Genomic DNA, 142,018 nt, shown 5'->3' on the forward strand with positions numbered 1-142,018 from the left:
AAATTATATAACTTTAACAAAGTGGTTTACATATTATATACATCAAGCTACGCGTGAAAAGAGTGACAAAGCCAAATTACAATGGAGATTAGGGTTTGATGATTGATCATTACTTTGTCGCATGCGTTGATGCAGCTGAAGCGTTAGCCCTTCTCAAAGGATGTGAATTTGGTATGGCTTTGGGGCTTTGAATGGTTATTGTTGAATTTGATTCCTACGAATTCATTTCCTCTCTTTCGGATTCGCTGGAAAATGGCTAATGGGAGGCCTACCCTACCTTAGTGAAAGTTAAAAGGCTAGGGAGTCTTTCTAGGGTTGTCACTGGTCTTGGACTCCAAGATCAGCCAAGATGATGGCAGACTCGTTGGCGTTGTAGAGAAGTCCGGAGATGTGTGATGTTACCTGGGTCAACAAACCCCCATCTTCGTTAGTTCATGTGGTTCACAATGATGATTTACCTTGTCCTCCTTAATGTTGTGAGAGCAGTGAAGAGGACGACGCGTTAGCTTGGTTAATGCGTCTTCATTGTAACTCCCTCCACTGCTCGATGTATTTCTCTCGCTTTGTTGTCTGCTTGCCTTGTTGTAGGCTCTCCGTGTTATGTTTGACATCTTTGCCCAAGTAATGAATCTCAAAAAATAAAAATAAAAAAAAATGAAAGGTTATGGGGAAGGGTTAAAAGGGCGGATTCACTTTTCTTTTCTTTTCATAAATAGGCCGGAAAAGTTGTTAAGCATAGGGTAATAGCTAGGGATTGGACTTTGAATATTTACTTAAAATGCAAAAGGGCAGACACTGCCAACCTCGCAATATACTTTTGGTTGAACAATAATTTGGTTCAGGTGAAACTCAATTTGGTTGAACAAGATTTAGGTGCATCCTTGAGTGCAATTTCTTGTGTATGACTAACAAACTCTAGTCATACGCGTATCATAATTGAAACTGTTCATATATTTGATCATCATTTAACAATCATCTTTTTAAAGAAATCAATTGAATTAGAGATCGTTCAGTGACTTATATAATCAAGCAAATCAATGCTTTGGATAACAATTAAGATACTCATGGTGAATCGTCTTTTTATTTAATACATATGGATTGCTATTCAAATGTCAGTTCAATTTTTTTTAAAAGATAATCTTAAAAGGTAATTATTGAACGATTCTGGTTATGACATGAAGACAACAAGAATGTGTCAATCGCAAATAGGTAGACAAGGAGGTATACCCCAACGAGGCACCGATTCGATTGGGTGGGTCAATGATTGGTTAAAATTTCATTAAAGCCAATTTATGCGGAGTAATATCGGTCTAATCAACCCTTTTGGCTTCAACTTCTTGTACTAATTGTGTTTAAAGTTGGGTAAACTGGATGCTTGCTTGATCATAAGTCCTAGGCAAATTGCTTGCCATGCATGTAGTAGTAATCAAGTGGGGAAGTTTGGGAAGCAAAAGTTGCAAAATAATTATGGCCACAGTGATAAGATGCCCACACTAAAGAGGCAATTTCAAAGAGGGCAGAAGCTACCTACAAAAGATTGAATACCACAAGTAACTAATTACAAACAAGTAGTCATGGTTTGCATGAGGTCCCAAAAGTTTGCACTTTTTCCTTCTTCCTTTTTTTTTTTGGGGGAATTTTATTGGACATCTTTCTTTGATCTTGAAAGATTTAGAGTAATACTTTTTGGATTCCTTGGTCATGAGATAAAGTGGCATGGATGAAAAACGAGTTACATTTTGCTACATATACACTTTTTCTCAATGTTTGCTTTTGGCCTTTTGATCGATCAAACTGGTTCCTCCTCAAACTTAATAGTTGGTCTGAACACTAAGGATAGGGATCGAAAATATGTGGCATATGTACTCGGTGAGACAACAAAAAACTTCTTCGTTAAGATAAGATGAATATTGCATATAATATAAACAGTTTTGAAAACTATTTATAAGCTTTATAGTTTCCATCATTCACAAATTATTAGACAAATATATATACTTAGGAATGAATGGATGAAATACGCTTGAGGGAACTTTCAAATGATACCTTGAAAGGTTCCACTTGTAAGTCGTAGCAGAGTCAACATGGGGTCATTGGTTGTCTATGACCTCAGCAACTTAAACAACCCATGTATATTTGTATGTATTGCTTTTGATCCTATAAACAGTTACAACAAACTAAATTACAACCTCCTAGTCCTACTTCTTATATATTTTTTTCTATCATCCATGTTCCTTTTTTCTTTTCATGTGTGTGACTCTATAGTGTGCACTAGATGCTTGATGAAATACCTCAGTTGACAACCCTTTACAGTCTTCAACATTACTTTACAATTTCCTGTGACAAGCCTTTACATATCATATAGTAGTTGGCATAAAGCCTTCAACGTGTGTTGCAAGGATTGACATGCCTCCTATCAGGTGCTCAAGGAACGATCCAATGAAGTTCTTTTGGTTGAAATAATGATCCAATTATTTGAAAATTCTGGCTCTGCTACTGCTTATAAGTCCTTAATTTAGTGTCTTTGCAGTCCATTTGTAGTGTTTTAATAGTACCTTTGTACTAACTAATTGATTGGTCAAGTTCTTATTGTAAAAATGGAGTCCAAAATTTTTTAGAACTTTAAAGTCTCCAAACTTAGAAAAAGAGAACTCGATGTATGAACCAAAAATATGAAACACATATATATATATATATATATATATGTTAAAGGTAGTGGATTCTGATGTGGATAGTAATTGTGAGTGAATATTTGGGTCTGAATAGAATCTTCACTTTCATTCTATTAAAAGTAGTGAAAGAATGTGTTCATAGCAGCCGCGCTGACCCTTCTCCATGAAGCATACACAAAAGTAACTCATGCGCAGATACATCATGACTAAAACGTTTCAAACCCGCCAACCCTCTCCATCTATTCTTTAAAGTCAATAATGCCACAAAACTTTATATGGTGCGGGTATACCGTCAATATAGCGTCCCATGTCAATCAAATAGCGTATTCATTCCATATACGTCTTCCTCAAAAAAAAAACAGAAAGTCAAAAGCATGAAAGCTAACTCAAGAAAAAGTGAAGAACTCCACAGCCACCAGAACAAAACAACCAAACCAAACACTTGTTTAAATTACAAAAATGTACACAGCTAAGAGAAGAAGAACAAAAGTGGAAATTGCTTTCTTTAAATAATTCTGCGACTTCAAATATTATACACTTGAACATGCAGGAAAAACCAAAGAATACTACTTTTCTCCCCCAACCCCAGAAAGCTCCAACAACTAGAAAGCACCCCACCCCACCCCCAGGAGAGAAAGATATGGTCAGTTGCTTCAAAATTATAACCCACACCACACCTGAAAAACTACTTTTCCCACCCCACTACTATATATATATATATATATATATATTCAATGAGAAAATAAAAACAAAAAGCCAAAGGCAGACAAATAGCTTTGACTATTTTTTCAATTCTGGGTACCACCACCGGCCACCACCAACCACCACCCCTCAAGTTTCTTGAGATAAGGATGAAAAGACAGGAAATGGAAAAACATCTAGGGGGAAAAGTGAAAAATATAAGAAAGAAAAGGGTATGGGACGAAATAACAAACATGGAAGCAGATTTTCCCACCCATGATGAGTACTCAATTTTTGAAACTGAATATATGATACCTGATTCTTTTTTGTCTGTGTAACCTCTCAAAAGCTTTTGAAGCTCTCTCACTTTGGTCCCTTGACATTGAGAAAGGTTGAGAGTGGGAAGCCACAAATGCATGTCCTCTGGCAGGCAAAGAAATCCCCCTCAGATCTCTCCCCTCCCCCCACCCCTTTTTTCAAACTGGCTACTTGTCCTATTCACCTTACAAAAAAGTAAAAGCTGTTTGTGGCAATTTACTTTTCTCCTCTTGTTTTTTCTTCCTTCCTTGATGATGTCTCTCTATTCTCCTGCAATATATGGGACAAAATATTTATTGTCATGATTCACTTCTACAGGTAAAAACATACATTGAATTGCATAAAGATATATGATTTGCATTTGCCAAGGGGCTTCAATTTTTCAAAGTCGGGTTAATATCGAAAGTATACTGTTCAAACTAAATGAAGTTAAGGTTCCGTGCTCAAACCAATTGGTAATAGTAGGAATGACTCAACACCTTATAAGCCGTTACAAGATTTCTTAACTTTCTTATGTATGACATTTCTTCTACGTACTCATACAAACTTCCAGTACGACTTGGAAAAGTAAAGGAAACAGATACAACAGTTTGAACAAAAAAGATGATTGATGAAAGCAACAGTGTAAAACTTTAGAAATTTGACCGATTTGGCTTCTTTTCTTTTTTTTTTTCTTTTTTTTCTTTCCAGAAGTCTGTTAAAAGTTAGTTGGGAAGTGTACCAACCCTAACACTTGATACCCCACAGGTTTACTAAATGTAATTAGTCCATGTGATTTTCCATACAACTAATTATATAAGACTACTGGGACACAACAATTTACGACCGTTAAAGCATTCTAGACAATTGCCGGTCCTAATCCTCTAGGCTCTACCTAACATATTGGTCTTAAAAATGATTGATGAAAAATTCTAAGGAGACTCATCAAAATTCAGACTCTTCGTGAACTTTCTGTAAGCTCATGATTTTAGCACAATGTTATATAATATTGACACAGAAATTAACGTTACAAGTGTGAAATAACAAAGCGTCCATACAGAATCTCACTTTGAGAGAGTTTTCTTGGCATTTCTCATGATTGATTAAACAATGCCTCAAGCATATGGCCCCAGTGATTTGCACACGAAATAAACATTTCCATCTGTCAATGTTAGAATACGCTTCTCATCGAGCATTATAAAAGGTCATGGACCGCAAAGCACTACGTGTACACAATCTACAGACATTGATGCATCAGTGAAACAAAAAACCAGACTCGGTAACTATTTCATGGAAAATATTTGCTAATTTAGTGAGCGGCATTTAAGTAATTTTAAGAAGTTGAATGTTTGAGTTCTAAATTGGCTAGTAGGATGAGGTCTTCACCCAAATAGGCATGGTGTGATTGGGTAGGGCAACGACATTTGCAACACAGCAACCAAAACATTCACACTAAACATTTGCATGGCAGCATGACTCACAAGGGGGAGGGAAAAGAACCAACCCTTTTTTCCGGACTACGGAAATTGCCTTTAGAAATTAGGACCACAAAGATTTGATTCCCTATCAAATGACCACAGCACCCTCCCCTCCCATGCCTTTCCCAATTTGTGGATGAAATTATCCAAAATGTCCTTTAAAATTTTAGTCAACAACTCAAGTGTCGGTAGGCCGACAGCAAATGGGGCTCTAAGCATTCATTTTTTTTTTACCCTTGCTTTTTATTTTGGTGTCTTGTCTATACATAAACATATATCACAACAACAAACCGATGGTCGTAAAGGAGGAAGACCATGACAAGTCCAGGCCACAGAAAAACAGGAGAAATTTTTTATTGTGTCCGAAACACAGGTGGTACAACACGTGTTATTATATAAGATGTGGGAATTTTTATTTTTTAAGTTGTTAATTTTTTAACACAAGTATCTCACCACTTATATAGTGACACGTGATGTACCACCCCGTATACCGAGCACGGTAAAAAATCTAGAAAAGTTTGAGAATTTTCAATGCATACTCGTGACAAAGTTTCATGGAACCTAACATGTACCAAACAAATGATAAGATCGCATGTATGTAAACATTATTAGTGGAACCCATAATCTTTTTATTAATTAAGTTTACTAATAATAATTATAATATGAATCCCACCAACATTTTTTTTTTAAATTTGTTCATACTATGCACGCCTAGCATGATAAGATAACACAAGCAATTAGTGTCACAACTACAGAAGGTACTTGTTCTAATAATATTCTGACAACTAATCATATATATAACAGATCTACCTAATTTGATGATTTTACAAGCTTCAAAAATGACATAAAATGCACTAGTTGTTTAGTCAGCATGCGTCAAACGCAAATGCAGAACATGAGTCCTACTCAATTCAAAACGTAAAATTAGGATACATTTTAACCGTTAGATCATTGACCCGAGAATAAAATACTCTTGAGCACCATAGAGTTTTCGTTTATCATGAGATAAGTTCCTAATTGTTTTCTTCAGATTGATGAGGTCTGAGCACAACATAAAGATTAATGAAAATTCGTAAACAGAACAAAAAGCACATACCTTTTGAGCTCTAAGTTGTTTTGGAAGCAGCTTGCTTGAAGGCAACAGTGGGAGCTATTCTGCAACTCCTCCTCTGATGCTCGAGCACCAGTTCTCCGGCAAACCAATCGAGCTTCTCGAAATTGCTCAGCTCGCCGATCCTCTTACCGCCAAAGAGCACCGATTCAACATTCTTCTGTTTCAGCATTTCCTCTGCCACTCCTACCAGCTTCTTAACGTTGTTAGGACTTGCGTCTGTATCTACATTTGGCCCGCAACGTCCCAAGCTTGCCCCATTTGCCTAACATATTACAATTTAAACATCCAATTATTAGCCATGTTTTAAGAAACTAATTTCTAGATTGATCCAGACTTAGAAATTTAAGAAACTAATTCCAAACGAAATAAACAAGAATTTGTAAAAACATGCATTGTCGCATGTAATATTAAAAACCAAGCAATGCACAACTTTGGAAAGATCCAAATTGATGGGATGTATTGCTAATACAAAATGTACCCAACAGTTTAAAACAATTTGGATTTGGGTGGCAGCTCAAATTCTAATATAGGACCACCTCATAGATAAAATATGCCATGATGGAGAAACAGAATATGGGAAAAAGTTGTGGGTCAATGATAATAGCTTTTTGGCCTTATAATAAAATAATCTTTGAGATTGTCATAACTTCTCAATTTGATCCTGTAAATTTAAAATGGATAGAAATAGTCTCTTAGATTGTCCACTATCAATCATTTTAGTTTTTTTTTTGTTAAAAATCTTCGTTAAATTGAAGAAATCACTTGTTCAAGTAGAGGGGTTGAATTGACAAAAAAATGTCCTCAATTAAACAGAGATTATTCAAGGGATAACTAAAATGATTGACGACAGACAATTTACAGACCACTTATATTGACTTTAAAAAAAATTATATTACGATTAAGTCCATTTCATTTTCTAAATGGAGGGAAGTTACCGGAAGGGAAGTCCCACATATCTCTTTCTACAGTAATAAGATTAATATGTAGTGCAACTTAAATAGTCTGAGTATATATGGTTTAGAGATAATTACAACTTTCCACACAGTAACCCAGGTCAAGATTTTCCAACTGTCCACAGCAGGGCAAAACAAAGGCTGATAATTAAGGTAAAAGAAAAGGAAAAATAAAGTAAAAACATTATGGAGACTGCCCTAGAGGCAAGCTTCAAAGGTAATAAAATTTATACCTTTAATTTTCACAGGGAAATTCAATAGGATGCAATTGCAGTGGGACCAAAGTTGAAAAAAGCATAAAGTTTTAAGAACCAAGCCAATTTCATTTACTGAGACAACGATTTCTAGGACAACCCGTCAACTCTAGGCTTCAAGCCTAGTTGTAGTTGGTCTACCAAGACAGAAAGTCCTAGTCAGCTAACCGACGCCGGAACAACCAAAATCCCTTCCCTCCCGGTCCTAAAATTTGATTGAAAAAACAAAACCATACCTCTCTCAAGCTCGCAAGGACATACCCCATTAGTATACCGCCTATCACGTGACATCAGATACTAATAAGTGAGAAAAATACTTAATTTCCACACACTACCAAAGGTTAATCAAGCGCAAAAAATAAGTGTGCAGAAATCATTTTTCGGTGGTAAACACCGGGTTACATATTAGAATCCGCCCTTACCCAACCCAACCCAAAGAAAAATCACGTGCAAAACATTCAACCAAGGAAACAAAACATAACGGTCCTCTAATTTTTCTCCAATCTGTGCACCTGCAGCATAGCAAAACTTTGAATTGCAGCGCCCCCACGCGAGGCCAAAGGTTTTACGTTACAAAACACCCCGCATTTATTTGCATGAAAGCGAAACACATACCCCGGGCGCAAGTTAGCACTCTCTACACGCAAGTTAACATTACCCAGCCTGGCTAACAGTGTCGTCTCGTAGTCAGTGGCAACAGAAACGGCAAAGGAAACAACCCACCCACCCCCCGAAAATTTAATTCCGAGACAAAAAAAAAAAAACAATTAAAATTGGAATCAAATGCGCAGTGCGCACGTTAGCAAAGGTGTGGCGGTTTCGTACCTGAATGCGCACGTAGTTACTGCTCCCGGACTGACCAAACGCCATGGCGACGGACTGATCCACCAGATCGGCTGACCCGTCGCCGGCGATTCGGGCAATGGGCCGAGCCCATTCCTTGGCTCGCCACTTCTTCACTTGCTCGTACTCGTACCTCGCTTCTTCCAGAAACTGACCGCTCCCTATTGAAAGGACCATTATGTCCTCGACCCCTCGCACGAACGGGAACTCCTGCTTGTTGTGCAGCACGTGCGTGATCGCCGCCGCCGTCGGGTTGCTCATGGCCAAGCCGCCGTCCACGGCCAGGCACTTTGTCTGGTTGTTGACGGACTGCATTTGGACGGGTTGGAAGATTACCGGCTCGGCTGACGTGGCGCGGCAGACCTCCCAGAGGCGGAAGTCGTAACTGTCGGTCTCGAGCGCGTCGGCCCTGGAAAACAGAAACGGCGCCCTACTGGAAAGGTCGTAGCACGGAATTAAAACCGGCTTGAGCGTGTCTTTCAACGTCAGCGTCCTATCAACGTCGGCGAACGCCTCTTTCATTACTTTTTCCAAACCGGCCGTGGCGGACCCAGTTGAACCCGAGCCCGAACCGGAACTTCGAAAGAGGCGACGCATAAAACCGGGGGAGGAGGCGGAGGAGGAGGACCGGTTGTTGTTGAACAAGCTCTTGCCGTGATCGGAGAGGAAGCGCCACGTGTCTTCGGCATTGAAAATCGGACGGGCATGGTCTCTGGTGGCGAAGAGCATGGCCGCGAATATACCTCCGACGCCGGCTCCGGTGGCGACGTCGAAGTAATCGGCGATTCTGGCGTCCGGATTCCCCGATTTCTGCTTCAACGCTTGCTCGAGATACGCCAAGGCCTTTCCGGAAAGAATCCCTCTCATTCCTCCGCCGCCGTCGATGCTGAGAATGCAGATTTTGCCCCTCTGGTTTTTGATCGCCCCGAAGCCGTTTTCAGATTGGGGCTGAACGCCCACCAGCTGGACCGGGTCGGGTTTGGAGTCGGAGGCCGGCGTGGGGGACGGAGATACCTGTTTGGGAACCCAGAGCTTCTGATCGTCGTAGCCAAACAGGAACTTGCTCTCCAGTATCGAAAATATCTCGTAGCTCAGCTTATCGGTGTCGATGCTCGGCTCCTGCATTTCGGTCCGAGTTGAATTCATAATCGCCGCCGTCCTCCCCAAAAAATCTCGGATGATTAAAATTCGGGCAACCAAAAATCTGGAATGATTAAAATCTTCAGGCAGAAGGAATAAATTGCCTTCCAGTTTTATCGAAGTCTCCGAGAAGGAAAATAAAAGAGGGAATGAAGGGACGAAACGAGGTCGTTCTGGGGGTAAGTTCGGGTGCTTTTACAGAGCACGCCAACAAAGCAGCATGAAAAACCAGAACCCGAGAAAAAGCCAATGAATTGCAGAGCAAGAAGAAGAGAAGAGGAGCAAAACACACACAGAGCTCTGCAGAGCATGTCTGTTTTTTATATACCCCTTCAATTTTTTTATTAAATTAAATATATATCAACTGACAAACGACGTCGTGGTGGGCTTTTACCCTGGGGTGGTTATTTTAATATTTATTTAGACTGTTACCAGTGGGACGGGGACGGCTGAGGCCGTTGGTTTGACTCGTCTCGTTTGATCCGACGGTTAGAGAATCTGAGGACTTCTGTTCGTCCGTGATCAACGGTCTGTTGGGGGCTAAAAAGAAAATTTCCATCCTTCGCGCCCTTGTCGTTACCGCGTGGGGCCCCGCGCGCCACGTCCGTCTCGGTGAGCGAATGGACGCGCACTACTGCTGCCACTGCTGACACTCGCCTCCCGCTTCTATTTTCCATTTGGGTCTAAATTTATTTTTCTATGACAAATTTGACCCTGATTGGACTAGAGACGGCTGGGGTTGTGGGGGCCAGTCGTGTCTTACGTGCTGACGTTGTCCGGTCAATGGAGATTCTTTTTTACCTTAATACGACGGTAAATAGTAAATACCACTCGTTGATATTGAATATTAATTTATGTATTTAAAAGATATTGCCGGAAAAAAAAAATATATGAATTTCATTTTTTTAGGATAATGATATATTTTAAGTTAAGGGGATGAAGAGTTTGGCTAAGTTATACTTGTAAATGAAGAAGAATATCAGTAAAGAGGAATATCACTAGACAAAAATATTGAGTGGCAAAATATATATGCATTTGAAACTTAACGTCAATGCAAGTCGGGGATTGGTACAATGAGTTTTGAGGTTTTTCTTCAACATGCTGTGTATCAAAGCTTGGCATTTTCCCCCCTTTAGTATAGCTTAAACAGATAGTTTATTTGCAGTCTCTAGTCTCTAATTGTTATGTAACATCCCACATCGATCAACGGAGCAGGGATGATGTGCCTTATATGTACATACCCATCTCCATATAGCACAAGGCATTTTGGGAACTCACTAGGTTCGGGTTTCATTAGAATTCCGAAGTTAAGTGAGTTCGGGCGAGAGCAATCACAAGATAGGTAATCCACTGGGAAGTTCTCATGTGAGTTCCTAGAAACGAAATCATGAGGGAATGGTAAGCCCAAAGCGAACAATATCGTGTTACGGCAGAGTCAAGACTAGGATGGGTACATTTTATATTAAAAAAAAACAATGGTACATTTTATATTAAAAAAACAATGGTACATTTTAGATTAAAAAATAAATAGATTTTACATTAAAAAATGGGTACATTTTACATAAAAAATGGTACTTACAAAAAAAAAAAAAAAAAATAGGGATACATTATACATATAACAAAGTGGTACATTTGTAAAAAAAAAAATGGGTACATTATAAATAAATTATGGGTATGAATAAAAGGTTAAAAAAATTATGTGTACAAATAAAAGTTTAAAAAATAAGGGACAAAAAGAAATTAATATATGTGTACAAATTAAAATTTCAAAGAAAATTGGTACAATTTAAAAAATGATTGCAAATTAAAAATGGATACAAACTAGAAATAGAAATATATGATAAAAAGTTTAGCCATAAATATAATATATCAAATGTAACGTTCCTAACACTAAATGAATATATTTAAAAATAAAACATAATTATCTTGACATGTAAATATTTTGTTTTGGAATAATTAATGGCGTTTATTAAAATCGAAGAACCTTGATCAAAATTTGAAAAGAAATAAGGTTTTAATCAATTGAGTAGAAAAAATAAGGATGAGAACCTAATTTCTCTAACTTAAAATATTAATAGTGTTTATAATAATAAAAAAAAGTGTTATTATTTGCGTTTCAAAAATATTGTCGTGCACTTTAAATTTTTTTAATATTTCTACAAAGTTTGTACTTATGAACGAACAGTGCAGGATAAAACTTTTGAAAGAACAATAATAACACTGTAAATATAATATTAATAATAAGATATATGTTTATAATCTAAATAATTCGTAACGTTACGTAATATCATTACTTGAAAAATTCATTGGTCGACTGGGCTTGGAGCGTGAGCTCTGCTTGCCGGTTGGGTTGGGCAACGACTTGTTAGGATGGAGATGATTGGTGGAGGCCCGGAGGGAGTTGAGTCAGTTGACCGAGTAATCACCCGGACCATGTTTCGGTTGCCCCTCCAGTTACGCCAGATTTCACAAACCCTTTGATTACCAATAATAAAGGTCAATTTTGAAATTTTAAAAATAAGTGAACGCGTAATGAGGAGAAAAAGTCCATTCTGATTCTCAACAATCTCGAATCCAAATATCACCAAATTCTATGGAATCCAATTCTTCTAAATTTTAGAGTTGGATTCCGAAATTTGTATAGAGCCCCACTAGATTTATTTATTTATTACTATTTTTCGATTACCCTTACGTAAACATGTCATAAATCTGTATAAACAGCTATAATTAAAATCCTTGCATAGCCAGCCTTCCACCCAAGAAAACAGCCAGATGATCCTGGTTTATTTATCTCTAACTTGCAACATTGTTGTCGTCCTTCTACTAGAGGTTACCAAATGGGATGAAATTAATTGAACATGTTAATGCAGTATTTTCAAATACAAAGCACACGTCACATGTACGAAGAAGGCCAAGTTTTATTTATCCCTACTAATCTCTACTAATTAATAATACACTCATTGCCAGCCAAAATCCTATGAAATTACCAGTATAACTCTCTAATTAAAACAAAACATGAATAAGAAATATGGGGCAGAATGTAATTTCACACAACCAAATTTTGCTGTTTTTTTTTTTCAAAACCTCGTCTACATGTAATCCTAACATATCTCTAATTAAAAATAAAAAAAAAATAAAAAAAAAAAGCTTCCCACTCCTACATTCTCTACCACTCTCTTCCTCTCTCCTTCTATTTCAAAAACAAAAATAAAAAAATTTCTCACACACTGTGTGTGCCCATATGCTAGTTTTATATAACTACAATGTTTTGTCAACTTAGAATAAATTAATGACTTTTTTCATTGGAAAGGAACAAAAATTAATATTTACTTAAGGATAATGCTAGGTACACTAATGTTTTAGGGAAAATTTATAATCAATAATTTAAAAAAAAAACACATTAATAAACATTTAAATAATAATTCAATAATCAATACCTACGTTATTTAATTTATAAAATATAATTTAAATAGATGGTCTTCTACACATTGTCCTTTACTTATTTTACAAGATAGTCATTGCTGGTAAACCGTAAAGCTGCTGAATCAAATTCAACGCAGAAAACTGTGGGGGCTAATTGATTATAATTACGTGTAAGTAATGGGGGTGGAAAAGTCTTCGAAAACAGTAATTTGCTTATGGAATTTTTGCCCCAAAGGCCTGAATTAAAGATTGACTAGCTTAGTTAGGCAGAGTTCCCTTATGTCTCGGAGTTGACAATTTTTTTGTCGAATTAGGTTTATTCATTATTTAGCTGCTGATTAGATTCCATGGTGTATTATCCACAAAAATATCTGCGATTTGTTTAGGATAAGGGAAGAAAATAGTTGTTTGTTGTGGGGGAGAGGAAGGGGCGCGGCCAAAATTGGTAGAGACGAAATTGGGTGGGGCGGGTTTATAATTGAAGAACAAGGGGCCTTGAACAGGTCGTTTGGACCCTATATAGAATTATAGTACATCCTTTTAATTTTATTATAATTAGAATCAAAAGTTGATATAAAAATACTAATATACCCTTTTAGTAATAAGGAAAGCAATTACGCCCACCATTGCAAATATTAGAACTGTAACCACAAAACTCGTTTTGGTGTTATCGAATTCCAACTCCTTTTCTTATGGAAATCAACTCCGCAAAAAGTTGATCTACAAAAGCACAATCCCTTTTCTATAAATCTTATTACAGATCTGAGCTCAATTTGATTTTAACGTGTACTTAAATCCAATTTGATCTTCAACAAAGAGAACTACAAGAAGGAAAGAAAGGGGGAGAGCTTACTGCTTAGTGGTTACCTTGAATAAATGATACGATTGTCTTCGAAAAACAAATTGTAACCTTGTGTGAGGCTCCAACCTCTGGGTTTTGCTGGGATGGGAAGAAGATGACAAAGATTGGGATTTTTGAAAAATTTAGAGAAGTAACTGTTAATATCAGATGGAAAAATAACCAAAAAGCTTTTGAGAGGGCTGGAATTGTCTAGGTTGCTGAAGTGTGGCTTTGAATTTCTTTGGATTTGTTTTGTAAAAAGTTTTAATCATAAGGGTGTATTAGTACTTTATATATTAGATTTTAGTTATAATTATCATAAATTTAAAAGGGTGCCTATAATTCTATATAGAGTTCTAATTTTGGTTATTTTTCCAAATTTCCAAAAAAGTCTTTGAAAACAGTAATTTGTTTATGGAATTCTTGCCCCAAAAACCTGAATTAAAGATTGATTAGGTGCAAGTGGTCATTTATCACAGTAGTGAAAAGGTGTTGTGCTTTACATAACGGCGTGAGTTTGAATCTCGTCAGTGACTAATTTAACATCTAACTTACTAATGCTATTGCTCAACCCACAAACAAAAAAACCAAAAAAACCAAAAAAAAAAAAAAAATTTGCTTAGTTAGGCAGAGCTCCCTTATGTCTGGGGAGTTTATAATTTTTTTTATCTAATTAGGTTAATTGATTATTTAGTTGTTGATTAGACAGTTCCATTACGTATTATCCACAAAAATATTAGTGATTTGTTTAGGATAAGTAAGGGAAGGACATAGTTGTAGTGTTCCACTAATATTCACAAACATCGTTTTAGTGTTCCACTTGGCCTTTATTGCTTTGCTTAGTGCTTGTAAACTACTACCACTATGTCTTTCACGAAGCATGACATACAAGACTTGATCAAAATATTCTATCCAATTTCAAGCCCCTATGAGCAACATGGGTAGATGATTGTCAGTGTGAAGGAATGAACGTCATTATCGGTCATTCATGTTGATCAATAGTCAATAATCGTCAACAAAAGCGAGCAATGGTTGCTGTAAATCATTCCCCTCCATTTACAAATGACAATCCGACATGAAGTGAAATTGAATGATGATTATATGAGTTGAGCAGATACATGAACCGTTGATAATTGCGTAACTTGAAGTAATTGATGGTTATCAGTTTTCGCTATATCTTTTAAGCCCTAATGGTGTCTTCACTTAAGGAGTACATTATATTTGCCTAGGCAAGACATGCAATATGTACTTTTTCCTCGATAACAATATCAAAAACATGTACAAAATAGACTTAAATTTTCCCCACATTGAACCCTTTCGTCTTGTTGTTTATATATTTTTTTTTAACAAACGATAGTATCTATACTAAAGGGTGGAGAGTAGGTTAAGCCTTACAATGGACTTACCATAATAATGTGATTTAACTTCATATTTGGCGAGAAACGAACCTAAAACCTCTCACTTACAAGAGGAATATAATTAGACCGTAGAACTAAGTGGCTTCTCTTGTTGACTGTCACAACCCCTCTCATATTGCTATCCATACCGCCCAGGTCCATTTCATATTTATCTCTAACACATCCCTTCCTATTAGTTATAAATAGGGATGTAGTTTTCGCCTATACTTTTAACTTCTTGCACACCTCTCTCTATTTCTTACTGTCTAATTGAATAAATCAAACAAAAACAACGGATCAAGAGGGGGGAGCGTTCAAACATAACTTAGGATGGGGGAAGTTTCGAACCTTGAGACCCATGCGTGGAAACCCAACACATTATCCACTAGGATGTTAGATCACAATAAATTAATAAAACCAGAGAAATGTTAATGAGACTCTCTCAAAAGTGAGACTTTACATAGACTCTCTCCTACTTCATGTTATTTGCACAATGTTTGATGATGTTAACATGAAAATTAACGTAAAACTATGAGATGACCGAAAATCTATACTTTTAATAGAGTGCTCTTAACATTCCTCTACAAGCCATGCAATGTGATACATTTAAATAATATTTTGCCCCCATAAGTTTCACGATGTACTAGTAGCTAGACAACAGTTAGGACGACCCCATTGCTTCTAAGCAGATAGGGATCCATGTGATTTGGGTTTTGTTTTCCGTTTTGGGCCATTGTCCTAGTTTATTGGACATGTCATGCTACGAAACTTCACTTGACTAGAAATAAAAAGTAATGAGTCGAGCAAGTAAAAAAAACATGGGAGAAAAAGAAGGTGTGGAAACTACATTCATTAGTCAATCTATTTTCAGATATTGAATTATGAAATTAAATTGTGAACTCCAAATTTTAGTTCCATATAACATAAACGCGTATGAAGTCAGAGTCAAAATAATTTCAATACCCATTTCAAATACACATGGGGTGATGTTTTTACAAAATTATTAAATGCAATTGTCACACCAAGATAAAAGGATAATCCAAAACTAAAAGATTAGAAGAAATTATTTATCCCAATACAATGAACCTAAAGCTTTCTAGTTGAGATGGGTTATACATGTCTAATTGGCCCAATGTATATTTTTGTAATTAGCATGAACCTAAAGCTCATGCTAATTACACATTACTTTTTAAACAGAAGTGAGAGATGTATCCAAAACAACTAAGAGATGCATCCGATCATTGCTCGGTATTGGGGACAAGTCCTCTTCAAACATAAGTGACATATATTTGACGAAGTACGGGACTCGTTGCTTTGGTTGGCACCTCTTCTGGACGAGATTGCGAAACTGAAAAACGATGAAGTTAACCCATATATGTAGCTAGTTAACTATAATTTAACAGCTGATTGTGGTTTTTAGTAACCGAAAACATTGTTGGAAAAAACTTTCTGAAACATGTGGGTATGATTATGTAGAGGATGAAAGATTGCTTCAAGACACATATAAATACGTTATCTTTCAAACTTCATTCCCCCACACATCTAGAGTGCAAAACGAGATATGCAGATAAGCCGTGTAGATACAATAAAGCCTGACCTTACGCCTATTGTTTGTCAAAGTTTTGCCAAACGTCAAATACACTACGATAACTAGGGACACTGAAGTTTAGACCAAGAACAAAATCTGCAGAAAATTGCCATTAGTAGCCTCCTAATGTTTGTATGAGATTTTGTAGTGTTGTTTTCCATCACACTTTGTTCCAGAATTCGTCCTCTGTATATGCAGTTATTCTTGTCCCTTTCTGCCATGGTTTAGCAATCATTCAAATCCATACATCACTTGGATTGTGATTCTGTTAGCATACTACTGCTGAATGCTAACCAATATTAGGGTTGTATCCGTGGGCATGTATGATATTTAGTATGTTACTACTATGTTGATGGAGGTATTAAGATAAAGGAATTGGTTTTAGCACAAGAAAAAATTTCATCATCCGCTCTGTTTATTTGCTCACTAGGGAGGAGTACAAGATGAGTTTTTAATGTCGATAGAATCTCCTTCAAAATGAAGCTTTAAGCATCGAGTTTTTTGAAAAGTTTAGAAAACTGGCATTGACACTTCAAAAATGTCATCATTGATTCCAACGTTATAAAAAACGACAAATTCGTATGAGAATAACAGTATTGAAATGCCAATACCAGCACCCACACATGATATATTTGTGACCCTTGTAGAATCTAGAGCAAAATATCTTTACCTGGACCCCTCCCTTTGTCTTTCCTTATGACATATAGAGTGGCACCAACCGTTTTTCTACTAGGGTCCACCTCCAAGATTACTGGGAAATCGCTTAAACCTCAAATCTACAGTCCATCTATCATCCCTAACAACACACACATATGGAATCAAAACTCTTGTTTTCATCGACATCGACTACCTCCTTCCATCACAAAAGAAGAGTTCACCAAAACAGCCCAAGTATTTGCATAAAACTCAACATGTATGAAATTATGCATCTGAATTAATTTTCTGCTTTCTCTTCGCTTCAAATGCTTAATTTAATATAAATACATATATGTAGCACTGTTCCTCTCAGAAGTAGCAGCTCCAGCTACAATGCTTGTTCCTGCCACCAGCTGCTGCTCCAGCAGCAGCAGAAAAAGTACTCATCATTTACTCCGAAGGCTTCTGCAAAGAAGGCACAGACAGGTCCTACACAGTTGGCACTAAACCCTACCAAGGAGCCCAAGAAGAAAGGAACCATCGCTGGCGCAGTTGCTTTGATCATCGGTACTAGTATAGGCTCGGGGATCCTTGCACTCCCGGAGAAAGCTTCTCCAGCAGGTAATTCTTAAACTCCCTTTCATCTGGTTTTAATTCTTAAACTCTTTTAAGTGTTTCTGACCAAATTTAGAGCAATCCTTTTTTTTTTCTTGACATTGAGGATTAGGCGAGATTAGCTTCTTGCAAGATGCAAACCCTTTTTGGTTGTTTGGTGATTTGTAATTACAACTCGATTTTTACAAATATGGTAGGGATTGCTTCCAAGTTCAATATCCATGGTGGTATGTTGGGGGTTTCTCCTGATCGAGGCGATTTTGCTTGTCGAGATCAATGTAAGTATGAGGAGGAAGAAGCGAATCGAAGACAATGCTGAAAATGAACTGGAGGTGATTTCTATTAGGACTATGGCCCAAGAGACTCTAGGAGACTTTGGTGGAACTCTAGTCACTCTGATTTATATTTTCTTAGGCTACACTTCAGTCATTGCTTATAGTTCCAAGTCTGGAGATATTCTCTTCCATTTGATCAATCTTCCGGCTCCAGTTTCCGGCTTCTTTTTTACCATGTTTTTTACCCTGCTCATCGCCATAGGTGGGACTCGAGCCACTGATCAAGTTAACCAACTCCTTACTGCTTCCATGATAGGTGGTGCCATCTAAACTAATTTCTAGATTTTGTTGTCTTTCTGCAGAACATTTTTGATATTCAGATATCACATTTGTTCACAAATGATTTCCAGGTTTATTACTAGCAATAGAGGTGCTAGCAGTTGTGTTTGGAGGGTGGTCAGGAGTAGAGGGAAGTGGAGATTGGGGGAAAGTCCCCGCTACGGTACCTGTGATTATCTTTGCTCTGGTGTATCATGACCTAGCACCCGGTAAAGCGTCCATCCTTTGATGAATTGAACTTGTTCTTGTTGTGAAAAGTTGACACTTACTATGTTATATAATATTTGAGTCTGTTTGCAGTTCTTTGTGCTTATTTGGGAAGTGATCTCGCACGCCTAAGGATTTCAGGTATTTCTTGGTAGTCTTGTTCCACTGCTAGCATTGCTCGTTTGGGATGCAATTGCACTTGGCCTCTCTGCGCAGGCTGATCAAGTTGTTGACCCTGTTGAGTTGCTTATGAGGTAAATCCAATCTCTTACACTATGTTAATTGCATTAAGTTGACATAGTTTGATAATCCCATATTTTTTAACTTGGGGTAGGGTGAAATGGAGTGGGGTTTCATATATGGTAGAAGCTTTCTCACTCCTTGCAATTGGAACATCATTAATTGGTACTCTTCTTGGCTTCTCTGAGTTTTTCAAAGAACAACTTAACAACCTCTCATCAATATCTTCCCCCACGCAAACACTCGAGGTAGCTTTGAAGTTGCTCTCCCTAATAATATGTTGCAAAGAATTCTCTAATTCACAGATCAAAGCATGTAGAGCACTAACATACTGCTTAACAAGAGCAGAAACCGGAAATCACATTCGAGCTGAGAAAATGGTGGGGAAGAAATCAAATTAGCCTTGCAGCAGTGGCAATGGTTGTTGGTCCATCTCTTATTGTGTCGACTAGTATTCCAGATGCATTCTCTACTGCCACAGACATTGCTGTAAGTATAAAGAAAGAGCGTAATAACTGTATCAACTACAAAGATATTAACATTAAAAATATAGGAAAACAAGCAAAACTTAAGGACTTCTGACTGACTCTTTGTGCAGGGAGGGTATGGTATGACAATGCTATATGGAGTTCTACCACCGGCAATGGCGTGGGCAATGCACAACAAAGAATGTGAAAATGAGGAGCGAAAAACTTTATCAAGAGCAAGGCCTGTACTAGTTGGGGCAGGACTTTTTGCTTGTGCAATAGTGGGAGAGCAAATCGTACAGGATATCCTCGCATTTCATTCCTAGCAGGGACAAAAACGAGGTACCAGACTCGGAAATTAAACTAAACAACATGATTCTTTAGATCAACGAGGCCTTATGGATTTTCTGCTTTAGCTAATTTAGCGTTACAGATAGCTTTGCAGCAATCAGTATTAGAACACCTTGTTCTCATTTCTCAACCATTTGAGCATCGATAAAATGATCACGAATGGATCTTTTTATTCTATAAGGAAACTATTCAACAAATACAAGTTGCAAATAAATCTGAAGACGAGAGAACACAAGCATAACTGTTACCAAGCAGAAAGTCTCTACCGATTGGGAAAACAGGGAAAGAAACATAAGAAGGCAATAGAGTAGTATTTAAAGGTGGCCGTCAAGCTTTTGCATGATTATAGTTGTAAGTTGTTCACATTCATCGCGTAGTTCATAAGCATATGCACAATGTCATGCGATCTTGCAGTCTCAGTTTTCAACTGATGAATCTTTGCCTCCGTTTCTTGTTCAAGCCGCTTCACATTAGCACCCAAGTTTCCACTTCCCTGTATGATGATGCACAAAAATTCCGATTACCTTGTAAAACACGTATAAATTGTGGCACTCGTAATGACCAAAAGACAGACTTCAAACTTCAAACTCCAAAACTAATTCCATCCATTCATACTTAACAAACCAGCATACCACCTATCTTCCTAAAATTCAGAATTTGAATCGATTTCCATAGACAGCTCAGAGTTAACGAAAGTGGTAGCTTCTGGTGACTCGTGGTATTAAGTTATTAACAAATCTATATTGTTCCTTATTTATGTGTTTTTACCTCGGCAAGTTTTCTCTGAAAGTCGATTTCCATTTGAGCGCGAAATTGATCATTCTCCTTCTCAGCTTCTTCCTTGACCCGCTTTAACCTAGCCATTTAAGCTGGAGAAAAAGGAACAAGTGAGTTTACAACTTTAGAACAACAGCTCTGGAATAGATAGAAAGCAAAAATCACAGTTACCATTTCTGGAAGCGTTTACAATACGCTGAGCTTCTTCTTCCGCAGTAAGTAGCTGTTGGACTCCGTTTCGTGCCATGTCGCCTTCCATTATGATAGCACTAATGTAATGCCATGGAATTACAGATGAAGATAAACTTAGTACTTACAAAGACGAGATGCTTCTTGCAGTAAGCATAATGTGTTGGTGAATTAGACCAACTTGGAGAAGTCCTGCCCTAAAAAGATTCTGAGAACTAATCATTTCTTGATGAAGAAAAACATGATCTTTGTGGTTTAGTAGAAGAAAGCTAATACCTTAATCATTTAACCGAAATCAGTCAAGGATGAATGTTGAGGTTCCACTCAAAACCAATTGACGATAGGGAGGAAGACACCAAAGATCATTTTAATTATTAAACAAGGCTTTAATTTCCTGACGGGGGATTCACGCTCTCAACATCAAGAGATAAATTCTGATCCTAGATTCTTCACCTGACTCTCTCCTACTATATCAAACCGATTAAAACTATGCACAATTTTGTGACAATTGTGCAAACTGTGATAAATGTTAATTGGTTTAAAAGAAACAAGATAGAATGTGATGACTACATGTACATATTCATGAAACATTAGATCCGATCGAGCAATTTCATCATCAAATCTTGGTCCATGAAAATTAGATCATACCTGAGTAACCACAGATTGGTAAGCGGCAGCACTTTTACGCTGGAACTTGGTTACTCTTTTGCAACAAACAAAAAGAACACCGCCGTTTAATTCAGAATTTTTTTTTTTAATTTTTAAACAAAAGATATTATCTACACTAAAGGAAAGTGGGTAGGCTTAGCTTCACAATGTGCTAGCAATAATGTGTTTCAAATTCGTCATTGGCAAAAATTGAACCTAAAACTTCTTAATTACTTATAAGTGAAGAGGAATATCACTAGACCATAGTACTAAGTGGTAATTTCCTTTAAAATAGTAAAAATAACATAAAATCTCGGAGACTTAGTTGTATTTAAAACAAAAAAAATAAAATAAAATTTAGGCAACGTTTTGCAAGTACCACTTGGATTTAGGCGTCGATTCATTATATGTTGAGGTCATATTAAGTACGCTAGCTCTCAAGTTAGTAACGCAAGTAGCTTTGATAGGGGGTGTAACAAATCATAACTTGTCGTTTCTCACTTATTTAGGAAAAAAAATAAAATTGAATCAATACGTCACCTTAATTAAAATGTTGTTGTAATATGTCACCTACTATTAACTACATCCATTTACAGACCAAAAACCCCTTCTAACAAAGTTGTATTGATATTTCAAAACACCAAAATACTCTTGAAAAAGGTGGAAGTAATGTGGAAATCACACACAACTTTTGGATGAAAACAGTAGACGAAATTATTACTTTTAGCCATTGTAGCAAAAACGTTATTTGCTCAAACTTTTCTTGGTTTATAAATAACAAATTGCAACACGTCCATATTTCATGCTACATTAGTCCAATTTTCTCACATAATTACAAATAAACTTTCAAGAAAACAAAAAAAAGATTATGATATGAAGAAGTCGTACGACATTTTCAAATTTTATTGGAAATGAAAGTTTTTCAGTATTAAGGAAGAACAATCAAATAAAAAATTGGATTAACAAGTATTCGTTGATGTTGGTCTCTTCTACTCTCTCCTCTCTCACTCTAATTAACAAGACGTGTAAAAATAACTAAAAATCAAAGATAGCTTCTCCTGGCTGAAACTCCATAGCGCCCTCGTCTAATGTTAGCTCGACGTATCTTGTACACGTAGCCACCAAACCAGATCAGTCCTACCCCAATCAACACTCCAAACACTACCCCTGCCTTCTGTCCACCACTCAGTCCTCGTGAAGACCCTTTGCTACTTGTAGGCGGTGGAGGTGGTCCAGATTCTGGTGTTGGTGATGGCGGTGATGGTGATGGTGATGGCAATGGTGATGTCGTTGGCCCTCCACTGGGCCCAGGCCCTGGTGCGCCCACTCCAAATTGGTAGAAGGAAGTCACAAAGTTAACGTAGAGAACCAAAACTAGGACACAATAGGAGCATAAATGTAGCAGCTTGGCCATGGGAGAGCTTTTGGTTTCGAGTGATGTATAGAAAACAATCGAGAACTTGAAATGCAGGTTCATATATGTACAAACTAGAGCTGATTATCCTTCACCAAACCAGAAAAGGACAAGAAGTGGACGGCGAAAAAATCTGTTACTAAAGTATCAAGGTAAAACGAAGGATGAGAGCTAATGCCAGCTTGGTTTTGTCTTGCTTTTTGATCTTCTCATAACATAACATAGTATAGTTCGCCGGCCTATTCAGAAATGTTGTATTTTGTTTCCTTGTTGGTTTCTTACTGTATTTTCCGGCAGCATAGTGTTTCTGTTTGTATTGTCTTTATTTTCCATGGACATGGACATGTCATTTTTTGATGCGTTGACAACTCTCTTTAGTTCCGTCTTGATCAATCTTAAGATGTCCGAGACCTGCAGGAAATTCAAGTGCGAATAAACCAAGATAAACTATTCACATTTCCAGAGTAAAACAGAAGTTTATGCATTATAGACAGGATTAATTAAGCATCAGTAAACGCAGAGCCTTGCGGCACAAGAAATGGGGAAAAGAAAACATGGATTACCTCAAAATACTGCTGCAGGACTGGTGAATGATGATGCAGTGTTGTGTATGTTTTCTCAAGAAGGCCTACAAGAACATCCACTTGATCACCAAGAAGATCAACCTATATATGACACACATCAAAATTTCCAACCAATATTAAACTTAAAATGATTTATTCACAATCAAATCAAAACCAAAAATATTAATTTACTGCAGCTGAGAACCTCAGTTTCAGCCTTCCAGAGATCATGACATCTCCGAGTAAAAGCGTCCTGATAAACTGATTCCTTTTTTCTCAAGGAGGAAACAAGCTTGACTAGTGTATCTAAACGATCCTTCATCTTGTCCAATCTGTAAAGGAGTAGGATTGCAATGTGCTTAGTCTACCAGAAGAACACTAGAAGTACAATGAAAGCTTTATTGAGGAATGACTTGTACATAGAACAATACCTCAAACAGTTCATTTCTAACTTTTCGTTTGTCCTGTGCTCAAAATCTGCCAACGCTAGTGAAAATTTGAGGGCATGGTGCAGACATACAACCAGATGAGTTTAATTGTAATCTCTTCATTTGCTTCGGATTGGCAATGAGAAGGCTCTCGGTAATCTGAAGAAACTACTGCAGGACTCACTTGATTATATCCTTTCTGAACCGTCAGCTGAGGTGTCCTAAACTAGACACCAACTGACTTCCTAGAGCCTTACTAGCTCGTTTGCTGCTCACTAAGCCGAAAGTATGCCCTTTCATTAATAACTCTTCAGAACTAGTACTTAGCACCAGATTATCCTCCACATCTATCTTTTCATTCAAATTCTCCTCTGCATTGACATTTGTACCTTTCCATAGCTTGTTAGCGGAGAGCCTGCCACTTAGAGATTTTTTCTTGATTCCCTGACTCAGCTTCACTGAAGAGGACATATGCATCTTTAAATGCCTCACAGTGACAAATTGATATATTTCCTCCCTAACGAGACTCTCCATCTTCAAAGCATTTATATCCATCTCCATTGCTTCATAGTTTCTCTGATGAAAACCGTATAGACATCCTCTCTGATAAAACTTTCTGCACTCTGAAGAAACTTCGTGGTACAGTATCTCGATACTGATCCAATTGATCACTGGCAGTTTTAAGTGCATCTTTCACAGTCTCAGAAATAGTAAGCCAGTCTATCTCTTGTCTGAAAACGCTTTCGGTTTCATGACCATCTATGCATTCATTCCACTCCTTGAACATTTCCTGCAAAAGGGTCCAGCATACATCCTCTCTTATTGTGCCTTCTAGGAAAGTACTATTTTCAGCCCTCAAATCCTGACACTTAACTAATCCAATCTTACCGTTTGAGCCATAATCCTTGATTGCCTCACGAATGACGGTGCAATATATCTCTTCTCTATATCGAGATTCAATGTTGTTACCGTCACTGTTTTCCTTCCATTGATAAACCATTTCCGCAAGAAGAACCTTGCATATGTCATTCGAAATCGTGTTCTCTAACTCATAATCATGTAACTCGGTGCAATTTTCTTCTAGCATACCTTCAAGAAGAGTAACATAGGTCTTGTCCATTATCACGGCTCTCAAATCTTCTTCTTCTTGTTCTTGCTTTGCTCTCGTCCCCTCATTTTGTATTTCATGTACAGCATAAGGTAATTTTTCCATCTTCTCCCATACATCTTCCAACGTATCAAGTTCCAAGTTCTCTCCGTGACTTGCATCAGATTTCGGGAACCTGTGCTCCAAGACTGTTTCTTCCTCGTGATGGAACTTGCAGTTATTGAAAGTTTCACCCAGTTTAGCATCCCAATCTCTCAATTTGTCCAGTCTCAAAATAATTTCTTGGACCTTTCTTTTCAAGCTATTTTCTTGCATCCCCATCTCTTCTCTCCTGCTGGACAAATTCAATTTTTGTTGAAGAATCTCTCGCTTCAGCAAATTCAGCTCTTCTGCCTCTGCACTCTTCATCCGGATGATGGACTCGTGATTCTTTATCATCTTTGAAACATAGTGCCCTCCCTCCTCTTCCGTTTCTCTTCACGGAGTCCCTGCATTAAATCTTCAGCCTTTAAAGACCGCTGCTTTTTTAAAGACCACTGCTTTTCCGGCTTTCCATGACTAAAATCTTCTGGTGAATGCTTTTTCCCTCCAATACTCATCCAATCAACACATTTTGCTTCAACCTCATTCTGACCTACGAATGACTCTAAGTCGCAGCGCAAGTTTGCAACCTCGTTCATCAAATCAGACCAATACTCCTTCAAGCCTAGAGAAACCTGATTCTCTTTTTCTTGAAAATCCGTCATACATCCTTTGAGCAAAATTGACATTGTATCTTTCTCAACAGTGCATCTCCATTGCTGCTCCATTGGCCCAACATCAAACTTGAAAATGGCATCCTGCATTTTCCCGAAAGCAAGATCCAAAGTTTTCTTCAAGATCCACATGTCCGAACCCATCTGCTCAATCCTCTTGTTGTTCACACCTTCTACTATTTCCGGATTTCCTTCCTTGTCCTTGTAATCCGGCTCGAGCTTCTGCCTGATATTCAAAACCTGTTGATCCACTGAATTCTTCAACTCACTGAAAAATTCGTTATCTCTATCATCACCATCATCTTCGTCATCATCCCGACTTAATCTGTTATTAAGAATGTACTCCTCAATCGGCTCACTTCTTGTTCTTCTTTCGATCTTGATATTGGTGCTACTGGAACGCAGCAGCGAAGCCAACTCCAAATCCTTAGCTTTGATTGCCATCTCAGACTCCTTGAGACGCCTTTGAAGGCGCGTTCGAATTTCAGACAAGTCTTCCAACAGCTGCTCATAGCTGCTCTCGAGAGTGTAGCTGTCCGTTTCTTGTCGAACAAACTTCAGGCATCCTTCCAGCTGCATTGCAGCCAATTCATAAAATCTCGATATCCCATTCAAGCGCTCAAGAACACCTTCTTTCGACTGCATTTTTTCGTGCGCATTGTTCATTGCTTGGTGCACAATCCACATCATGGTCGAATCCATTCTTCTTGATTGTTGTTACACTAAAAATCAACAAAAGAAAATTAAACAATTAAAGGAAAACTCATCGTCTATGGTAGAACACAAAGAATGTGGTAAATTGTTAACAGTAAAATAAAAAGGATCTGGAATTTCTCATATTTGCCCAAGAAACGTGGGTTTGTATGACCTATTCTAAGGTATCATCTCTCATTAATTCAATTCAATTATATTCTCATAATACCTCGGATGCAGGGATACATGCATGTAACATGCCCGCATTACAAGCCCGTATTTTTTTTCTCCAAGACTTCGTCAAGACAATCCACCTTATTGGAGCCGAAAAGACTCACGGCACTTTAGCCTCTAATCGTCACTATCGTGTGATTCACCAAAAAGAATCGAACCAACTAGCACTGATTCACCAGTAGGAATCAAACCCATCAACACCAGAAATTGAACCCAAAACGTGTCATATGAAATATAGACCATAAATTCGTCTTTTACCACTAGATCACTCCACGTATTTTCAAGCTCGTATTTGGATACCTAAGGTTGGAATATATTTATTTTTATTTTTTTGTTACAAAAGATTAACAAGCACATACTTGGTTTGGGAATTTGGGCATACCCTATTAAATTTTAATTAAAGTAATGTTACGTAGACTAAATTTGTAAAAAAAAATAACGTGTCATCAATTAGAAATAAACACGTTAATCAATACGTAATTAATAATCCAATCATCAATTTTCATATCATTTAGTTTATTAAATTTAGTCTACAGTTTTAATTTCCCTAGCATTTCTCTTTTAATTAATTAATATATTTTATTTAAATTATAAGTGACATGGCATGCTTCCCTTGGCAGCTTATGCTTCTTCTTCCTGACTCCATGTTTAACCTAACACAGCGATTATCAACAAAACCCCACTAAACTCAGGACAAAGCCCTAGAGTTCTAGACTAAGCACCATCGCAGCCACCATTCGAGATGGCGGCGCGTTCAGCTCGAGTGCGAAGCCACTCCACCATTTCTCCGAACACCAAGTCCACATTCTCCTGGGACTCGCCAATCAGCTGGTGCCACAAGCCCTCGTGGATACTGATCGTCTTGTCCTTACTCGACGCGCGCCTGTACAGCTCTTCCACGCAAGCCGGGTCGCAAAGGACGTCGTCGCCGCCGTGAACTATCAGCACCGGCACCTCCACCTCCTCGAATCTCCCCTGCAGCTCCTTGCACACTCTCAGCAGCTCAAGAGCCGTCGATGCGCGAGGCCTCGCTACCGGCCTCCTCGGGTTCGCCAGCGCCAGCTTCCGCTTCCACTCCTCCTTGAACGACACGTCCGTAATCGATCCGCGGGTGGCGACAACTCGCCACGTCGGTATCACCGCGGCGACGAGAAATAGCAGGTGCTCGAGCGGCCACGGCGGCTTGAACTTGGGGCTGATCCCGCACATGGCGCCATTGAGGATGAGGCCATCCCACGTGCCGCTTCCCTGCCGGAGAGTCATGAGGAGTGCGATGGCGCCACCGAGGGACTCGGCGTAGAGGAACGAGGGGCGATTCTTCGGCGCGTGATTGGCTCGGAATGAGTCGAAGAAGGAGATGCAATCGTCGACGACGGGGTTGACGTCGGGGATGTGGGCGGCGAGGCCATCGGAGAAGCCGTGACCCTGATGATCAATGGCGCAGACGACGAAGCCAGACTTGGCGAAGTGGACGGCGGTGAGCTGGACGAACCAGCTGGTCTCGCCGGTGAAGCCGTGGACGATGGCGAGGGTTCCTACAATCTCGGTCGGAGCGAGCGGGGTCCACCACTGGGTGAAGCGATTGAGGCCTCTAGGGTTTGTGAAGTACTCGGAGGCGTGAGAGACGTTGTGGCGGGAATAGAATGCCTCTGGGGTCAACGCGCCGAAGGGGCTTTGTTCGTTCGCCTCCGCAATGGGGTGCGCCATTTTGGCCTTGGGGTTTGCTAAAATGCGCTGGGGGTGGGTTACTTATTGTTGGTGCTAGGTTTGGTGGTTGGGCAGTGTTTGGTTGAAGTTGGGTTTTAATGGGAGGTGTGGGGTGTGCCAATATTAATGGTGAATGGGATGCATTGCAATGCATTTGGACTCTAATGGCGTTTGTTGGTTAATATGAATGTACAATTGAGTTGTGTTAGTGTCCTTGGCACCGTCAAAGTCGCTAGTAGATGCGAAATTTAAAGAGTTATGATGACGATAGTTGCGTTACGCTATCATAATTGATAGGAGTGAAAACTAGGTGTTATGCTAGCTTCAGCTGCACGTGATACCATCATACCAAGGAGTTGTGCTACTCACTTGTAATACTATTACAAACGTTGGCGGGTGTGAATTGTGAAACCAAAAAATTTGTGCTGACGTGATACGTGTAACAACCCGTCCCAAGATTTACGGAAGAAAAAGGGTATTTTTGTATTTTCACTAAGTTTGGGGAATACTTTCCTTTTTAAAATTGTTTTGGGTCTTAAATGGTGTGCCCAAGGGACCCACCTCTGTTTTGTGTCCCCAGTTTCCCCTTTTCCCTGTGGACTCATCTCTCTCCATCACTTTTCTCTTCTCTCTCCCCCGAAACTCTACAACTCTCTCCCTTCTCTGCGATGTCCCCCTCCTCTTTGAAAACAATCCACACACACCCGTGCCCACACCTCATCAACGACGACAGCATCACCATCATCACCACGTTAGCTCTCTCCCTCTCTCTCTCTTCATCTCTGTGGAGCACAGAGAAACTCTGGCAAGTTCCTCGTCCTTCCGTTTTGGGTAAGCCTCAAAACACTCCAAATGCTTCTCTTTTCATCCCTATAGTTCTTTTCTAACCCCATGGTTGTGTTTTGGACGTCAAACCACGAAGAAACCACCTCGGAGACATTTCCCCAGTTTTCTGGCGAGCACCACCCCTTTCGAGGCAATTTCTGGCCAAACCATGGTGAATTCGCCGGCATGCAGGTTTCAATCTGTTCGTCTCGTCGAGTACTACAACTTTTCTTTTTGTTTCACCCAATTTCGTTGAGTATTGAAGAAGTTATATCCATTTGAATCTTACCCAGTTTCCGGCGGACACCCGTGGCTTCCAGACCATTTTCCGGCAAACTTCGGCCACGATGACGAGAACCAAGGGTATATCTCGATTCCTTACTTTCGGGGCTTCAATTTGATATATTGAATGACATGTTTTGGTTGAGTTTTGAGCTCCATCGGAGCTCGGGAATTTTTCGACCGAAATCCAGCATTCTCCTTCGATTGGGTCCGGTGACCCATGGTTTGAACTTAGGCTGGGCTTTCTAGCCCAAATCCTTTTGAACCAGGCCCTTTAGTCTATGCCAAACCTTGGGCCTTAGGCCTGTTATCCTTTTAAACCCAAATGGCTGATGGGCCAGGCCTTCAGCCTAAGGCCTGTTTCATACCCAAGCCCAAGCCCTTTTTATTATTTTTTTTTTTGTTTTAAATTATTTGTTAAAGGCCTTTGGGCCGTTTCCTTTTAAGGCCTTCGGCCCTTTAACCCTAAACCCATTTATTTAAACCCTAAAACCTATTAGGTCCAAACCCTTTAAGCCAAAACCAGGTTGACCTTTGACCCGGATTGACCTGACCCGTTGACCAATCTGGATCCGTTGACTTTGACTTTGACTGGTCAAAGGTCAATGTTGACTTTTTGGGTTTTCGTTCACGACCTTTCCTAGGCTAATTTCGACGTCTTGAACCTGTTTCCGATGTCCGTTTTCCCAAATTCAATCGTTTGAGTAGAGTTTGACTAAATTGTACCCTCAATGTGCTTAGGCGCAATTTATTGTGGCATTCTGTCTCTGCTAATTTGCATGAAAATCATGATTTGATGACTATGTTTTATGAAACGTTTTATGAGATAACATGTTTACTGAGGCCAGTTTAAATTAGTACTATTTTTCCTATAACCCGTGTTCTTATAGAATATCTGATGGATGACGATATGATATTTAGAACATGTTTAGAACACCTCTTTATAGTATAGATGATGGATGACTTTATACTATAAAGTTTCTTTTCAACATATGTATGTTCACTGGTTTTGTACTTACCTAGTGGTCCTTTCCGCTATGGGACGTAGGGATAGATTCCGGTTCGTCTCGGGTGACGGTTTGGTGTTGGCATAGGGCCTGAAGTGTGTTTCCTCTGTCTATTTAGCACAGGGACGGGAAGCCGGCATGGGGCCTGAAGTGTATTTTCCTTTGACTATCTGCTCAGAGATGAGGAGCCGGCATGGGGCATCGAGGTTATCGGATATTCACTAGTGATTATTATATATACAAGTTATGATTTGAGACATTGCACGACATGCTAGGTTTCGGAAAACCTATGTTTATCATGATATATATGTGTTTTCATAAAACCTGGGGGTTAGTACATTGATAATTGTTTTATTATATATATATATATATATATCTTAACTTGGTCCACTTATGTTTGTTTTGTGCCCCCTTCAGGACTTAGAATCGAGGCATATAATCCCGACGTCCAGATACTTCCGCATCGGCATCTTCGAGTCCTCTCGGTGTAGGACCCACTCCTTTGTTTCATTCATTTTTATATTATTTCTTTTAGTGTTCTAGCTAGTCGTATGCTCTGAACACGTTCCTTAACTGCATATTCATTATTCTTTTATATTTATAAGCCTTATCTACCCCTTATTTTTAGCATTTGCATTTAATAAATGGCTTTCGTCACCCTCGAGTATCGGCCAGCACGTGCCTATCCTGGTATTCGGGGAATGTCAAGATCGGGGCGTGTCAGATTGGTATCAGAGCATACTTAGGATTCTCTTCTATTCTCTTAGTGTGTCGGTCATGATGTCATTTGGATGTCATGACTTTCGGATTTGGTGCCATTTGGCACAGTTGTGCAAACCTCTCTCTATTTGAATTGTCACATTCTGATTGAAATACAAGAATTCGTGTCGGGATTGTGCCTCAGTAGTGATGAAATAGATTGTTGGATAACTTTCAACATCAGATCGATACTTTGCAACATGCATTCCCTGGGAATTGCAGACATAATTAGATCTACCTAGGAGTGTTGGGAAACGGAAAAACTTAAGTGAGTCGAATTTGGAAGATCTGAAGCGGTGTTGTACTTTGCGACGACCCTAAGAATGCTGGGCAGAGTCGATGTTACTTGGAGGTGACGTGTTTTAGAAATCTCAGTTTGAGGAAGTCTGGTCGAGACTAACGGTAGATTCGAAATGGCGATGCCACTTTGCAACATGCATTCCATAGGAATTGCGGGCAGAGTCGGCTCTACATCGAAATCTTGGGAAACGGAAAAATCTTGGCGGTACGGGTTGGTTAAGATCAACTAGAAATCTGAAACGGTGATATCACTCTGCGACATGCGTTCCCTAGGAATGGCAGGCAGAGTCATATCGTAGTGGCAACTACTTGAAATATTCGAAGTGCGTGTTTGAGAAAGCGAGTAAGTGCTAGTTGTAAAGGCGGTTAGTAAGTGGTAGTTGGTGGGAGCAAATCAATGTTCTCAGACTCATTACCACTGAAGAAACTCGTGTGAATCTGTAGAATGAATCTTTGCCGATTGTTCTATCGATAACCTTTTTACTCACTTCAACCCTGAAGTCAAGTTCCTTAACGTTTGACCGTCAACTTTACACCAAAATCTTCGAGTTTTGACTTCGTTTACATTAATTGCTTTTCTTGGAAAACTCATCGGTAACAGACGTTATTCTCACCAATTTCTAAAAGCAGTTACGATTCTTGTTGTTGTCGTAGTTGGATTCGGATGATGAAGATCCAATCTTGTTGGGATAAACAGACTCCTTGAACTTCACTTAGGTCTGGTACTCGACAATAAATCCTAGCTCCTTATCCACGTACTTTCCGGTAAGGTAAACTTAGCCTCTTGCTTGTAGCCCAACTCACCAGTATTCTTGTCCATTAACTGTTCAACCTTGTAATTTTTCAGTGTAATGGCTTGAGATTCCACCATATTCATCATTGTATGAAGATCGAGCTTTACTCTGAACTTCTCTAGACTTATCGGCCTTTGGTTTGCTTAAAAGCATCACTCTAAGGTAGCCAATCGTGTCACTGCATACTTATGCAGGCTGCTTTGTATCTTTCTTCCTTATCATTCTGTTGGTTCAAAGGTTCTATGTTTAATTTTTGAACTTTGAAACAGCCCTCACAAAGTATTGTGAATTTCGGAATGTTTTTGGCCTTGTCAAATCTTAAGCAGTTTTTTACTATTCTTAAGCTTAGACCTATTTCCTTTTTGGCTAAGAAACTAGTTGACCTTACTATGATGATTAACCACATAATCATAATTAGTGACTTCTATTTCTGCATTTTCACCTTCCTTCGCTTGTTCCATTCTCAATGTAAAACTGGATCATGCTGAAACAATACATCGAGGAAAAAAAAACGTTTGTTCTCGGCATGGCTTCTCATTCAAATCCTAATATCTTGTACTCTAGATTCTAGTGGACTTGTCTTCACCCTTAAATTCCTAAATGTTCTTTCAGCCTTATCGACATGGTTTCTCGCTCAATCAGTGAGGAATTCTCGATCGATCGATTTGGGGGAAGTGTATGCCCTATTCTTATCGATTTGGATAAGAATGTTAGGAGCATAACCTTTTCACAAGCTTACCAGACTTACCAGAAAGAGTTCCACATGGGTATAAGGTTTAAGCTGTATTTTGGTAAGAGACTGGTGAAGATTGTGATGCAGGTAAGCAGGAGATTGCATCACTATCTTCATGCTGAATTGATTGGTCACCACTCATTATCTTGTTACAATTCATAACCATCATATCGTACTCTGGTAGACCTTTTTGATGATGTGATGTGTTCGTCTCAATGCAATTTTCCACTACCTCGCAACAAGATCCTTCGGTTCGCGAGCACGTGGGCGTAAGATTTGAGTGGTCTTTTAGTAAAAGTTGGATGAAGGTTTTAGTACAGAAGGTCAGCAGATTGTATCACCATCTTGTTGCAATTCATAGGCATCACATCGGTTTTTTTCCAACGTTATGTACCGACTCAACGCATCTTTTCACTGTGTCACTCGAGGACTCTTTTGTTTGTGAGTACATGGTTGTTGAAACACTTCTAGCAGATATGTTTGGTGCACTCTGGGATGGCACCACAGCGTGGTCGAGGCGAGAATTGTAAGATCTTTATACTTCTTTCGAATGGTGTGTGCTCTCTTTGGTTTTTAGGTTGATCACTTACGAGTCATTCTTCCTTCTTTCCACCAACTTTGACCTTGTTTGACTAGAAATCTGCAACTAAGCAAAAATGGAGAGGTGGTTTGAGCATTGCAACAGTTCCCAAGAGATACTGCTTGTTGAGAAAGGTGAATTCTCGTTTTCTGCTTGCTTGGCTCGAGCTTTTGAGTTTGCTATTAACATGGTAGCCACTTCTTTTGAATTCCAAGATACAATTTTTAAAGGGGTTCTTTGTTAGCAAAACACTGGAGTAGTTGGTCACATTTGGAAGAATTGAGGAGGATAGTATGCTGGGTGCTGGATAGAGTTTTACGACGACAGTTTCTATTTTGTCCGGTTTGCGTATGGCACTTGTTGCGACATATTATGAGAGTGTTCTATGGGGCAACATTGATTGATAGAGGAGTATTGTAAACTGGTATTTAGAGGATCGAATTTATGAAGTGTGAAATTATGCACCCTCAGGAAATTACTGCTTGCTTACCAAAACAACAAATGTGTGAACGATATCGTGGGCGGCCGACTGTGGTATTGAAAACTTATTCGTTAGGTTCGTTAAGAAAATGGGCAGGAAGATTCATCTTCAACAGTTGTTATGGATTCGCTATTGTTAGGACTTGACCCAAAAACACATCTGTTCTCGGAGTACATGACGTTTCGTATGCTTGGGCGAGACCCACTCCCATTTTCCAGTTTTGATTTTCAGTATAAGTATTTTAACTTCCTTTACTTTAGTTATTTGTTTTTGACGTTACAAATGTTTTGGGGAAAGTATTTCGGTTTCAATTTTAAGTTCAGCACAAAGTTTTCGACCTATATATTAGTACTTATCTATTTTGACGTTATAGTATTTTGCGTACTTATTTTTTACCTTACGTCCATATATGTTTTCGACTTTATATCTTATTAAAGCATGTTTCTACTTTTACATTAATGGGAAGAAAGTAAGAGCTTGGAGGCATGATAGAGGATTTTGCAACCCGCTCGCGACGGTGTGGCATATTCTCTTTGATGCACCCACTCTGACTTGATTTCTCTTTATACATATATTCTTCTTCTATTTTCGAGTTTTTCAGTGTAGCAAATTATTTTAAATTTCGGGACGAAATTCTTTTAAAGGGTAGATTGTAACAACCCGTCCCGGGATTTACGGAAGAAAAAGGGTATTTTTGTATTTTCACTAAGTTTGGGGAATACTTTCCTTTTTAAAATTGTTTTTGGGTCTTAAATGGTGTGCCCAAGGGGCCCACCTCTATTTTGTGTCCCTGGTTTCCCCTTTTCCCCGTGGACTCATCTATCTCCTTCACTTTTCTCTTCTCTCTCCCCCGAAACTCTACAACTCTCTCCCTTCTTTGTGTTATCCCCCTCCTCTTTGAAAACAACCCACACACACCCGTGCCCACACCTCATCAACGACGACAGCATCACCATCATCACCACGTTAGCTCTCTCTCTCTCTTCGTCTCTGTGGAGCACAGAGAAACTCCGGCAAGTTCCTAGTCCTTCCGTTTTGGGTAAGCCTCAAAACACTCCAAATGCTTCTCTTTTCATCCCTATAGTTCTTTTCTAACCCCGTGGTTGTGTTTTGGACGTCAAACCACGAAGAAACCACCTCGGAGACATTTCCCTAGTTTTCTGGTGAGCACCGCCCCTTTCGAGGCAATTTTCGGCTAAACCACGGTGAATTGGCAGGCATGCAGGTATCAATCTGTTCGTCTCGTCGAGTATTATAACTTTCCTTTTTGTTTCACCCAATTTCGTTGAGTATTGAAGAAGTTATATCCATTTGAATCTTACCCAGTTTTCAGTGGACACCTGTGGTTTCCAGACTGTTTTCCGGCTAACTCCGGCCAGGATACTAGAACTAAGGGTATATCTCGATTCCTTACTTTCGGGGCTTCAATTTGATATATTGAATGACATGTTTTGGTTGAGTTTTGAGCTCCATCGGAGCTTGGGAATTTTCCGACCGGAATCCGGCATTCTCCTTCGATTGGGTCCGGCAACCCATGATTTGAACTTAGGCTAGGCTTTCTAGCCCAAATCCTTTTAAACCAGACCCTTTGGGCCGTGCCAAACCTTGGGCCTTAGGTGCGTTATCCTTTTAAACCCAACCCAAATCCTTTAATCTATTTATTTATTTAGTTTTATAAAAACCCAAATGGCTGCTGGGCCGAGCCTTCAGCCTAAGGCCCGTTTCATACCCAAGCCTAAGCCCTTTAAATTATTTTGTTTTGTTTTAAATTATTTTTTAAAGGCCTTTGGGCTGTTTCCTTTTAAGGCCTTCGACTTGTTAACCCTAAACCCATTTATTTAAACCCTAAAACCCATTAGGTCCAAACCCTTTAAGCCCAAACCCAATTGACCTTTAACCCGGATTGACCTTACCCGTTGACCAATCCGGACCCGTTGACTTTGACTGAACGTTGACTTTGACTTTGACCGATCAAAGGTTAACGTTGACTTTTTGGGTTTTCGTTCGCGATCCCTCCTAGGCTAATTTCGACGTCCTGAAAACAATGAATTGAGAATGAGGGATGAAAACAATAGCATTGTTGATGACTGAAAACAATGAATTGAGAATAAGGGATGAAGCTAATGCTAAACGGTTGGCGAAGCTAGAGGCTAAGTTTCAACCATCAGACAAAAAACAGCAGCAGATGTTCGATCAGCAGCATCAGTTGTTGATGATGTTCATGCAACAATTTCAGCAGCGACCACCGCATAGCCCGGGAACCTAACATTCAAGCCAGAGTTTGCCTTATCCTCATGCATATCTGTGCCCATAAGGAACCCAACAGTTGGGCCAAAGTCATCATTCTCCTCCATATCCGTATATAGGCCATAATCAACAACCTACTTTATATCCTATGTATCCGACACCTACGCAGCCCATGTTATACATGCAGCAGCCACCCATGTCATACATACAACAACCGCCATATCAAATGCCAGTATATCGACCCGAGATGCCTACTCCTAGTGTATTTTCTCCAGATGTTCCAACTGGTGGTTTTTCTGGAATGCTCGTGGGTACTGTATTTGATGTGGACTTGACAAGGGCCTTCGGATCACAAGGAGGATCTTAAGAAGGATCTGGGCCACATTCAGGCTCTGGTTCTATTAAGTAGTTTATTTGGTTTGCTTTCTTGGCGAATATGTATGACACTTTGGCCAGCATTTGAAGTTTCTATCTCTTTTTTTGTATGTTATATTTGTAATGTCAGATTTTGTGTTTGTTTTGGCGGATTTATAATGTTTGTTATGGTGGATGAGTTTTTGTATGTTATGTGTAATGTCAGATATAAAATGTTTGTTATGGTGGATAATTGTTAGTGTTTGGTACTATTGTTATTGTTAATAGTTATTATTAATGTTTGTTTGGGCTTATACATTAAATATGGTGGGAATTATTTTCACATATACTTTTTTTAATTATTATTAATTAAAACTGAGACATACTTTTTAATTTTTTTAATTATTAATATTTGTGGTGTTGCTTATGGGCGACAATATATTTATTATTTTATATATCGAAGTGTTAGATAGTGTCAGTTAGGACCGACAATAGATTGGTTATTTTAATTATGGAATTGTTAGGTGATGTCGATTGGGACCGACACCATGTTAGTAATTAATGTCGGTTGTAGCTGACGCCAGCCTCGATGTCACTTTTAACCGATGCTACAATCATTTTTTATTTTATATTGATTTCCTTCTTTGTGGCAGATTAAGGGGACTAACCAACATCAAAAGCCTTTTCGTGACGCTAGCAGTGGTGTCGGTGCTACTATCCGACATTGCATGACTTGATGTCATATTTTTACCAAATATCTGACAGAAATTATGCTTTTTTGTCGGTTTTTGGATGGCCAATTATAGCCACTTTTGTAGTAGTGTATGTGCCAATAGCGTCACCACAACATACCAAAATGGGTCCTCAGAGAAAAATGGGAATCTATGTCGGCTATGATTCGTTATCAATTATTTGCTATTTAGAGCCCTTGATAGGAGATATCTTTACCGCACATTTTGCGGATTGTCACGTTGATAAGACATTATTCTCGTCGTTAAGGGGAGATAAGCATGCTAACATTCCTGGAGAACGCCGCGAAGTGTCATGGTATGCTCCCACTATTTCTCATTTAGATCCCCGCATAGCCCGGTCTGAAGCTGAGGTGCGACGAATTATAGATCTTCAGAGCATTGCTCAAAGCATGTTAGATGCTTTTATTAATCTAGCGAAGATGACAATATCACATATACCTGTTGAAGTGCAAGGATAGACGTACCTCGAGTATATCGTAATATCACCTGGTAAGGCTGAACCGTCCCCGAAGGTGGGGAGGCCGCACATTCCATGCGGCCTGGTACATTAACAGCTAGCCAATCATTTGCTCTAACCTTGAAGCGTGGCGTACGTCTTGGTTCAAAGGATTCACAACCCCGGAAGAGGAAAACAGCACAAACTAGTGACCCTAGTCTGAATCCGACCTTCGCTTACTCATCTGTTCCAACGCATGAGGTTATTCTAGATTACGATGATGTCTTAGATGAGACAACCCGACCTCCAGATAATCGTGAGATTTCGATCCACTACGCAGTATTGGATGAGGTTTGGAGTCAGAATGAGATGATCGTCGATGATGCATTTGCGTACATAGTAGCTACTGACATCATGCTTAGCGATGACATTGAACCATTTTCTGTTGATGAATGTTGACATAGAACAGATTGGTCAAACTGAACACAAGCAATCCATGTCGAACTCGATTCGCTTGCGAAACGTAAAGTGTTTGGACATATAGCTCATACCTCACCACATGCGAAGCATGTGGGCTACAAGTGGGTTTTTGTAAAGAAACGTAATGAGAATAATGAAATAATGCGATACAAAGCATGCCTCGTAGCGCAAGGCTTCTCTCAGCGTCCGGGGATTGATTACGAGGTGATGTATTCCCCCGTAATGGACGTCATAATGTTCCGCTACCTTATCAGTTTGGTAGTTTTCGAAAAGATGAATATGCAGCTTATGGACGTGGTAACCGCGTATCTCTAAGAGGATCTAGATACAAAAATCTACATGAAAGTTCCAGAAGGACTTCCATTGACTGGTTCAAATAGTTCTAGACCACGGAACACCTCTCTATTAGATTGAGGAGATCACTCTACGGATTGAAACAATTCGAACGGATGTGGTATAATCGTCTAAGTGAATATTTGATAAGTCAAGGTTATGTGAACAACGAATTACCCATGTGTGTTCATAAAGAAGTCACATTCCAAATTTACGATCATTGCATTTTACGTCGACGACATGAACCTCATCGAAACTCCTGCAAAGCTTAAGGAAATTGTCGTTCACTTAAAATCGGAATTTGAGATGAAAGATCTTGGGAAAACTAGATATTGTCTTGGCTGGAGATCGAGCATTGCTCGGAGGGAATCCTAGTACATCAATGGAATTACACCTAAAAGGTGTTGCGACGTTTTAATGAGGATAAAGCGAAGCCTTTGAGTACTTCTATGGTCGTTCAAACTCTACATGCTAAACGAGATCCCTTCCGTCCAAAGGAAGATGAGGAAGAGATTTAGAGTCTGAAGTTCCATACCTAAGTGCAATTGAGGCTTTATTGTACTTGGCTCAATGCACTAGACTCGACATCTCCTTTGCTATTAATCTTTTCGCGACATACAACAATGCACCCACATGCAGACACTGGAATGGTGTTAAAGACATTTTCCACTACCTCAAGGGTACGACAGAATTGGGCATGTTCTACACCCATGAATCCTCGAGAGGAGCCGCCCCCACCCTCGGTTCTCAGGTTGATTCCCACCATGTTGGTTACACAAATGCTAGATATCTGTCTAACCCACATATGGCACATTCTCAAACGGGCTATGTCGTTACCATTGGAGACACCGCTATATCTTGCAAGTCTACCAAGCAAACGCTAGTTGCGACTTTTTTGAACCATGCTGATATTCTCGCCCATGCATGAAGCATCGCATAAGTGCTTTTGGTTGAAAGCAGTCATAGAACATATTCGAAGCACTAATAGTCCTACTACCGTCGTTGACCTTCCTACGATGATCTTTGAAGACAATGTTGCATGTATTGAGCAGTTGAAGAAGGGATACATCAAGGGAGACAACACCAAGCACATAGCATTGAAGCCCTCGAACCGTTGGAAACCCTTGATTTGGGTGTTCTTGATTCGACTCCAAAACAGCTATGCCACCCCCAAACTTGTTTGGGCTTTGTTCATGGGCTCAAGAGGATGCTATAGGTGGTGGTGATTGAAGGAATTTGTTTCAAAAATGGGAGGATCGATAGCAAGAACGCCCACCCACCGTGTGGTTTCTCCCAAATTCAAGGCCAATTTTTCTATATTTTTGGGTGAAATTGGTAGAGGGAACGACTGGGTTCGAGGTAAGGATCATTTTGGCACTGGTCTCGTCATCAATGGTGGCCAGAATTGGGAGATATAGCCGGGTCGGGTTGGCGGGTCGAAGAGGGATCCGATTCCCTCTTTCTCTTTTTCCTCATTTCCTCTTATTTCCTCTTATTTCCTCTCTTCCTGATTAGCCGATCCCCTTCCTCCTTTCTCTCCTTTCTCTTCTCTCATTCTCATCCCAGCCGTCCATCTCTCACTTTTCTTTTATTTTCCTTTCATCCCAACCACACACGTGGCATATCACATAGCTCTAGAAAATCTGGAGCCTTCTAAAGAAGGTTAAAATTACCAAAATATGCTTAACTTTAAACGTTAATAACTTCTTCTTTATAACTTTGTTTCACAAACGGTTTGCACCTACGTGTTCGTGAGATCAAGCTCTATTAAAAAATATGACCTTGAAAAGTCTACCAATTTTAGATAATTAATTTCCAAACTTCAAACTTCATAACTAATTTAACTTAAAACTAGATTCAAATAAATTAATAGAAATTCTCGAAAAATAATATAAAATCTCAATAATACAATTACGTAAATTATAATAATTTCCAGTAACAAAATTTTAAAATTCCTCAATTAAATTTTCATAACCATAAATCGATTTATTTTCGATTTTCTCCACATATTCATAATTATGAATATTCTATTTCATATATTTAAATTTTCAGGGTATCCCCGAGATTTCAACCATCGAGTTACGAAAATGAATTAGAACTATTTCCACCATTCCTTTAATGGTGAATAAAATCATAATATCATTCTACGATTTTATTCAAGCTCTAAAAATAAGTAAACCAATGAATAACAATCGTGATTCTTACCCACAGTTTCAGATTCCCAGCCACATTCATTGGCAAAATAAATATCCTCATCAAGCCAAAATTTTCATGACCTAAAATAAATACTAGCATATTAATCACAATCACTGGCAATACTATATGTCAGAAATTTTTTTCTTTTTCCATATACATCACCCTCAAAACAATGATCATAAACTTCAGTCATAACCATCATTGATCAAGGAGATACCAGAAATGCAAGCCATAATCACCAGTGGCTAAGTAAATATCAAAATTTCAAGCCAAAACATTATAATTGGCAAATTAAATAGCAAAACTTCCAACCAAAATCAGTTGAGTTTCCAATCACACTCACTAGGTAAAGGAAAAAAATTTAAAACCAACTCCGCAACACCACTAACATAAAACCTCATTCTATGATTTCCTTTATTTCCGCAATTAAACTAAATTACTCATAGTAAATTTAAAAACCTTATCTTCTTCTTTTTTTTTTTTTTTTTTTTTTTCCCAAATCATTCTTTCAATTGTTTCTCTTTTAAATTGCTTCAAAGTGCAGTCATAGACCGAATAAATGAGTGACTTGCACATCCAAAGTACTATTCACATTCCATCAACCAAAGGAGAAAAATTTTAATATATTACAACTCTATTGGCCAACAACTAACCCTTATTAACCACACAGCCACAAGAATATGTGCTCTTCATCAATTTTGTTCGTAATATTGAATCCAACAATGACCATCCATAACTATGGCAACCAAATCAATCAAATTTGTAATTATAACTTTCCCCAACTATTCTTTTCATCAACGTAAAAGCTCTACTGGGAAAACGTTTATATTAAATGAACTCAAAATCTCATTCCATATTTTCATTCATGTCCACCAATAATAAATGAAGAAATCTTTATGATCTTTTCACCATTCCAAATATAATGATCAACCATAACCACAGTTTATAATTTTATTATCATTCGATAAATCATCATGACTTTAATAAATACTAAAATTTCCAACCACAATTATCATTGGCCAAAAGATTTAAAATTTCTAGCCATAATTATCATTGTCAAAACAATAATTTCACCACCATTTTCTTTTCATCTCAATTAGTGACTAGTAGGCTGGAAAAAATTGTAATATACCTAGCCAATACACATCACACATTTTTATCACTTCAATAATTCATTCTCACAACCCACACATGAAAATTCTTCCCAGAAACATTGAGTCTTTGTGCCCGTTCAACCATTCCTTCACACTTCACGGGTCATTTCGCCCAATTCATCATTCACAGGGCCACTTTGCCTAATCACACAACCTTGGGCTCTTTTTGCCCACATAACACATCATCGGGCTCTTTTTGCCCATATAACACATCCTCCCATTCCATGGCCATCAAGCCCAAATTGACATCCATAAGCCTTTTCGCCCAATTCAACATCCACGAGCCTTTTCTGCCCAAATCAACATACACGAGCCTTTTCGCCCAATTCAACATTTCTCAATTGCACAGGTATAATAGGACTTTTCCATCTACTTGTCACAATTTCACAATCATCTTAACATTCAACATTTTCATAATGCATATCATAATATCAACTCAATTCAAGATTAATCTGAAACTTTAAATCAAACACTCATTCTTAAAACTATACATAAAATATGACATTTCAAAATTTTCTACTCCTACTCAATTCAAATCACTTCATAGTGATTCACAATATAGGCATTTCACATAAATTCACCATTAGTCAAAGAACTTATCAATTAGTGCAATATCAATGCAGTTCACAATTCACATCCACAACCGCCAATAATAACTCACATTGTGAGGTAGGATCATTTGCTCTGATACCATTTGTAACGCCCCGTCCCGAAATATTTATTTCGGAAAATAATATCAGTGATAGGCCCAAACTAAACTCTTGTTTAGTTAACTATCATTAATCACGATTCTCTACCTCAATTTCTTTTTCCCTCACAAAATTTATGATCAACATTTATTTACCAAAACATAATGTTAAATCTCAAATTATTCACCACATTCCTTTTCTTAGTTCGATTTCTCAACAAAAGATTTGTCTCGATTATTTAAGGCTACATCTAACCCCTGTTAGACTGCCTATGTACCCTTGAACGGGATCAAGCCTTTCGTAGTTCACCATTCAATCTTAATCCATTTCCGATTATATTCCAAATAAACGAAATATCCAACATTAGTTCTAATGATTGAAACACCCCCAATGGGTACCAAATTCATATTTAGAATATCCAAATTTGTACAAAATGACAGCATTGGCCCACTGGCCACGCACCACTGTGGGTGGCAGTTTCCGGTGAACGGAAACCCAATTTTCTGACTAACTCTAAAAATTATCAAATTTTACAGGAAAGTAGAGTTCAATGATAGGAACAACTTTTATACCTGGACCAAAGTCCAATTCGGCCGAGAAACACCTCAAATCACCCTCGAACTGCCGAAAACCCTTAATTTGGGTGTTCTTGATTCGACTCCAAAACAACTTCGCGACCCCCAAACTTGTTTGGGCTTTGTTCATGGGCTCAAGAGGATGTTATAGGTGATGGTGATTGAAGAAATTTGTTTCAGAAATGGGAGGATTGATGACAAGAACCCCCGCACCCACTATGCGGTTTCTCCCAAATTCAAGGCCAATTTTTCTATATTTTTGGGTGAAATTGGTAAAAGAAACGACTAGGTTCGAGGTAAGGATCATTTTGGCACCGGTCCCGTTGTCAACGATGGCAGGAATTAGGAGATATGGCCTGGTTGGCGGGTTGAAGAGGGATCTGGTTCCCTCTTTCTCTTCTCCCTTCTTTCCCCTCCTTTCCTCTCTTCATGATTGGTCGGTCCCCTTCCTCATTTCTCTTCTCTCCTTCTCATCCTAGCCATCCATCTCTCACTCTTCTTTTCTTTTCCTTTCATCACAGCCACATACGTGGCATATCACAAGGCTCCAGAAAACCTGGAGCTTTCAAAAGAAGGTTAAAATTACCAAAATATCCTTAACTTTAAACGTTAATAACTTCTTCGTCATAACTCCGTTTCATAAACAGTTTGCGCCTACGCGTTCGTGAGATTGAGCTCTATTCAAAAATAGAAATTGTGACCTCGAAAGGTCTACGGATTTTAGATAATTAATTTCCAAACTTCAAACTTCAAACTTCGTAACTAATTTAATTTAAAACTAGATTCAAATAAATTAATATAAATTCTCGAAAAATAATATAAAATCTCAATAATACAATTACATAAATTATAATAATTTCCGGTAACAAAATTTTAAAATTCCTCAATTAAATTTTTCATAACCATAAATTGATTTATTTTCGATTTTCTCCACATATTCATAATTATGAATATTCTATTTCATATATTTAGTATCCTGAAGCATACTCACTTGATCTTAATGTACTATTTTTCCTACGATTAGGAGCATTTTTCCCACTGGTTTTTTGCTACCTAACGAGGTTTTGATGAGACACCCATCCTGGGATGATCATACTCGTTGAGTTCACTACTTTCGTCTTGTTTGACGTTTGTTTTAGACATTATGCATACTTCTCACTTTTCTCCTTAGTCTATGGGTTTTCACTTACCTTAGGTTTTACCATAGTGAGGTTTTGTGAGTTTTACTACCAATGCATACTTTCTTTAAATTTGAGACTTGCATTCGCCTATTGTGCCACCGACTTCATCAACTGTTCTACCTTATCTGCTGAAGATCTGATGCGATGTTTTGTTTGAGTATTTACACACTCAAGGGGGAGTGTTGCAATCCTATTTAGAATAGGAATGTGATTGTGTAAATCCTAGTGTATCTAGGGATATCTTTGAATATTTCCTTTAGTAGTTAATATCCTATTAGAGTTGGAATCCTAAAAGGGTAAAGATTTAACTTATCCTACTACTATAAATAAAGGCACAATAGGGTGATACAACACAACCTCACAATTAAATCTCTCTATTCTTTCTCTATTGCCGCCGGCCTCCCCCCTTTCTATTCGCTTAGAATAGTTCAATCAAATAAGCTTACAACATATGTAAAGTTTCACGAGCTCATAATCCTTTAAATTTTAACTCGTATTATAATTGACAAAAATATTAAGGAAAATCTATCAATTTTAATATATTATATTTTATATAATTTATGTTATATAATAAATAGCAATTATTTATACGATAAATTACTCAAATCTGCCTAGTTTGCCTAAGCTCTACTTATGCTCTAGGCATTAGAGCACATCACACCACCCGACTAGTGCATAACGTCTTTTAAAACCCTGCTCATTATACAATTGTGTAATGGAACTATATTATAAGAAACGGTGCTTAAATCCTCCTTCAAATATTCCAGTTAGCCCAAATCCTCTTTCGAATATTTTCGGGTAGACTAAATCCTCATTCGAATATTTCAGTTAGTACAAATCCTCATTCGAATATTCAAGAAAGTTCTGAATAAAGTGAAGTCACTTAGTTGAATGAAGTATTGTCTAATCTTCATGCGTACCATGGACTTAAGCCTCGAATAAATGTCTACATCTTTCTAGGACTTTTTACCCTTTTAAGTTTCGCGCTTCTTCTCAATAATTCTTGGTTTTGCCACTGAAGGGAGGGCTATGGTGGCTGGTGAAAGGGAGAGGGTGGGGTTGATCGGGAAAAAAAGTGCTTCCTTTGTGTTTGTTGTTATGAGTTTATTAATTTATTTTTGTTTTTATATAGAAAAAACATTCTTCCTCTATTTTATAGAGACAAATTGGATTAATGTATGTTAAATAAATTAAAATTTTACCAACGAGGATGAAAAAAATAATTTATGTAGAACAAGAGCAGTTTAGTAATCAAACAAAATTCAATTCCAATTCAGGTGAATTAGGAAAGAACTTTAACATGAATTTGATTATAATTCCCCCTCAATTCAACACCTCCTTAATTCAATTCATCCTCAGTTCAATTTTCCTTATTCTGATTATGGATTAGTAAACGCGTCATTCATGTATTTGCGAGGGTTGAGGATTTCACCCTCCCCCCTTCTCCCCACGACTTTCACAAAGCAGAGAACCTTGTTAGCTTAAAGTTGCCCTTTGTTTTCTAGATGCAAACTAGTATTTACCTTCTGGTTTTTAGAGTGCCCAACCCACTCAGCAAGCAAAAGTGAAGTGTAAGTTCTTGCAGAAACAGTAAAAAGGAAAGTAAGAGGGGAAAAAAGATCCCCCTTAAACCTGATAATACCCACGATTTCATGGCCTCTCCCAGCCCCTTTTTTTCTGATGGAATTTTAGTTGAGAGAGGTGCAAAAGAAGCCTTCATACACATACACAAGCTAAAGCAACAATTAAATATAAATACTACTTCCCCTTAATATTTAACATTGTTTTTCCAAATCCCATCATATTCTCTGAAAATATTCAAATTTAAACATGGGGGTTGCTTCTGAATGATCCAAGGGCCTTGACTGCTCCTGCTCTCAAGATAGGCTGCAATTGCTGCTCCAATGAAGGGTCCTACCCAGAAAATCCACTGCAAACAATAAAAAAGTAGACAAGAAAATATAATAGCGAAAATTTTACAGTGTTCCGGAGTACCTTACATTTTAAGAATAACATAAAAGTGAAGAATAATTAATATTAGAGTATATACTCGGTCATCCCAAGCCTTGTCTTGGTTGTAGATAACAGCAGCTCCAAGACGTCTAGCAGGGTTAATGCCAGTGCCAGTGTTGGGTTGGTGGCCAAGTGGGCAACGAACACATCAAACCCAGTTGGCAGTGGAGCCAAAACCTTCAAATTTTCACAACAGTCCACAATTTAGCCTCTTACAATACAAGAAAATCTACAAGTAACCGAAGGTATATTTATTTTATCTATCTCTCTTGTCACGTGATTTAAAAAATAAACACAAAAGGATATACAACTAAAAATAACTAAGAATTTCCATCGGAATACATACGATTGGAAAGCATATATAAAATCAGACAACAGAACACTTTCGAACGGAAAATGGACTAAAACAGTACTAAAATAAGGCATGCCCCGTGATTTTGAAGCTCAATAAAAACAAAATCAGACAACTTTTCTTTCATTTCAGACTCAAATGTTTTGTAGTGTTTAACAAATTGATTAAGAAAATACTTTTTTTTCTTGGACATTTGCTTTAGGCTGAGAGCGGTTCTAAAACACATTCGAAGCATCTGCGAACTTTCTTCCATTGTTGACGTCCCTACAACGTTTATGAAGATAACGCAGAATGTATTGAACAACTCAATAAGGAATATATCAACGGAGACAACACCAAGCACTTTGCGCCGAAGTTCTTCATCTCACAGCAGCAACAAGAGCATCGGAATAATTGTAATCTAGCAAATTCGGCTCAAGACAACTTGGCCGACCTCTTCACCAAATCTTTACCGAAGACGACATTTCAGAAGCTTGTTCAGGGAATCGGTATGCGTAAACTTTTTGAGTTGTAATATTGTTAGTTCTCTTTGGAATTATGTCAAACTCAGGAGGAGTATCCCGAAGTATACTTGCTTGATCTTAATGTACTTTTTTTTCCTACGATTAGGAGAATTTTTCCTTTGGGTTTTTGCTACCTGATGAGATTTTGACGAGGCACCCATCTTGAATTAGTTGAAATACGTCCCATAGACGTTTAATTTGACTTTACACTTTCTCACGCACCTTCTTGAGACTATGGGTTTTTGTTCCACCTTGGGCTTTTGTGAGACCTAGTTCCATATGCAAGTTCCTTTGTCTGATACTAGTATGTTGCCAAATCAGTGTCGACGAGTCGACTTCCTCAACTCTACTTGATGATGAATCTACTTGAGTATACTCAAGGGGGAGTGTTATAGATATTATATCAAAGTTCTTGTGTAAATGTTAAACATATTTGGTTACTAGTTATTCTTTCCCTACTAGGATTGTATTTACTTGGAGGACAAGTAATTCCTCTCTTCTTTACTACTATAAATAAAGGTATTGTGTAGGGGAATAACACATCTCATACACACAGAAATCCCAACACTTTCTCCATTCTCTCTCTTGTTGTGCCCCTCTCTCCCTTGTCAGATAAATTGGCCACAACACTTATGAGTAAAAAAAATCTATTTTGATTATGACTAAATTGAAATGAAAACAAAAAAATATATATACAAATGTGCGTGTTATAAAATGGGTAGACGACGAAGTTATGCTTTAGAATTGATTTTAATACCAATTTACATGTTAAATTTGAAATCACTTTATCTTTTAACAACATCTCAGTACCATACAATAATTTCTTGTTAAAACGACAGAATTTCCCTTAGAACTAAAAGTAGGAGTCTAGATACTTTAAGTATGATATGAAATGTGCTCTATTGCAATGTTGTATCTCATTTAATGCAATTGCAAACCAGTGGCGGAGCCGCATGGAGATTAGGGTAGTCCAGTGCCCTTCCTAGAATTTAAACTTATATTTGTCTACTGGTTTTAGCAATAATGAGTATGTGGTGTATTGGTAGATCAGATTTTGGAGGTATCATCGGGTCCTGGGATTGACATTTGCTAACAAAAAACTACTTTTGGTTTTCTAAATCCCCACAGGTTCTATTTACTATGACTCTGCTCAATAATAATTTTTTCATACAAATTTTAAAGCTCCATCACTCTTGTTTGATTAAAATTGTCCATGATATTAGTAAAAAAAAAATTCTAATTTCTTTCATTAGCTTAAGGGCCCCTCCCTACCTAGTATGGATTTCTGACTCCACTACTGTTGCAAACCCTAGACAATTGAAATACTCTGAGTGACGAGTTCACCCAATTAATATGGGATTGGACTTTTGGATCATTGAGTGAATGAGACTATGGAGTAAGATGATGAAGTAGAATTGATAGTAATGTGGAAGATGGTACGTCAGATCAGATAAAGTGTAGAAATAGAGGATGGCAAAGTGTAGAAATTAGCGCTAATTGCTTCTCTTCAAGGCAACCCCTTATGCTTAAACCTTAGAGGTCATCTAAACTCGTTCAAACTGCTTACATTTCATCTTCACCTTTTTTTTTTTTTTTTTTTTAAATTGAAAACTGAAATCTTAATTGGTAACTACTTCCACATTTTGAAGGTATCATCAGGTCCTGGGATTGACACCTGCTAATAGAAAACTAACTTTTGGTTTTTTAAACCCCCACAAGTAAAAACCATATATAACTACCCTTCTGCCAACACTATGATTTCTTTTAAACCATTTTTTTTTAGTTCATATAAAACAAGGTATATACATTCGAGAAGAAGATTGAATAATATTAAAAGAAAAATCTCATAATAATAGTTTGAGCTAGTTATAACGTTATTATCAATGTTGTGTAAGATGTCAACACAGGTTCTATTTACTATGACTCTGCTCAATACTAATTTTTTTTTTCATACAAATTTGAAGGCTCCATCACTCTTGTTTGATTAAAATTTTCCATGATATTACTAATTTTTTTTTTTTTTTCTAATTTCTTTCATTAGCCCATCCTAGCATGGATTTTTTACTCCGCTCACCACTGTTGCAAACCCTACACAATTGAAATACTCGAGTGGCAAGGTCACCCAATTAATATGGAATTGGACTTTTGGATCATTGAGTGAATGAGACATTGGAGTAAGATGATGAAGTAGAATTGATAGTGATGTGGAAGATTTGGTCCGTCAGATTAGATAAAGTGTAGACATAGAGGATGGTAAAGTGTAGAAATTAGCTCTAATTGCTTCTCTTCAAGGCAACCCCTTATGCTTAAACCTTAAAGGTCATCTAAACTCATCTAAACTCGTTCAAACTTCTTACATTTCGTCTTAGTTTTTTTATTTTTTAAATTGAAAACTGAAATTTTAATTGGTAACTACTTCCAATTTTCAAAAAGAATAATACCTAAAAATTATTTTCTTGAGTTTTCTAAATTTAGTCGTGAGTTTTCACTTTTTGGTTTCAAATGAAAACTGAATGTAGTTACAAAACAAGATTTCATTTTTCAAATTCAAAAAATTAAAAATGAAAACCAAAAAATAAAATTAAAATTAAAAGCTGAAAATGAAGCGGTTACAAAACGACTCATTGGAGAATCAATCCCAAATTAATCGACACCCGCAAAATTTGTACAAGATAAAATGATTAGACAATTTACTAACAAGATAGGCGAATGTCAATGCTGCGTATCCAATACAACAGACTAATTTCTCCTGATCATACACATTGCATAACAAAACACATGTACAATACATTCATCTGCAGCTCCAAAACCAAACAACGCCCCTTCATGATCACTTCATCGAACGAGATCAAACGTAGCCGGTCATGTCGAACTTTGATCGTTTCAACATACATACATATGATCGCACATATATATATATATATATATATATATATATATATGGTGTTGATTAAGTTTGAACAACAATTAAATGCAGGTAGCTGCAACGATGAGATTACACAAGGGTTGCAAGTAGAGGGTGTGCAAAACCAAAACCCAAGGGAGGGAGACCGAGGGGATTTTCGTACCTGTAACTGCTGAATGTACCTCGCACGAGCTCAATCAGGTTTTCATACCTGAAATTTTGAAAAAATGTGGGTGTCCAGAGAAAACCAAAGTGAGTGAGAGCGAAGCAGACGAGGCTGGTGATGGGTGCCATAATTAAGTAAATTTGATTAATCTGTTGGTAATTTTTGCAGTTGAAGTTTGAAGAAGTGGCGGTAGAGGGAGGTCCCTTTGGTGGTGGAGACTGAGGGTGAGGGTGAGCTCTTAAGAAGAAGTGACGGTGGTTGCTTAATTTTGAAGTATTGCACTTGTTTGCCGTGCTAGAAGAAGCAATCATAGAAACGTGCACACATTTTCTTTACTTGTATATTCCATGTTTCAGTTTCAAATTTTTCTTTTTATCTCTCTAATCACATGACTAATCTAGTTAAAAAGACAAAAAAAACAGGTATGAAATATGGTGCATGAGAGTTTTAATCGTAGGAGAGAGTATTTAGTATGGCAGCTTGATAATCAAGTTACTCTCACAAAGCGTGAGACTGTGTGATTGTAAATTGTACCTGCATTAGGTCACATGTACCAAAAGCAATGCGCATTCCTCTATGAACCATTCAGCTAGTCAAATTACCCTACCCAAGTTTTTTTATGTGACCGTGACAGCGTTACGTAATGTTACCAATCACCTATTATATAATAGTACGTGACAATGTTACGTTCACGTTGAAAATTTTCTATACATGCTGATAGTGTGAAGTAATATGCTTATAATACGTTTAAAAATGGTAAGAATAAGGGTATACATTATGTTTATGTCACTCCTTCGGCCCTTTGAGGTAGAGGTATTGGAATCTAGTTAGTCTCAAGGGACCCAGTGGCAACTCAAACTCAATGTGGGTGAGGTAAGACAGGATCTTGCTTGGCAACGTAGCTAACCTCACTCGATCTGGTAAACTGTCTGCTAGCTATTAGGCCCATCTTCAACTTGCTTGGTTTCCACCACAAGAAGCAAATTACAGCCCACTTCTGTTTTAGGCTTTTTGACGAATGAAAGGGCAACCCACAAGGCCCACCCAACATTAAAGATAAAAAGCCATGATCCATATTTTCGTATTTTGGGCTTTTGGATGCTGAAAATAAAAGTGTCAATGGTGTAATCAAGCAGTCATCCCATCTTATATTTGTTGAAGTTTCAATATAACGTGTCTAAGTTTGAAACTTTCATTAATTGAATACAAGTGGACGTGCTCAATTTACCCATCTTTCAATAAAAATGGCCACGTAAATTCTTTTACTTTTGATTGTATCCATCTTTCAACAAAAAGAAGCTGGTGTACAACACTCACACATGAATGAGTTTGTTTTCCACTCAAAATTAACAGTGAGGTCTACCTTTTGAGTCTTATACACTGTTTTAAAAATCCCAGCCTAGCGCCGTCTAGGTGTTAGGCGGTTGGTCACCGTTCCGATTAATGCTTAGGCGTTTGAAAATTAAAAAAATGCGCCTAGACCAACTAAAGCGCCCTCATAGACCCCCTAGGTTGCGATTCACTTAGAAAGAAAATAGATAACTTATATTTTATTTTTTATTTTTTTTTCAATAAATTATAAGAGACATATTAAATACTTAAATGAACACACATTATATGTTTGTTCCCATGTTTTTCCCTATATTCCAATACTTCATAATATATATGTTATTCTATTTTGTAGTTTATGATGAAATTATATATATTTTAAGTATAAACTGACACTTATTTACACGGAATATAAGATCTACTTAAATCCGCTTAGTCCGCCTATGCCCCGCCTAGCTGCTTAGGAGCTAGTCCTGTCATCCGACTAGCGTCTAGAGTCTTTTAGAACCTTAGTCCTATATGAGATTTTTTTTTTTTTTTTTTTTTTAAATTTTTAGGTCTCCCTAAGCAACGATTAACCTAAGTTTTCTACCTAAGTTAAAACACTGACGATAAAAATTTAGCAAATTTCCCCCATATACAAAACCAAATAATGACGATCAATAACAGCAAAAGTAGCAAGAGAGAAGCATCAGAATCTCGCCGCAGAGTCCAACGACCACTCCATCACCTCCACGAGCCTTAGAATTGGTAGCGCTTTCCCGTTGATTCCGCATTGTGGGCTATTCGGCTGTCTGGCGGCTCCGGCTTCTTGGCCGTCAAGCAGCTTTTGATCGACTGAATTATGTGATTCCTTCTCGCTTTTCATCCTCTGGAGGTTCCATTCGAGCTTTCTCAGGTAGGCGAGCTTGAAGGAGTCTCTGATCGTCGTCGACGGCCATAGATGCATGGCTCTCTCTCTGCCTGCACTGTTTGAACTTCAATGCAGGAAATGGAGGGAATTGTCCCTTTCAACAAGAAGAGGGACGCATAGTAATTGGCTCGCAAACCAAAGTTAGCATACGACTAGTTCCTCCTTAAATGACGTCGTCAGGTTTTTTCTTTTCTATTTTGTTGACTTAGACCATACGTTATCCAATAATGTTTTCCATGATCAGACCAAAAGGCAGAGGAGAGGGATGGTGGAAACCTAAATAACAAAAGGCAGTAAAAACTGACGAAAAACGGCGGACAAGCGGCGATGGATGCCGAGGAAGGGGCATGAAGCCAAATCTGAGACAAGTTCAGAAGAAAAATTGAGACCAATTTCAAAGAAAGCTGGAACAAAATTTAGTAGGAAATTGAAATGATAGAAAAAAGGAAGGAGGATCAAAAAGAGGGGCTGCCACCGGCACCCAAGCCAAAGGCTAAGGCCGGCCAGTACAGTTTTTTTATCTCTATTTGTCTTTCAGCGAGATAGATCTTTGAGAGAGAAAAGTTGAACTCTCCTCTTGTTGATGCAAAGAAAATGTCTTTTGTTCGATGTATTGGATGACGATTTTAACGTCTAATTAAATTTATGAGAACAAGAATTTGAACTTGATGCATAAGACTGTATTTAACCCATCTATACAACAAGAGTTTTTTCACTGTGTCCAAAACATTAAACGAAACACCACATGTCCAAAACATTAAATGAAACACCATGTCCTAATTCCTCCAATGTATAATCACATATGGTGTTCCACCATTTGTCCCCACACTAAAAAAAATCTCTCGTCTACAAGATCCTTCCATTTTATGTGTTTTCTTTTTTCCTTGGTTACATTACTAAGATATAATTTTGGGTTATTTTATACACACCTCACAATGTTATGAATCCACCCCACATCCAAAAAATTCCTCAAAAATTTCAACTTTGTCCCTCATATTTCTGAAGCCACCCCACCCCAAAAACAAAAAGAAACACCAAACATCTCCATTCCACGAGTTCCCATCCCTAAACCCCATTAGCATCGCATCTCCAACCTCTCTCATTCTCTCCCTACAACCTAAGTCCCAACACCCAAACTCATCAACCCCGTTTCCAAAGAAAATAAAAAAGAATGTAATAGTCCTTCACTTCAATTAAGCAATGAAAATCCCTAAATTCTAGAGGTTTTATACTCGCAAAGAATTATAGAAAAACATCCAACTACAAAATGAAATTAGAAGTGCAGAAGCATAGATCAAATCAACAAGCACTATTTGTCTTGACAATTGATGCCAGATATCAATTACAGAGAATTCATACGGACAAGAAGATGAACTTTAGAGAATGTGGTGCCATGGTAAGTGGATAGCTGTGAGGTGGTTGGCCGGCAAATAATTGGATGGTTGGATTTTCTTTTTCTCACCTTAATTCAAATAGGGGTAAAAGAAGAAGTTTACGTGATAAATTTTAAGTGTAGGGTGTCTTCATAAGATTGTGAGGTATTAATAGAATTACCCTATAATTTTTTATTAATTATATGAACAACCATGATAATCATGACAATCATTTTCTTGTTAAACCGGAGGAATCGAATAGACTTGTTATGTTAAAAAATAAAATTAAATAAATAAATAAATAAATAAATAAAAAAAGAAGAAGATTAAAATACTAAGAGTTATAGCACACAATTTATGTGAAATCCCAATTTTGGTTGAAATTTTGAAAATTCAAGAACAGTACTAGTAAGGCCCAAAACAGAGTTACCAAAACCGTAACGGATTTCGGCGACTAGAACATTTATGGAATGTCCAACTTGAATTTTATGAAGCACGTGATGCTGGGAAAATGCCAAGAAAATATGGATTTTCAAAAAATTAACGAAATCGATTAAAAACTTAGAGCTATAGTTTACAACTAGTTATTTATACCCGCGCGTTGCTGCGGGTTTTAAAGCAGAATGAAATGCTATATTAAAGACTTGAAAAATGAATTTGCAAATCAATGATAACATTAATAACAAAGAAAATGGAAAAGTTGGAGAAAAGCTTGAATTGTGAGAAGGTAGGGATAAACATGAAAGTTTATGATTAGATCACAACACTTATAAGTGTTTTTGGATTAGGTTGATCATACTTACAAACAAAATATTAGCAGCCTTTCATACAGGGATACAAAAAATATTAGAGCTATATATTCTACTTTAGCTGTTCTTTGTGCTCTAAAAACTAAACCAGCTTCTGTACACAAAAAATTAAGAAATGCTGGTATACGGAGATGCAAAAAATATTGTCGAGTTTTGTGCAAAAAGTGGTATTTACAAACCACCAAAGATATAGGACAATGTTTAATACAGAGTAGCAAAAGATGCAAAATATATTGTAGCAGAGGAGGAAACGTCTTATAGCAGGACCATTATCAATGTTAACATTGAGAAACCAACCTGTATAGAGAAAAATAATGCAAGGCATTTAGATAGTGATTAAGTTCGCAGCTGAGCAGTTTTGAAGCAAAGAATTTAGCAAAATGGAACCATACTGACCCAGTTAATTTTTGGAGGTACTATCTGTTTTTGCAGAAGCTGGAGGTGGATTTTTTTTCAGCAATTTGATAGGTATTTCATCAAATTCTTTTGGGTCAACTTCTGAAATTTCTTCTGCTTCACTGTTTTAAATGACCATGAGTGATGAGCACATTTTATTGGATAAAACATAGAAAATGTTGTCTAACTATAATTCGTGTCTCTTTACTCAAATTGTGTCTTTAAAAAAAAAAAAAAAAAAAAAAAAAAAAAAAGATTCTTCACAGGTATATATTAAGCAAAGCAAGATAGCCAGAACATATGAATATTTGAACACAGGGAAGTAAAATAAAAGTATCAGATTTTATGATACTATGGAGTTTGAATCTATACCTCTGTTCACTGTCAGTAAAAAGAGCTTTCCTCACAGACTCCCTCTTTCGTTTATGTGATTCTCCGCTTGTTTCAGGTGGTGAGGTCAAAGATAATACAGTAGTGGAAGATAATGTGACTGCTCTTGGTAAGATTTGTGGAGTTATTGGTTCTATAGCTGTATCATTAGACACATTGTAAACCAACACGTCACTTGAGTTGAAACTATTTTTTCTATTTCCGAATCGCAAGTGGAAAATCTTCTTTTGTCCAATCAGTCGCAAAAACTCATTTGGCAGTTGTTGTTGGTCAATCAATCTCTGATTCATGACCAAATCTTTGCAGGGCATACCAAAGAGTTTTTCTCCACCTTTGCCAATTATCAAAGCACTAATTTCATTAGTGTTGTCTTCAAGAATCAAATTAACTTTGTACCTATATTTAAAAATTGAATTCCATGAGTTTTTTTTTATGGTTTATAACTCATTGTTAACAATCAGAGCAAAGAAGTTTAAAGAACAGAGGTTACAGATTTGAAGTCATTTTTTAGTTGGAAAGAAACAGCATGGAATTGAAAATCGTAGAAAAAGTAAAAAAAGACAGAATAACAAACTTGCATATTGAATGTTACCATGGTATTGGAATTTGGTTGGGGTGTTTCTGACAGATGAGTTGTCCAGTCGACGGGTTCTTATGCATTTGTTTGGCACAGCTAGGGCAAGCATTGTACCACCAATCATAACGTGTGTCAAAACGTTTGATAGATGCTTTACATAGGAATGTATCATTCTGTCACATGTTTTATGACACGTGTGTCATAAAAGAGCAACAACAAAATTAGTTTCTGTTCAATATGTAAAAATCAAGGTAAATGTTTAAAAAAAAAAAAAAAAAAAAAAAAAAAGATAGAAAAGCATAAATCATTTGTATACCTTATACAAATCAGGATCCAAAAAGGCCAGCTCATCTATTGTTACTCTTCTTGCTGTACGCAGAATTTCAGCTTCATTTGCCTGCCTTGAAGAAGGAGGCAGTATTTTTACAGGGACTTTACAGGTTGAGAACCTGCAAGTTTAAAAAGAAAATAAGAAATTTTGAAAAATTAGCATGTTTAGAGGTTTGAACAGGAATGACGATTTTAGAAGTGCACTGACATTGATTTATATGAGTTAACCTCCGGGATGTCTGGGTCGATGAAAAAAAGGGAGGAGCCAGTACTATTCAAGACGATGTTCTCTGTCGATGGTAAAAAATAATAACAGAATTGTAAAACAAATATTAGCAAATATGATAGATGAGTAAATGTTTTTAATTGGATGATAGATGTTTAAATGTGAGGAAAATATTGTAATGGATGCATATAAAAATGTGGTAAAATAATTTGAACATGTAATGCTAGAAACAAAATACAAACTGTAACAAACAGGTTCTAACAGTTTATAAATAAGAAAGAAAAAAAATAAGACATCAAAATTTTGTCCTAAAGAGTAACAATCAAATACACTAAAATTCCATAATGATAAAATAGTGGAACAGTTTACAGCAAGAAATGTAAGAACATATCTAAATAAAGACAGAAAAAATGGGTATTAGTTAGATGAGCTTACCTAGGTAAATCTTGACTTTTAAACTTGTAAATACAACAATAATCGGCAAAGACAACTTGTGGATCGATAAAGAACAAAAAGCTTCTGCAATATCTGCCCACAATGTAACAGATAATTCTTCTTTTCTGTGCACAAAACAAATGAGAAACAAACACTAAATTTTCTTCCCAGCCTAACAGAGAAAATGATATTAACAAATTGGAATTGCAACAGTTAAAGAAAAGAACAACCTGATATTCTCAATGTGTATATCACACTTCTGCACTATTCTTTGATTAATCTGTTTTGATTCCAATTGCTGGACCGCAGTTATATGGCCAATCACATCTTACAATTTAAAAAGTTAATACAAAAATAATGTCAAAACTCATTTCAGTGAAAAAATAACAGAAATGTTTTTAATTGATGAACATGTAGATACACACACACACACACACACACACATATATATATATATATAGACAAATACACACGTATTGATGTTACCTGCAAGAATATCATCTCTGTTCAGACGCGGATAGAGCATGTTGAAATCTAGTAGGAAAAACCTACGTCGAGGGATGGGTGGAAAGACGGTAGACAGTTTTTTAAACAATGTTGTACCAGTGAATATAACCTGGGTTTCATGCGGCACCACTTTATACTGTCCTCTGATGTTGATCGTGCGAAAATTCATGATTTCGTAACAACTACCAGCATCAATCTTTGAGGCTACCAGTTCACAATCGATGTCTGACGCAGATGCTTCAACCGCATTGTTCTTCGTAATTGATCACATGCCATATTAAGAAAAAAAACAAAAAAACAAAAGAATAATAACATAATTAAAAGACTTATGAGTAAGTAAATAGTGAAAAACATTATATTTTGGTACAGAGAGATTGAATGAGCACAGTGGGTAAATAAACTAACTGAAAATATGTCAACTATCATAACCAAGATTTACAAAACACTTTAGACATGTTAAAAAATGAAACTGTTAAAAAAAAAATATATATATATATATATATATATATAAACATAAATATAAATTAACAAACTAACAATGAAAAATAAAAAAAAACTTACTACATAACTATAACTGTTAAAGTACTTAATTTGAATTATGAGAATGATGGCTTACTGTTTCATCAACCAAGATACACTGTAGTGTAACGTATTTGCGAACAGTTGCAGAAATGCTAGATTTCCATATCCTACAGACACAAATCTTTATTTTCTCCGCTTTAGTGTAAGGACGCAATTTTGCAATAGGGGTGACCTCAATTGTTTCCATTGAATATGTTAAAAGAGAGATAAATTTTATAAAGATAAGAATCAGTATAACACAAATCTGTAAACAAATATGAAAGAAATGATTGATTTCTTTCATTCCTAATTAAATAAATGGTTAAAATAATTTTAACATAACTATTACAAAACCGATAACCACTACATAAACTCGAAATTCCAAAAATAAAAAGGACTCAGAAAAGAAATAAGCCAACCAAAAGTAATTAAAGAACTAAATTTGACAAAAAAAAAAAATACATTTCATATTAGGATAGTAAAACAAATGATCAGAAATTAACATATGACAAAAAATAACTATTATAAAACACCTAACACATTATGAAAGCAGTAAAACAATAGTTGGAAAAAGCTAACTAAAGAGGAAACCAAATAATCAATTACCAAAAGTACAACAAAATTTGAAGCACTTGTCCCAAAAGGGAAAAGCAGGGTTAAGCAGATATAATCAATTACTTTCCCACACTGCAAATGCATAAACCAAAAAGAAAAACACTTACTAAGTTAGTTTTAATAAGTTAAGAAATAAATAAAAAACAACTATGTCTGTCAGGTGGCATGGATGTAAACTGTTGTTTTTTTTTCCTTCCATAAATATAACTTTACATTAATGTGAAGCGGAAATAAACACAAATTTGAAACAATCAGGTATCCATGGTACTCATCTAAATTTCAAAGCATTGACAACAAATTTAATATTCTATAGTCCCAAATGATCACCAGACATTTAACCAACTAATTAATAAAGCATTTGAGGATCACATGATTGAAAACCTAAATCTCAAACTTTATATATCGATGTGCACGGAAGACAACTAACTTGGCAACAAACAATATTAATGCAAATCTATAGATAAAGAAAGAAATCCAAAACGTTTGAACACAATTGTAGAACAAAGCACATTGCATTGTGATATTGAATTGAACCCCCACTAACAATCTAATACTGTGAACTTATTTAAGTTCAAAAATAATATAAGATGTTAAACCTGAATTAACATTATTATCAAATAGGGAACGTTTGATAAAAGCAGCAAATCAATGATTCAAAGGGGAAGACTCAAAAAGAAACCACATATTACAAAGAACAAACATCACTTACCAAAAGCGGAACAAAACGTCAAACACGTCTGCAGGCAGTAAACTGTAGAGTCAAGGAGATAATAAGAATTTTCCCACACTGCAAACAGACAAATTAAAAACATAAACACTTAGCAAATCATGTTTAATAAGCTGAAAAGGAGAAAAAAAAGACTAATTTTCTTAGATGTCATAGTTAGAAACTACATTTTTAATGCAGAAACCAAACCCATCCATTAGGAATGGACAGCTAGCCTGGGCTAATTAAAAAGCTCAACAAAAAACAAAACCAAAGAGTTACCCATCAATGCAGAAGTAAAGGATTGACATAAAGAATAAAACAGTGAATCATAAAAAGCAAGATCGCAAGTCACAATTCTAGAAGAGGAAAACAGAATGCTCACAACTCAAGCAACAATATCAATATTGTTCTACTAAATTATATGTTATATGATGAGCATTATTTTGATTGAGATATCTCACATGTCAAAAAGTGAAGAAGTTCCAACGAAGGTGACAACTGCATTATATAAAGAAGAAACCTAGACCTAGTTGAACATGTATAATTTGTGAAAAATCAGAGGTTGTATAAGGAAGATTTTGAAATATGCATTTGAAAATAGATACCATCTAATTATGCTGCTTCACAAACAATGCTACCGATGAACTTATCTTTCTCCCTTATGCTGGATTCGAATGATATAAACTAAGAAAACCCCATATTAAAAATCAATAGCCAAATACTAAACATACCATCTAATTCACCAATTGCATCCTCTGCATCTGTACCGTGATCCAAGTGAACAAAAGCATAACCCAGTGGTCTCCGAGCAACCCACATGCTGCGAAATTAACAATACAAAAAGATTAATAACCATCCTCCATAAAAATAACACCACTTTATGAATATGTGGGTAAATGACTAAAAACATTACAAAAGTTGTTGTTCTCTTTGCCGATAAACTGCGGGATTCATCAACATCCGTCAAACTCCCACTTTAATTTTACAAAAGCAACACAGAAAAAATAAAAAAACAGAAAACAAAGTTTGACAAAGGGGCACAGGGACATCAAAGTTGCAACAAATCGAGGAAAAATGTTGAATGAAACCATTGGATAACATCTTCTCACGCACCCAAAAAAAACCCACAAACTCAAAACCACAAAAATCCAGTCTAAAACATCGAATCATATACTCAGATGCACAAAAGATAAACTAACAAATTCAAAATGAAATAAAAATAATTAACAATAAGCAAGCACACTATCCTTCGAATTAAAAGCACATAATTTCAAAACTCGTCACCTTAAACACAGATGTCTTCGCAGGGTGTAAATAAAAACCTTATATTGATTTCGTATTTTCCGAGCAACCACAGGCAGCAAAATCTCACAAAACACCGACTGAAAGCAACAGCACGAAAATTTGAGGGAAACAAAACGGGTGAAAGCGATAGTGAAGCAAAGTTGAAAATGAGAGGAAACAAAACGGAACAAAACAAAACCAAAACAAAGTACCATGCGATGACCAACACGTGGGCCTGACAAAACTGTGTTGCAGCTGTAGCAAATACAAACACAACCACAAAAAAAAAAAGTGAAATGCAGTCCAATTCCGTCAAAGACAACCAACAAAGAGCACTGGTGTAATTTTATTGTGCAAAAAGCTAACAACAACATCAAAGCACCACGCGATGATCAACACGTGGGCTTGACAAAACTGTGCTGCAACTGCAGCAAAAACAAACATAGCCCATTAAAAAAAAAATGAAATAAAGTCCAAACAAAGCATAAGCAGCAGATAGGACCAAATGAGGGCAAAGCTGTAAATTCACTGTTCTAAGCAGGGAAAAAAGCCTCAGACTGAGCAGCAGCGAAGGGCAATTACGTCAAAACACTGTTATAGAACAGTACCACCCGGTTTGGGTTTTAGTATATATAAATTTCCGTGAAAATGCGATTATTGAGTTTTCTCCAGATTTTAGTTAATTTATCACTTGATTAACTTTGTGCTCGAGTTCAAATTTCTTTCCTTGTAAATCTCTAATATTAGAAAGCCAGAAGACTACTTTGGTGTCACAAGGCTTCACCAAAAATTTCTGAACTAAAACACCCCCAAACAAAAAAAATCTAAAACTGATCAAATTTGATACATAAAAAAATGCAAGGGCAATTTTGTCAAAAACTTAAATTTGTTTTATTTAAAATAAACATAAAAAAACAGATAATAAAAAGGAACGTGCTGATCAAACTTGTGACAACCCATTCCAAATTTTACATTTTTATTAATTTTAGAAGCGTGAATTTATGAAAATGCCCTAGAGGCAAAGACTTTGACTTCTATTGATTATCGGTTAGAGTGACATATGACTTATTCTTTTAGCATATCCTCGTAGTACTTGTCACTACGAACGCATAGGCGATAGCTGTTTGCGAGTCCGAATTATAACGGTATAATTACGGACGTTTGAAGTTGGTTATTTAAATCTAGTTAAATTATTTGAACTCCCACCTTGTGGCAAGACTAACTAATCAACCTTAAGTAAAGAGGAAAAAGGGACCAATCAAATTAAAAGGGATGGAGGACTAGTGAGAAATCAAAAAAAAGGAAGAAAAGCAAAAAAAAAAAAAAAAAAAAAAAAAAAAAAGAGTTGGTGGGGGGGGGGGGGGGGGGGGGGTGGGTGGGGAAAGCTGCGAGCTTTTCCCGTGGGTTTCCGTCCATACACCTCCACGACCACTCATCTTCCAAGGCCGATTCCGGCCAACTCCGATAGAGTTTTTCGACGCCACCACCACCATCTTGAAGCTCTCATTCCCCTCTACAAAAATCACCCAAGAACCACCTTGATTAACCATGGTATGTGGCGGTTGGATGCCACGAAAGTTGAAGAAAATCAATAGTGCTCCGGCCACTCTTTTCAATGTTCCGGCAAATCAGCAAAGCGATGGCCAATGCCACCACTTGGGCTTTGTATCCCATCATCCCAGGAGCAAAACCCAACCAACCTTGACCCCATTGGACCACCGTAGACGACCAATCGACGTCGGGAAGTTTTAGGCACCCGCCGGCTTTGTGGGAAATATTGACCATCTTCCGTCCACTTTTGGACTTCGTGGCAGTTATGAAAGTTGCTCTACTCACTGAGATCTTCATTTCTGTGAAGTTTGAGAATTTTTGGAAATAGTTGGATTTTCCTGCGAGTCGGGGCGGCCGACCGCCACCTACGGCGGCGCGTGCAGCGGCGCTTGGCCAGTGGGCTGCCAATGCTATTTTTAGGCTATGTCGAATGTCTTGAATTTAGTCTTGATATTTGAATGATGTAGGTTGATCGTTGGAACCTAAATTCTCTACGATATGTTAATAGGTATTTATGTGAATAGCCGATCCAACAGTTGGATCGTCACCAAACTTTGTTACATTGTAGTACATAATATTTGAAGAATGTTGGAACTTACAGATTGGGAATCTGACGTACAGATCTTTCCAAATTAGATTTGTAAATTCATAAAATAAAACGTTAACCGCTAATCAGTTTTGGGAATTGGCGAGGATCCAACCGTTGGATCGTAATAAAATTTTAATATGTTATTCTTGAAGTATAATGTGGATCTTTAGAAGTTACGGATTGGAAATCTGATAAGTGGATCTTCCAAATCGAGTTATACAGGGTTGTAGACCCTACCGTCGATCTTTGATCGACGGTTGACTTTTGGTTAATGGGTCTCAAATTATTCTTGAAGGTCCTTGAGGATATGTTTTATGTAAATTATGTTTTCTATCGGTAAGAACTTTGAGACGTAATTTGCTAATTGGTCACATGCGACGATAGATCGTGATGTCTCGATGTGCGTGCAAGATAATCATAGCGTGGACTCCAGGTGAGTGGGTCTTTTTCTTTCATAGGCATATAATTGATAGTTACACAAGAACTTCTATAGTGATTTATGCTTGTTACCTACAATTAATCATTGCGAACTACGAATGGCTTAATCTTTGTTTAAGGTACGTAGGCAGTCTAACAAGACGTTAGATGCAGCCATATAATAAATGAGATTAAATAATTGAGACAATAGCCTTATTTAGTGAATTGAGCAATGTGAGGGACATTGGTGGGAAGTGTGAGATTTAGCTGATTTGGTGATTAAATGTTGATCATAAATTAATGCGTGAAGAATCAAGAAATTGAAGTAAGGAAAGGTAAGTAATGATAGTTAATGTAACTAGGGTCTAATTGGGCTTATCACTGATGATTACTCTCAAAAGTAAATAGTTTAGGAGTAGGGTGTTATTAATTGTACATGTTACGCCGTATTATATATTTTGGGAATATCATGAAATGTTTGGGTTTAGATTGCATCATGGCATATTCATATGGATATTACCTGAACCTAACTATTGTGAATGCTTTGAAGCGCTATATGACGCTGCGGACGGCCAGGTAAGCTTCAGGTGAGTACATGTTGATGTTAGTGATGTTAGTGAGTATGATTGTGTTGTGATATATTATAGCTCATAAACCTGCACCCCGGTGTTAGTGCTCCCGCCCGTGGCCAGAGCACAGTCCTTTACGTGATGTTCACCTCCCGCACCTTACGCTCATCTTGGATCCAAGGTAGGTGCACAGTCATGTCGTACAGACCACTTTAGGTGGTTCCGACTAGTAGGTGACCCGCGATTATTCGCACAGTCTTCACGTGATCGTAGCACTTGAGCGTATTTATTTACACCCAGTCTTGTCGTACAGACCACTTTAGGTGGTTCCGACTCGTGTGTAGGTATACTTATTGAGCTATTGGCTAGAATGATTGATGAGATATGGATAAGTCGTACAGGTCACTATAGGTGACTCCGACTTATACGCTAGCCATGATTGATAAGATATGGATAAGTCGTACAGGTCACAAGAGGTGACTCCGACTTATATGCTAGCCATGATTGATGAGATATGGATAAGTTGTACATGTCATATTAGATGACTCCGACTGATATATCATTTTGTATTGATTAAGTTCATTTGGCCTACTTATTAATGCATGGTGGAGTTGATGGCAAACCGTGGTTTTGGCCATTTCTAAGTATGGTTTGGATATATGTATATATGTTGTATTGTCTTATGGGAAATGATACGGGTTTTACATTGAGGGACATTACTTTTAGAGAGGTAATAACTTTGGGATGCTTGGTTTTATTGCTCACTCACACTCTCTGTTTGGTGCCCTCCAGGTTTTAGTTGCTGAGTTTGTATCGATAAGGATTTGTGGTGAATCTTAGTATTGATGGATACTTCTGAGGGTATGATTCTTACCCACACTCCTGTACCTTACTTATGCTCTGACATCGTGTGTGAAATGAGTTCACTCTCGCTCACAACGCACTCTGGTATTTAAAATTTTTAGGTTCAAATTATTCACATTTTTATACACTCTATCACATTTTATGGCTTCGTCACCTTCCAGGTATCAGCCAGCACAGCTCGATTCAGGATCCAAGTGGACTTTCTGGGTCGGGGTGTGTCAAAACTCCTCCATTTTTAGAGACAGATAATATACAAAAATATATAATAAAAAATAAGAAAATAAAAAGACAACGTGGAAGAAGAGGGGTAGAGATAGAGAAAACTGTTGCAGTTGTCGTCAGTTTTAAACTCCCCACTTTGAAATTGCTATAAGCAGTTATCATTTGGTTTATCTGTTTCTCCACCACTTATAAACTGAATTGTCTCAGCCTATTGGGTATTTTGTATTGTGTTATTTACTTTTTCTTCTTCTCTTTTTTTTTTTTTTTTTTTTTTTTGGTGTCTACTTCTCCTCTTTTATCTTGCATTTTGATTTTGAAACATATACAAACATATTGCAGGGAGCGGATGGAAAGGTTGATGAAGACGAGCATAACCGTTCTTGCGAAAAGTGGAGGAAGAGATAGGTGGAGTGGTATATTGTTGCTTGATTAACGGATTCAACCAGGTATCTTTTTCTCCTTATCTTACTTTGTTTATTAAAGTTTCATCCATCAAAAAAAAGGTTTTGGTCAGTGATTCGCCTCATTGGGTTTTCATTGCAATTTGGTTTTAGAGTAAATGCAATTCCAGTTCCTGAAGCTCGAAGATGACAAGGTTAACGAAGGTACGTTAATGTCGTGTTCCTTTTGAATATGTGATTGCCCTTTTTTCTTTCTTCTATTCAGTCACCTGTTTTCCTATCAATTTTTATGGAAAAAGAATTTCACTGCCAAATTTTTCAAAGCACAAATTTGTATGTAATCCCTCCTACGTGTAATAGCAGTCTGTAGGGTTTATGCTTCGATTTATAGTGACGGCAATAAAATTATTGCGATGAAGACCTCCCTCGCTCTCGAAATCCTAAACGGATCAACGAAATGATAATTCTCAGTGACTTCTCCTTTCTCTTTCTTCACTCCACCAGTTTGGAAAATCCAAGGTTTTTTCTGCAATTTAAATTTCCATTGAAGAATTTCATACTAATTACTTTTCCTACGTTTTGCTCATTGAATTTTGTTTCAAATGTAAACATAGGGGTAACCAAAGTATACAAACCAACCACATGTAAAGGAACAAAACCCTAGCGAGCAACGTGCAGAACAGAAAAGTTCATAAAGTAGGTTTTAAACATAAACCTATCTGTTACTTAATTTCTTAATTACACAGCTACAATAATCTCAACTTCACATAAGACATTATGATTCAGTACTATCACCAGCTCCAGCAACTATAGTCATCGCAACCATGAACTTTAACACTTGCCTTTCATCAAGCTTTTGCTACTTTGTTTATAAGAGTGCGTGCTTGAACTAATTTTTTATTGTAATATTTGTCTAATTAGATGTAGGTTTGCTCTATCTTCGACTCCACGGAGCTTTGTTGAAATAATCATCCTAACAAGTTATACCAGCTTAAATCACATCTGTTCATTGTATATTATGCGGTCATAAATTATTGTGTGTTGATTATCACTCATCCATCTAAGCTTTTGTGATTCGATCTTTACGTAGTTGTCAACTACATATTGCTACAATAAGCAGCCACCATGAAGTAGAAGCGATTCGTCGTGTTGACGAATCTAAAATGATAAAATTCATTGTTCAACACAATAAAAGTTTTAAAAATTAATATTGTATTGGTAGAGATGAAGGTCTTAGGTTACCTGAAGAACATACGAATAATAGTCACAGCATGTAACTTTTCTGTTGTCGTTATTTTGAGTATTTACATCCCATCCATACGTTCCATAAGGTAACAACAATGGATATTGTAAAGGGTCATAGTAGCCGACACAGTCTTTGATACTCTTAAGTTGACCATCTGTAGTTTGCACAATAATATCTTGACCTCTAATATTTTCTAATCCTTCACCACCTACTATGATTGCAGCAACCTGAGATGCAGACGGTAAACAATATTGTCATTGATTCACGGGCTGCTCCTTGATAATCAACCTACAACTTTGCAAATCTTGACGTTGCGCAAGGTGGTGAAATGTTTGCACAAATGCATTATATTGATTCAAGATTTGTTGGATTTTTTCAACCACATCTCTATTTAGTATTTCAGTTTCTCTCATCCGATTGTCTATTTCATGAGCTGTGTCATCCGATTGTCTATTTCTTTTAATGTTTAATTCCCTTTTTCAACTTTTAATGCAATTCAATTACAAATAATGCTATTTGATTTTAACCGAACGCATTAAATTTTCAACAGGACAGAACGATATGATTTCATGATATATTGAAGGTATATATAATGTTAAAATTTATTGTAACAAATTTAATAAAGAATTTAGAATACATATTGCTCATGCTTCTTCTTTTTCCACTCTTTGAGAATCAGTTGGCTTAGATCGGTAATTTTTACTCCGACAGATATCTCCCACCTAGGTGTAAAAATAGAGACACGTCTGTTTGGGATCTTATCAATAGGTAGTTCCTTCTTCATTTTTTGTGGGCATTCTTGTAGATATCCTGAGAACGAAAACAAATAATTTTTTAAATTACCATAGCACACGTATAGCACATTAAGATAATCAAAATTGAAACTCATAATCTAACCAAAATTTAAAAAGCGCACAATGAAGATTTCAAATGAAGAAGTTAAAAAAACTAAAATTGACTTAGAAATACTAAATACAAACTCATATGTACATCCTCAAAGTTGCAGCAGAGCGCATCAAATTCATCACCTAAAAGATAAATTGTAAAAAAAAACCTAAAAACTGAAAAGGTAAATTTAAATTGAGATTTACCCAAAGTTACTCAAACTGTCACATCCCGAACCAGGGGAGACCACTTCCCGGGCTCAACTCCACTGTAGCATGATATTATCCGCTTTGGGCCCCGACCACACCCTCACGATTTTTGTTTTTGGGAACTCACGAGCAACTTCCTAGTGGGTTACCCATCATGGGGCAACTTCCCAGTGGGTCACCCATCATGGGAATGCTCTTGCGCGCTACTTACTTAACTTCGGAGTTCCGATGGAACCCGAAGCCAGTGAGCTCCCAAAAGGCCTCGTACTAGGTAGAGATGGGAATATACATATAAGGATCACTCCCCTGGGCGATATGGGATGTTACAATCCACCCCCCTTAGGGGCCCGACGTCCTCGTCAGCACACCACAGCCAGGGTTAGGCTCTGATACCAAATTGTCACATCCCGACCCGGGAGGGACCACTTCCCGGGCCCGCTCCATCACCGTAGCACGATATTGTCCGCTTTGGGCTTACCATTCCCTCACAGTTTTGTTTTTGGGAACTCACACGAGAACTTCCCGATGGGTCACCCATCCTGGGAATGCTCTTGCGCGCTACTTGCTTAACTTCGGAGTTCCCATGGAACCCGAAGCCAGTGAGCTCCCAAAAGGCCTCGTACGAGGTAGAGATGAGAATATACATATAAGGATCACTCCCCTGAGCGATGTGAGATGTTACACAAACCTTTGAACGATGGAGCCTAATAGAATCATCTTGACCCTATAACAAAAAGGAGGAAGAAAGAATAAGAAAATTGAAATAAAAAGCACCAAGATTTCACAGAAGATGGATATGAATGGTTGGCAAAAGCCTTTTGAGTCAAGAATCTCACCAAATTAATTCAAATAGCATCGCATGTGAAGAAGGCAGAGCAAAAAAACGAGGAGTATAAGATTTGGCCACATAATCGGAGGAGATGGGGAGTACATATAATAATATTGTAGCCACAACGGAAAAAATGGGAATATACGTGGGAACTGGGGAGTTACTGCTTGGTAGTGGGAGAACATCACCGTTTTCTTTTTAAACTGATGACAACCTCTACCCATTTTCTCCCACGTTGGTTCTTAATTTTTTTTTTAATATAATTTTGTTAGATATTAATATATCCTCCTAAAATGGAGGAGACACGTTCATGTTCTTTTCTTTTTCTTTTTCTTTTTTTTCCTTTTTTTCCAATAAAACAAATTTTAATTCTCTGTTTAATATCTCTCCTAAAATGGAGAGCAATTACGTTGTTCTTGTTTAATATAAATTTCTTAGATATTTTTTTAATATAATTTTGTTAGATTAATATTTTCTCTTAAAATGGAGGAGAAGCTATTCCATTTCTGTTGATTTCTCAAGATTTTAGTTAATTTATCACTTGATTAACTTTGTACTTGAGTTCAAATTTCTTTCCTTGTAAATAAGAAGAATAGTTTAGATTATGCCCATGAATAAAAATGATTCTATTTTGATTATGACTAAAAAATTATATACAATTATGTAATAGCTAATCTGCGTATTATGATATGGGTAGAAATAATTTCAATACCAAGCAACACATTATAAAAATTGAAATAATTATATCTTTTAATGGCATTCCAGTACCATGCAATAATTTATGATTGAAACAAGAGAATTTCCCTTAGAATTAAAAGTAAGTGTCTAGATACTTTATGTATGATATGAAATGTGCTCTATCGCAACGTTGTATCTTATTTAATGCAATTGCAAACCCTACACAATTGAAATACTCCGAGTTTGGCTTATTGGTAAATTATGAGTTTGAGTAATTTGCAATTGGGCCCTTTTAAAAAAAAAATTGAAAATTTCATTATCAAGACAAAAGTCAAGAGAACGCCGAAAGCTACGAAAGGCAAACTAAGAGACATAAATAAAGCATACAGATAAAAACGGTGAAAAAAAGGGAGGGGTGGGGGAGGGGGTGGAATACATGAAGAGGGACACAACAACGATTACAAAAGCGTCACCCCGTCCACACTACACCGAACTTAGGTTGAAGGGGTACAAGGAAGGTCATCCTGGTTGAAAATGTGCACCAACGAAGATGGGATAAGACGATGAAGTAGACTTGACAGTGATGTGGAATGACTTGGTCCGTCATATCAGATAAAGTGTAGAAATAGAGGAGGGTAGAGTGTAGAAATTAGCTCTAATTGCTTCTCTTCAAGGCAACCCCTTATGCTTAAACCATAAAGGTCATCTATGTTCATTCAAACTTGTTACATTTAGACATTTCATTTAAACATTTCGGCCGTTTAATAACCTTTTCTTATTTTTTTTTAGTTTTAGTTTTCACTTTTTTAAAAACTGAAAATAAATTTGGCCTTGAGTTTTCCCTTAAACAAACGACCTATTAGAGAATCAATCCCAAACTATCTACACCCGCAAAAAAACTTACAAGTTAAAATGATTAGAGAATTTAGTAACAACATAAGCGAATGTCCTGCTGCGTATCCAATACAACAGACTAATTCTCCTGATCATGGACGATGCATAACAAAACATATGTACAATACATTCATATGTTATACAATAATGTTTGGCATGACCAGAACACCATCTGCAGCTCCAGAACCAAACCATGCCCTTCATGATCACTTCATCGAACGAGATCAAAAGTAGCCGGTCATGTCGAACTTTGATTCCTTCAACATACATACATATGATCGCATGTGTGTGTGCGTGTATCTATATATACATATACATATATATATATATGGTCTTGATTAAGTTTGAACAACAATTAAATGCAGGTAGCTGCAGATGATGAGATTACATAAGGGTTGCAAGTACAGGGTGTGCAAAACCAAAACCCAAGGGAGAGAGACCGAGGGGATTTTCGTACCTGTAACTTCGGAATGTACCTCGCTCAAGCTCAATGGGGATTTCATACCTGAAATTTTGAAAAAATGTGGGTGTCCAGAGAAAACCAAAGTGAGTGAGAACGAAGCAGACGAGGCTGGTGATGGGTGCCATAAGTAAATTTGATTAACTTCTTGGTAACTTTTGCAGTTGAAGTTTGAAGAAGAAGTGGCCGCGGCCGTGGTTGCTATATGGAATTGCAGAGGGAGGTTCCTTTGGTGGTGTAGGGTGAGGGTGAGAGTGAGAGTGAGAGTGAGTTCAGAATGAGGGACGGTGGTTGCTTGACTTTGAAGTATTGGACTTGTTTGCCGTGCTAGCAGAAGCAATCATAGAAGCGTGCACACATTTTCTTTATTTATATATTCCATTCTTCAGTTTGATATCTTTTCTTATAATATTTCCAGTTTGATATCCAACGCACAAAATGGAGCAGATCACTTTGTCAACCAGTTTCATATAATATTTCCACTGATTAGGGTTGGCCTCCCCATAATTTGCAAGATTATGTGCAAAGATTATCGTCAATTCGTCACCTCTAGAAAGTTGTGAGGATTCAGAAAATTGTCTTGTATCGATAAATTCAAAAATAAAAATAAATAAATAAATTTATTAGGAGCTGGATCATTTTTGAATTTTTAAAATATTTTTTTACTGTTGAAAATTAACGGCCCATCTCAAAAGGACAGTTGGAAATTCAACGGTTGTGATTGCTACAAATTGGAGCCTTTCTGGTTGTTGGGGGAGGCGACGGGGGCTGTCTGCTGGCAGTGGTGAAGCCAGGAATTTTCGGCAGGAGGGGCGAAATTTAAAAGCGTAAAAGGTTCAGAAAAAATGTAGACAACCAAATCCTTGTACATAGTAAACAATATTAATGTCGTTCATAACTACCTGGAATACTCGAATGAGGATTTGGAGTAACCAAAATATTCGAAGAAAGATTATCTAGAAATATTCGAAGAAGGACTATCCGTTGTACCCAGAATATTTGAAGAATGATTTAAGCACTGTTTTTTACAGTATCGTTACATACATTACGTAATTGTACAATAGAAACAAAATAGATAAAAAGCATATTACGCTAATTCTATATCAATTAAACAATTAATGCAAAACACCACTTACAAATTGTAGTTATTATAGTCGTCAAACAAGGACACAGATCCTCTCCGGATCTGAGCCTATCTCTGGATCTGAGCCTAGGGATCAATAGATCCGGGTCATTGAAATTTGATCCAACGGTTACAGTTATTATAATTTTTAGGGAGGCCCCCTGTATGTAGCCGTTAGATCAAATTTCAATGGCCCGGATCTATTGATGCCTAGGCTCAGATCCGGAGATGATCTATGTCCGTCAAACAATGTGCATAGTTATTATTTTTAGATAAGTATGATAAATGTTTTATATAAAAAATAGATAAGTATACCTAGTTCATAAAAGAAAAAAATAAATAAAACATCAAACAGAACAAATAAAAAAAATTAATTAGAGATGCTTGGGTTCAAATGACGTGCGAGCCATAAAGGTCAAAGGATTTGTTCTATTTCAATAAAACGTCATCGTCCACTTTAAGTGCTCAGCCAAACGACATCGATTGCTAAGATTTGTTTTATAATATTGCTACTTCTTCCTCTTCCTGACCTAGCCAATGTTGCTGTTCGAGTTTTGCCCTTCCTCGCAAGGCGGTTTCGAGCAGTTTGGGCGAGTAAAATGGGCTTCGGTGAAGGGGTTTTTCGGGAGCCAGATGGGTAACTTCCCACTCTCCATAACGTGTATTAGACCCATAAGTTGCAGAACATTCTTACAGGTTTTCCGACTAACAAGAGGGGCAGCTACACCCTCTTGGGCTTATTTTCCAACAAGAGGAGGGGCGGCCGCCCCTCCTTGCCCCTATGTAGCTTCGCATTGCGGGTGATGTCGTTAATGGCCACTGTAGTTGCCAGTGGGGTCAAGCTCAAGGTCAATTGGCAGGGCAGGCTAACGAGCTTCTACCCTATACCTCATATTGCCTCCCCTTTTAAACCCGCTGGAGCACCTTCTTGAGGACAAGGGGCAATTTAACCCAATTGTCCTGCTAATTGACCTTCCGCTAGACTTGCTCTCATTGGCAATTGTGTCAAGATTATAACCTCAACTTCTTTAATGATAACATAGCAAAAATGCCCACATCTAAACCCAACGCTCACGTGTGTTTCACACGACATGTTTCCTCATGGAGGAATAAGTCAATTGGGAGGTATACTCTAGGCGCATGAATAATAGATACTCCTAGCCACCTATGCATTTGGATGATCCCACAATTAAACAATTCATTTGTTAAGTTTCACATTTCGCCACACGTAAAGATGTGTACGAGTTATTTCAGAAAGAAAAATTAAGAAACCTTAAAACCGCTTAGAGAGTTACAACTACAACCGCTTAGAGAGTTATGTCAAACTCCCCATGTTTCCTCCCTTAATATATTGCGAGGGTCGAGGGCGCTAGTCCACCCATTCCTCCCTGACCCTCGAAAAAGTCTTGTTGATTTGGAGTCGCCTTTTGGTTTCTAAATGCAAGCTAGTATTCACCTTCTGGTTTTCAATGCCCAACCCACTCAGCTTCAAGTGGAGCTCATTGGGCCGAATACCTTTGGTTTTCAATGCCCAACCCACTGAGCTTCATTGAGCCACCATTATATAGCAAGCAAAAGTGACCCCAAAAATATAAAAGCATTTATCTTCAAGCATGATATGACTAGAAAGAGGAAAACAAGGAGAATCATGAGAAAATGACAGTGACGTTGAAGTAAATTCAAAGGCAAGTTCTTGCAGAAACAGTAAAAAGAAAAGAAAGGGTAAAATCCGACTATATCTACAATTTCATGGCCTCTGAGCCCCTTTTTCTGATGGAAATTTAATTGAGAGAGGAGCAAAAGAAGCCTTCACACACATAGCATAAGCCACAATTTAATATAAATACTACTTCCCCCTTAATAATTAACTTATTGTTCCTCCAAATCCCTTCATATTCTCTGAAAATATTCAAATTTAAACATGGGGGTTGCTCCTGAATGATCCAAGGGCCTTGACAGCTCCTGCTCTCAAGATAAATTGGTGGTAGAAGGCTGCAATTGCTGCTCCAATGAAGGGTCCTACCCAGAAAATCCACTGCAAACAACAAAAAAGTAAACAAGAATATAAATTAGTGAAAGTTCTACAGTGTTCCTGAGTATCTTACATAATAATGATAACATAAAAGTGAAGAAGAATTAATATTGGAGTACATACTTGGTCATCCCAAGCCTTGTCTTTGTTGTAGATAACAGCAGCTCCAAGACTTCTAGCAGGGTTGATGCCAGTGCCAGTGATTGGGATGGTGGCCAAGTGGACAATGAACACAGCAAACCCAATTGGCAGTGGAGCCAAAACCTTCAAAATTCCACAACATTCCACAATTTAGCCTCTTAGAATACGAGAGGGAGAGAGAGAGAGAGATAGAATCTACCATGTAACCGATTGTATATTCTCCTGTCTATCTCTCGTCACATGACTTAAGAGATAGACACGAAAAGATATACAACCCAAGATAACTAAGAACCTCGATGGGAATACATACAATTGGAAAACATATATAAAATCTGACAACAGGACCGTTGGAACAGGATGGAAGAGTTGAAAATGGGCTAAAACAGTTCTCAAAAAAGACATGCCCGTGATTGTGAGGCTAAATAAAAACAAAATTAGACAACTTTCATTGATTCCTGACTCAGCATATCAAATGTTTGGGACTGTTAACACAAGAAACAAATCACGCCTTAATCCAACTTTTAACTATTAAACAATAATACTTGGGGATGTTCTGGTTAGAAGATGCGACTACGAGACGGAAATTCAAGCAAAAGAGGTAAAGGAAGACCTAAGGAAGTTTTGAACGACATTATAAAAAAAGATATGGAGGTACCTAGAGCCAACGGAAGATTTCGTGCAAAACCAAGCGTAATAGCGTTTTAGGAATCATACTGTCAACTCCACTTAGTAGAATAAGGTTTTGTTATTATTGTTCTTGTTGTAACTATTAAACAATAACCAAACAAGTGGCTGTTGAAGTGGTTAAAAGAGGATTTCCTCAAGAGGAATGTGAAGGGCCCACAGATTGACGTCGAGACCTCGAGCGAGTCATGAGTCATGACAGTACTTGAAGAAGGCAGAGCACGTTAGGAATGACGGAAAGGAGAAAAGTTGAGAGAGAAAATAATTTGAAAAAGTTGAATCAACTTGTTGAAAGAAAACAAAATTAGGTGACCCCTCCGCATCTATTGCACTGCATGATGCCCTGAAATGCCAACCAGATAAAAACATTTGGCCCAGCTAGCTCATTGTTTTCACCCTACTCAATAGGAAATTTTATTCTAAACAATATCATCATGAGACTTAAAAGAGTTTTTTGGTTCTAATAATTTGAAGGGCAACGTCTAATAGCTAGAGAGGAGATGGTTTGAACTCGAAACGCAGTTTGCTGAAGAGGAAGATCCTACTTCACTAGGGCAATGTACCACTTGTAGGAAATTTTATTCCAAACAATATCATCATGAGACTTAAAAGAGTTTTTTGGTTCTAATAATTTGAAGGGCAACATCTAATATTTGACGAGATTCTGCCTTGTACCCGTTGCACTATCCCCAAGAGTATCGTGAGACGGTTAAACTCAAGATTTTGGATATAAGCACGATACAAACACCGAAAAACAAGTATAGGATCCTATTATGTTAACATCAGTTAGGTATTTGAGGGTGATTAGTTTACACTAATGAATGGTTTAAGAACATCTAAACTTGTGGTTGTGGACCTGTGTGTGGGACACCTAAACTTGTCCAAAGACTAAAGATGGTTAAATGAGGGTATATTTTTCCACAAGAAGTTGGAGAAAAATAGAGGCCATTTTGTCCCATTTCTTAAATTAAGCTTAAAGTCCTTGTATTTACATAAGTCCAATAATGCACTTGTTCATAACCAAAAAAATAAAGTCAATGGTGTACTAAACAAGAAAAAAGAATATAATTAATGCATTTTCTAGCACACTCAAAAATTAAATTTTACAAAATAAAGAAAGCAAAATTAAATCCAAAAGAGACATGCTTGTGGATCCTTCAAATTTTCTGAAGAAACTAGCTTTTTTTTCTCTAATTTTATCAGCTCCCCTGTTTTCTATATGTATTTTTTCAATTACTATTCTGTAATAAATCTATAAATATACTGCGATAGAGGAGGAAATGGTAATTGCAAATTATAGATGAAGGGTGTGTATGTACCGGAACATGGGAGTCTCTAGCACTCCTCTTGGGGTCAGTGGCAGAGAAGACGGTGTAAACCAGCACAAAGGTGCCAATAATCTCAGCAGCCAATCCAACTCCGGTGCTGTATCCATCGCTAAGTGAGTTGGCTCCGCCGCCGTACTTGATGTAGTAGCTCTTCTGGAAAGCCTTCACCAGCGCAACACCGGCTATGGCTCCCAACGACTGAGCCACCATGTACAGCACAGCTCTCACCAGCGACACCTTCCGCGCCAGGAACAGCCCAAATGTCACCGCCGGGTTAATGTGACCCCCTGTTCAACAAAAGTTACAAAACCCATTGTAAAAAAAGCAGTTTTTTCAACAATTTATGCATGTAGAAGAAAAATCCCACAAAACCAACATTAGAAAAAGCAGCTTTTTCAACGGGCTTCTCTATGTAGCAGCAAAATCACACCAAACCCACATCAAAGACTTCATATTTTTAACTAAATTATACATATACAAGAAAAATACAGAAAACCCACTTAAAAGATAAACTTTTTCGCTAACTTCTGTATTTTACAAGCAAACCCCACGTCAAAGACTTCAACTTTGTACTAATTATACACGTAGAGATAAAACCAGAGAGACCCAGGAGAGAAAACAGACCTGAAATCCCAGCAGTGCAGTAAACAAGCACGAAGATCATGCCTCCAAAGGCCCAAGCAATTCCCAGAATCCCAACCCCACCGCAAGCGTCAGCATTGACAGCTGGGTCGGTCTGGCTCTTGTAGCCAATCACTGTGAGCACAGTGACGTAGAGGAAGAGAAGAGTGGCTACGAACTCAGCTATGAGAGCTCTGTAAAACGACCATTTGGTGAGCTCGGCCGCGTCGATGAGCGGTGCAGGCGGTGGGTCGTGGTAGTCCTTGGCTGAGAAGGAGCCCCTCTCTGCAACTTCCATGTCCTTGGCCATTAATAAAGCTTAAGCTTCACACAGTCCGGAGAGACAGAGAAAAACAGAGTCTTGGGCTTTGGGAAAAGAGAGAGATGAAGAGGTGGTGGTGTGGCATAGGGAGCGAGGAGTAAAGGGGTATATATGGTGAGAGATTAGGATTAAATTTTAATTGGAAATTTTGAATTATGTGGACCGAACCCACCTACTATTTTTGTGTGCTGTTTTCGCTTTCACCGACTATGGGGCCTGGCTTTTTAGTATAAGTGGTCACCCTGACCTGCTTCTGCTCTCTCTCTCTCTCTCTCTCTCTCTCTCCCCACCCCTTCCACTTACCTACAACAGTCTAGATTGTTGTTCGTAAAATAAGAAGTGTTTTGCTTTGGGAAAACTCCCACATCGTTTTTAAGATGATGAAATATTGAGCTCCACTAAAGAACGAAACTTGGCATGATATTTTTTGCTACAAGCAAAAGCAATAATTGAGGATAAGGAATCAAACCTGTAAATTGTAAATACAGTAATGATGTTTGTAATTGCTTGAGCTATAAATTTTTAAAATATTGCAAGATATTTTCGAAAATCGGAATTTCAAGCATGATCAAGCATGGTGGTGAAATTTTTCTCGTTGTGAAATGTTGGCAAGATAAAATATTATCTCTAAATGTGTGAATTAGATTTGTGATATGTATTGTTCTTTTTAATAGCTAAATAATTGTGTAACTTTGACGAAATGAAAGTTGTAAACCAGTCAATATTATCTATTTCATCGTCTGATGCTTATTTGAATTAGAAGATGTTTTAGTGCGTTTATGTATATCATCTACTCTTACCGAAGAAAAAAAAATGTACGTTTCATTTGTCGAACGCATGAATATTCGGAATGCATGAAAGAAAAGAAAAAAAAAGAAATGTGCAGCACGTGCAAAATGACCCGGTGAGTCGTAACTCGCGACGAGTCAAAAGCAGAATCATGCAGAGTACTGATGTCCCTTTGACTCAGTGAGTCAGTGACCCTGCTCGGCGCAGACGACTCACTGCACCCACAAAGAAACGCACGTAAACGAAAGCCTGGTTGCTGGCTGCTTTGAACTTCAATGCATACGTGACGCGATCTGATTGGGGAACAGAAAACGGTAATAAGTGCTTGCTTTGGAAGGACGCGTGGAGGGATGTGAGCCGTGCATAGGTCCACAGGCTGAAAGTTAGGCAAAAACGGGTGGTTTAAGATAGCTTGGCGGTTCTTGAACGTTAATCAAAATGCCGCAGGACGGTGGGACCCATTCATGCTTTGGCTTTACTGGATAATAGAGGCACATAGATAGCTAAGATAGGGGTGGAAACCGGAAAATATTGTCATAAACCGATGAACTGACCGAACCGTATCGACCGGTTTATATTGGTGTGGTCGAGTTTTGGTAAGATTTCATTATCGGTTGACATTTTATCGAACTAATTATTAATGGTATAGCACTGATATTGGATTTTTTTTACCATTCGATATATCGTACCAAACCAATATACATTTTTAGTATTTTTTACATGCACAACTTTGCAATTTTAGGGCTTGAAACATAAAAACCCACTCGTTCTGCAGTTTTTTTTTTTTTTTCCTACTCTTGCACGACCTCTCTCAGATTGCAACGAGGGGATCAATCAGACTTTTGACTTTTGAGTTTTTTGTTTTTGCTTTTGCATTGGTTGCTACATTGGATTTAGACAATTATATGAGTTACACTTTTGAGTTGGTGAATTATTAACCATTTGGATTATGGTTGCTAATTTTGTTGTTGGCTTATAATTTGATTTTAATTTTAAATTTTAAGTTATAATTATGTTAGCTTATCCATCAATTGAAAGATTACAGCAGCTTCTTTTTTCAAATTTTTGGGTTGATGTTTCTGTAGCTTTTTTTTTACAGTAATGATATGGCAGACTATCGTTTGTGCCATTTAGCAACCAAATCAGCCAAAATATGTTATTGGACATTTGTTTGTGCCATTTAGCGACATCCTATTACCGTTGGAGAGAGTTTCCAAGAAAAATATGTTATTGTCATACAAAAAACAAATTAATTAAGAAAACACCTTTTTTCTTGGACACTTGTTTATACTTTCTCCCACAATTTATTTATTTAAGTTATAGTGTGATTTGAGAAGTGGAAGGGAAGTGAGTTTCCTACCGTTAGAGGAATAATCCCATGTTACCACAAATAGCAAACCCTAACAAATTATAAAATGGCTAGAGAAAAAAAACGAATCATAAAATGGTGATGACGTTTTTTTTTTTTTTCCTGAACAAACGATATTATCTTGGAGATGAGATAGGTTTAGCTTTACAATAGACTAGGAATAATGTGGTTTAAATTCGCTTTTGGCGAAAACCGAATCTAAAACCTCTCACTTATAAGTGAAGTGGAATATCACCATACCGTAATACTAAGTAACAATGATAACGTTTTTACATGTATTAATTAAATAAAAATGTGCAAAGTGATGAGAACCGCATACTTTTTTGGCCTCACAAATTATTAGTTATTAATCCGCCCATTATCCCCCATGTCCGTGACATGTCCTGATTAATTAGTGGACAGTCTGACGTGGATTTGCAAAACGAATCAGAAGACAGATAAGCATATAGATTGGGTCGGCCAGCGAAGCAGATATTTGATCCTCAACCTCCAAGCACATGACAGTCCACTAAGGGTTATGTCACAACTGCTGATTTTAACAACCGATTCATCATCATATGTCCTTTCATTTTATAGATGCGAATCTCAATCCTATCGTGGTTTAACACTAGATGGAATATTATTTCATAGAGGCTAAGGTCCAATGTATAATAGAAAACTGTGTTTTCACGACTCTACGACATCTGTTCATTCTAGATCGTTGTTATGCAGAATTTTTCACATGATACGTCCCATGTCCTCTAAGGAATCGCCAGACCTCATTATTGATCTTCATCTTTAAGAGAGTACTTGGATGTTGTCTTTTGTTGCATTGCTTCTGTACATACATACATACATACATACATATATATATATATAGGGATAGGATCAATGAACAAATATTTTTACAAATACTTTTACACTTTCTTTAAGCCTTTTGATTACATGACATCCAATGGTTCTTATTTATTCATTAAATGACATGAATGTTTATGTGGATTTTAACTAATATTAAAGATAAAATAAAATTGAAAAAAAAAAAACACAAAATCTGGAAAATTAAAACTAAAATTCAAAAAGGAAGAAACTCTAGTTGTACGTAGTCCTTGTTACATAAAATAAGATACATTGTGTACTAGCTTTAAAAGATGGTATGAATAATAATATGATACATTGGAATGGAGTAGTAGGGTTCATGCCGTTCATCACATCACTTCTGTGCAAATGGAGTATTCTCTCTGGACTCAGGAAGTTGAAAATGCGATAGTCCCATTTTGCAGGTTCTTATTTTCACCCTTGAATTCTACATAGTCAAATTTGTAGAACTAGATTTTGGTTTCGCAAGTCCATAATTTGTAGAACTAGATTTATTTGCGCCTAAATGATTTGATTTAATAATTATTTTTTATATGATTAATATCAAGATTGGCTTGGGTGTATTGTTGTTGCTGCTCAACGGCATTGTTTAGGGTTTCCTTGATTTGGAATTCCATTTAATTCAAGGTTCTAAAAGACGCTAGGCGCTAATCGAGCGGTGAGCTAGGGCCTAGCGCCTAGGCGGATTAGGCGGATTTAAGTAAATCTATTATATTTTGTGTAAATAAGTGTGTTTATACTTAATATATATATATATATATATAATTTCATTCCAAACTACAAAATAGAATGACATATATATTATAAAGTATTGGAACATAATTAAAACACGGGGAACATGCATATAATGTGTATTCATTTAAGCATTCAACAAGTCTCTTACAATTTATTGAAAAAAATAAAATGCAAAATGAAAGTTAAATTTTCTGTTTAAGTGAGTCGCAACCTAGGTCGGCGCCTCAGCAACTCTAGGCGTCATTTCTTAATTTTCAAACGTCTAGGCATTAATCGAGGCGGTGACCAACCGCCTAGCGCCTAGGCGGTGCTAGGCAGGGATTTTTAGAACAATGATTTAATTAATAATAATAAAGGGGGCTGTTTTGTTACACAAATATATATTAGTTAAAATCCACATAAGCATCCATGTCACCTAATGAATAAATAAGAACCATAAATAAATATATATATATATATATATATATATATATTTTTTTTTTTGAAAAGATGATATTATCTACATTAAAAGGAAGGGGAATAGGCTTAGCCTTACAATGAACTAACAATAATTTGGCTCAAATTCATCTTTGGCGAGAATTGAATCAAAGATCTCTTACTAACAAATGAATAGAAATACTATTAAACCGTATTACTAAATTACACATTGCTTATGTATATTGACTTGTTCTTTAAAACAATAAAATTCTCCACCATTTCAATTAAGAAAAAATAAGTCCTATTCCATAACCAAATATCTTTCCGATCAAAGAATGGAAAACAACTTAATATACGTTAATGTGACCATCACAAACATAAATTTTTTTATTTTTATTATTATTATTATTATTTTAAATCGAACTTTGAAACTCCTTGTCATAACAGATAATCAAACAACTACATAATTGTAAAATAAAATTACTGATATGACTATTTCAACATTTATGTGATGCTCAAGGTTCTAAAAGACGTCAGTCGCTAGTCAGGCGGCATGGTGGGACCTAGTGCCTTGGTGGGCGTCTAGATGGACTAGACGGATTTAAGTAAATTTACTATATTTCGTATATATAAATATCTGTTTATACTTAAAATATATATAATTTCATCATAAACTATAAAGTAGAATGATATATATATATATATATATATATATATATATATATATTATGAAGTATTGGAATATAATGAAAACATGGGAAACAATCATATAATGTGTGTTCATTTAAGTATACAACAATCCCTAATAATTTATTGTAAAAAATAAAATATAAAATGAAAGTTACCTATTTTCTGTCTAAGTGAGTCGCAACTTAGGCGGGTATGACAGACACCTTAGCAGATCTAAGCATTCTTTCTTAATTTTCAAACGTCTAAATATTAATTAAAACAATAATCAATCACCTAACACCTAGACGAAACCTAAATAGCGCTAGACGAGTTAGAACAGTGATGATGCTACATACTTATCGTTTTTCTAATAAATGTAATGTATAGGGCACAAAAATCACGTTTATGATGTGACCTTGATTGAATATAATAAACCGACCATCACCGTCGACGACCGCCCCTGTTTACTAAGCAAACGATCAGCCGCATGCCACGTATGAGGTCCCACTGGTACTCCTATCATTCTGTGCATTGATTAACCTCACCGGATGGTGAGACTGTGAGAGGACCCGTTACCACGTGTCCAGACATATCCCATCAGCCGTCGATTGTTTAGTTTTAATTGTTAACACTCGAAATTGGACGGTTGATTTTTTTAATAAAGGAGTTCGAATTGATTTCTGGGCCGTTCGATTTTCATTTCACTTCGCACTGGAATGCACGAAAAGAGATAATACTATCAGTTGATTTTTGTTTGGCATGGAGGAAAGTACTTTTTAAATTGTTATTTTCTTAAATAATTAAAAAAGTGCCCCTTAAATGCCCGCACCTTCAAGTGTTAGGGTAAATGAATTACTGGTCAAGTGTAGCATGAACAACTATTGGCGCTTTAAAAATATAATTATGCATTCTTCGAGTATTTGTTTAAAGGAAAGTGTTATTTACACATATTTTTTTACTTTTCATAATTTTTTTTTTTAATTTTAATCGTCGAATCGGATGAATTGAAGAAAATCAAAGCACAATAATTAACAAGAGGTGTGGAAAAGGTAAAAAGGAGTGTGTGGATAGCACACCCCTTGTTTAAAATATAAAAAAATTTAGAGTACACAATCAGTTTTTTAAAGTGTCAATAACAGTTTTCTTTTGTAATGCATTATTATCTGGGGAACTTTCATGAAAATGGCTTGGACTAGGTTTATTTTAATAAAATAACTATGTTTTAACTTTATTTAATAAAAAGACTTAAATTTTAATGAAAAACTCTTAAATTTTAATAAAAATAACAAAAAAAAAAAACTTAAATTTTATTGAAAATGACATATTTTTAATATTAAAAAAAAAAAAAAAAACTAATGCGCGGATCCGCGCGCCCCTCACACAAACTGTTTATGAAACGTACTATACTATTTATAAAACTTACTACAGTGTTTATGAAACTTAAGGGTACTACACTGTTTTATGAAACTTACTACACTGTTTATGAAACTTATGTTTATGAAACTTAACCGTACGACATTGTTTATGAAACTTTCTACATTGCTTATGAAACTTAACGATATCACACTGTTTATGAAATTTAACGATAGATGCTTGTCCCAAATTTTCAAGTTCTTTCACCAAAATGCAATAAAAGGATTTTTTTTTTTAAAAAGAAAAAAAAAGATAGAGATCAACGTCCACGCCGTTAAAGTCATGCATGGCTAATAGCTCAATACCACTACTAGAAAAATGGATGATGAATCCAACGATGTTGTCAATGATGCTGCTCCACCCTTACCCCTAACCATCCCAACCCACACCTGATCGACTCCTCCTAACCATACCACCCCATATGTGGTTCTGAATCGAACGGAACCCACTTCAATTTGAAATTTTAATTTTAGAGGAATAAAATATGCTTGGATTATGTCAAAGGGTTATGCAACTGAAAGATTGGTTAGGTGCTCTTTGCACGCGCCTTTAGTTAGATTTTTTTTTCTTTCTCTTGTCTTTATCATTAAATAAAGTTATAGGATGGTTTTCGGTTAAAACTTAAAGTTTTAAAGCCATTTTCATTAGTTTACCAAAGGTAATTGAGTGGGCTAATCCTCACAATAGCTTAGCCATAATAATTTGGTTCTAATTCACATTTGGCGAGAATTGAACTTAAAACCTGTCACTTATAAATAAATAAAAAAGAAAAAGAAAACATAGACCATAGTACTAAGAGGCAGCAAGTGGCAACTAGTTCACCAATATATTGTAAGTAAGAGGTCTTAGCTTCAATTCTCACCAAGGCAAATTTGAATCATATTATGCTAGCCCATTGTGATGCTAAACTCACCACTCTTATTGTAGATAATATCGTTCTTTTAAATAAAATTAAAAAAAAATCCTTACAAGCAACAAGGAATAAAGTATGCATTTACACCATGATTAGGAGATATTGAAGCTAACATGTTGGAGATATGAGTGATCATGGAACAACAACAACATTTAAGTCTTATTGCACGTAGGTCGGTTGTATGAATCCTCGAAAGAGAAGGAAGAGAGTGTCAGGCAGTTGACAGGCGACACTCTATTTTTCACGTTGAATCTCTATAATAATTGAATGCCTATAATAATTGAATGATAGATGGAAAATTGGAAAAAATTGCAACACAAAAACAAAGTGCCTTCCTATTTTTTTTTTTTTTGTTTTTTTGTTTTTGAAAAAACAAAGTGCCTTCTTAAGAAAGCAAAGCAAAAGGGGCATTTTCTTTTCAAGATAATCAATGGATCCACTAATTGTACATCCCCCTATACAACACAAAGTCCAAAAAGACTGCACACTTGATGCATGGTAGTGGGGCATCATGACTACGTTTTGATATGCATGATGTAAGGGTAATACTAACCCTATGTTTTGTTCCACTAATTAGTGAAACAACAATTCTTGACCACTTACAAGGGATTCTAGGTCTTTTAATCTTGTGATGACCAAAGAAATAGAAGAGATTTCTTGGCAGTGTCATCATTAGACACTAATATTAGAGAGATTACATATCAAATTTCATACTTTTTAATTTTCGGGACAACTTCATAAATAATTTGTGTTTGTCATCTTGTGATAAAATTGAGAGATAAACCCATAGGAGTTATGGGGTCAATCTATGGAAATCTAGCTGTGTCTCTCTCATTACCTCACTGCAACGAGAAACATAAATTCACAAGCGCTACACCTTACAAATCTCGACCTATGGAAGTTTCTAAGCAATAATCACTTTCGAAGGGGGGACCCATGTGCCATATGTATCCATCTCTCATTGTGTGACCGTGGTCAAAGATGCAAACATAATGTTTTAAGGTCGTCCTATAAAAGTGTCTCTCCTTAATTTCGATACTCTAATCATATAATGGCATGTTTGAGGATGTGTCGGGTCCATTATCTAGATGATGACACTGGTATTGACTATGTAGCCAATTCGACATAAAAAGCCGATCAAACCATACAAAAGTGAACGAGAAAATGAAATCTTCCACAAATCTTGTGTGATGGAAATGCCAAGAAGTTGGTCCTAAACTGAAAGGCAAAAACCAAAGCCAAAAACGAAATGCAGCGAACAGGAAGAACACGAGCCACATGGCCAGCACCGCCACAATTCTAAAAGCAGATAGAAAAAGAATCCACATTGAAAAAGTAGTCCAGGGAGAATTTATGCCACAAATAACCGTGGCCAGAGCCCCTTTTAGCACCACACGGGTCGCAATCACAAACAACACACAAAAGAAAGCTCATATTTCAAACATAAACCGACATGCATGCAAAATCTACAGGCCTGTATAAGAATCCTCACAATTGTCGGCACCTTCATTGTGAAAATTTTAGGATGTTTCGGAGTATTAGCAACTAAGTGTGTTTTAAATGTTAGATTTTAATTTTTCTATTTTTAAATAAAAATCAAATGGTTAAAAACATTTCATTCCATACTCTAAAATACCGTAGAAAATTCATCTTCATGAGAGGCTAAGACCGTCCATAGTGCTTTTATCAGAGTTTAAATTTCCATATGTACGAATCGTAGAACAATGTTTCTATAGTGGTGCGAGTTTAATAGCTATGAGAGTCATTCTAAAAGATTCAAACTCACGCGGCTCATATATTACACAAAAACAATAGAACACAAAATTTCCGGCATATGAGTTTGGTTTCAATTTATAGAAATCGAACTGAAAATTTCCGACCTACTATGAAAGGCCTAACAAAAACGCTAACATGGGCATTTTTTCTTCTTCCATGTAATAGCTATTGTAATTCAGGTCATTATCAAATGTCAAAACAAGCATCCTCCCTCCTGCACGGAATCACAAACGATGACATGAAAAACATCTTGGAGAGACCAGTATTCACATATGAACATTTCTAGCGGACAAGCCACAAGACCAATCTATCGTAATGAAGAACACAAATCATGTTGCTGCAGAATCTAACGTTCTCATTCATCGTATCCGCCTCCGAGTTTCCAAACCAACATGAACTCAAAGTATATCCTTTGCCATAGGTGGGTTTCTATACAGAATATACACACACCCACAACTGAGAATCTAACACCAACAACGATGTACACCTGACACGAGGGCAGCTCTGTACTATTCGGGAATACAAGTGAAATGGGGATATTAACCAGGCTATGCAAACTCGAACCACTTTACAAGAAGGCAAGTTACATTGAAGAACAGAAACCAGCATCAATTGCTTGCAAGATTGGAGCAACATCAAACCTGAAGTTTCTGAAACTCTTGCCTGGTCCTTTCTCAGGAGGACGAACCTCGGGCTCAGGTTTAGTTGATTGGCTCTCCACTATCAAGGGGCTACTACTCCCTATCGAGCTGCTTTTCGCATTCCACACGCTGATTCCTAAGAAGAATGAAAAGCAGAGCTCATTAGAGAAGCAGAAAAGAAATTTACAAGCACCTGGGTCTTTTATAAGGATCAAATACAACTCGACATCCATATGGGTGCTAAACTATGATTAAATATGTATACCACAATATACCGGCAGTTTTGTATTTTCATGGGTAAAAGAACCAACATCTGTTGGCCAACTATTCACATTCATAATGCTTGATTTCTCCAAGTTTGTAAGATTCATCCTTCTTTTTCCTTTTCCTTTATCTCACAAGTTCAACATAAACCTGAAGCTTCTAGGCGACCGAAAGATTTCAAAGGAAGGGGAAGAACCTTTGAGAGGCATATCAGGTCTTGGAGCAACTGGGGACTGATGTGATAAAATCCATGATCTCAATGTTCTGTTAGAAGACATTGATCCTATCAGACATTATAAAAAGTTGGAAGAATTGAGAAAGTAATTAAAGTTATAAACCAAAATAACTTACGCCAGAAAAGGGGACACCATGTAAAGCTTGAGGCCGGTGACACCACGAGATATCACATTATCACTTGCAGGCTGAAGATCATCCAGCCGGTGCCATGCGATTTCCTGCCAACAAATACAAAATGTGCACTTAACCAATGATATTGTGCTGGAAAAGAGGGACATATATTCTATCAAGTGACAATGAAGACATTAAATAAAAATATAGAGGTCACCTAGCAAAGAAAAAACCACAAATTAAGTACTTAATGAAGAGATAACTCTGAAACTTTACCAAAGTATAACCTACAATGAAAACTACAATTGGTTTTCCTTCAGAATAAATTTCACTAAAGAAATGTGAAACTGTGTAAAAACAAAAATGAAGAAAAAACGTGGATGCATTAAGATTCACATACACTGATCTCCTTTTTGGTGAGTGGTGCAAAGGCAGTATCCTCTCTCACACCAGCAATAATGTAGAGCCGCACCCTTTGTTGTCCAAATATAAATTCAATATACTCATCTTTGTCAAGAAGCTTTGTAACATCAAAACCTGTTTCTTCCTGGACCTGCATTCACCACAAAGAACCAGGTCATTCATAACAGAAGGGGGGCCACAAGAACTGTCCAGGTTGTGTGTGCCTTCATAGGGAAAATATGACACCTACTGGTGTTAAGCATCATACAGTAAACGGAGTAAAATGCAATTTCCCATAGGATGATGCCATAAAACCAGGCTAATTTCTCAACCCTTTTCCTAACTCTTATCACATTGACCGGGTCCAAAAACATCAAAAGTCCTGCTACATGTCGGAGAGTCGGGAAAAAGTTGAGTTCTGAAACATTTCCTTCCATACACGCTCCTAACGTGTCACAAAAGTATAGGGCAAGAACATTGTTTTGGAATGGATATGAATACTAAAACCATAGCACAAATTTTATTACCTCAAAAAGATGAACAACATACATCATGGAAATAAAATGTCAGATTGAAAATACACACCACCCACCCTCTGCCCTCACAACACATTCACAGCTGCAGAGAGACATAGCGATATAGTTTTAACAGTATTGTCAATTTCACTGGTCCAAGGCTGTGAAACCTCGCTGTAAATACCCGGGGAAAATATTGATCTGGATAAAAAAAGAAAACACCATATGAAAAAAATCTTACTTCTCTGATGGCACATGCATGGTCTTCTTCATCTTTGTTCTTTTTGCCACGAGGGAAACTCCAACTTGATCCTTTCCATCCCTTCACGAGCAAGCACTGCAGTTGGACGAATGTAAATTAGGACAAGAAAAACAATCGAACTGCTTTAAGTTAAAGCTCTAATAGTCGACCAATAATTTCACCTAATACAGAAGGTTGTGCACGGACATAAAAAAAGCTTATGATATCGACAAGTCATCAAGTTTAAAAAATACCAAATGGTTTACAACATAAGAAAAATAGCTTTTAAAAAGTCGTTCATGTTAAGAAAAGGTTGTACTTGGGAGTTCTAGAATCATTCACAGAAATCCTCACCCTTTCAAAGGTTTCATCCAAAATGATTGCGCCAGTTACAGGAACCTTGACCTTGTAAGAAGTGAAGTCCTTGAATATGTCATCTATATGGGCAACATAAGGTTTAAGAACATCACAGCTGTTAAACACTGCAACACATTAAGGAAAACAAGGATGTAAGGAAATTAAACAAAGGGCAAACATAGAGCAGGGGAATGAGAAATTGGATCGGATAGACCATATGAGGTCATCATGACATAGTCAAGAACTTCAAGCTTTCCCAACCGTACTGTCAGAAGTGCTTTCAGACGGAAATTGTCAAACTCTCCATACATGCAGGAGCTGCAATAATTGTCAAACTCTCCATACATGCAGGAGCTGCAATAACCAATTTGGGCTATGCCATGCATGTGGAAATAATACAAATGATGTTAAAGGAAAGCAACCTGCTTTCCTACTAAGCTAGATATTGCTGGTACAGGAGAGAGGGAGAAAGAGAGAGAGAGAGAAATTGTCAAACTCTCCACCCATGCAGGAGCTGCAACAACCAATTTGGGCTATGCCATGCATGTAGAAACAATACAAATGATGTTAAAGGAAGGCAACCTGCTTTCCTACTAAGCTAGATATTGCTGGTACAGGAGAGGGAGAGAGAGAGAGGAGAGAGAGAGAGAGAGAAGGGGTTGGGGGACAGATATGTGTATACTGATTTCACCATGATGTATAAGAAACATGAAGATAATAAATTCGAGTCATTGTCTGCAAAGGATACATAAAGAAGTGAACTCCTTCAAATTGAATGACTTCAGCGATGGATTTTTCTCCACTGAGTTGTCCTCATAAAACCAATGAGCATATTCCACGAGAAATAAAATCCTCTCAAATGATTGCAGGTCTTCTTTTGGTACATTTAGAACAAACCGGCTGCCAGTAAATGGTAAAAGAATAGATTCAGATGCATATCAAAGCAAGTTAACATAACATAGACAAACTGTAAGCAGGAGGAGGGAGAGAGAAAGACCAAACCAATTGGCAATTTGAATCTTGTTTTAATGAAATGATATTGAGATGCATAAAAGGAAAAGCTTTGTTGCAAGAAAATTGCACATTTCATCAGCCTTCTAAAATCAGTATAAATCATTTACTGCACCTAGGACTCATCACTATGAAGAGAGAGGAGAACAATATTAATATGAAAAGAGCGAGTATTTATGGACCTGCACAGATCATCAAGGAGTTCTTGGGGAGGAAGGCCATTCTTCAGTGGAGCACTTGATGACCGAGGGAGGCCAGACATGGCTTCCCTCTTTGCTTCTTGTTTTGGTTCCTGACATATTTAAAAGCAAAACAAATGTAAATGTGGGTAGTTTAGGAAATGCTCCAACATTCAAAATTCGCAACCTAGCTAAGCAAAGTAAAATGAAACTAAAAAGGAAAGGTCTTTAGTTCCATTAATACATTGAAGCGCATCTTTTAATTATAAGTATACGGATATTGCAGTTACGATGATGGGCATTCTTCACCTTTAATATGTTTTGAAAAACAATGCACTAACACCCGAAAACACACAAAAGTACACTTACAAGCTCTACAAATTATTCCCTTGAAATTTATCAAAACACCCATATTAAATAACTTGTTTACTTGGGTTTAATCAATTTCTGATTGATTTTATATAAGTACAATCATTTTCCCCGTAAATTACATTCATTTCATGCATACATCAATACAATTACAGCCCAAATTGCAGAATTATAACATTAGTGACAAATTTTGTAGTGAAATAACAAACATACGTATTGTAGAAATATACAAATGAGGCAAATAATACCCAGAGAGCCCTAGATTTCAGTACAATCAATCACCTCTGACTGTGAGTAAGCCAAGCTGACTGAATTCAACAACAACCATGATTCAACGGATTATCTTTACCACCAAATCCAATCAACCTATAGGCATAATTCTAAGAAATTTCTACAGTAGCCATCCCACTGCTTTCCAACGTCCTCGTTTGCAGTGGCCGAGATCTCGCGCCAGTAACTGACCAAAATTGCAGAGAAAGAGAGAATTGAAGGGAGGGAGAAGATACCTTGTTGGTGAGTTTGGTCGAGGGAGCTGTGGATACAGTTGCAGAGTTTATTGGAGGGACTTTGCGAAGAAGGAGGAGGTGGATTTTGCAGAGCGGGACTCAGTCTCACTGTGCCTGTGTGAGTACCGAGTGCCTAGTCGTGAAAAAAACTACACTTTATATATCTGTCCCCAATTTCATTTTATTTTCTTGTCTAATATTTTTGTTAATTGGACACCTTGACTGAATATTTAGTGTGGACATGTACTTATATGTAGTTGAGTTATTTCTCATATTACCAATTAGGTATGGTGGGATCTCAAGTTTCTTTATCATATCAGATAAGGTTGTCTCTCGTGTCAAGTCTACGACCGCATGTGCTTCAAGTCACCCAGTTCGTATTGTCCATGTGTTTGACTTGAGCATTTGTCACATGTAAGGGGTCATGTTGAGACTATAAATCTCACATTAAAAAATGAACTTTGCATGTGCTTATTAGTTATTGAGCTACTTCTTATATTGCCAATTGATTTTAGGATAGTGTTATCCACATACTCATTTAACATCTCGCACACCCTTCTAAATTTTCGACCGCTGGTCAAATAAATAAAAGAAAATCAATAATAAAAAATTAATTGGGGGTTTGTGGGAGGCAAAAGTGAGGCTCTTTTATGCACAATTTTTTTTTTTTTTTAATTTGATGATCTGAGACAATTTGGGGTGATAATTGTACCAGAAATGAGCACAACTTAGTATAATTTATAAAATACAGGTAGCATTTGAGGATTAAAGCCGAAAACCAAAAAGGCTGACTTTCACAATCTCATTTAGATCGAGTGAACCGAAAACCAAAAAGGCTACAATGAAATCTGATCATTGGTAAAGAGAATGAAGCTTTACCAATTCAGCTTAATTGATGAACAAACTAATCTGCTTAATTCAAGCAACTATTAACCAAGTACAAAAACCGAACAGCCATCCATTTAAAACTAATTACGCTACACAAAAAATATAGGAAAATACTCTAAAATGAGACAATTTCTTAATCTTGGGACAAAAATAGGACAAATCGACCATGCACACCATGCACAAAACTGAAATTACTAAAATACCCACATATAAATGAGTTATTTGCTCCCATTTTCTTATTTCTCTCTCTACTCCCTCTCTCCCTCTCTCTCTTCTCTCACTTTCTCCCTCGCGCACTTTCTCCCTTTCTCATTGTGCACTCATTGTGCACACATGGTGCCCCTGTCATCCCTATCAACACTATCCAAATCGATGCCACCACCAATTTCATCTCGTCCTCACAAGTCCAAAACACCTAACCTTGTCACGAATCTCATCCCCGATCATTGGGATCGAAACTCAAGCAGGCTGCAAATTTTCCAACCATTTTCTGGCAACAACGCAAACAACCGAGGCTCGAGACCACCACCACTAGACTTGCATTAAGGGTGGGAACAAAGCCCAGTCATTGAATGTTGGTGTTTTGTTGGATGATTTTTTTTTAGGATTTGCCCACTGTATGTACATGACATGCACATGATATGTTCACAGATCTGAGTCAACCCAAAAACCCAGATGAATTAATACTTAGAAGTTAAATTAGGGTCTCTGTTTCATGTTGGGGCCTATGGCCTTATGGGTTGTGGAATAAATTTCAAGTTTTGACGTGCTACAAAACTAGGTTCGAACAATTTCTGGTTCAACTGTCAAATTGCTAAAATTTGTGAAATTTTTTTTGGTAATGTGTGTGTGGTGTGCATGGCTAACTTCATAATAATATTCCAACTCCAAAAACTCAGAGCTCACAACTTTTTTTTTTTTAAATCAGAAAAATTCCATATACACTATATGCGCACCACATGCACATTGTGAAATCCTATTCTTGGATTTCACTATTGCAAACTACATATTTGTATCAAGGAGATTTTATTATTATTTTTGGGAATTTATATTAACTTTAGATTTTAATTAAACTAATTACGAAGTTTGAATTTTGGTCAGTAATCATTAAAAATTCGTGGACTTTATGGGGTCACACTAAGTATAATTGGATGGAGTTTGATCCTACGAGTGTGTAGGCGAAAACCGTTTGCGAATCAGAGTTGAAACGAAGAAATTAGAGATGTTTTAGTTGTTTGAAAAAAATAAAAAAATAAAAAGATTAGAAGCTGCCAGGTGGCAGCAACATAGAGGGGAGATCAGGGAGAGAAAGGAGGGAAGTGAGAAGCACCAAACCCAAACCTTTTCCCATTTAACCCAACCCCGACCCGACCCGAGCCACTATAACAATTTCCGACGGGTTTCCCATCCACTTTTCCGGCAATTTGAACCTCGCCACTACCTGAAAATGAACCATCATAGTCCCCTCTTCCATTTTCAACCAAACTTCACTAGCTTTAACCCCGAAATCATGAAGAATAGAACCCGTGGGTTTCGAGGACACCCGACGATGATTCGCCGTTTTCTACAACCTTCCCCATCGATCCCCACCATCAAACAACTTCCCTTGAGCTCAAGAATAATGCCTAATCATTGGTTGGAGTGTCAAAGTCGATTTGAGGATGAATCAAGAAACACCCAATTCTAGGGCTTGCTCTACATTCTGGTGAAATTCGGTAATTTTTTGAAATAGTTGAATTTTCCAGCGAGTCGAGGCAGCGCGTGGGCTGAGACCCCACATGACCTTTCTAGGCTAAATTTTGATGCCTCAATTCCATATTTGACATCCATTTAGTGGAAGTCTGATGTTTTAGTATAGTTTCGTAGTTGATCGCCTATTCGGCCGCCATTTGGTTATTATATGAATTGACGATCCGACCATTGGATCGGTGCCAAACTTTAACACAAAGTAGTATGTAATATTTGATGACATTAGAAAATGACAGATCAGGAATCTGACGTACGGATCTTCCCGAATTGGATTTCAAAGTTGTAAAATCAAACGTTAACCGCCACTTGAATTTGCGATTGGCGGAGATTCGACCATTAGATCGTTCTGAAACTTTAGGATATTGTTCTAAAAGATAAATGAGACCCTTGGAAAGTTATAGATTGGACATCCATTGGCGGATGTTCCAGATTGACTTGTATAGGGTTATGGACCCCACCATTGACAAAGACTCGAGTTTTGGTCAATATGCTACGAATTGATCTTAAATATTAAAATTAGTATTACTAGAGACTGTAGGACTTAGTGGGCCTATATTGGTTAGTGAGTTATCCCATATAGTATATACATTAGTTTACATGTATGGGACGTCATGTTGTGTTATATGGTCATATTGTGTTATATATGTGTTTATTTACCTTCTTGATAATATGAATGATATGTATGTTAAATGTTATGACATTGTGAGCCTAAAATCCTATTAGAAGTGTTATGTAGAACATGTAGGCTTGTGTGACATGGTAGTTAATGATCATGAGGCATTGAGAGTGCAAGTGATTACAATGTAAATCATAGAGGTTGAGATAAGGATAAGTGGATTGTGTGTTAATCTAACTGCACCATGTAGTAGAGGTACATGGATGGTTCTGCTTGTTATATCCGCGAAGGGGGACTATGCGTATTTCAGGCGTGATCATGTTTGGTACCACAATGGTGATCATCGTCTGCATGAATAGACTATGCTTATGGTTCCGCTTGGTATATCCACGATGGGGGACCATATGCATTCTAGGAGTGATCATGCTTGGTATATTCGCGATGGGTGATCACTACCTAGAGCTATAGGATACAATCCTGCTTGGCATATTCACAATGGGTGATCAATACCTACGTTATTAGACTATGCCTATGGTTCTGCTTGGTTTATTTGCGATGAGGGACCATACGCATTCTAGGAGTGATCATACTTGGTATATCCACTATGGGTGATCACTACCTAGAGTTAAGATGTGGTCCTACTTGGTATACCCACGATAGGTAGTCCTGCTTGGTATATCTGCAATGGGGGACCATACGTGTTATAGGGGTGATCATGTTTGGTATATCCGCGATGGGTGATCACTGCCCGCACGCTTAGATTATGCTTATGTTTCTGCTTGGTATATCCACAATGAGGGATCATACGCATACCAGAGGTGATGAGGATTAGTGGTACTTGGAACATTTCGGTAGGTGCCATATTCTAGTTGGATTCCGTTGAGTGGTCCAGAATCCTTGCTCTTGCTTATTTTCATAAGTTAGTGTGGAACCCTAGATTCGAGGAATGGGGATTAACCACACTAGATCTTGTGAATATAAATGAAATTTACCATGTTATTACTTATAATCCAAGTAGGGAATTATGTAGAGTTCTTTAATTAAATTCATGAAATGATATGTTATTTCATTGATTGATTAATGTAGTCAGACATTAATATCGTGCATCTTTGATTCATGGAATTGATTAATTGATGTGATTGTGGAATGTCGTTGAATATAATTGTTATTATTATGAATGGATTAATAGATCAATGTGGTATATTGTGCTTCATTGGTTCTTTGATATGTTACATGTTGTGGATTGAGGTATCATGTTGAAATATAGTGATTTATATGATGGATGGAATGGAAATCTTGAATGTCATATGGGTTTGTTATGCAGCTTTGGACGTAGTAATTTCATGCTTGTCAAGTTCTAATAAATGATTGAGGAATGCTATGCTTTTCTACTTAAACGTACTGTAATAAACGTCGGAGTGTAGTAAATGGTGAACTATGAATGGCTTGATCCCTTTTTAGGGTACGTAGGCAGTCTAACTAAGGCGGTTAGATGCAACCATAAAGTATACGAAAAATTACTATGCAATTCGAATATTGAGTTGTGCTTTGTCCATATCCCGGAGGCAGGGTATGTGAGATATACGAGTATTTAGTGACGTCACATGTCGATCCCAGATGTATGTCAGGATTGGGGCATGACACACGTGATATGCACAAAACTGGAGATCGAGCAACGAGCTGCTTTTCGCATTAATAAGAAACTTTAATGGCAACTTATTGGTATAATGGATACAATTAAAACATAATTGTTATGTATATAAGGTTACAGTGGCAGTTTGAAAGTCTTGTTACGTATATCAATCATTGCTTAACCGTGCATGTGGAAAACATGATACTCGTTGTCGTTATTTCTTGGACACGCATGATCCTCAACATCATCTAAGCTTTTTCTTAGTTTTTTTTTTTTTCTTTTTTTTTTTTTTTTTTGCCTAGACCAACTAGGTTGTGGTCATACTCGCCAAATTATGAGGCACAACATACATGCATCATAACTAGTGAACATTCCTGCTTCTTATATTAAGATGTAGCCATGCACACCACATGCACATTATGAAAAAAAATTTACAAATTTTTGCAAATAGACAATTGAACCAGAAGTTGTTCTATCCCAGTTTTGTACCACGTCAAAACTTGAAATTTATTCCACAGCCTATAGGCCCTAACATGAAACACAAACCCTAATTTAACTTCTAAGTATTAATTCATCTGGGTTTTTGGGTTGGCTCAGATTTGTGAGCATATCATGTGCATGTCGTGTACATACAGTGGCCAAATCTTGAAAAATTCATCAAACAAAACACCAACATTTAATGAATGGGCTTGGTTCCCACCCTCAATGTGAGTCTAGTGGTGGTGGTTTCGAGCCTCGATTGTTTGCGTGTTTGTTGTAAAATGGTCAAACAACTCGCAACCTACTTGAGTTTCGATCTCAACGATCGGGGATGAGATTTGTACAATGTTAGGTGTTTTGGATTCATGATGACAAGATGAAATTGGTGGTGGCTTCGATTTGGACGGTGTTGGTCAGGATGACAATGTACTATGTGTGGGATGACAGTGCACTGTGTGTGCACAATGAGAAAGGGGGAGAGAGTGCTTAGGGGAGAAAGTGAGATAAGAGAGGGAGGGAGGGAGGGAGGGAGAGAAAAACGAAAATGGGAGCAAAAAACTCATTTATATATAAGGACAATTAAGTTATTTCAAGGTGTAGAAAAATCATATTTATGTCTGATTTTTGTGCCAGGCGTGTACGTTCCGTGTGTATATTTGAAATGTCTTATTTCTGTCCCCGAGATTTAAAAACTGTCCTATTTCTCGGTATTTCCCAAAAATATAACCCCGATAATATGATAAATCTATCAAAGCATTTACAATTTGTGAGCTTTCCCAGCTACTCAATCGCCGCTGAAGCGCGATATATAAGGTGTAAAAATACTCGGGCACTTAATCGAAGACAGCCTTCAAAAAAATTCCACCAAAAACATAACGGGAAAGGCCTTGAAGCTTCAACGATTTTGCTTGGATGCCAAAGTCCAGTAATTCAGAATAAATGATGACAAAACAACCAACCAACTCAGATAAGCCATAGCTAATGATGACGAAACAACCAACCAACTCAGATAAGCCGTAGCTAGTTAGGATTGAGAAAACGAAAGAAATTAGTTAATGCTAATATGCAAGCAGCTTGCTTGCGGGACAATTTTCGGCAAAACATGAGTGGCTTCTAAAACAATCTGGCAAAAAACATAGCACTTAAAAACAGAAAGAAGAAAATTAGTTCTTTACTAATCTACGAGTATTAGCTACTAATCCTAGGAAAGTTTTCCACTTTTTAGGACAAGACCGACTAGCCAGAACGTGATTCGATTAAGATATAACTAATGCTTAGAAATGGCACGGTAACTTCTGACAAATGACCTCCGAATCATACCATCATAATTCATTCTAGCACTTGTTAAAATGTTAGAGTTTGAGCTACTTTTGAGCTAAATTCTTCTATGTATTTGTAATCAATTCAACAAGTAATTGAAATGAATTCAAAGATTGAATATTAGAGATGAACTTTAGAGAGAGAAGGAGTACATTGCTCCTCGAATCTACATTGGATTCGATCCATGAAAATCGGCATACATGGTGGGATTTATAGTCGTTGCATACCCACACACACACACTTGCAACGTGACTATGATCACGTGCACATCACATACTTTCATTTAACTCCTAACAAACTAGACACGTGGCAAGATATACGCCATGGAGATGTTATAATCTTGTATGTTCATTACATTATTTGAAATTCAACTAATCTAACACCTAGACCATTCGAACTCCATTTCCTTCTTTCATTCTTCAGCTGCAGTGCATCTGATCCAGCTTCCATGCTTATCCACCAACATAAACTGATTCTTCTACAAGGTCCGTCCCAGATGCACATGTCATTAGTGGAAGCCATGATGCAGAGGGAGATGAAAGCAAAAGGTGAACTGGTTGAGGCGCAAGGTCAGGCCTCCGCGCCTGCCCGGCATGCCGGAGAGGTTGTTCATTATTCCGCAAGGCAGGGGATTCCCTGTGGCCATTCGGCTAGTCTGCGACATCAGCATCTCAACCGGGTGCGCTAGAGGGCGGGCCGGGTTCATAATTTTTTGTTTCTGTTGAGTTCTTTTAGGTAGCGAAGTTGAGTCCTTTTTTGTTTTTTGACGAGACGAAGATGCGGAGGGCGGTCTCTATATGTAATGTAATACGTGACGTTCTTGGAAAATATCGCGTGTGTCAAATGCTCAACGCTCGTCTTATTTTTCTTTTATGTAGCAATGATCCTTCAACTTTAACCTAATTGGAGCAATGGTTATTCAATTAAAAATTGATGACTATTGGTCCCTTAACTCATCAAAACATGCAACTATAGTCATTTTTGTTAACTCTGTTAAAACTTCTGTCAAAATAGTCACATGTCACGCACATGAGGCTAAATCTAGGGGCAAATATGGAAAACCAAATGAAATTTTTTTATAGCAATGGTCTTCAACTTAACCTAATTGGAGTAATAATCCCCCAACTTTAACTCAATTATAGCAATGGTCCTTCCAACATGAGTCATTTTGATGGAGTCGACGAAAATGACCATATTTGTACGTTTTGATGAGTTAAGAGACAAATAGTCATGAATTTTTAGTTGAGGGACTATTGTTCCAATTAAGTTAAAGTTAAGGGACCAATGCTATAATTTTCTCTTTTTCTTATTTGAAAGAGGAAAAATACTTTCACCATTAACTTATTCTTCGTTTCTCATTTATATTCGAGTTAATTTTTTGTCATAAATTCTAAACATTGTTGCATTTTTCTTAATTTTATTAGAAGGAGATCCTTATTTACTCTCCCAGTTTATGAGAATAGTAATGTAGTTAACGTAAATAACTAATAGTACAACGCAAGCAAAGATTATTGCTACAATTTAGCTTTATATAAAAATGGGCTGATTCGTGGTACCACTTATTTTGTATAAGTTTTTGTGGGGTCTACTTCGTAATGTATTTTAGCGATCCGAACCGTCTATCTTTTAGGACATTATTCATAGATCATCTTTACAAAAAATTAGATAAATCCAAAACCATTAAGATATTCGTTTTGTAGTGAAGAAAATGAACGAATATATTTCTACAAAGAAACCCTTAATTCAACAGTCATATGGTTTCAGATTTTGGTATTTTTGATAGACATGATTTTTGAGGAAAGACTAAAGATAGACGATTTGGGTTGAAATACATTACAAAGCGGACCCCACAAAAACTTGTGTCAAAAGTTATGTAAAAAAAAGTGGTGTCACGAATCCATCCCTATATAAAAACATATAAAGACTATAAACTGGGACCAACTTTCCAAATATTGAAAGGTATCTCAAGTTCGAATCATCTACTTTATGATTGAAAAAAGTTTAAAAAGTTGGAAAATATAAAACGATGGTCATAATTAAGTTCTTGAGAGTGTTTGTCTTGGTAGTTTACATAATTAAATTACCAAATGTCGATCATATTTGGCATCATATTCAACTTATCAATTCATACCTAATTACTATCCAATTGCATTAAAAGATGATCCCTTTTATATGAAAAATCAACAACATTTTTCTTTGTATATCGACATTTTATTTTTGCAACTTTGTTCTTGTATGCCAAGCTCACTATTTTGTATCTCATATATATGTTATATATAAAAAAAATAAAATCATCCATTTTTTGCACCTTTTTTTTAATTTAAATTTTTTTTTTTAAAAATACGGAGAGAACCATAATGATGATTAATTGATCAATCAATCATGATTAGATTTAAGAATAATCATGAACAATAGACGATGAAATCATGAAACTAAGTTGTAGAGTTTGGTACAAAAAAAAAAAGGTTTCATATTAACAAAAATTTACTAAACAAAAGTTAAAACAAACACGTTATTGAAACTATGATATCCTAGAGTATATTAAAAAAAAAATAAAAAAAATAAAAAAAAAAACCTTCATTTTAATATTACAATATTTTTGGTTGTCATTGACATCTACATTTGTTGGCATTTAAAAACGTCCTTACGACCTAGTCCGACTGTTAGTGATGTTCTTCAATGGTCTTGAGGTCAAATATAGTGACTAATAAATTTGATACCAATTTAATATTCTGATATAACTACATCATTGTACCAACAAAATTTTACTCATGACGTATTTACAACAAATATATACAATTGGATTATGAGAGCTGCTATTTAAGGACCTATGAGGCCTTTTTTATATAAACTATCAGATTAATCTTATGTTATATTAGTTATTAATTTAAATAATTCTTGTACACGAAACAAAATACTAATTGATAAAATAATAAATTAAAAAAAAAAAAAGAGGTAAAAAGGTTTCACGTCATATTGAATCTCTTCCATCTGAAAAACTTAGTCTCCTCATCGAATATCTAAACCCAACAAATCCAATTGCATAAAACCCTAATAACTTTACACATCCAATTTCATCCAATTTTTATCAACAATATTCAGACTCAGTTAGTTACAAAATCACCAAATAATTGAGATCGTGTTACATCTCACATCGTCCAGGGGAGTGGATCCTGTAAGCCCTTATATGTATATTCTCATCTCTACCTAGCACGAGATCTTTTGGGAGCTCACTGGCTTCAGGTTCCATAAAAACTCCGAAGTTGATCGAGTTCGCCTGAGAGCAATCCCAGGATGGGTGACCCACTGGGAAGTTCTCATGTGAGTTCCGAAAAACAAAACCAAACAAAACCGTGAGGGCGTGGTCAGGGCCCAAAGTGGACAATATCGTGCTACAGTGGAGTCAAGCCCGGGATGTGATGAGATGTGACAGATCGTGTGGTTTCAAAAATGGATCCCTTTCTTCTTGAACGAGTGAACTCTTGTCATATGAAATTTTCTAGCAACAGTGAAGAGAGGAAGGGGATGTGGAGGAGAGACACACTAGGGGAAGAAGACGAAAGGTTTCACGCAATAATTTTATTTTAATTCAATCCCTTTGCAGAATTATTATGTTTTGGTGGATTATTTAAGTTAATAGCTTAGGGGGTGTATTCAATTGGGATTTTGAGGGATTTTAATTCTTTTAATGAATCTAGGGGTATTCAATCAGGATTTTAAATGATTATCTGAAATTCAGGATTTTAAATGATTCTCTGAAATTCAATGTGTATTCAATTAGGATTTTAAAATAATTTATTAAAATCCTTAGAAATCTGGGTGTATTCAATTAGAATTTTAAAGAAGTTTATAACATTCCAGGTGTATTCAATTAGAATTTTAATTTAAAGAATTTGGAAAAGTTGAGGAATTAGAGGGAATTGGAGAGATTTTATAGTGTATTTTAAGCATCTACAAATTTCACCTCTCCCCATGAGATCGAGGGAATTGAATCAAAATTTTACATGAAATCTCTACAAATCAGTTAAACTCTATAAAAATCCATAGATTTATAAATCCATTAAAATCTCTCAAATTCTCAATTGAATACACCCTCTTAATCTACAATAAGATTAATTTGATGATTCATATGAAAAACGACCACACATGTCCTCAAAATGAGCACCATAAGAGCAATTCTAATTGAATTATTATCATCAAATTTACATCATATAGGATTTATCCGGTGTTCCAGTGCATCAGATACTCTAAATTTTCTAAATCTTTGATAAAAATACAAAAATAAAATTTAACGGTTAAAAGTGTAGGCATCGTAACCGAATTATGAAATCGAAATCTCAGTCCACTTACAAGTGTTGATAAAGCAAAAGCCACGATGGTCTGACTTTTTAGATTTATTCAGACTGCAACCAATATCCAATCACAGTTTTTCCTACTTTCTCCGACGACACTTCGCAATGCGACGGAGGCCCCAGCAGACTCCGGCACCCGCCACCGCCAATCCATCACCCACCGGAGCAGAACCAGTTTCCACTTCATGGGTCGGACAGCAGAGGCCTCGGCGGTCACCATTCGTTTGGCTCACCTTGTTCCTGGCCATCGGATACTGTTCTTATGGAGTTTACCAATACCAGTTTGAGAGCTTGCCCGAGCCGCTCACGGCGGACCAGGCCGGAAAGCGCGGCTTCTCTGAGTTTTCAGCTCTCAAACACGTCGAGGCCTTGACCCAATTGGGCCCTCACTCTGTCGGCTCCAATGCTCTCAACCTAGCTCTCCAGGTTCTCACTTATTGATTCATCGAATCCCATATCCCCAATTCTTTTTAATTCTTATAGAAAAAGCAATCTTGGATTTCTTAAATTCTTGTGAAAGAAGCAATCTTTGGGTTTTATTAACATGGGTTTTCACCCCCACAGTATGTTTTGGCAGAAGCTGAGAAGATCAAGAAAACTGCTCACTGGGAGGTTGATGTTGAAGTGGACTCGTTCCATGTCGAATTGGGAGCAAATCGAATGGTTGGTGGCCTGTTCAAGGGAAGAACACTTGTATATGCGGATCTAAATCATATTGTTGTAAGAGTTTTGCCAAAGTATGCGCCTGAATCAGTAGATAATGCGATTCTGGTCTCTTCCCACATCGACACTGTCTTCTCAACGTATGTCTCTTCAGCTTATATAATCTCAATTTTATTGCCTTTTTCAGTTTCGTTTGTCAAGGTGATCATATTTGTTGCTAGCTGAAGTATCCATGTTGGTGAATTGTGCGAATAGAAGCTATATTGTTTTTGGATTTTCAATTTAATATGCGATGTAAGTTTGAACAATTACGGGTTTTGACACACACCTTCAGTAGCTGAATTTGATGGCATGTTATTTGAACTATCACTCTTACAAGTTGTATAGGCTTTATGTGATACTTGAAGGAAATTTTTTGACGCATTTCAGGGGAGGGGCTGGAGATTGCAGTTCGTGTGTAGCCGTCATGTTGGAACTTGCTCGTGGGGTTTCCCAGTGGGCTCATGGATTTAAGCATGCTGTTATATTTTTGTTTAATACTGGGGAGGAGGAGGGTCTAAATGGTGCTCATAGCTTTATAACTCAGGTTAACGTGGACTCTCTCTCTCTCTCTCTCTCTCTCTCTCTCTCTCTCTGCTCTGTTCTTAAAGATTGTTGTTTATAGAACTTCTGTCTTACATTTGTTTCTGACTTTTTTGGTGCAGCATCCGTGGAGTACAACTATTCGTCTGGCTGTTGATTTGGAGGCTATGGGTATTGGAGGGAAGTCTGGCATATTTCAGGTCAGGTTTGTAATGATAATTCACTTGCTTTTACAATTTTACATGGCTTATGAGATATGAGTCATGACTATATGCTCTTGGTACTGTAGAGTCTAGCTAAATGACCTCTGTATAAGCTGTGTCAAGCAGGTGTGTCAAGTCAAATTTATGTAGTTCCAGAAAGTGTGGGACATGCTGAACTTACCAAATCTTTCTAGTGTCATAACATTGCTATATATGTATTTTATCACTGTGTTAAAGACCAACATCTGGAGAACCAAAATGAAGAAAACAGGGAACTTGTAATTTATTCCCTCTATCAATGTTGCCAAGTGCCCTGATATGGACCATTGTAAACACAATCGCGGGTACCCATGACAGGCTGCATCTAACTTCAAAGTGCTTGTGCATCATCACGGTCTGGAATTGAGCAGATAGTTCACTTATGGTTGTCCATTCTTTATTGTCCTAAAACTTGGAGTTTATAGCTTACTCTACCTTAAGATGCTCTAAATTGCTGATACAATCTGGTTACTGTAAATCTTTTATTCTTATTTTTATACTTTTTTAAGTGAGATCGTACATATAAAATCCTGTTTAAGCTTACTTTTTCCCTTATGAATATTTCTTCATCTGATAGGCTGATGCTTGGTCTATTGAGAATTTTGCCTCGGTAGCAAAATACCCGTCTGGCCAAATTATAGGACAGGTTTGTAATTCTTTTTTGATAGTTTTTTTCTCGTTTTCTCTTTGATACTTTTCATGTGTATTCACTTGGGAAAAGTGCTTTTAAGTCTTAATGATTTTAATGCTGCAGGATATATTTTCTTCTGGAGCCATAAAATCTGCAACAGATTTCCAAGTATATAAGGAGGTTGCGGGCCTTCCAGGGCTCGACTTCGCGTACACAGATAACACTGCAGTATACCATACAAAGGTTTTTTTCTTCTCTTTTGCCCCTTTTTTGGGATATAGTTCTAAAATCTATTCGGAGCATAGGTGTGAGATTTACAGGAGGGGTTAATTAGTGCTTAGCCTTTGCGTATGCATGTAACTTTATTGGCTTGTGGAGATAGGATGGTTTTAATGTGCTTCCACCTATGTAATTATGAATGTTAACCAATAGTATACAAACTAACAGACCTGCCAGATGGGGAAGGGCACTGGGACTTAAGTTGGTTCTCCATGTTGATTGTTGTTTATGATCTAAATTTTTCTTATCATGCAGAATGACAAAATCGAGCTTCATACATTAGGATCTCTTCAGCATCTTGGAGAAAATATGCTTGCTTTTCTGCTAAAGATTGCTGCTTCCTCTCATCTTCCAAAAGCCAGTGCAGTGGTAGAAGAGAATAAGGGCGAGACTGCTGCCATATATTTTGACATATTGGTATATTATAACTGCAGAAACTTTATCATTTTTATGCTTTGATTCTTGACACTCAACCCTTTGGATTTCTTCGTTACATCTTTTTCTTTGTTTCTTTTCCGAGATGGTTTTGGATTTTAAACCTGTAGTGTTCAGTTGCCCTGATAGTCCAGGTTTGCAATGTGGTTCTAACCGTTGTGGAAATTGTAGGGGTCGTATATGATCGTGTATCGTCAACGCTTTGCAAATATGCTTCATAATTCAGTGATAGCGCAATCACTTCTGATATGGACTACGTCATTGCTTATGGGTGGTTATCCGGCTGCAATTTCATTGACCTTGTCATGTTTGAGTATCATATTAATGTGGATATTCGCAATAAGTTTCGCTCTTCTTCCTGCCTTCATTATATCACTAATATCTTCTTCACCAGTGCCATATGTTGCAAACCCATGGCTAGTAATTGGGTTATTTGGCGCACCTGCTCTTATTGGGGCGTTAAGTGGTCAATATCTGGGTTATCTTGGTCTGCATACGTATTTGTCAAAAGTATACGCCAAGAAAAAACAACTCTCACCTGATATACAAGCTGGTTTGGTTAAATTAGAGGCTGAAAGATGGCTCTACAAATCTGGATCTCTTCAGTGGCTCGTTCTCCTCATTTTGGGAACCTATTACAAAATTGGATCAACTTATTTGGCTCTTGCTTGGTTGGTCCCACCAGCATTCGCATGTGAGTTTATATTTACGACCACCTTTGCTGGACCTATGTTTGATTTAACCATGTTTTTGACGAGGTTATAGGATTTGCTTTCAACTAATTTTAAATACTTCTGTTCAGATGGCTTTCTTGAAGCGACTCTAACCCCAGCTCGATTCCCCAAGCCACTCAGACTTGCAACCCTGCTGATAGGATTAGCTGTACCAATATTAATTTCTTCCGGCGGATTTATTCGGCTGGCTGGAATGGTAATTGGGACTGTGGTTCGACTTGACAGGTAATGCGACTTATTTATTTGTATGGCTTTGTAATTAATACTTTACAAAATCCTGCAGAACAAGAGTCCATGGTCTGTTTGTGTAAATTATTTTTTGTAGCTATTTGCCCATTCAGCAAGCTTTTCCGCATTGTGATCTGTCCATGACAACGTTCAAAATTTAATCTTTTTGTTAATTCTCCAAAAATTTGGAAAATAACTGTTTACCTTGCCTTGTATTGGCTTACAGGAACCCAGGTGGCACCCCCGAGTGGCTAGCGAATGTTATAGTTGCTGTTTTTGTTGCTATTGTTGTGTGCCTGACTTTGGTGTATCTCCTGTCATATATTCATCTTTCAGGTTTTTGTTTATCTCAAAGCAGTTGGATTTTTTAAGGTGGTGTTGAGTTCTCAAGTGTATGGTGCCATCGATGTCATTAATTTTTATGGAGAGAACTTCACTGCCTTGTTTTATCTTTAAACTAACTTGGATGATTCATCACAATTGCTCTATAGGTGCCAAGAGATCGATTGTCCTTTCAACTTGCATGCTGTTCGGCCTCTCACTTGCTGTTGTATTGTTGGGTATCGTTCCACCATTTACCGCAGACACATCCAGAGCTGTAAATGTAAGTTTCTGTTAGCACCTACCTCTTAGAGTGTCCTTACCTCTTAATTCCTAATTTTGTAAGGTTACCAATGAAACTCTTTACTTTTTCTGTGCATAATCCATTATGTTATTGAAATATCACTAACTAGGAATACTTTATTTGTCCTGTTAACATAGAATGTCTAGATGTATGCATGTTTACAAATACTTTATGGTTTTCAGGTTGTGCATGTTGTAGATACGACAGGAAGCATTGATGGAAACCAAGATCCTAGATCATATGTGTCTTTGTTTTCTTTCACTCCTGGAAAGTTGACAAAGGAGGCTGAGCAAATTAATGAAGGTTTCAGATGTGGTAGAGACAAAGTTGTTGATCTTGTAACCTTTTCAGCCAAGTACAGTTGTTGGACTTATGATGACAGTGACAGTGGATGGAGCAAATCAGATATACCCACAATGAACGTTGGTAGCGATACTCATGGTAATGAAAGAACAACACGAGTACTACTTGATACAAAAGGTTCAACACGCTGGACACTTGCTATCAACGCTGATGACATAGAAGATTTCACATTCAAAGGTAAACTAAACCTTAACCATGTGCATTATTTGACCTCGCTATTTCCATACTTGTGATTCGTAAATGAAGTGCTAAGCTGAAAAGTTCATGTTTGTACCACGTATACATGGACTTAGTCACTTAGCTTTATCCCTTATGTTGTTTTTAGCTTTCTCTCACGAGCTTTTAACCTCAGTTGCAGGAAGCTCGGAGGAATTGGCTTCTTTGGGTGACATGAGTAGCGTAGATGGATGGCACGTTATCCAGTATTCCGGAGGACAAAATGCACCAACAAGGTTCGATCTTGCACTCTTCTGGTCTCAAAACTCTACCCGGCTGGCTCACGATGTTGAAGGGAAGAGAGACGAGCACGCTCCCCTTCTAAGGTTAAGAACTGATATGGACATAGTGACTCCTAAAGTCGAAAGAGTTCTATCGAAGCTTCCTCCTTGGTGTTCGCTGTTTGGCAAGTCGACGTCCCCCCACACCCTTGCATTTTTGAGCAATCTTCCTGTTAATTTTTAGGTGCTTCGAGTTTAATTTATACGTTTTACTTGCAATAACATAGGAAATTTCAGATTGAAGAAAAGAAAATGAATTATATGTAAGCAGACACACAAATTGGTTTGTCCAAGGATATATGGGTTTTAATATAGCATTACCATTATCATTTTCAAGTGTTATTAAGTTTTGTATTAAGATATCGTCAAATAAAATTGTGTTTATAGTGACAGGTTGCTCTACCTGAAGCCCTAAAGTCGAATTGTCCAGTAGAAATCCTATATACAGAGATGCTCATTCTTTATTAAAGAACATACATTCATCGATACTATTGAAAATGTATTTTAATAATACGTCGTTACATTTTCTTGATGACGATAGTATTGATACATTATCTCGTTCCATAGCCGAAATAGTGTCCAACTGCCATTAAAACCTCTGGCTATTCTGCAGACATCATCTGTTTACATTCACAAACAAGATTTACATGTGAAAAAACGGCATAATCTTTACCGTTTACAGGCTTAACTTGCACCAAAAAAATCATGGTCATTTAGTGATTTACTCCAACAAAGTAAAAAAAACATGGGTTTTACTTTTACCCGAAGTGAAATGAGAGAAACGGCACGGTCCCCAACACAAGACACGTGTGGACGGAAAGTTAGGTAACTCAGTTACTTTTGGCGTCAAACACACAGTGGCTTCCTCATCAGGTGTCATCTTGCTGAAACAAGCCCCACTCCCAAAAAAGAAAGAATCTGAGAGAGAGAGAGAGAGAAACAGGGTCCAAGAAATGCGGACGATACCGTTGGGAATATCAGCAGCATCCCCAACCTTCTTAAACAGCTCCTTCCTCAACAGTCTCAACCTCAACAGACCAAACCCTCTTGTTCCTCTTACTAATTCCACTTCTTCCAGGGTTCCTGTTCCTGTCTACACTTCCGCTGATGACCTCTCTTTCCTTAACTTCTCCAAATCTGGTGGGTAATCCCAAAGTTTTTACCTTTTTTACCTTTTTACTTGTTTTACTTCAATTTCCTTAATTTCTACGTAAGACTGTGTTTGGGTAATCTGTAAATTTCAGTTTTGAGTTGACTGCTCAATTGGGTTAAACTTAAATCACACATGTTAATATGGATAATCAAAAGCTTGGATTCCATTTCCCTTTGGGTTTTTTTTTTTCTGATTATTTTGGCAATCAAAGAGAGATTTTCCCGGATTGCGACTTCTGTAGGAAGCACTTGTGTTCAAGTGCTTCCTACAAAAGAACTTGCAAGGGGTTACCGAGGAAGCACCTGCTATGATCTATAAGCACTTTTAACCTCTTCCGTCAAACATGTCTAGAAGCCCTTTTGGTGGTTTGATTCAGCTGAGTGATTGTGTATTACATAGCTAAATGAGGAAATTTGGGTTTTTGAGGTCCCATTTTCTGGTTTTTGGATGTAGGAGTCTGCAGAGCCAGTCAAGTGGCTGATTTATTTCCCACGGTGTCTCCTGAGATTGTGGTCCGGGAGGCGCGGGTAGAGGACTGTTGGGAGGTGGCTGAGACACATTGCAGCTCCTTCTTCCCCGAGTATTCTTTCCCGTTAGATTTTGTTCTGAGGATTGACCGGCTGGTGGCAATGCTGGCCGGATTTTCTTTACCAAATGGTCGTAAGAGGATTTGTCTGGTTGCTGTGATTGGTAATGCTGGTGATGAAACGATCCTCTTCGGGAGGGATGATTTTAAGGTTGGCAGTTTTGATGGGAAGTTCAGTCTCAATAGGAGGTATGTGGCTGGAATATTGACTGTGGATACTGTTGCTGATTTTCTTCCGAGAAAAGGGCCTCTTCGGCAGAGAAGGTGAGTTCATAATGTCTTAAAAGCCTTGAGCAGCTTTTACTTTACTACTTACTAGTAGAGTTGAATTTTGGTTAAAACTTATTTGGTTACAGACTTGATAATCATCAGTGTTGTCTTCTATGAAAAAAGGGTATTTTCCTCGACTTTGTGCAACTTCATATGAACGGTTTATCATCTTTAACTTTGATCGTAAACCAGAAGCCTTTCATAACACAATTATTAGACTAAGAGGGTTGATTTGTTACTTTCTTCACTGATAGTGTGGAACCACATTTAGCCCTCATCTTTGGCCTTGTTTGGTTTCACTCCTACTTCTTTTGATCTCCGACTTCAGACCCCTCGGCCTGTTTATAGAGATCCTCATCAGATCCCTTGGCCTGTTTAGAGAGAGCCTCATCCTAAACGGAGGCAAAGGGCAAGAGTGGGAGCGGCAACCAAGCCAGCCTCAACCCCCGCCTTTCCTTTCATAGACCTTTTCCGTGTCTCTTCTGAATTTCTCTTCATCGCATCAGCTGTTGCCGCTCAAATTTCTTCTGTTGTGCATGCATAAATGATATATTCTGAGAGTGGGAATATTTCTTATATACATAGGCTCAGCGCTGACGAAGAGAAATTCTTAGATTCATATGGTACCTTGGAAGTTGGAAATAATACAGTGATGGCTAGCCCCGTTTGTAGACTGACCATTCTATTCAGTTGTAATTAACGAGAGTTCAATTCTGCAAATCATTAATCCCATGACATTAGATGTTCATTGTAAAATTTGATAAGATATATGCTCATCTGGTATACGTTCTTTTTTCTTTTGTTTGCAGGAAAGGAGTTGCGTACGTGTCAAACGTTGCTGTCCGGGAGAGTTTTAGGCGAAGAGGAATAGCTAAAAAGCTAATAGCTAAAGCAGAAGCCCAAGCCAGGAGCTGGGATTGCCGTGCCATTGCATTGCACTGCGACTTGAACAATCCCGGAGCCGTAAAGCTGTACAAAGGCCAGGGTTTCAAAAGCATCAAGGTGCCTGAAGGAGCAAACTGGCCCCAGCCCAAGACCGGTCCGGATGTTCGGTTCAACTTCATGATGAAGCTTTTGAACCCAAGACTTCTGCTTAGACTCCTTTAGGAACATGTGAAGAAACTAACAAGGGAGACAGACAAAAGAAGAAAACATTTGGAAAGACAAAAAAGAATGAGGAACAGAAACTAGGATGTTTGAGAATAGGTTGTATATAATTACATACATGGAAAGATGCATCTGTGCCAAGAACTTGTATTTTTCATTGGATAAAACGTAATTTTGTAGATATTTGGGGTAGGTCGCAGCATCCTTTGCCCAATTGTCTTGTGAAGGTATATTTCTGCCCGTTTTATAGTTTAATTTTTTCAAAGTTGTGTAACGTGTCGTGCCAGAAATTGCCTCCCCTGATGTTTACACCGCTCGTATTCATCGCTGAATATGCAACCTAGTAACTGAACAGCCATGACCTCCATCAAAGGCCAAGGCCATGGCCATCGTCATGGCGGAACGAAATACAGCCATGGTACCAGACGGAAAAAAATAAATTGCTGTTGCTCGTATACAATTTCTAAAACAGAGACATTGATCACAAAACATACTAGTGATGTCTAAAGGTTCACATTTCAAACGAAATCAAAATTGCAACGTTTTACCATGGACAATCAGATGCTCTCATAATATGCCCCTTAGAATTCCACGTTATTCGACGTGTTTATAGTTCTAAACCGCCCGCCAAAGTACGGGAAACTCAATCGTTGTACAGTGGTATTATATAGGTAAACAAATGTCTTCGAGATCCTATGGTGCCTAACAACCAATGCCAGAAAACAGTTCTCGAGGCATGAAGTTGCCGAAGAAGCCAAAGGATTTTCCACTTGGATAGATGTAAATTTTATGATGCTTGGACAAATTTGTCTAAAGCAGATGTATCCAAAAGCTGGGAACTCCTTCACAGCACCAAGCACAACATTTCCAAGTAACACGGCATCGCTGTTGCTCAGTGCCTGCAGTGTAAAACTTTGTATCAGTTGCAGTACATTAAGAAATGATTGCAAGTGGTGATGAGTTTTTGCCTACCTCGATGTTAAGGGGAAGTACAGGATCATGAAGTGAGTCTAATAAGAAGAAACCATCCGTCATTGCCAGAAACTCGGCGTGAAGAGAAGTAATCTTACTCCTTCGTAGTTAACAGGGGCTTTTTGAAGCTTTGGATCAGAGTCGACGTAGTTCTCCAAATGTTTCAGTACTGCTTCTCCATAGTCTCGGAAAGTTCTGAAAGCAATTTATCAGCAACTTCATAGCATATACACACGCAGAAGAAACACTTAGAAGAGGATAAACGTATACAGTAACATACCCTCCTTTAAGATCTGGATAACTGATGAATCTTTTAATCTCAACTCCACTGAAATTTCTGGTTCCTCAATACCTTATAAAAGACCGGTTAAAACTTTACTGCCGCCACTTTGCCCTGAAGCGCGTGCTGAAGCAAGTTTATTTAAAATTTTGAACCGGAAAAGATAAAGAAAGTTGAGCAAATTTCACAAATCATGAGCCGTATGTCAATCTAAAGTGTAGAGAGACCCTGCTGCAGTGTTAAATCAAAAGCCTACCATGAGGTACGCGCCATCATCAAGCCAGTGGTTTTCCTTGAGAGCTCCATGGCCACTTGTCTCAATAGCCAGATGTGATTCCTCTCCGATCGAGTTCTGTATCACCATATATACTTAGTTGACAAGAAAAAGAAGATGCACAATTAGACAAGAATTATTAACACAATGCTGGCTAGAAAGAAAGATATAACTGTTTATTTCACGGGTATGTTTAGTATATAGAAAACAATATATAAAATGCAAACACTATGCACAAAAGATCTATGGCTTGGACAGAAAATATTTACAAAAAGGGAATGGGTGTAAAGAAAAGAAGAAAAGGATTTCATTGCCAGCAGCTGTTCTAATTGTCGATGGGTAGCTACAACTTGATTGGTTAGAAAAATTTTATTTGGTTCATTGATAGTTCCTAGATTTTAACGTGCAAACCATGTCTAGAAGGACCATATTTCTCCTAATGCGCAAAAACATGTCTAGAAGCATTGTGGGGCTTCTAAAGCTACGAGCATTTCGATGCAAGATTTTCTATTAGTTCTTCCTTATTGATTTTGTACAAGTAATAAACAGTGGAAGAAGAACCCCATTGAGTCGTCCTTTCTAATGCGCAAAAACATGTCTAGAAGCATTGTGGGGCTTCTAACGCTACGAGCACTTCGATGCAAGATTTTCTGTTAGTTCTTCGTTATTGATTTTGTACAAGTAATAAACAGTGTAAGAAGGATAACTAGACCGTTTTTCTTACCAAACGAATAGCTTCATCAATGACATTTTTGTAGCTTCTTCTGAAACGGTGGTGCTTTCCCCCTACAAGAAATTGCTAAAATTATAAGACATTCACTACAATCAGAGAAGTATACCATTTTCGGTTTTTTCGTACCAAGTTTCTTCTCAATAAATGTGGTGAGACCATCTGAAGTGACACTGTCTGTGATAATAGTTGTTCACGGATGCTAGGAAAAGTAAAACCATAAACAATATTTGACACGAGCCTTGGTGCAAAAAAAGAAGAAAAATCTTACCTCCTCAAGGACAATTGCAGACATAAAGGCAATCAGACGATTCCAGTTGAACTCAAGGCCGGTAGAATCCACAGCAGCAGATCTAAGGGCAACACTAATTAGAAAGAAGCAAACAGTGTGAATATAAAATAGATCTACGGGTCGCAAGAAAATGTACCTATTGACATCTGTATCAAAGATGATCCCCAAATCAGCTTTGTTATCAAGGACTGCCTGGGTGACAGCTTTCATTGCTGTTTTGTCCTCTGGGTAGGGTATATGATTTGGGAACATACCTGATCCAAGAACATCAATTTCATTAAAAATTTCAATAATTTATGTACAACTTCAATAGTTTTGCGTTCAACCACCAATATTACCATCTGGCTCCAAGAACTGACTACCAGTAGTGACTGCACCAAGAGGTCCAAGCACTTTTGCCTAATAAAATTGAAATAAAACACTTATGATTAACTTGAGTATGCATACTGCCTTCAAATTAGAGAATAAATACGAAATAAAAAAGGCTAACAGTACAGGTAGGAAGCAAATATCAACGTCCAAAACAAGAAAACTTACAGCGAAAAATCCTCCTGCTCCATTCCCTGCGTCAACTACAATATGGAACCCTTCAAGTGGCTTCTCTGAGATTATACAACACAAAACAAAGTAGAAAAAAAAAAAAAAGATGAAAGCGCAGTCAGAGGACAAAAATTTAAATGGAAGGGCAATAAAAGAGCTGCTTACAGAAAATTAAAGGAGGAACTAATAATAAAAACTAGGTTTTACAAAATGAAGGAGTTGGTGTTGGACACTGAACAGAGAAGTAAACTACAACCAATATTGCACTTCGTGATAGGATGAAAAGATGTATCTCAGTACATTTCCACCACGTTGAAGATTTCATAGGAAGTCATATCTATGTTTCTTGCAGCTTTGCGGACTGCCTTTGCAAGATCAGATGTATATACATTCATGTAATCAACTCTCTTTACGGAGGCAAGCAATTTTTGTTTTGAGTTTGTCAAACCTTCTACTGTAAATTTATCATATATATCTGCAGCACGCTCTAAGATGTTCTTAATGTCAGGTTTCCCAAGACCTCTGGAGTTTGTGAAAAATTTGAACCCATTCCTGTTGTAAGGCAAATGACTTGCTGTTGGAATAACACAATATATAATATATATTAGACTTTACATCAGGGGAAGCCAACAAAGATGAGATCACATAGGGAGACAATAAGGCCAGAACTCTAGGGGGTATGATATCACATAGTTTACAAATGAACATGCATACCCTACCTGTTATCATAATAGACCCATCGGCGGGGCCTAAGAAAGAATTATCTTCAGTAATTGTGCTATTAAACATTGCGGGAGTGGATCCTAATTTTATCAGACATTGCTGCATAGATGGTTCACAATTTTATCAGATTCAAAGTCATAAAATTTTAATCAAGAGAGTTTGTTCATCAGCAGTGTTTGTGAGCCTTGAAACCCATTTCCAAATTTCATCAATATTATTTCCTTGTGAGCTAAGAAGGGTCAATTCTACAAAACAGTGCAATCTTTTGTTATTTCAAACTACAACATCGGAGAACTGACATTCTGAGTAGAAGAGGGTTTCATCTAAATTTATTTACGAAATGCGATACAATGTGATAACTACTTGATCAAAACTTGCATAATATCAACAAAGCGCATAACAGATAATAGATAGAATTAGGATTCGATCTGCTGGGCAGAATATATAAACTGCAGTTCATATAGTTGTCAGCAAAACACAGCTCACAATCTAAACAACGACTCAATGCGTATTTTCGTTATCTTTCATCAATATAATCTACTTATTAAGAACAATTACATTCACCATTAATCCAAACCAACTTCAGATTCACATTTATTAATAAAAACAAAAAAAAAAACGCCAGTTTCATGTTCAATAATCTAGCAGAGTAACTGTTGGGATTGCACTTCAGAATACCAATTGAAAACAAAATTACCAAAGAACCCAAATTCTACATTCTCTAATTGCGTCAATCCCGACTGAAAAGAATTGATTTTATGCATCAATCGTCACTTTCACAAAGCTCACAGAGCTGAGAAAAACTTACAAAAAAAAGAATAAATTTTTATTAAATGGGAAGATTGATATTAGTTCAAATTTCACAGAAAGAAGCAAAATTTTACCTTCCATCTTATGAAACAAGCTGCGTTTGTTGAGAGAGGGAGCGGAGAAACTGATACATGCAAGTAGAACACGGTGGTGGAAGGGTAGGTGAACGACTAAGAACAATGCTTCCTACTCAAAATTCCGGTTTGAATCAGAGTCTGTACTTCTATCAGTTCTGTTCATCTGTTTTTACTATACAATTACGTGACCTTACTTTTAATTAATTTTTTTTATGGACACGATTTTTATAGAAGTGATTTATAATATAAACTATTCTGATTATATTTTATAAATCAGCCACGAATAATTTTGAGTTAGAACTTCTATTTATCCTTTAAGTATCTAATGTTGTAATCTTATAAGTCATTCAATGTATGGATGGCCAACCTACTACAACTCTACTTGTTTGTCCACTAATCAACTTGCTGCCTCATTCTTCCATAAACAATCACACACAAAAACACAAAGCCTTATAGCTGAAAAGAGAGAGAAGAAAGAAGAAGAGAGGAAAAAGAGAGAAGCCACAAAGCTCATGGCAAAGGGAAGAAAAAGAGAGAAGAAAATAGAGAAGTTATCTTTGTAATCTTATTACTTCATATTATAAATGAAAGCATTACTATTGCTCCGAGGACGTACTTCAGTCACACTGACTGTAGAGAAACCTCGTAAATTTTGTGTCTTGATTATTTATTCCACTACACACACCGTCGATTTTACGATACGTTATCAGCACGAGAAGCTTTGGTGTCAGTGGAAAGCACAACGCCACAAATCCTGTTCACCTCTGTTGCCTAGAATCTCACAGATAAGAAAATCTTTTCATTTCATCTTAAAATCTTTATACTACTGATTTTCCTGAAGTAAATATATATATGTTGTTGTATGACTGTATATCATCATTTGCAGAAACAAAAGAGTACATACTCAAAATTCGTAAAGAATCTGACAGCCATATAAATGGTCTCGGAACTCCAATTGTAGACCTCAGATTGAAATACTTTCTTCTTTAAAGTTGTTCGTACGCCCAGTACCTACAACATATCAAATTTTCAGAAAATTCCAACGGTGCAATCATTGCAGATGCCTGAAATACGAAACCAGTTTCTAATTTCCGCATAAAATTGGACAAGCACCTTATGAGTACCAAAACTCCATTTCCGTGACTCAGATCGAAATTGTTTCTTCACAAAAGTTGTTCGGTATCCTCTTATCCATATCATACTAAAATTTGAGCTAAATCTAACGGTTTGATCTTCTCATAAGTTGCAGACACTCTTGACTCCAAAACTTATGGTAACCGTTTCGACTTTTTCAAAATTCACTAGAGGAGGAACAACAATTGGAACTTATTGTTACTATTACTTCCTGAGTAACTAAAAGGACTTAAAGTTGTGAAATGAAAAAAAAAATAATAATAATAATAAAATAAAAAAATGAAACAAAAGAAGTGGCAGACCAAGAAAAAGAAAAAGCAAAACATGATGATTTAATCATTGCATTTTCTGTTTTAGCATATTTATGTGCATGGTGTTGGTTTAAAGCCCTATCACAAGTTCTATTTATTTATAGTGAGTAGAATTATTACCCTTTGCTTTAAAGCTTCGATATTTATGTGAATGGTGCTGAATCAAAGCCCTTGTCATAAGCTTTATTTACTTAAAAGCAATTTATTTATCACGACTGGAATTACCAGCTTATTGCTTTAATTTATTTATTGTACTTCTTTTTGTTACGATGAGTGCATATTGGACTCGAAGTTCCTTATCAGATTAGAACCTGAAGTTTCTTGATCCTCATCACATAAAATGATTGGACCCGAAGTTCCATCATGCAAAAAGATCAGGCATGAAGTCCATAGATCCTCAAGATTAGACTATGAAGTTCCTTGATAAGTACCTTAAGTTTGAAGAGCCGAAGTGCCACAACTTAATTGTAATAAAGGACATAAGAGTCTCAGTCCACTGACTATTAAATAAGGACTAGAAGTTTTTTTATGTATGTATATGATGATATAATGCATATTTGCTAGAGAGTTCACATCTCAAAGTCTTGATGATTATTGCATTATTGCATATCACTGGGCATTGATGTTCAACGCCATGTTCCTCATGTCTATACCCAAAAATGGTTTAGCGGAAGCATTTATTAACCAGATAAAATTGATTACTCGTGCTCTGCTTATGAAAAAGAAATTGTAAGATAGGTACATACCATTTTACATACTTCATTATTAAGTTCGGTTGAGACCAGTTGCCAACCATCAATATTTCTCAATATAACTCGTGTTTGGGTACCAACCAAACATTACACATTTACAAGTTTTTGGTTGTGTTATCCATATGTCTGTTGTATTGATAAGGCATCAATACAAACTGGGAATTTATGTTGGGTTTGATTCACCATTTATCATTCAATATTTGGAACCCTTGACTGGGGATATATTTTGTGACATCCCGTCCCCAAAATTAGTATTTTATTTTATTCTTAACGTATTTTGGAGATTTAATTGAAATTTGTTCGTTAATTCTCCAAATTTGAGAAAATCAAAGCGAGGGGTACCTTAATCGTTTCTAATTTTCTCAACCTTTTCGGTCAACTCTTGAGTTGTTTAGGTAGAGTTCGATTCCATGAGCGCGTAGGCGTAAACGGATCTTAATTATGAGTCAGAACGGAGAAGTTAGAGTCGTTTGAAGTTGGTGGCATTTTGGTAATTTGACCAAAATGCTATAATTGGTGTGAAACCTCCAGAAAGGGGGGGGGAGGTTTTCTGCAAAATGGGGAGGGGCTGTTGCTCACCCGTTTTAGGGGCTAATTGGACTCGTTAACCTACAACTTGACCCGCTTGCATCTCCTTCATCTGAGCTCTGTTTTGGGTGATCTTGGTGTCCATGGAAAGCTCTTTGACGAGCCCTACATCTTTGTAGTGTTAGATTTCCCATTTTCTTTTCCATCTTTGCAGTTCGAAGCCACAAAGCCCACGACTTTTCCGATGGTTTTATCATTTTTCCAATGATTCCGGCAACCATTTCCTTCGAGTGAGGTATGAAACTTCATCTACTCTTCATAATCCTTGAGTTGGTAGGCTCAGTTTGTGCTTTCGTATTCATTTTAGAGTTGGGTGTTTAGAACCCTAGAAATCCGGTATTCTTCAGTGAATTTGGATGGTTTTCGGTTAGAATTTATCGTCGACCTAGTTGTGAAAAGTGTTTTCCTTGTTGAGCTCTAACTACCACATAAATTTGAGCTCACCTAGTTAATGTTGAAAATTCGGGGTTTCTAAACCCTCCACTTTGGCTACCACCACGTATGGCGGTGCGTGAGACCGTCCACGATTGTTGTCTAAGTACCAAATACCTTTTAGTGACCCTATGAACCTACGTCTAGCTCAGTTTCCCGAAATTCAATTGTTTGGTGTGGTGATCAAAATGGACCACCACTTGTTTGTGTGATTGACGACAATCTGATCGTTGGATCGTCGTACAATTTTGTGAGCACCTAGTTATCAGTTGTTAGACCTTTGAGAACTTACAGATCAGAAATCCGATGTGTGGATCTTCCAGATTGAATAACCTTAGATTGTTGACCTTAATGGACCGTACCTTATCAACGGTTGACGTTCTAGTCAACAGGCTCTACTCTAGAGTGTTGTTTATCTCTAGTTTGTTGTTGAGGCTTGATGGAGCTTAGTTGACTCATCATGATGACGTGTCGTTCCCAGTTGACGTGTGTCTCACTATATGTATTTGTGGCACCATATTGAGTTATACTTGTTTATTAAATGTGCTTTTTATTAAAGTGTTATTTTTATTTCTAGTCATCGATCTATTTTTATTAAGTATGATTTGACTTGTACATTGGAAATATGATTTGTATTGTATGATTGGATTGATGTGATGAAATGTGAGGGCTAGTAGTGAACTGTTACCCATTGGCATGGGGTTTGTTGCTTCGAAACGTGTTTCACCCCTCGTGTCATTATTTCATTTCTTGTTTTGGTAAGTCTTTGTAACTTGAGTAAGCTAACTTGATCCATGTCATGTTTCATTGATTGGTGTTATACATTCTACTTCGCTGATTCTGTTAAGTGATGATCCTGGAATTGTATCCTGGTGTGGAGTCGTTGAGTGGTGGTCCGAAATCCCTTCTACTTCGCAATTCCAGTTGAGTGATGGTCTGGAATCGTATCCTGGTTTGGATTTCGTTGAGTGATGGTCCAAAATTGTATCCTAGTTTGGATTTCATTGAGTGATGGTCCAGAATCCCCTTTGATGTCTTTGTTTCGTTGGGTGGTCTGAAATCGACTTTTTCCAGAGATGTAGTCTTCGGCCGAACTGCGTTCCTCTAGCCCTAGTTTTTAATGTATATATAAACGATGGTTTTTGGGAATCTTGTGTTTTGAATTGGAAAACCGTTGGATATCTAAGTGACTTTTACTGGAGTTTTCAGCGACTTGATTATGATTCCATAAAGTATGATTCTATACTTGATATTTATAGATTGTGATCGTTGGTTTGTTTTTATTGTATATCACATACTTGTATTATTGTCACTCATCTAAGCCTCGCAGCTTATATGAGTGCCTGATTTGCCAGTGTACCATTCCTATGATGTAAGCATTGATTTTACATATGACAGGTCTGGGTAGATTACAAGAAACCGCTTGATATTTTGGTTCCGTTGAGTGATCTGGAACCCGATGTTGTTGAATTCTGTTAAGTGGTCCAGAATCCTTGCTCTTATTCATTTCGTAAGGTTATCTTAGAATCCTAAATTTGAGTGGATGGGAATTACCCACAATAGATAATTTGAATATAAATCAGAATTACCATGTTTATTACTCATAATCCAAGTGGGGAATTATATAGAGTTCCTTGGTTAAATTCGTGAAATGTTTTGTTATCGCATTGTTTGATTAACGCAATTAAATGCTAAGATTGTGCATCTTTGATTCACAAATTGATTAATTGACGGGATTGTGGAATGACGTTGGATATGAGTGTTGTTATTATGATTATTTTAGTTAATTAATGTTTCTAGAGAATAATATTGTGCATTGTTAATTCTTTAATATGTTACACGCTATGGATTGTGATTTTATGTGGAAAACGTGATGATTTATGTGATGGATGAAGTGGAAATGTTATTCATCATGTGGGATTATTATGTTGGATATCATTGTTATTGTTATGATTAGACTTGTTGATAAATATGGCGAGAGAATATGATTGTGCTTTGTCGTTTGTTCTTTGAAATATTGCATGATATGCATTGTGGTATTTTGTTGGGAGATAACGACTTATGTGATGAATGTTCGAGTGTAGTGAAGTAATGAACTACGAATGACTTGATCCCTATTTAGAGTACGTAGGCAGTTTAACGAGGATGTTAGATGCAGCCATAAAGTCTACGAAGAATTATTGTATAGTTGGATCTTAAGTTATGTTTTGCCTTTTTCCGGAGGTAGGGTATGTTAGAGACGGGTATTTGGTGACATCACGTGTCGATCTAGACGTATGTTAGGATCGGGGTGTGACATATTTACTGCATAATTTACGGACTATGATTTTGATAAGATAGTTTTCCCGCCGTTAGGGGGAGAAAATAATATCGTTCCAAAAGAACGATGAGAAAATATCATTCCAGAAGAATAATGAGAAAATACCGTTCTAGAAGAACGAAGATAATTTGTCTTATTTTGATTCACGAAGCAATCAATGAGAAAATGAAGTAAGAATAATTGAATGATGTAACGAAAGTGATAAAATCAATATACTTGCTACAAATGTGCCTACAAGAATTGATGTCCCTGTTGGACAAAATAATGTGGTAGCTAATAATTATCTGTTACGCCTGAAGCGTAGCAGACCCTTTGATTCAAAAGGTTCAGTCATTCGAAAGAAGAAGAATATGACACTACTAAACTATTGCATTCCTGAAACATAATTGTTGCATTCGCCGCATGGATACACGTCCCAGAAAGGACAATTCGCGGACATGGGAATTTTGATATCTTATGCATGAAACATGATAGACGTATAGGTTCCAATGACTCAACTCCTAGAAGTGGAGATTAAAATCTAAGCTCTATAACGCTCCAAAAGAGGTTAAGATCCACATTCTCTAAATTATGACTATCTTGAAAGAGATAGTGTAATGTCCTTGAAGAGGCAATGGATATCCAAAGAATAAAAAGCTTTTATGCATAGCACATGAACATGAGAATATGGGATCTAGGATTGATGATAACCAATGGTAATTTTGGTTTTTACAAGTAGCTACTAAATTCATCAATGAGCTGTGTTGATATTGAGGTGCATTATTTGTTCGTCGACAAAAGGAAAAATTATTGGCCAAAAAATGGAGAAAGGCAACTCCATATCAATTTACCAAGAACGTGGAAAATGGACCTATTGTACAAATCGTCAAATGATGTTGAACCCAGAAGTTACATAGGGCATTTGTACTACAGTGAGCTACACTCAAATAATATGACACAAGGTTCTTAGTTGAAACCTGAAATTGTAGTACACTCTTGGAAACATGATTTCTCATTATGAAGCTTTATGAGATGCTTGAAGCGTATCTCCCAAGTAAATCCCTTAAGTATATATGAAAGCAAGTTGCTACTTTATAAATTTCAAAGGAGAATGTGTCATGAAGTGTAGAAAATCCCTGAAGGATTCAAATTGCTTGAAGTAAGCCCTAGAAGGGTAAAGCATAAATTATGTACTCAATACCAATGGATGATATGAATTGCCGTAGTAAGTACTATCATTCTGATATTGTTGCAACATACTAAAATCTTTTGATATTATTAAATTGGAACTCCTGAAGAGTTAAGAGAGATTATAAAATTTTGAGAGAAATATTGGCTCAGGCTGCAGATCAAACAATATGCCAACACGAATCTTATCTATGATGTTTATAGTATTAAAGAACCATATGGATTGATGATCATGAGTTGAACACTCAAGTGGTTAATTAATATTTATACACTAAGAAAAATCATTCATCTTCGTAAGGAAAAGATGAATGGATGTTTGGTCCAGAAGTACCACATCTTAGTGAAGTTTATGCTTTATTGTATTTACACAATACATTGAATGAAATAAAGCTTATCTATTAATATCTCTAAGAAATTACAGACATGTACATATACACATGAGTTAAAATGAACAAACAGGAGGGAACCTTCACAAAGGTTGCTTATGTGAAGCCTCAGTACTCGAAAGTACCCCAGAAGAGGGAGGCACCAGAGGTTGATTATTTGGAACCTCAATACTTGGTAAAACTCTAGATGGTGAAGGCAATAGGTGCATTTGGAATAAAGCCACTAAACCTCTGCTTGTCGTTTGAGTCCGACTTTCGGATTCCAGTAGTTGGTCGAGCTTTATTTTCATGCTTGTTGAGGAATTATTTGCAAGCACATGTAACATTCTATTCTCGTGCTTAAGCCCTCTGATATTTTGCTTAAGACTTGCCACCTCAACCATCAATGATTCAACTTGGCGAGTTCGAGCAAGTAGGCATTGGCCCATACTGGAAACGGAGCCAACATATTGAACACTGAGAGCCAAGGAGTCCTGAAAGGCTAACTCATCAGACCATTTTGAAATGATTCTATTATCCTTTGGAGTGAGAAGATTCCTAACTACTACTGTAGGGGTTATGTTATTCTTCATCACAGAGTCTCTAACTGTAAGAGGGTTATTAGAAGATAAGAAGGATGAACGCCATATATTATCCTGACGCGGCTCATCTGTATCCTTCTCGAGACTTAAATCTAAACAAAGGTTAGATGGGCAAGCCATTTTCAAAAATGATGAAAGAAAAATGAGGTCATATAAAATCTCAAAAGTGCAAGAAAGAGAAAATTCTACAGGCAACAGCTTTTCCGAGTGTACGTTTTGAACATAATTGATGCCTCTATAAAAAAAGAAACAACAGGGCCACTTGTTCAAAAATCGAAGAGCGGTAATCGAAGAGACACCGCTCTCTGAATTTCAAAAGTTGGATTTCCTGGATGAAAGTTTGTCGGTACCTTTCACACTCAATCTCAGCTTTTTTGGATATCACGTGCAACTTTATCAAAAATCTCTGACTAAAGCTGAAAACGCGTGAATCTTATTGTTCTAATTACACCATAGTTGCTAACAAGAGTACATGCACAGTACCATTACTTGCTATTGAGAGAACTCTATATATGTCGACATTCGTCCTCCATGGCAAGACAAACTTGCAAAAATGCCTAAACTTTTCCTCCTCTCTGAGAATGCATCTTCAACAAAGCATCTCAAAATACTCAGTTTTCTTCCTCTCCAAGAATACCTCTTTAAACAAGTCACACCATAGCAAGAGTATCTCATATCATCAGGGTTGAAAGCAAAAGTATCTCATATCATGCTTTTTCCTTGTCCTTTTTCTTTGTTGTTGCTCTTATCTGCAAGACAAAGAGAAAGAAAGAAATCAGTCGAAACCTGAAATCAAGCTTTCGATCTGGAACTGATTGTCTAGAACCCTTCCCTGATTGCTTACCTTGCATTTCTCTTTGAGTATTCATCTTCAACTGTTGGTATGATGTTGGCTATTTACATTGAAGCTACCAAGCATGATGAGTCGCTGAGAAATGATGTTCTGAAGGACCATTCAAATGCAAGGTTTGCATTCCACTCCTGCATCAGGGGACAAATACTGCAAGAAAAGATGTCACACCTGCATAGGGAAAAAACCACTTCTGCAAGGGGAATAGATAAGGCAAGTGAAAATGATACATTGAAGCTCGTGGAAAATCAACAAGTGCAATAAACACGTGTTGATTCATCCTGGATAAAGCTAAAATATCACTTGTCACGTGAAGCTCCTCGTGGTCCAATTTCATTCAAGATCAAGCCTCGACGACATTTGAAGGAATCACAAGTCCGATTCAAGATCAAGTGTCCACCACCATTGAATCAAATTAAGCTCCATATAAAATGAGTAAATTTAGATCTTTGGAAGAAGTCTAGTAGAAGGCCCTCCAGTCCAGTTCAAGACCAAGCCTGTGGAAAGTTAACAACAAGTGAAGTACCTATTTCGGCAACTTTCCCCGCTAAGAGACTAAAGCAGAAGGATCAATGATCAGCCTAAAGAATTTGAAATCAGGAGGAGATACTCATCAGGGGGAGCATCCAGAACGGATCAAGATTTTAACAAGTCAATTGAAGGCTTGTGGTCATCAAAGGGGGAGTGTTGTAATCTGATAAGTCATTCAATGTGTGGATGGCCAAACCACTACAACTCTACATGTTTGTCCACTAATCCACTTGCTGCTTCATCCTTCTATATAAAATCACACATAAAAACACAAAGCCTTACAACTAAAAAGAAAGAGAAGAAAGAAGGAAGAAGAGAGATGCCACAAGGCTCATGGGGAGAGAGAAGAAAAGTAGAGGAGAGAATAGAGAGAGTTATCTTTGTAATCTTATTACTTCATATTATAAATGAAAGCATCACGGTTGCTCTGAAGACGTACTCCAGTCACACTGACTGTAGAGGAACCTCGTAAATTTTGTGTCTTGTTTATTTATTTCACTGCACACACCGTCGATTTTACAACATCTAAATATTATTCAAGGAATAATAGAAGGCCATCGCCAGCTATTTAGGACTCGGTTATGTTTTCCAAAACAATTTTTTAACAACTGTTTTGTAAAAAAAAAAAAAACAAACGACAAATAGGATTTTGTATTTTTATGATTTGAAAATACTTCTGATTGTTTATTTTGAGAATGATTTTGGAAATACGAACTTTGAAAACGTGTTTGATATCAATATGTAAAACGTAATATATATATATATATAACTTTGTGTTTGGTTGTAATGATAGTTGAGATGAGAATCGTGTTAGTAGTAATGGTGATTAAAGTGTTGGTAATTGTAAGGGTAATAGGAGTGGCCATGGTGAGGGTAATGAAGTGGAGAATGTGCTGATGGTGGTGGGAGGTGCTGGTGGGGCCATAGCGGCGAGACGATGGACGTGTTGATGGCCATGGTAGTGGGGGTGATATTGGCGGATAATATGGTGGTAGTGGCAGCGTAGGTGCATGTGGTGGTGGTTAGGATGAGATGGTAATGGTAGGGTAGGTTGCGGTAATGGTGGGATGGGGTGGTGGAGGTGGTGGTGGTGGTGGCGGCGGTGATCATGATTGTAAGATGGTAGAGAACGTTGTGGCAGTGGTTTTGGTTATGGCAACGGTAGTAATGGCATAAATGATTTTTAATTTTTTATTATAAAGTGTATTTTGTTTTCTATTATTTTAAAAATTATTCTTAAAAAATAGAGGAAACATCACTTTATATTCTATGGAATTTAGGTACTGTTTTATGAGTTTAATTTCACAAGACATTATCTACTACCTACAAAGTTGTATTGCAATCTAGTGTTTTGATAGCACTACTACAAATTATAATCTAGTCTAGAACAACCTTCAATCATACGATTTACCAAGAAACAACCACCTTTAGCATGCAAATGATGATACGATGTCGCAACATTGAGTCTTTATTGTTGGCATGCTTACTCATTTAGAATAGATGAAGTTACGAACTGAATTAAAAAGTTTTCCTAATTAATATAATACCCAAGTAGTACATCACATATCATAGTGTTGGAGTCTTGTGTTTTCTTATATTCATCGTCATCATAACGTTTTGATTTGGAAAAAATTATTCTCCAAAAAATTGGGTCCGCATAGAGAAAGAGCCTAGCTCGAGAGGTGAACCAGTTCCAAGACAACATAGTAACCCAACCCAATTAGCTCAATTGGCAAAATTGGACTAAAGTCACTATGCATCTAATGGGCTGATATGTTGGCTATTTTTCTGAGTATTTGACCCAATGCTCTAGAACATTTTTCCTTTTTAGTGCATGTACAATGCTTCATATGTTGATTACATGTATCGTAGATAGATGGAATTAGGATTCATTCTTACCTAAATCTCACATGTGGTTCATAAATGTGGTACAAATAGGTTTTTGTTTGTCTGAAAAAATTTTACGGTTCACTCTCTTATTATGTATAGAATCTTAAACTAAACTTTGAAATGTGCAATCACTTGTAAATCACACGTATCAAGTAAATTTACGCGAGTTTGATAAGAATCCAGTAATTTCATACTCACCGTTTTGTTGCTTTAGTGTGATTGTTAAAGTAGAATTCTCATTTCTGGATTCTCCTTATTAGTTAATGTTTCTTGTATATCAAGTAAACTCAACCCTATGTATTGTAACCATTGTGCATTGACTCTATATGTAGTTAGAAATCAACGTAACATGTTTACTGACTAAATAAAACATTATGTCACATGCTTTTCCTCAACATTTGCTTCATGATGTTCTTTGTGTTGACTTTGAGATTAATCAATGGCTTAAACTCTGGTGTTAAACTTAATTATATTTTACGTTCTCATGCGATGCGTGCGGGTGATTAGAAAAGGCAAAATTAATTAAGATCCAAACGGAAACACAGGTTGGAATTTGTTTGCAAAAACCCGTGTCAGAAATCCGATCGATACAGTTGACTAATAAGGGGAGTAGGGACGCAAGCAAACGTGGGAAATCTTGGATCTTGGTCACTAAAATATAACATAATATTGAGAACCACATCATCGTTTTACATTTGTAATCCCAAAAACGAGTTCTAATTTTCAATGTTGTCTATTATTATTGTTGACCAACATGGATTTTATTTATTTGGAATTTTGTTGTACAAATACACCGATAATATTTCAGGGAAATATATCGATGTTTCATCAATAATCATATTGATGTTGAATCCTTGACTTAATCACTTATGCTAATTTTAAGGTATGAAGTTTTTATCACAAAAAGTTTTTGTACAATAAAAAATAAAACTATTTACTATAAATTATAATTTGTTTTAAAAGATGATTGATGCGAGACGTTTAACATTATTTGACATAAAAATGTTTTCTTTTGTCAAATGAAGATCCAAATTCCACGCAGAAAGAATGTGTGATGTCTCAGCATCTTTTGCTGTCTTTTAATAATTTGGTTTGTCATGTGGATTTGTCCATCTTGTGAGATTTGTAAAATGTCAACCTAATCTTAATTTTATATTTGAAAAATAAAAAAATTAAAAAATTTCGTATGAACAATTCAAAGTAAGCATTGGGTTGGAATTACTTGGCTCATGAATCTTTGTCTGTTTGATTTTATTTATTTATTTATTTAGTTTTAAAAAGAAAAGATCAAATTTTTATGAAATGTTAAGTGGAGAACAGAAATCCTCATTTGACTGATTTTTTATGATCTCAAGCTTTAAAAGAAAAATAGTTCAAATCCCAAAACTTATATTTGTGGCAGAATAGTAGATTAAAATGGTTAGGATTCTGAAACTTGTCATGTTTACAGTTATCAAAACTCCCAAGAGTGTATTTGGGTTCATGATTTTCAATGCTCAAAACATGGATCAATGGTTCAACTCATCTAAACAAGAAATCCTTCAAGATCTCTGGTATATGAAAAATTGTTAAAAACTAAAATCGACACCTGTTATTTGTCACATCCCGGCCCGGGACGGATCACTTCCCGGCCCCGCTCCACTACCGTAGCACGATATTGTCCGCTTTGGGCTTACCATTCCCTCACGGTTTTGTTTTTGGGAACTCACGAGCAACTTCCCAGTGGGTCACCCATCATGGGATTGCTCTAGCCCCATTCTCGCTTAACTTCGGAGTTCCTACGGAACCCAAAGCCAGTGAGCTCCCAAAAGGTCTCGTGCTAGGTAGAGATGGGAATATACATATAAGGATCACTCTCCTGGACGATGTGGGATGTCACATTATTGGTTATCTTCTCTCTTCATGTTAAGTTGCAAATTAAAATTTGAAAGATATGACTAATTTACGATTACAGTATCATAGTGTCACGTGTTATAATATGAGTGAACAATGTGATTGATATTTTATGAACTTTGTGATAACATCAAATGTGATAATTTGCCTGAAGTAGTCACGCCGCATGACAGTGTGAATAAAAAATATAACTCATCAACTAGGTGTGAAGGAAAGGAGTAAAAGGGGGAATGCAAATCTTGCTTTCTTTGGCCAAGAGGCAACATAAGACACACTTGCGTGCTTCACTTTGATGCCGAGTTATTGGCATAAAATGCTGTTTTTTTGTAGAAAATTTTGTAGAGAAGGATTAGGCGAGATAGCTCTTTATCAACAATCGTGTGCGAGGCACCAACCCTCCCCGAAGAAGAAACGACATGTTCTTCACATTACGTAATTATAGATCCATATTACACAACAATACACCCAAAAAAAATATTTGCCCACTTGTATAAAATTAAAAGTGCAGCCTTTGAAAATTTTAAAATGGATCATTTATGAAGTGCTTGTAAATGTATATTTTGTGAAGTAAAACTTCATAAAATATCCATTTGTAAGGATAAAAGCATGAATTTTTATGGTCTCTTCAAGATCCGTGCATTGGTGCATTGGTGCAAAGACAAGCATGAGGCTATCACAGTTACGCCATATAAAGTCTTTTTGCCGTCTTCAAAAAGTCACTGCCAAAACAAACAATACAAACAAGATTGTAAGTGGTGATCATATAGATAATGAAAAACCTAGAAGAAAATAATGCTCATTCAAGTAAATGATTTGAAAGGCAATAAAGCATGCGTAAAAATACCCGAATGGCTCGTCTCCGGTGTGTTTAACAACACCTGATGCATCTCGGTAGAGCACATTTCTTAACATCTTTGAACTTTCTTTGCCAAACATACCAGCTAGCTTTCCATACAATTCTTGGTATGATCTAAGGACAGAGAGATCAAGAGTCCCCACATCCCCTGAATCAATACACACTTTGCAATAACCAGTCTCCAAACTAAGATCGCTGTCATCTGTCTTCCAAGGAGACCCTCCATCAGAACAATTTTCCACTGAACCATGGCGATGTGACGTAGAACCAGAGCCATCAGAACAATTTGTTGTTTTCTTTGGATGTCCATCTGAATCATCACCGGATGAGCTCTTAGATATATGTTGCCCTGTAACAATTAGCTGACCGAATAATACTATGTGAGGTGTCTTTATCTCATCATTATCCTTCAAACTTTGAGTGGGACAACAAGAGATATTATCATTGCTTTCAGCTTTGCGCATAAAGCTGCCCCCAATGGTTTCAAGAGGGGCAAAATGACGAAGTTGTTGAAACCCAATTGGAAACAGACCCGATTGCAATTTGTTGAAGAAGAGCTCCGATGAAGATAGTCCAAACTGAGCTTGCCTGGCTCCCTGTATGCCTGCAGATTGGTTGTCCGATACATTACATAAGGGGTTGCTCGAATTTAGGAAGTTGCTACAAACTGATGGCACGGAAAGTTGGCCAACAAGGGAATAGTCTGGGTTATGTTGAAGCCGCAACTTCTTTCTTGGAGGCGAAAAGGGAGATGGATGGATGGATGGTACGCTCGGTACCAATTCAACCAACCATGGGCTAACACGTTTCACATTTTGGAGCAAATCTGGCTCATCCCATGAAACCTAAAAAAAAAAATATTTTGTTTAATGTCTAACAAATGATAATTTCATATTTATATTCAACATACTATTATCAGTATCAGCCATGAATGTATGAATACAATTTACTCACAAAAAAATATAATTTGACTTGCTAAAAAAGGTATCTATTGAATCACAGATGCACATTTATGTTATAGGATGACAATTTAGCAATAATTTGGGAAGTAGTAGTGAAGATCAATTACATAGTTTTGGTTTTGGAAGATTAAACTCAATATGATAAAAACTATGTAGTATGTATGTAACCTACCTGTAGAAGACGCCATGGAGACTCGGGCCAACAGATGGGATGTGCAACCTGAACAGAAGATACGGTTCCCATGAACCAGCTTATCCGAGAAGAATCCTCAGTTTCAAAGGGCATTTTGAACCTCATTCCTGAGCACCACCGTATTTGCATTGCATCTCTCACAGCTGAAGCCTTAACACAAAACTCCGGTGTGCTTTCACGGGGATAGTACACAACCTCAAAGGGCTGGCCATTGGCAGCAAGAGTTGTAGCTTCTATAACATATTCAGCCCTCATTTTTCCCTTGGCGTCATCACTCGAACCTTTTTCAAACACTTTATTACCATTCTCCCTTGAAAAGCCAGAATAACCCCCATATTCAGAGCCAGAATTTCCAGCAGTAGTATTCCATCCAGATGGGTATTCAGGTCCACCGCCAATTCCCCTCTTAGCCCTTCTAATCCCAACACAGAGATCACCATTTTCCGCTCTGAAAAACACAATGGAATCCCCAGCAACAAGCTTCTTCTGATTCACGAAATTACTCCACCCCGTTGTCAAAAGGTGACGCCGAGGAGTACCTCTATAGATATGCCTAAACTTCCAAATCTCGCCATGCACATCCTTTGCAAGAATGGTCTGAACAGGAGGCTCAGCCGAGTAATCCAAGCGCGGGAAGATGGTCTCCGCACAGTAACGAGGCACAGAGAAGCCTCCCCCATTGTTAGCATCAGATTGGGTCAATGTCTTGGCAAATGATGTGGGTTTCTCCGGATTCTCAACTGTTCCATTGTTTCCCACAAACCCATCATCCTCAAGATCAAAACCACTCTCTCTCACCGGAATCAGCCTCATTTTCGCAAAAACCTCATCCGTTTCGGGATCTGCCATGTATCTGATAGCAGATATCTTGGAGAGAATGAGTGGTGGAATTCTAGAATTCCCAAAATCCACTTTCCCATGGGTGTACTCAGCATGGCCCTGAGGAAAGTAGAAGACTTTAGAGTTAATGGGCGGCATTTGAACCATGCCGCCGGCGCAGGCGTGCCAGAATTGAGAATCCAGCCATTTCTCTGAGTTGCTCCTCAATGGTTCTCTTACAGAATCCATAACTGTAATCATTGTGTCAAACAATCTATGACCCTCTTTATGTCTGACTGCTTTCCTCAGTAAAATGCAGCTGTTAACAAAACAAATTTACAGAAAAATAATCAAGTCAGATATAGCAGTGGCCAGGGAAAACCCCATTTTTTCTACAGAAAAAAGCTCACAAAAATTCTGATTTTAAAATCACAAAACAAAACTGAAAACTACAGAAGAAAAGTTTCAATCTTGAGTTAATCATCAATGAAAAATCCAGGACATTTACGAGTATAATTTCTGGGATTTATGAAAAAACACCAAAAGATGAAAAATTTCAGAAACAACAGCAGAAACTTTAGATTAAAGAGAGACAACAAGTGCATATAATTTACCTGCGTTTCAGAACAAGCTAAGATAACGATACGAGAGACGAAAACTCCACCACGATTTGGATTCCCCTGAAATATCAAGAGGGTTGTTGGTGTGGCCCCTGTGACTTTGTAAGTGTGAACTGTAAAGGGTCGGCCTCTGTCTCCTCTCTCTCTCTCTAGAAAACTGAACTGGGTTTTCTGGGTGAAAAAAGAAGGCAGTTGTTGCTGTTGGAAGGTGCTGAGGTTGAAGCTTCGTTGCCGACCAGAGCAGACAGTTGGGAGCGTGTGTGGAAAGAGAGACTTAGACAAGGGACACACACGCATACCAAAAGGTTAAAGCCACCCTTTTTAAATTCATGTTTATTATTATTATTTTCCTTTTTACTTTATGTTCTGTTTATTTCAGTCGGGCAAGAGATTTGCGCGATTTTTTCCATGGTTTCGGATCGCAAAGGTCTTCACAACTCACCAATATATTACGCTTTTATTTTATATATACTAATCTTTCCGCACACGATTCATGCACATGTGTGAGATTTTAATGATACATGTGCTAAGAAAAGCCAATCTTGCTTGGAAGGCACAAGGCTCGTGGCCATGCATTAAACAAAGTAAGCCAATTAAGTGGCATTAAACATTCCAATTATTTTAAGTTCATGCATTACTGAAGGCTTCCCCACAGCAATCAAGGCCATTTATTTTATGTCAAGGTCACAAAAACACACTTTGGAAGGCTTGAAAACGCAAGTCAAAGTTGAGGGAAACTGAACAAATATGTTTCCTTATTAATTAGTTTGTTTGTAGATTTCTGCTTTTCTTCTATAAATCCACCGGATTAATTCCAACTTATGCGCCTAATGATTTTGTGTGCGTTCTAAAACATACATTTCATCGTTTTTCTATAGGTTTATGCATGGTTTATGTTGACATTTCAATTTTATTTTCTCACTAAATCTCCTTAATTAATGCACAAGAGAAAATATGTCTTCTATTGATACATTAATTCGTAAAATTTACGATTTAAGTAGTACAACATCCGTAAAAATCATGCTCCGTTTTGAATTCTCTCACGAATTTTTTGTGATATAACATTGACAACGTTTTTTTTCATCGAAGTGGTATCCAAACTCGTGCCCAAAAATTTAGGAAATGTTGGACTATTGGATTAAAAGTAAAATAAGGGTTACTTCTTCCAACTCTTTTCCCATCTTTTATGCTAGATCGATTGCTAAACACCAACATTGTGTGTATAACCTAAGTGCGCTTAGAAGTTGAGTTTGCACATATATCGCAAAATAGTTTTTAAAAATTGCGAGTTTCGTGCACAACTCTGAAATCAAGGCAGTGGGTTTAACCAAATTACATGGACTATAATCAAGTTTATCTTGTCCGATGCCCTAACTCTTTGGGATTAACCATGGTTAAGTACAGTTCAGTGTGTACTATAAACCATATGATCAGTAGTTCTTAGTTTACTCCCCTAACATTTTCACTGGTTGTTATTTGTGTTCCTGAATTTTTGCTTCTGGACATGGTCTTGTCGTGCTATTTGATTCTAAGGATAAGAACAACATTAAAAAAAAACATTAAAAATGCATTCATGTAAAAGAAAGAAAAATGAAATTTTATCGGATATGCATGTTACTGTTGAAATAGAATGTCTTAACTTTAAAATTTTTAGGGTTTGCTCAAGTGGTGAGGATGGCGGAGAAAAGTTGACCTAGATAAATTTTTAGGGTTTTCACTGGCAAATATACTATTGACTTATATTTCTCTTTTCCTTCCCGCGGGACTGGTAGTTGTAGTGCCTTGTATTTCTCTTTACTTCGATATATTAATCTTTCACAACAACAACAACAAAAAAAAACTATTGACTTGTTTGCTATAAACTCTATATATCATATATAATTACAAAGAAAACAGAGAGAATTGATTAGAATTAGCATTTGGATCGTAGCCAAGTCATGATACAAAATGCTAAATTTTGATTTTGATGGGAGATTATGGTAAAGAATTAATGGGATTAATTTGGGATTAGAGAATGTAGTCGATAATGTACCAAAAGCGATATTAAGGCACTAGGACAAATTAATATGACAATGGGATGAGATTTAAAGAAAAGACAAATCATTCGGCTAATCACTTCCGTCGATCTTATTCGGCTATATGAAGGATTTATATAGGACAAATTAATATTTAGTTATGAGTTTTAACATTTAATATTGAGTTTTGACCCAACTGTAAATGAAACCAGAAACTGCACAAATATAATCAAGCACAACGTAGGATATTAATCAAAACCATGAATAGTGCGCATGATAAGTTTAGCAGCATTCGATCTTCACTTAGTTATAGAGGAAGTCCTATAAGATCGACTTAGACGGATATGAGAACGATATATATAATGAGTTTGATATTAAGTTGTGTCTCATGATTATAAGTCATCATTTATGGATTAATCTTACTGAAAAAATGGGAACAACATCATCCGAATCTCAAGGTACCATCAAACTGCCTCCAACTTGATAAACACCAAGCAGACATTCTTGAGAACCAAAACTGTTAAAAGTAGACGTAGAAAGTGACCTTCACCAGACATATGTTCAACAAATGGACACGAACAGTTCAGACCTAAATAGTTGTAAGAGATGCAAACACTGACAAGTTCACCAATTGTGTCAAAATTCATCAAATCCTAATCTATTTCTCAACAAACTTTACGACTTGACCCCCACTAGTCATTGACATAACATGATGTTCACATTAACGTAATTATACATCCATATAACACCACAATACACCCAAAAACACAATTGCTCTCTTTTATAAAATTCAAAGTTCAGCCTTGAAAAATTGAAAATGGATCATTTGTGAGGTGCATTTTAAGTGTTTATTTTATGAAGTAATACTTCATAAAATATACCATTTATAAGGATAAAACCATGAATTTTTATGTATAGTAGAATGTAAGGATGAAATGTCACACTACCTAATGAAACAATCACACACTTAGTTTACACCCTTTCCAAGTGTTATTTCAACCTTGTTTCCTTTCTCATCTAAAAAACATGAAATGGAAATTTGCATAGATAAAATTATCAAAAGACTTTTAGATAATATCACATAATGCATGCATTTTTTTCACCACACTTGCTAGTTTATTTAGGTTGAGATATTGGAGAAAACTAGAAAATTACATTGTTAATGAAAATTTCATCCAATGACAATTTAGCCCACATATATCGCAAAATAGTTAATAAAAATTGCGATTATGGCAAAAAAATAATGGGATTAAATTTGGATTTGAGAATGGACTTGTTAAAACACTAGGACAAATTAATATGACAATGGGATGGGATTTAAAGATAAGCCAAATCGTTCCGCTATCACCTCGGTCGGTCTTATTGAAGGATTCATGTGATTAAGTCCATGATACAACTGTAAATATATCATGAGTTTTAGTCCATTCTACACCATATGAAGGATTTATAGTACTAATTAATAATTATGGATTTATAACTTTTAATATTGAGTAATTGGTCCAACTGTAAATGTAACCAGAAACTGCAAAAATAGAAATATCAAGCACATTGTAGGACATTAATCAAAACCATGAATAACGCATAAGTTTAACAACATTTGGTCTTTACTTAGTCATAGAGAAGGTCTTATAAGATTGATTTAGACGGATATGAAAACGATATATCTATAGCAAGTTTGATATTGAGTTGTGCCTCATGATAACTTGTCATGCATGGATTAGCGTTACTGAAAAAATGGGAACCGTGCAGAGCTGAATAAGGGTTACAGACTCATCATCCGAATCTCAAATACCATCAAATTGCCTCCATCTTGATAAACACCTAGCAGACATTCTTGAGAGCCAAAGCTGTTAAAAGTAGACGTAGAAAGTGACCTTAACCAGACATGTGTTCTACAAATGGACACGAAAAGTTCAGACCGTAAATAGTTGGAGGATATGCAAACACTAACAACTACACTAATTGTGTCAAAATTCATCAACCCTAAACCTATTTCTCAACAAACTTTACGACTTGACCCCCACAATTTATTATTCTAATTAGTTGGCCTCTCATATATGTGGTCGGCCACGCTTCTAGGTCTTCTATATACGCCAGAACACGAGTTCCTAACTAACCCTAAGCCCCATTCATTTAAGGGTCTCTAACTAACTGGAGGTTGTCTAGTCACTTTGGGCTAATTGTCCCTCTCACTTGGGGGTCTTTGAGAAGGACTTTCCAACATGCAGTTAACGTTATAATTTATATGGCATCGATGGGGTGATGAGTGCTCAAAAAGTCAAATGCACTACTTCTTGGTTCTTGCTAGGAAATTAATTCACGTGTAAGGAAAACTAACTTGTTTTCATTTAGTAATAATGGAAGCAAAACTTTTGATGTAATTCACATAAACTAAGAGGTGTTTTGTGTGAGATGCGTTTGTTGTTTTTGGTAACCACCCCATATCCTCCTGGTTTGAGGAACCACCCGATATCCTCCTTGACATTTTATTGTCCGAGGATGGTGCTTGACTCTTTTTGTGTTTTTCTTTCCAACTAAGTCTCGCTTGTGGTCTAGCATTAATTGAAATTGAATTAGATAACTCTTCAGATTTAATTTATGTTGAAGAAAGAATATGTCAATTTCCAAAAGTTTTGTTTGACTATAAGGTAAAAGATGGATTAGTTATGAAGAAAATTTATCATTTTTACTGGATGGAACTGACAGTGTAAGTGTTAAAATTTCATTTCATTTGATCTTCTACTTCTAACTTAGACAAAGTTTGAGTATTGACATTCATTTTTTACTTTACATGCATTGAATTTAATGAGTTTTATTAATCAAAGCCCTTGACGGTACAAAAATTATGTTAATAACGCGATCAATCAAAGAAAAAAGGTAGATTTAATCACTCAGTTGTGATAATAGTGTTATTTTTCTGTTTTACCCTTTGAATGAATTGGCATCATGTAAAAGAGGTGATCAGCAACAACTGACAACCAGAGTCACAAGTCATGCAAGCAGTCCGCTGCCGGAGCCGGCTATAACGTGTAATTCTTCAACCACAGTTCATCGTCATGTGGCCAGCATCCAACAGTATATGGTTACAGGGGAATGGGCCCTACACTGCTGCTGTAAATCTCGTCAGTGAGATGATGGGGATGGGATAATGGGAAAGATGGGGACATGACGCGTCTGGGGGAAGTGGGGCCCCTGACCGAATCTCTGTCGTTTCTTCTGTTGGCCCTACAACAGTGAAAATGTCAAAAACACCAGATGAAAAAGCTGAAAGCTGTTTCGGAGGCTGACTCTTTTCACTTTTAAATACTTAATAAACGGGGTTTGAGTATTTTTAAGAATATCAGCTTTTTTCTTTCTTTCTGATATGATGAAATAAAATCATTAATTTATGTGACGCAAAAAAACTATTTGTCGATTGTCATTACTAGTATAATGTTTCATATAACGAGGTAAATATTAAGCATTATTTTTTCGGCTTGATTTTGCCCATTTGACACGTGTAGTCATAATCGGATCATGTAGGTTAGGTTATTGCACTCTTTCTTTATTCTTTATTTTGGTGATCAATTTTAAATAATAAATGCTAATTCCTATACAAGTGCGAAGTGTGAACTAGTCAAGTGGATATAGTAGTGTCATTATTTGTAAGTAAGCTCGTAGCGTGGGTGAGGAGCCGCAATAATTGGGGTTTACAATAACATTAAGGGGCTGCAAAGCAAAGCAGATGCAGTAAATATTTAGTCGAAATTAAGCGGCGGAGTGGTTGGAAATTTGCATGAACATCGGAGGCTTCAACTTGAGCAACATTGATGGGGGCTGGTGCTGCTACACATGGCGGGCACATAGGCAGCGGCAGCTCCTGCTCACATGCCGCTCCGCTAGCCACGGCCGCTGCCCTCGATTCTTCCTTCGTTTGGGAGCTTTAACTTTCAATTGGTCAACTCGTTAGCTAGCACTGCTCTTATTTAATTAACTAATTAATTATCCACTAGGTTTTGTTTGTTTAATGAATAAGACTGACAAACATCAATGCTATTGAGTCATTGACTCGATAATTAAATGGTTTGATTCATGATCCCGAGTCTAATAACATTGTTAATTACAATGTTTTCTTCAATTAATTAATGTTGTATGTTTATTTTGATGAAGCAATTGCTTTGAGAATCAAAAGAAACTTGTCACACGTGAGCTTGGTCTCTCGATCATTTTATCAAAAATGTGAATGCCGGCCATAATTTGAGGCTTGAGAGTTTTGAGTCCTACAAACTAAAGGGTGCATAATATATATATATATATATATATGTGTGTGTGTGTGTGTGTGTGTGTGTGTGTGTTTAGGGCAAATCCGTGACACTATTTTTTTTACAAAGTATTTGTAGGGCCCACTCTGTAATGTATTTTAACTGATTCAAAACGCTTATCTTTTATAATATTATTCATAGATCATTCTTGCAAAAAATTAACAACTCCAAAACCATGAAGATATTCATTTGTAGTGAAGAAAATAGACAAATACAATTCTACAAAGAAACCATAAACCTTTAGTCCAACGGTCATATGATTTCAAATTTGGGTGATTTTTGGTAGACATGACCTTTAAGGGAAGACTTAAAAGACAAACGGGTGTAAAAAATTAAGGAAAAAAAATGATATCTCGGATCCATCCTACACACACACACATCCGTATATGTATACAGAAAAATGGAATGACTTGGTTTATTAGAGCTTAAAATGTGTGGGTGATCAAGTAGTTGGTTCACATGCCAAAAACAGCTCATATCAAATCACACAAAAGTTGGAAAAAGTTTTAGATATGGTTGTTGCATGTTTATCATACTCAAAAATATTGAGATATAACATAGGGAGACTTTGGATGTTGTCCCTAGTTATGACTATTCTTTGACTGAAACCTTGTTGGTTTTTAATTTTTTTTCGAAGTCCTTAAAATTAATGTGATAATTTATTTCTATGTATGTTACTAATTTTTTAAATTAAAAATTAAAATTTATAGTCCCCCCGGATCCATTGCGGGAAAGGGATAATCTAGAACTTAGAGTTGTAAATTATATACTTTATGGAAATGGTAAACCAATTTGGGGAATTTCGAGCACAAGTATTCAATTAGTTCGAACCTGTTTACTATTGAACTGAGACCAAGATAAAAAAAATTCTTCTATCGAGGAGGCCCGTTCTTCCTTTATTGAAGTAAGTGCAACTGGTCTGATTCAAGATTTCCTAAGTATCAACTTAGTGAAATCCCATACTTCGTACATCCGAAAAAGGAATGATCCATTAGGTTAGGGATTAACCTCTGATAATAGGTCGGATCGTACCAATATCAACCATATTAATGAGATTTTTATCTTCATTTCTAATTCCACCTCTTTCTGAGTGTGTTGTACGTGTAGTCACCAACAAATCAGGGTTTACGAAACAAAATAATGAGACAATTGTTATTGTTGTACTCATTATGTGAGAAATCCCGTTATAAATGTTATAGAAACAACTGCGCTATTAAGTCACGTGATGGGTATATAGGAACAACTGCCATATCGCTTATGCAAATTTTTGTCGAGAAGTACATTGAAGGTTTACACAATACCATCAATCTCACTTTTTATGCTGCATGGCCCTTCATAATGCAGTTGCTCTTGCTCCGCACATTTTATGCGAGTTTTTGTTAATAAGAGTGGGTAACGTAACATCTGGATATCAAAACATCGCGACGACATTGTTCTTCCATTTCTATGTGTTATGAGCTTATAAGACACTTGGTAGGTTTGGGCATATTAGGAAGTGGACTTTTGGGCTTAGCAATACAATTGGACTTCGAAACATGTCCATCTTCCAATCAAACTAATAGAAAATGAAAAAGAAAGTTTTCCACAATGGTTTATGCGAACTTGAATATCAACTTAAGAATCAAGTTGCTTGAGCTTTGATTCTTATAGCACTGTTTTCATAGTGCTGTAAATTTAATTAACTTGGCAAAGTATTTAATAAAAATCAAACTCATGAGATCCATCATTGATTAAATTCACTTATGTATATTGTACTTAAATTTTCTGACTGAATTTGTGAGTTTGAATTCAACGTATGAAATCTCTAAATTACTTGGTTTACGATCAGGTAATAATCAGAGTAGAGATTATGGCCTTGTTTGGTTTGTAGGATTGAACTAAACTTAATCTCTCTCTAATTTCAAGGTATGTTGGGGAGAGAAATGAAAAAATTGTCTAATTATGGGGTAAGGGTTCGTGAAGAAAATAGTGCAGTTTTGCTCACCCCTATTAATTACCGTTAGATTAGTTTAAGTTTCGAGAGTTGTGTATTAAACCAATTAAACCAAACTAATCTAGACAATTAATGGAGGGGTTTGAGCATCACCGTCACTTTAAGGTGTGAGCAAATTTGCACTTTGAAGAAAACTTTCGTATTTCAATCCTCTCTAAAATAGGAGGACAAGAAATGATGAGTTTTTCTGAATGCTAATCCTCTTCTAATACCTGCCATATGAAAAAGCATTCACTCTTATTCTAATATGCCTTGAAGTTAAAAAGTTATCCATTTCAATTCAATCCTACGTAATCAACCTTATGACTATTTTTAATAATGACACTTTTTTTTTGGGTGCGCAATCAGCTTTTTTCGGTTGCATTTGAAATGCATTGGGCCTAATCCTATCCACCTCAATAGTTGCCAGTTTGGACTTTCTAAAGACTATTTTTGGTCCAATTTTTGGGTCACCATTTCCACAAAGTCAATTTTCAGGCCAACCCATAATCCAAAATTTGCAAGTAGTTTAAGTAACTACCCCACATTATTTGAGTTTTAAACCAAACTCATTAGGTTGCCCAGACTATTCATTTTACAGGGAAAATAGACGCCATACAAATCTCGTTTTTCACCCAATATTTTTTAGGAATATTTTTACTCACCATCTTATTTATGATCATTAGATGAGTTTAAATTTTGATATTTGTGGATTATAACTCATCTAACAATTATAAATAGACTGGTGAGCAAAAATACACCCATTTTTTTTAAAAGGTTTTAATTAAATTTGTAATGTAATTGAAATGTCCAATCAAACTTTAAAACATGCATTTCATATGATTAGTCCAGTCAGCAGGTTAATAACAAAAATGACAGTAATTAACAGCAGGATATTATGAAATGATTGATGGTAATCCTATTTATTTGGTTTATTATGCGCATAATAAATACTATCATTGTTTGGTAATATAAAGTTGATATTTTTCTTCATTTGGTTCGCGTTTGGTCAGATTGAGACGCGTTGCCTAAGTCTTTTGACACACAACCTTATAAGAATTTCTAACCCCTCCCAAAGGAGAAGAGATCCTCTCCAGATCTCTTCCACCAAGATCACCAGATTAAGTGATTTAGGTCTTTGAAACTTTATCCAACGGTCCACCTATTTTGACTCATAAAAGCTATAATAGTTTTTTGCCGTTGGATGAAATTTCAAAGGCCTGGATCACTTGATCCAGTGGCCTTGGTGGAAGAGATCCGGAGAGGATCTATTTTCCTCCCAAACTAGCCAAACCCAATGTATGTAATTCAGAAAACAAGTTTGCATGGACTTTCTGTTACGTGACAGGTTAAAAGACAAGTTCGAACATATGTTACGAATCTTAATTATTATCAAAAACTTATAATATGCGGTAAATTCTAATTGGATAGTGTGTCATTCAGCCGGCCACATGACAAGAAAACTTCTACGAAAGTTTTAATATTTCGTAGGAAAACTAATAAAATGGCTTAAAAAACCTAAAGCTTAACAAAACAAAAAAATCATTCAACTAACTTTATTTAATATTTAAGATAAAATTCAATATCAAATCAGCCTAATAAGCTTAGTCCGACCTTTACAACTTACCGAGTTTTCGATTTTACCCCTTAAAATTTTTTGCCCAATTTGTTTATGAGCTTGTTTTTGTCAGATTGGCATGTGAATATTTCACCATAAATTAATGATAACCTTCAATCCTTATTTATAAAATGACTTGAATCCACTGGTTTTCTGCTGCCACTTAAATTTTTAAAAATTGTGCACATAACTAAATAAAATCCTTATTGTTCTGATCATTAGGGGTTAATTAACCTTTAAGCAACGTTGTTGCAGAAAGATTAATATTAATTAATTAGCACATTGTTAGCATCACTTAGTCAAATTGGCAAAACATAAACCTTAAAATAACGTTACGCAAGTGCCCAACTGAGAAAATCAGAGTCAAATCCAGCAAAAAGTAAAAATATATATGGATTGCAAATCTTCCAACCTCCTAACAAAAACCCTAAAAAACCAGACCAAGAATTTAAAATTAGTCCCAATTTGAATCATCCCAAAAGGAGAAATTTGGGTTTTAGGGGGAAAGAGGAATTGAAATCTCTCTAAAAATTTGAAGACTTTTGCAGTTGATATAGAACAATGCTTGGCTACTTAAGAATAAGTAGGAACTTCTATTCAAAACTCAATGTGTTTGAATCACATAGCTTTGTTCTTATTATTAGAACCGTTCATATTATGGATCACTTTATACAAACCATCTCTGCAAAAATTAAATTAAAACTATGGTCGTTTAGTCAATCTATTGTAGTAAAATACATAGATGGTTTGTAATGCTTTTACCAATTTCGTTCATCTGTTCTTATACAATTCGATGAGTAAACGACCTTAGTTTAATTGACTTTTTGCAGAGGCAACCTTTGTAGAGTGATTTATATTATGGACAGTTCCGATCATGAACACGAAGTTCTCTAAATCAACAACAAACAAATTTGAATAGGAACACCAACTCATTTTTTGAGTAGCTAAATATTGTTCGATGATACATATATGCTATTTTTGTGCTTG

The 142,018-nt window shown here is 36.9% G+C and overlaps 10 protein-coding genes, 1 long non-coding RNA gene and 2 pseudogenes across 14 annotated transcripts; 3 read left to right on the top strand and 10 right to left on the bottom strand.

The window, feature by feature from the left end:
• Positions 1-3,092: 3,092 nt before the first annotated feature.
• Positions 3,093-9,734, bottom strand: LOC103937183 (patatin-like protein 6). Its single transcript, XM_009347101.3, has 3 exons — positions 8,272-9,734; positions 6,222-6,501; positions 3,093-3,938 (listed from the first exon to the last, which is right to left on the bottom strand). Exons 1-2 carry the CDS (start codon positions 9,433-9,435, stop codon positions 6,232-6,234), a joined length of 1,434 nt encoding a protein of 477 aa, XP_009345376.2. The 5' UTR covers positions 9,436-9,734; the 3' UTR covers positions 3,093-3,938; positions 6,222-6,231.
• Positions 9,735-17,360: 7,626 nt separating this feature from the next.
• On the top strand, positions 17,361-19,938 carry LOC103937184 (tyrosine-specific transport system). The gene is given in 9 exon segments (XM_048564902.1): positions 17,361-17,591; positions 17,673-17,935; positions 18,128-18,520; positions 18,615-18,752; positions 18,844-18,890; positions 18,892-19,004; positions 19,085-19,238; positions 19,339-19,479; positions 19,589-19,938. Coding segments are annotated over 9 exon segments (1,545 nt in total). The 5' UTR covers positions 17,361-17,490; the 3' UTR covers positions 19,784-19,938.
• A 200-nt stretch (positions 19,939-20,138) lies between these two features.
• On the bottom strand, positions 20,139-21,021 carry LOC103937185 (annotated as a pseudogene).
• A 1,275-nt stretch (positions 21,022-22,296) lies between these two features.
• LOC103937196 (WPP domain-associated protein) lies at positions 22,297-27,038 on the bottom strand. Its single transcript, XM_018644978.2, is given in 14 exon segments — positions 22,297-23,247; positions 23,400-23,501; positions 23,605-23,731; positions 23,831-23,904; positions 23,906-23,938; positions 23,940-24,021; positions 24,023-24,045; positions 24,047-24,250; positions 24,252-24,319; positions 24,322-24,384; positions 24,387-24,470; positions 24,473-25,408; positions 25,411-26,412; positions 26,613-27,038. Coding segments are annotated over 13 exon segments (2,946 nt in total). The 5' UTR covers positions 26,393-26,412; positions 26,613-27,038; the 3' UTR covers positions 22,297-23,079.
• A 132-nt stretch (positions 27,039-27,170) lies between these two features.
• LOC103937186 (caffeoylshikimate esterase) lies at positions 27,171-28,405 on the bottom strand. Its single transcript, XM_009347106.3, has one exon. The coding sequence runs from the start codon at positions 28,322-28,324 to the stop codon at positions 27,332-27,334; it is 993 nt and encodes a 330-aa protein (XP_009345381.2). The 5' UTR covers positions 28,325-28,405; the 3' UTR covers positions 27,171-27,331.
• A 26,712-nt stretch (positions 28,406-55,117) lies between these two features.
• Positions 55,118-58,688, bottom strand: LOC125468919. 2 transcript variants are annotated; one of them, XM_048565682.1, is made up of 9 exons: positions 58,323-58,688; positions 57,816-57,959; positions 57,200-57,497; positions 56,747-56,828; positions 56,525-56,657; positions 56,224-56,381; positions 55,614-56,027; positions 55,242-55,363; positions 55,118-55,142 (listed from the first exon to the last, which is right to left on the bottom strand). In XM_048565682.1, coding segments are annotated over exons 4-8 (825 nt in total). In that variant the 5' UTR covers positions 56,749-56,828; positions 57,200-57,497; positions 57,816-57,959; positions 58,323-58,688; the 3' UTR covers positions 55,118-55,142; positions 55,242-55,245. The 2 variants fall into 2 exon arrangements, with proteins under 2 accessions (XP_048421639.1, XP_048421638.1); XM_048565681.1 differs by having other exon boundaries at positions 57,200-57,526.
• Positions 58,689-67,320: 8,632 nt separating this feature from the next.
• LOC125468914 lies at positions 67,321-71,048 on the bottom strand. Of its 2 annotated transcripts, none has more exons than XR_007251266.1 (2): positions 70,687-71,048; positions 67,321-67,544 (listed from the first exon to the last, which is right to left on the bottom strand). It is a non-coding gene; the product is annotated as an uncharacterized LOC125468914 (long non-coding RNA). The 2 variants fall into 2 exon arrangements; XR_007251267.1 differs by lacking the exon at positions 70,687-71,048 and adding an exon at positions 67,826-67,841.
• A 2,413-nt stretch (positions 71,049-73,461) lies between these two features.
• Positions 73,462-77,030, bottom strand: LOC103937187 (probable aquaporin PIP2-5). The gene is made up of 4 exons (XM_009347107.3): positions 76,622-77,030; positions 75,989-76,284; positions 73,968-74,108; positions 73,462-73,847 (listed from the first exon to the last, which is right to left on the bottom strand). Exons 1-4 carry the CDS (start codon positions 76,926-76,928, stop codon positions 73,728-73,730), a joined length of 864 nt encoding a protein of 287 aa, XP_009345382.2. The 5' UTR covers positions 76,929-77,030; the 3' UTR covers positions 73,462-73,727.
• Positions 77,031-86,210: 9,180 nt separating this feature from the next.
• On the bottom strand, positions 86,211-90,860 carry LOC103937188 (mRNA-decapping enzyme subunit 2). The gene is made up of 9 exons (XM_009347108.3): positions 90,710-90,860; positions 89,838-89,947; positions 89,393-89,544; positions 88,642-88,769; positions 88,288-88,383; positions 87,530-87,682; positions 87,133-87,236; positions 86,978-87,045; positions 86,211-86,653 (listed from the first exon to the last, which is right to left on the bottom strand). Exons 2-9 carry the CDS (start codon positions 89,915-89,917, stop codon positions 86,460-86,462), a joined length of 975 nt encoding a protein of 324 aa, XP_009345383.2. The 5' UTR covers positions 89,918-89,947; positions 90,710-90,860; the 3' UTR covers positions 86,211-86,459.
• Positions 88,965-110,382, top strand: LOC103937191. Its single transcript, XM_048565735.1, has 4 exons — positions 88,965-89,298; positions 107,947-108,166; positions 108,633-109,029; positions 109,845-110,382. The coding sequence occupies exons 2-4, from the start codon at positions 107,980-107,982 to the stop codon at positions 110,140-110,142; spliced, it is 882 nt and encodes a 293-aa protein (XP_048421692.1). The 5' UTR covers positions 88,965-89,298; positions 107,947-107,979; the 3' UTR covers positions 110,143-110,382.
• On the top strand, positions 101,670-107,355 carry LOC103937189 (endoplasmic reticulum metallopeptidase 1). Of its 2 annotated transcripts, none has more exons than XM_009347109.3 (13): positions 101,670-102,173; positions 102,312-102,550; positions 102,840-102,996; positions 103,115-103,192; positions 103,812-103,880; positions 103,989-104,108; positions 104,400-104,561; positions 104,751-105,273; positions 105,382-105,538; positions 105,768-105,877; positions 106,033-106,145; positions 106,349-106,706; positions 106,882-107,355. In XM_009347109.3, exons 1-13 carry the CDS (start codon positions 101,853-101,855, stop codon positions 107,208-107,210), a joined length of 2,736 nt encoding a protein of 911 aa, XP_009345384.2. In that variant the 5' UTR covers positions 101,670-101,852; the 3' UTR covers positions 107,211-107,355. The 2 variants fall into 2 exon arrangements, with proteins under 2 accessions (XP_009345384.2, XP_048421691.1); XM_048565734.1 differs by having other exon boundaries at positions 102,032-102,173; positions 102,325-102,550.
• Positions 110,383-110,639: 257 nt separating the features above from the next.
• Positions 110,640-115,238, bottom strand: LOC103937199 (annotated as a pseudogene).
• Positions 115,239-128,078: 12,840 nt separating this feature from the next.
• LOC103937192 (auxin response factor 18) lies at positions 128,079-131,535 on the bottom strand. The gene is made up of 4 exons (XM_009347111.3): positions 131,120-131,535; positions 129,666-130,824; positions 128,520-129,376; positions 128,079-128,394 (listed from the first exon to the last, which is right to left on the bottom strand). The coding sequence occupies exons 2-4, from the start codon at positions 130,764-130,766 to the stop codon at positions 128,355-128,357; spliced, it is 1,998 nt and encodes a 665-aa protein (XP_009345386.2). The 5' UTR covers positions 130,767-130,824; positions 131,120-131,535; the 3' UTR covers positions 128,079-128,354.
• Positions 131,536-142,018: the final 10,483 nt, after the last annotated feature.

Source organism: the organism of the source record quoted next, unplaced genomic scaffold (assembly GCF_019419815.1).
Source record: "Pyrus x bretschneideri cultivar Hongxiangsu unplaced genomic scaffold, Pyrus_bretschneideri_v1 Contig4, whole genome shotgun sequence".
Lineage (NCBI taxonomy): Eukaryota > Viridiplantae > Streptophyta > Magnoliopsida > Rosales > Rosaceae > Pyrus > Pyrus x bretschneideri.

Coding starts and splice junctions, on each gene's coding strand:
- LOC103937183 (XM_009347101.3), bottom strand. CDS start 9,435: ATGAATTCAACTCGGACCGAAATGCAGGAGCCGAGCATCGACACCGAT. Junction 6,502..8,271: donor GTAACTACGTGCGCATTCAG/GTACGAAACCGC, acceptor GTAATATGTTAG/GCAAATGGGGCAAGCTTGGG.
- LOC103937186 (XM_009347106.3), bottom strand. CDS start 28,324: ATGGCGCACCCCATTGCGGAGGCGAACGAACAAAGCCCCTTCGGCGCG.
- LOC125468919 (XM_048565682.1), bottom strand. Junction 56,382..56,524: donor TGGATCCTGATTTGTATAAG/GTATACAAATGA, acceptor AACATGTGACAG/AATGATACATTCCTATGTAA. Junction 55,364..55,613: donor TTTACTGACAGTGAACAGAG/GTATAGATTCAA, acceptor CATTTAAAACAG/TGAAGCAGAAGAAATTTCAG.
- LOC103937187 (XM_009347107.3), bottom strand. CDS start 76,928: ATGGCCAAGGACATGGAAGTTGCAGAGAGGGGCTCCTTCTCAGCCAAG. Junction 74,109..75,988: donor CTAGAGACTCCCATGTTCCG/GTACATACACAC, acceptor GGAATTTTGAAG/GTTTTGGCTCCACTGCCAAT. Junction 73,848..73,967: donor ACAAGGCTTGGGATGACCAA/GTATGTACTCCA, acceptor TGTTGTTTGCAG/TGGATTTTCTGGGTAGGACC.
- LOC103937188 (XM_009347108.3), bottom strand. CDS start 89,917: ATGTCTGGCCTCCCTCGGTCATCAAGTGCTCCACTGAAGAATGGCCTT. Junction 89,545..89,837: donor CTCCTTGATGATCTGTGCAG/GTCCATAAATAC, acceptor ATTTACTGGCAG/CCGGTTTGTTCTAAATGTAC. Junction 87,046..87,132: donor ATGGTGTCCCCTTTTCTGGC/GTAAGTTATTTT, acceptor GTCTTCTAACAG/AACATTGAGATCATGGATTT.
- LOC103937189 (XM_009347109.3), top strand. CDS start 101,853: ATGCGACGGAGGCCCCAGCAGACTCCGGCACCCGCCACCGCCAATCCA. Junction 105,274..105,381: donor GGTCCCACCAGCATTCGCAT/GTGAGTTTATAT, acceptor ACTTCTGTTCAG/ATGGCTTTCTTGAAGCGACT. Junction 106,707..106,881: donor AGAAGATTTCACATTCAAAG/GTAAACTAAACC, acceptor TTTTAACCTCAG/TTGCAGGAAGCTCGGAGGAA.
- LOC103937191 (XM_048565735.1), top strand. CDS start 107,980: ATGCGGACGATACCGTTGGGAATATCAGCAGCATCCCCAACCTTCTTA. Junction 108,167..108,632: donor CCTTAACTTCTCCAAATCTG/GTGGGTAATCCC, acceptor TTTTGGATGTAG/GAGTCTGCAGAGCCAGTCAA. Junction 109,030..109,844: donor GGGCCTCTTCGGCAGAGAAG/GTGAGTTCATAA, acceptor TTTTGTTTGCAG/GAAAGGAGTTGCGTACGTGT.
- LOC103937192 (XM_009347111.3), bottom strand. CDS start 130,766: ATGATTACAGTTATGGATTCTGTAAGAGAACCATTGAGGAGCAACTCA. Junction 129,377..129,665: donor CTCCATGGCGTCTTCTACAG/GTAGGTTACATA, acceptor TTTTTTTTTTAG/GTTTCATGGGATGAGCCAGA. Junction 128,395..128,519: donor ACCGGAGACGAGCCATTCGG/GTATTTTTACGC, acceptor TTGTTTTGGCAG/TGACTTTTTGAAGACGGCAA.